Below are 112,382 nucleotides of genomic sequence, written 5' to 3' on the forward strand. Positions count from 1 at the left end.
CTGTACACCACATGAAATTAATATTGGTGGCACCACCGCTAGTTAATTTAGGCAGGGTTGCTACTTCTCCAGTTATACATTTGTAATGACCTGGTGGGTCTAATCAGTTGCTATGGATTCAAATGCAATTTTAACATAAGTGACATACAGTAAGAGAAAGTATTCACGCCCCTTTACTTTTTCCACATTCTGTTGTGTTACATCCTTAATTTAAAATGGATTAAATTGAGATTTTGTGTCACTGATCTACACACAATACCCCATAATGTCAAAGTGGAATTTTGTTTGTAGAAAATGTTTGACAATAATAACAAATAAAAGTTGAAATGTCTTGAGTCAATAAGTATCCAACCTCTTTGCTATGGCAAGCCTAAATACGTTAATGAGTAAAAATGTGGTTATCAAATCTCATAATAAGTTGCATGGACTCATTCCTTGTTAAATAATAGTGGTTAGCATGATTTTTGTATTACTACCCCATCTCTGTACACCACACATACAATTATCTGTCAGGTCCCTCAAACGAGTTGTAACGACTGTCCTCGCTGACAGACGGAGAGGACCAAAACGCAGAGTGGTTAGTGTTCATTATTTAATGAAAGTCAACAAAACACTTCAAAATACAAAACAACCAACAAACGTGACAAAACCGAAACAGTCCTGTGTGGCACAAACACTGACACAGGAACAAACACCCACAAAACACACGTGAAACCCCGGCTGCCTTAGTATGATTCTCAATCAGGGACAACGATTGACAGCTGCCTCTGATTGAGAATCATACCAGGCCGAACACAAAATCCCAACATAGAAAATCACACATAGACAAACCCACCCAACTCACGCCCTGACCAACTAAATAAATACAAGACAAAAGAAAACAGGTCAGGAACGTGACACGAGTACTGAATTTCAAGCACAGATTCAACCACACGGACCAGGGAGGTATTTCAATGCCTCGCAAAGAAGGGCACCTATTGGTAGATGTGTAAAAAATAAAAAAAATAAAAAAAGCAGACACTGAATATCCCTTTCAGCATGGTGAAGTTATAAATTACACTTTGGATGATGTATCAAATGTTTTTATATATATATATTTGTTTACCTTTATGTAACTAGGCAAGTCAGTTAAGAACAAATTCTATTAACACAGACGGCCTACACCGACCAAACCCGGACGATGCTGGGCCAATTGTGCGCCGCCCCGTGGGACTTCCAATCAGTGCCGGTTGTGATACAGCCTGGATACGAACCAGGGTGTCTGTAGTGACGCCTCTTGCACTGAGATGCAGTGCCTTAGAACCGCTGCACCACTCGGGGGCCCCAAAATAAATTTGGAAGACCCATTTGCGACCAAGCTTTAACTTCCTGACTGATGTCTTGAGATGTTGCTTCAATATATCCACATCATTTTTCATCCTCATGATGCCATCTATTTTGTAAAGTGCACCAGTCCCTCCTGCAGCAAAGCACCCCCACAACATGATGCTGCCACCCCGTGCTTCACGAATGGGATGGTGTTCTTCGGCTTGCAAGCATCCCCCTTTTTCCTCCAAACATAACGATGGTCATTACGGCCAAACAGTTCTATTTTTGTTTCATCAGACCAGAGAACATTTCTCCAAAAAGTACGATCTTTGTCCCCATGTGCAGTTGCTAACCGTAGTCTGGCTTTTTTATGCCGGTTTTGGAACAGTGGCTTCTTCCTTGCTGAGTGACCTTTCAGGTTATGTCGATATAGGACTCATTTTACTGTGGATATAGATACTTTTGTACCTGTTTCCTCCAGCATCTTCACAAGGTCCTTTGCTGTTGTTCTGGGATGATTTGCACTTTTCGCACTAAAGTATGTTCATCTCTACCGCTCTTCCTGAGCGGTAGGACGGCTGCGTGGTCCAATGATGTTTATACTTGCATACTATTGTTTGTACAGATGAACGAGGTACCTTCAGGCGTTTGGAAATTGCTCCCAAGGATGAACCAGACTTGTGGAGGTCTACAATTCTTTTTCTGAGGTCTTGGCTGATTTCTTTTGATTTTCCCATGATGTCAAGCAAAGAGGCACTGAGTTTGAAGGTAGGCCTTGAAATACATCCACAGGTACACCGCCAATTGACTCAAATTATGTCAATTAGCCTATCAGAAGCTTCTAAAATCATCACATCATTTTCTGGAATTTTCCAAGCTGTTTAAAGGCACAGTCAACTTAATGTATGTAAACTTGTGACCCACCAGTCTGTCTGTAAACAATTGTTTTAAAAATTCCTTGTGTCATGCACAAAGTAGATGTCCTAACCGACTTGCCAAAACTATAGTTTGTTAACAAGAAATTTGTGGAGTGGTTGAAAAACGAGTTTTAATGACTCCAACCTAAGTGTATGTAAACTTCCGACTTCAACTGTATGTAAATTAGATATTTCTGTATTTCATTTTCAATGAATTTGCACAAAAAAATCACTTTGTAATTATGGGGTATTTTTGTAAATGGGTGGCAAAAAAAATATTTGTAATCCATTTTGAATTCAGGATGTAACACAACAAAATAATACTTTCTGAATGCACTGTAATTGTAAAATACCACTTGTTATGTAAAATAGTAGAAATTAGCAATTATTTGTTTTAGGGTATGGTTATCACGACTCGGGATATGACCCAGATGGCAGACACTGGAGGCGGATTGTACAGTTCTCAATAATTTATTATTCACCACGTGAAGGGAATCTTGGGAGAGGTGAGTGCTGAGGGGGGGAAGCCAGGAGGCTGTAACCCCAGAAATGAGCAAACCCCAGGAAACGTTGCAGCTGCACTCTGGATGTGGCTTGAGGCCAATCCACAACTGCTCTCACCTTGTCTGGATCTATCTGCATAAGTCCTGCAGCGATGACGTATCCTAGGAAGGAGATGGTGGAGCAATGGAATTCACACTTCTCAGCTTTAACGAAAAACTGGTCTCGGACGTGGAGGACGTGTTCTTAAGCTGAACGGGAAAAGACAAGGATGTCGTCGGGGTAGACAAACACGAACCGGTTCAGCATGTCCCGGAGCACATCGTTGACCAGGGCCTGGAACACCGCGGGAGTGTTGGTCAGTCCGAATGGTATAACTAAGTACTCATAGTGCCCGCTAGCCATGTTAATGGCTGTTTTCCACTCATTTCCCTCCCGTATACGAACCAGATGGTAGGCTTTTTTATATCATTAAGGCCCCTGTAGTTGATACACGGGTGTAGGGTTTTGTCCTTCTTCTCCACAAAGAATAACCCTGCACCAGCAAGAGAGGCCAATGGACAAATACTCCCTGCAGCGAGCGAGTTCTCAATGTACTCCTCCATAGTCTTGGTCCCCGGACCCGACAGGGAGTAAAGCAGCCCCCGAGGGCGTGTAGTGCCCGGAAGAAGATCAATGGCGCAGTAGTAGGGTCGATGCGGAGGGAGAGACATAGCGCGGGCCTTGTTGAAGACTTCTCAGAGGTACAGGTACTCTGCGGGAATGGCGAAGAGAGCCGAGGCTTCTCTCAAGCCTACAGGAATATGTCCCGGGGCAGGCTGGGCCGACTTAAGACAATGAGCATGGCAGAACAGGCTCCAACCCATGATAGAACCAGTAGCCCAGTCGATCAGGGGATTGTGCTTCTGGAGCCATGAATATCCCAAAACCACGGGTACATGGGAGATTCTATGAGCAGGAACTGCATACACTCACTGTGATTTCCTGATACTCGTAGGTCGATCGGAATTGTAGTGAGTGTGACTCTGCCAATAGAGCACCCATCCAGTGCTCTGACGTCCATGGGAATGGAGAAGGTTTGAGTGGAGATGCCCAGCTCCGACACCAAGGTAGCATCAATGAGCACCCGGAGTGATTAAGCCTTCTCACCCCACAACAGGGTGGCATGGAGAGGGGTGCGAGTAATGGGAGATTGGAAAATCCCTGTATGGCTCACCAGAGTACTGTAGTCCCACAATGCAGACAGTTTCTGGTGTTCAGTCTGCGTAAACATTCATCCGGAGAAAATCAAGCCCTTCCAAGTAGCTTGTGCTCAAGAGGAGGCGAGTCGACCACCCTCGTGATTCCCGTAAGCACTTGGGTGACATTGGATTCTCTCTGAAATTACTTTGGGGTTTTCCGGGAATCCTCAGAGGTGAGGTGGGAATCGAGGGCGAGCGAGGTCGACAGGGAACAGATTTCCTCTCCATCCTACGTTCTCGTGGCCGCCCATCGATCCAGATGGTCAAGGCTATGATGGAGTCGAGGTCCATGGGCAGCTCCATGGGCAAGCTCATCTTTGATCACCTTCAATAATCCGTGAAGGAACATGTCGAACAACGCTTCCGGGTTCCAGGCACTCTCGGCCACGAACGTGCGGAAATCCACAGCGTAGTCTGCCACACTATGGGAGTCTTGATGTAGCTGGAGCAGTTTACGAGCAGCCTCTCTCCCGGACAACAGCCTCTCTCCCGGACAACGGAACTTCCGTTCTTCCACCACAAACTCCTCCAGACTGAGGCAGACGGCGGACTGTTGCTCCCTCACCGCCGTAGCCAAGGAAGGTGCCCTCCCGGACATCAGCGTTATGAGGTACGCTATCCTCGAGTGGTCCGAGGGGAACGACAAAGGCTGCAGCTCAAAGATGAGGGTGTCACGTCTGCTCCCGCTCTTCCCCCCCTGGCGCTTGAGGGTGCCAGGCTGCCCTGCATCACGCACTCATTCCATCCATTACGCACACCTGCCTTCCCTCGTCCTGCACATCAGCAATACTGGACTCACTTGGACTCACTGATCACCTGTTTATTACCTCCCTTATATTTGTCTGTTCCCCTGCTGTGTTCCCTGCTGATGCATTAATTGTTTTTTGTCTTTGTTACCCTTGTGCTGATGCTTTTCCTGTCTCGCTCCATGTCCGTTCTTTATTAAATGTTTGACTCCCCGTACCTGCTTCGCCTCTCCAGCGTCAATTCATGTGACAGAGGGAGCACTGGGAGAGAAATGGCCCGGCAGGTTCCAGAATCTCCAGCGTAGCGCTTTGGAGGAGGTAAGCGGGGTTCTCGGGACACTGGGGTAGGCTGGGAAGAAGCGCCGCTGGTGGCGCGGTTGCTGAGAGTCTGGAGAATTACTGGTGTGGCTTGCTGCCTTGTAGGAAATCTGCGGAATTGCTCCAGCAATGTATTGAATGCATGGTCATGGCGTTCTTCCAGGGTATGGAGTCCCTCCATAAGGCATTGCAGTAACTCCTCGTGTCTTCCAATGGTGGTTCCTTACTGGGAGATAGCATTGTGGAGCTAGTCTGAGTCTGCTGGGTCAGTCATGGCCAGTTCGTACTATCACTACTCAGGATATGACCCAGATGCAGACATAGGAGGCAGATAGTACAGTTCTCAATAATTTATTATAACACGGGGCAAAGGGCAGGTCGTGGACAGGCAGAGGTTCGTAATCAGGTCAGAGTCAGGCAGATACAGGACGGCAGGCAGGTACAGGATTGCAGGCAGGCTCGGGGTCAGGGCAGGCAGAGGTTCGTTATCAGGTCAGAGTCAGACAAGTACAGGACGGCAGACAGACTCGGGGTCAGGGCAGGCAGAAATGGTCAGAACCGGGAAAACTAGGGAAACAAACACTTGAGAAACAGGAAAACGGGAAAGCACGCTGGTAAGACCTGACAAGACAAGACGAACTGGCAACAGACAAACAGAGAACACAGATATGAATGCTCAGGGGATAATGGGGAAGATGGGCGACACCTGGAGAGGGGTGGAGACAAGCACAAAGACAGGTGAAACCGATCAGGGTATGACAATGGTTTCATTTTGTGGACGGAGTTGGCCATTCTACTTCAAACTTTCAGGCTTAAAGAGAATAAAACTCTCATTATTCAGTAGGTCAGCTTGCTCCCAAAGCCCAAATCCCAAGTTACACACTTGATGTTGTTCACTGGGGCTGAAGCCAAGGTTTCCAAAATACCCCTAGCTGAAAACGGAATCACTCTCATCATCAGCCAGTGGCTTCATAAAACATAACCTTAATTGAACCTCTTGTCAACGGGTGGGGTTTTCTGATAGATCAGAACAGCAAAGCCACAGAGAGGAGGGTAGCAAGAGCCAGAGTTATGATCAAACACCCTTGGTTGTCCACAATCAATCAGTCTGTGTTAGGATTACTGCATGCAATGGTTTTTGCAGGGGAGCACTGGCCGTGGGTGGGCAGGGTGTGTAAAGAACTACTGATCTACAGGGTTGATCTCTTACATTTCTTTACAGCATAATTTGATCCATAACTGCAATAAACAGATCAGAGAGATAGAGGTTCCAGATTTGAAGCCTGATATACATTTGAACCTTGAGGGAGGGTGGTGGGGATGTTGCATTTTTTATGTGTCAAACATAACATCTCCTTTTCTAATATGATCTGCGCATGAACTACAATGCTCTATGTTTACATTCTGTACATGTCAGCATTTGTCACATGTCATGAATTAATAATCTGTCTGTACTTACAGTCTATGGTATAGGAATATGATGCTTGCTGGGACATTCATTTAACTGGATATGTTTTTCTGTTTACTGAGGCAGCTGGAAGGCATGAAATATTAATATATAAAGTATTCCAAATAACCAGGAGCAAGTTTGGCATACCTCCCATCTTTACACCAAATCTCAATCTGAAGTCCTGTAGTTGTGCAGGAAGGTACCGTATCTGTCCAAATCTCAGTCACTGAACACAAGACAACACTCAGTGCACTAAAGCCATCAACTAACTCGCAACACCAACATTTCCGTTTGATATTTCATCAAAACTAAAGGACATCTTTGAAGCCGTCATTAGTTGGCTGGCTTAAGTACACTGAGTAGAACATGTAAAACCCACTGAAAGTAAATGCAGATTCAGCATCAGTCATCACCATTTTATTGATTATTTATAAATGTAGCAAAACATACTTCATACAGACAGACACATAGTGAAAGTGAAAAGAATTTGAACCAATGTTGAAAACTCTGGAACACCCTGTGGATGGCTTTCTGTACAAAAGATAAGCTTCTACTGAAGATTGTCAATACACACTATTGAATTGAATGACATATATCGAGATGTTGTTCTCCGAAGCCCAGTATCTCTGAACTTGGTCCAGTGTGTGGTCTGTCCACAGTGGAAAAACCCCATAGATGAATGTCCCTCAGAGGCTTATTCATCCCCGGGGCTCTAAATAAGCATTCTGTTTGATGGACCGCCTTTAGGATGACAGTATCACATATTCAAAGGGAGGAATATATAATCTGTTGAATTTGCACCCTTCGTCTCATCTGCTTCTATCTTTGAGAGATGTATGGTCAATATAGTACAATGAGAATACAGACAGAATGGTTTCTTCCTTTTCAACATATCATAAAAAGAAAGAGTGCACAGTTGTACATGCCAATCATACAGAGTCCCAAGCATATAACACAACACTTTTGTTCTATTAAAACTGCTAGTTCAGAACTATACAATTCAGGTACATTAACATCATATCTATGCAAAGAATAATGATGCTTATGAGCTGATGTATACAGGAATTAAAAAGTATTTTGTAAAGCAAGATAACAGAGAGGCAGGCATTAAAGGCATAGCTTTTATTCACCAAGTGTTATTACACTGGCACAATGCACACAAGCAGATACATACACACACACACACACAAACATACGAGCACACACACACACAACACACACATACGCACAGACACACGCTCACACGCAAACACACACAATTTTGAAATAGAGAGTTTGCCAACAGCCTAAAATGTGTTATCCACTAACCTAAAATGTTGCAGTGTTAGCTGATGTTATAGACAGACAATATTCTTTAAATATTTAAATTTAGTTAATAATCAACTAAATCCACTTGATATATTTTACAATGCAGATGAAAATAGATTTTCTTCAGGTTTTCACTCCAGTTTACTACCGCTTCCCTGACCATCCCACATAACTTTGCTGCATTAGCAAACAAGATTAATTGCCAATAAAAAATGCAAATCCACTGCAAATCCAAATTGACCGCTAAAGCTGTTGAATAGGGCAAAGCAAGTAGAAAACATGACCTTTTTAAAAGGTACAGTAACATTTCCAACATGGTAGTTTATCTCAGACGTACATTCAATTAGTACTAGGTTTTAAATGCAGCTAACTTTTCATGTCATGGAGTCAAACAGGGGTTATCCTCATGGTGTTTAGTATTATAAAACAAAAGTCCTTTAGAGTAAAACCTAGCTTACTTCTATACCGTTCCTATTCCCCCAGGGTCTCTGCTTGATATGGACATAAATATGAATATTAATGAAATACATTATGTACACGTTCATCCATATTTCTTCAACACAAATAACTAAATATAATTAGGTTAGTCTAGACTTGAGCTAGACAACAGACAATAAGAAGTGATGTTGAATGTAAGTTAAGTGGTTTATCTGTTCATAAACACTGTATTAAACACACGGGATGACTGCACAGTTGAGCAGTGGCAGCGAACTGCCTAGACCTGGGTATACTTCATTATGCTTGCCTGCAGGTGAGCTCTATTGTTTTAGAGGTTTTACTCTAAGTAATCCTCTCAGTAATCTTCAGTGAGTCTCAAACTAAATAAAAAAAAATTGCCTTCAATGCTACAAAACATCCCACAGTACTCTCTGATTGAATAGCAACCTGACAAACTTAGGATGCAGTGTTTGAGACGTTGCTGTTAAGCCTTGCCTGGTAAGGCTTGAAGACTCTGTCTTGGGTTCCAGATGTTTGAGGTTTATGTGCTCATTTACATTCTAACCTCAGCTCTCCCAGACAGCATCCCCTGGAACCATACTATTCAACTGAACAGTTTCATTCCAAAACACTGTATATCCATTTTCAGAAATGTTTGTAAATTAGCTTTTTTCTTTTCAAGAACTTATGAAAGAGTGGTGTGTTTCTTCCTCATCTTATCATGACATGCGGTTGTTAAATTACAGAAATGTGTTTGTTTGAAACCTATCACTAGATGGTTTTATTTCAGAGAGACAAATAATACATTTTGGTTGCAAAACGAGATATACAGTGGGGTCCGAAATAATTGACACCCTTGATAAAGATGAGCAATGAGACATGCTAACCTCCCCTGTTATTACTAATGGTGAGAGGTTAGCATGTCTTGGAGGTATGATCTTTGATTCTCTGTAACTTTCTCAATCATCATTAATCACGATTCATTAAGGATTACCCGTAATCATGGTAAGTGTTTAGAAACATATTCTATTCTTATTTATAATAAAAGTGACTAAATAATCTAAAACACAACCAAAACTAACTGCAAATGCATCCAACAAGTTTGTAGTAACAAGCCTGATGTAGTCATTGCATGCTAGGAACATGGGAACAAATACTAAACTTTTGACTACTTTATTTATAAGAATCTTTAGGGATGTCAATCATTTTGACCCCCACCTTTTTGAGAAAAAATGATTACTTATTAAACAAAATCTCTTTCTCTGAGAAATTGTGTTAGTATAAAATATAATTTTCAAATTTTTGGAGCATACAATATAGTTCATTATTTGAATTATTTATTTTATACATTCATTATTTACTTTATCAAGGCTCTCAATAATTTCAGACCCCATTGTATCCACCTCCCTCTCAGAGAAAAGAGTAGTACTGCAAGGTTTTACACAGTCAAATGTGACATATAATTTAATTTTTTATTAAAGAACTGTAGAAATGATACATTTGGCACATTAATATTTAAAATATATATATTAAAACATTTATCAATACCGTAATATGAGATCTAGGCTCTGGTTAAAATTAGTGCACTATATAAGGAATAGGGTGCCATTTGGGATGAGCCCTAACTCTAACCAAGTACTATAGCATGAGGTTTTTAATTATGTGTTGAATTTATATGTTAAATATACAGGATACGGACATTCCATTCCAGCTAAACAATGGATACAGTGGCTTGCGAAACTATTCACCCCCCTTGGCATTTTTCCTATTTTGTTGCCTTACAACCTGGAATTAAAATAGATTTTTGGGGGGTTTGTATCATTTGATTTACACAATATGCCTACCACTTTGAAGATGCAAAATATTTTTGATTGTGAAACAAACAAGAAATAAGACAAAAAAACAAGAAACTTGAGTGTGCATAACTATTCACCCCCCCAAAGTCAATACTTTGTAGAGCCACCTTTTGCAGAAATTAAAGCTGCAAGTCTCTTGGTGTATGCTTGGCACATCTAGCTCTTGGGGTAAGCTTGGCACATCTAGCCACTGGGATTTTTGCCCATTCTTCAAGGTTAAACTGCTCCAGCTCCTTCAAGTCGGATGGGTTCCGCTGGTGTGCAGCAATCTTTAAGTCATACCACAGATTCTCAATTGGATTGAGGTCTGGGCTTTGACTAGGCCATTCCAAGACATTTAAATGTTTCCCCTTAAATCACTCGAGTGTTGCTTTAGCAGTATGCTTAGGGTCATTGTCCTGCTGGAAGGTGAACCTTCGTCCCAGTCTGAAATCGCTTGAAGACTGAAACAGGTTTCCCTCAAGAATGTCCCTGTATTTAGCACCATCCATCATTCCTTCAATTCTGACCAGTTTCCCAGTCCCTGCCAATGAAAAACATCCCCACAGCATGATGCTGCCACCACCATGCTTCACTGTGGGGTTAGTGTTCTCGGGGTGAAGAGAGGTTGGGTTTGCTAGACATAGCGTTTTCCTTGATGGCCAAAAAGCTCAATTTTAGTCTCATCTAACCAGAGTACCTTCTTCCATATGTTTGGGTAGTCTCCCATATGCCTTTTGGTGAACACCAGACATGTTTGCTTATTTTTTTCTTTAAGCAATGGCTTTTTTCTGGCCACTCTTCCGTAAAGCCCAGCTCTGTGGAGTGTACGGCTTAAAGTGGTCCTATGGACAGATACTCCAATCTCCTCTGTGGAGCTTTGCAACTCCTTCAGTATTATCTTTGGTCTCTTTGTTGCCTCTCTGATTAATGCCCCCCTTGCCTGGTCCATGAGTTTTGGTGGGCGGCCCTCTCCTGGCAGGTTTGTTGTGGTGCCATATTCTTTCCATCTTCTTATAAGGGATTTAATGGTGCTCCGTGGGATGTTCAAAGTTTCAGATATTCTTTTTATAACCCAACCATGATCTGTACTTCTCCACAACTTTGTCCTTGACCTGTTTGGAGATCTCATTGGTCTTCATGGTGCCGCTTGTTTGGTGGTGCACCTTGCTTAGTGGTGTTGCAGACTCTGGGGCCTTTCAGAACAGGTGTATATATACACTGAGATCATGTGACAGATCATGTGACACTTAGATTGCACACAGGTGCACTTTACTTAACTAATTATGTAACTTCTGAAGGTAATTGGTTGCACCAGATCTTATTTAAGAGCTTCATAGCAAAGGGGGTGAATACATATGCACGCACCACTTTTCCATTTGTAATTTGTTTGAAACAAGTTATTTTTTCATTTCACTTCACCAATTTGCACTATTTTGTGTTTGTCCATTTCAAGAAATCCAAATAAAAATCAATTTCAATTACAGGTTGTAATGCAACAAAATGCCAAGGGGGTGAATACTTTTGCAAGGCACTGTATATAGCGTTTTGCAACAAAACCAATTGTAATAGACATCTAAAATCTATGAATAAAAAATCTGAGGACAGTAGTATTGAACAGACACGTAAAGTTATTCATAGAGATGATATGTGTGTACGAAATGAATACACTACAGATGAGGAGCTGTCAATCTGAACGTGCAGCTAGAAATATATGCAACTCCTTTTTAGTAAAGAAAAAAATATGAGTGACTTCATGATACTGTCTGTTTGTACATGTCCTCTATGAGTTCCTCCCTGCCCTTCACCCTGGTCGTGTCTATAGGCTAGGCAACAGCAACAGAAAAGACAGACATGAGGGGAGCAAGAAGAAGGAGGCAGGACCTGGACAGTGGGCGTGTGCTTTAAGAGACTCCTGGTTAATCTCTTCCTGGTTGGACGGGCTCAGGGCATCAGCGTTGGTAGCTGGTTGGTTACGACTGGAGCACATGTAATACAGGTTTCCAGAAAACTGCATCTTCTTGGACTCCTGTCGCAAAGACTCCCAGACAGCAGAAGCCTCATCCGGACACCAGGCCATCGCCACGTTTGCACAGTCATGAAACTCATCCCAGGACCTGTAGGGGGTGGAACAGAGATGGTCACATACAGTGCATTCGGAAATTATCCAGACCCCGTGACTTTTTTTACAGCCTTATTCTAAAATGTATTAAATAAACAATTTTCCTCATAAAAAAAATCAAAACAAACATCCTTACACTTATTTACATAAGTATTCAGACCCTTTGCTATGAGACTCGAAATTGAGCTCAGGTGCATCCTGTTTCCATTGATCATCCTTGAGATGTTTCTACAACTTGATTAGGGAAAGGGAAAGTGGGATACCTAGTCAGTTGTACAACTGAATGCCTTCAACTGAAATGCGTCTTCCGCATTTAACCCAACCCCTCTGAATCAGAGAGGTGCGGGGGACTGCCTTAATCAACATCCAAGTCTTCGGCGCCCGGATTGAGTCCACCTGTGGTAAATTCAATTGATTGGACATGATTTGGAAGGTACACACCTGTCTATATAAGGTCCCACAGTTGACAGTGCATGTCAGAGCAAAAACCATGCCCTGAGATTGATGGAATTGTTCGTATAGCTCTGAGAGTATTCTGTCGAGGCACAGTTCCTCTGTGGAGATGGGAGAACCTTCCAGAAGGACAAACTATCTCTACAGCACTCCACCAATCAGGCCTTTATGGTAGAGTGGCCCGACGGAAGCCACTCCTCAGTAAAAGGCACATGACAGCCCTCTTGGAGTTTGCCAAAAGGCACCCAAAGACTTGCAGACTGTGAGGAACAAGATTATCTGGTCTAGTGAAACCAAGATTGAACTCTTTGGCCTGAATGCCAAATGTCACTTCTAGAGGAAACCTGGAACCATCCCTACGGTGAAGCATGGTGGTGGCAGCATCATGCTGTGGGGATGTTTTTCATCGGCAGGGACTGAGAGACTAGTCAGGATCGAGGGAAAGATGAACGGAGCAAAGTACAGAAAGATCCTTGATGAAAACCTGCTCCAGTGCGCTCAGGACCTCAGACTGGGGCAAAAGTTCACCTTCCAACTGGACAACGACCCTAAGTACACAGCCAAGACAACACAGGAGTGGCTTCGGGACAAGTCTCTCAATGTCCTTGAGTGCCCAGCCAGAGCCTGGACTTGAACCTGATCGAACATCTGTGAAGAGACCTGAAAATAGCTAACCTGACAGAACTTGAGAGGATCTGCAGAGAAGAATGGGAGAAACTCCCCAAATATAGGTGTGCCAAGCTTGTACACCCAAGGGCCTCGAGGCTGTAATCGCTGCCAAAGGTGCTTCAACAAGGTACTGAATAAAGGGTCTGAATACTTATGTAAATGTGATATTTCCGTTTTTTCTCATTTCTAAAAACCTGTTTCTTCTTTGTCATTATGGGGTATTGTGTGTGTAACACCACTCATAAACATCTTAGATTCACATTCCCTGTGTACAAGTGCAGAAAGGCTAAACTTGCACTGTATTTGGATATGGGCCCATGGTCTTAACTCAACCCTTAAACAGCACATCTGTTGGGGGCATAGGGCATCTGTTTATCGTACACACAGGAGACCTTGAGGGGAATGGGTGAAACAAAGAGGAAGCAAAATGCAGCCTTGCAAAGTCCCAGAGTCACATGTGCAGTAGAAAACAGCAGAGTAACAGCAGGTGAAGGGCAGCTTGTTAGCAATATCTGCCTGCAGTCTATTTTCTGATTAAAATAATAAAGGATTGCTGAGGTGTTAGATTAAACACTTGATCTGAAACATACACTGCATGCTAATGCATAAACAAACCAAGCTCACGGCCTGGGAAACAAGGACATTACCTGTTCTATTAACGACAGATTTTCCTTAATTTTTATTCTCTACTCAAGGTAAATTCTCCTAGCATTCCATAGAGAATACTGACAGTGGTGCAGCCTTGGCCTAGATGCAAATCTGAGACTTTTATCCAGTAGGGAAAATACTGCCTTTCTACTAACTGCCTTTCCCTAACAGATTTGACCACATTCCTAGGAAGAGTGGGTGTGTGTGTGTGTGTGTGTGTGTGTGTGTGTGTGTGTGTGTGTGTGTGTGTGTGTGTGTGTGTGTGTGTGTGTGTGTGTGTGTGTGTGTGTGTGTGTGTGTGTGTGTGTGTGTGTGTGTGTGTGTGTGCGTGTGTGCAGACGTATGTATACACACGCACGTAAGACTAAGTTTACTGAATGGCAGGATTAGTACCTTAATTGGTACCTTAAGGAATATGACAAAAATAATAACATAATTGTAATGACCACTATATACCTGAAGATAACAAGTGTGTCTCCAGCTCCCCAATACTGAACAACAACTCCCGACAGGACCTTCCTACATTGATGCAATGTTTTCTGGGAATGGATTGATCTTGATGGGGTGATGCATCTTCCAGGGGGGTCATACTCTAGCTCACAGGTGTCAAACTCATTCCACGGGGGGCCAAGTGTCTGCGGGTTTTCGCTCCTCCCTTGTACTTGATTGATGAATTAACATCACTAATTAGTTAGGAACTCCCCACAACTGGTTGTCTAGGGCTTTATTGAAAGGAAAAACCAAAAACCTGCAGACACTAGGCCCTCCGTGGAATGAGTTTGACACCCCTGCGTCTAGCTCAACAACAACCATTTAAAATGGCTACGACAATTATTCAAATCCAGATTAAAAGGCAAATGCAGTTTTGAACCCTCACGACTTTAGGACCATGCGGACGCCTGGGAGCGGGAGGGAAGGCTGTTTATGGCTGGCTGGCTTTATGGAGAGCTTATCGATGCAACTGAAGGGAGCAGCGCGACTTTTTCTGGAAACAGTGCTGAGGTAAAGATGGCTGTACTTTGGCTAGGTAACTGCTGTTTGACTTGATATGAAACTGAACTAGAGTGTAACCCCGGTGCTGAACTAGTGCGTAGCAGCTAATGTGTTTGTAGAATGTTAAGTCCCTTATTGACTGAGGTGAATGAAGCTACAGCAACAAGTTGATCATGTCCTGAGTCAAATTTTGCTTGTTTTTGATGTTCTCCAAATTGTATTTTAGAGTGTTTTAATGTGTAGACATTGAGTAAATGAGATTCGATTCTATAAAAATTCCTTGACATAATGTTAAGATGGATTACAGACGCATGTATAAATAGAATGGAAGACAGAGATGGATAAAGAGAGACACTCAATATTTAATTAGGCACTCCAATATGCCTCCAGCAAATGGGAAGTGCTGTCAGGATGTTAGAGAGAGCTGGAGCATAACCATGGAGAAGAAAGAGTGAGCTGGGGCATAACCATGGAGAAGAAAGAGAGAGCTGGGGCATAACCATGGAGAAGAAAGCGAGAGCGATGGAGATATTGAAATAGAGGTAAAGATCTGGTGAAGCCCATCGTTCAATGGTAATTCAATTATGGGTCACAGTGTTATGTCAATTTCTAATTTCAGAGTGTGTGTGTGTCTATAAATAACATATAGATGAGGGGATTTGTATCTACTGTAAGTTCATAATCATTGGTCTTGGTTCATCTGTCAGTTACTGTAGTGCTATAATGTGTGTGTGTGGGGGGGGGGGTGCTTACTTGCAGATGGTGTGTATCTCCTGTGTGTCCTCATCTTTCTGGGCACTGTCGGTCAGGCTGTCTCCCAGAGCCATCAGACACTGAGCGAAGCCCTTATAGATGGAGTGACACCTCCTGGTGGAGGCAGCAGAGCTGGGACAGGGGCCGACGACTGGACGGAGACACAGAGACATACAGTATACCATCAGCACTCTCTGTATCCCTGGCTCACATTGGGGAGAAATGAGCATCAGGAGAGTTCAATATTGCCAAGCACAGGACATCTGAGGGGTTTTTGTAAATGTGTTTGGTTACTTTAAACAAGTGGCAACAAAGCTCTGTCTTGTACAAGGCTTGACAAACCTTGGATCCTCTATAGCTGAATCCTCAATATGTATACTACGTGACCAAAAGTTTGTGGACACCTGCTCGTCGAACATCTCATTACAAAATCATGGGCATTAATATGGAGTTGGTCCCCCCTTTGCTGCTATAAGTCTCCACTCTTCTGGGAAGGCTTTCCACTAGATGTTGGAACATTGCGGGGACTTGCTTCCATTCAACCACAAGAGTATTAGTGAGGTCAGGCACTGATTTTGGGTGATTAGGCCTGGCTCGCAGTCGGCGTTCCAATTCATCCCAAAGGTGTTCGATGGGGTTAAGGTCAGGGCTCTGTGCAGGCCAGTCAAATTTTCCACACCGATCTCGACAAACCATTTCTGTATGGACCTCGCTTTGTTCACGTGGCCATCTATCTTCAGAGTTCGTGCTGCTAGGCGACCTAAATTTGAACATGCTCAAAACCCCAGCCACCCTACAATCTAAGCTTGATGCCCTCAATCTCACACAAATTATCAATGAACCTACCAGGTACCACCCCAATTCCGTAAACTCGGGTACCCTCATAGATATCATCCTAACAAACTTGCCCTCCAAATACACCTCTGCTGTTTTCAACCAAGATCTCAGCGATCACTGCCTCATTGCCTGTATCCGTAATGGGTCAGCGGTCAAACGACCTCCACTCATCACTGTCAAACGCTCCCTGAAACACTTCAGCGAGCAGGCCTTTCTAATCGACCTGGCCGGGGTATCCTGGAAGGATATCGATCTCATCCCGTCAGTAGAGGATGCCTGGTCATTTTTTAAAAATGCCTTCCTCACCATCTTGAATAAGCATGCCCCATTCAAGAAATTTAGAACCAGGAACAGATATAGCCCTTGGTTCTCTCCTGACCTGACTGCCCTTAACCAACAGAAAAACATCCTATGGCGTTCTGCATTAGCATCGAACAGCCCCCGTGATATGCAACTTTTCAGGGAAGCCAGAAACCAATATACACAGGCAGTTAGAACAGCCAAGGCTAGCTTTTTCAAGCAGAAATTTGCTTCCTGCAACACAAATTCAAAAAAGTTCTGGGACACCGTAAAGTCCATGGAGAATAAGAACACCTCCTCCCAGCTTCCAACCGCTCTGAAGATAGGAAACACTGTCACCACCGACAAATCCACTATAATTGAGAATTTCAATAAGCATTTTTCCACGGCTGGCCATGCTTTCCATCTGGCTGCCCCTACCCCGGACAACAGCACTGCCCTCCCCTCTGCTACTCGCCCAAGCTTCCCCCATTTCTCTTTCTCCCAAATACAGTCAGCTGATGTCCTAAATGAGCTGCAAAATCTGGACCCTTACAAATCAGCCGGGCTAGATAATCTGGACCCTTTCTTTCTAAAACTATCTGCTGAAATTGTTGCCACCCCTATTACTAGCCTCTTCAACCTCTCTTTCGTGTCGTCCGAGATCCCCAAAGATTGGAAAGCAGCTGCGGTTATCCCCCTCTTCAAAGGGGGGGACACCCTTGACCCTAACTGCTACAGACCTATATCTATCCTACCCTGCCTTTCTAAGGTCTTCGAAAGCCAAGTCAACAAACAGATTACCGACCATTTCGAATCCCACCACACCTTCTCCGCTATGCAATCTGGTTTCAGAGCTGGTCATGGGTGCACCTCAGCCACGCTCAAGGTCATAAACGACATCGTAACCGCCATCGATAGGAAACAATACTGTGCAGCCGTATTCATTGACCTGGCCAAGGCTTTTGACTCTGTCAATCACCACATCCTCATTGGCAGACTCGACAGCCTTGGTTTCTCTAATGATTGCCTCGCCTGGTTCACCAACTACTTCTCTGATCGAGTTCAGTGTGTCAAATCGGAGGGTCTGTTGTCCGGGCCTCTGGCAGTCTCTATGGGGGTGCCACAGGGTTCAATTCTTGGACCGACTCTCTTCTCTGTATACATCAATGATGTCGCTCTTGCTGCTGGTGATTCTCTGATCCACCTCTACGCAGACGACACTATTCTGTATACTTCTGGCCCTTCTTTTGACACTGTGTTAACAACTCTCCAGGCGAGCTTCAATGCCATACAACTCTCCTTCCGTGGCCTCCAACTGCTCTTAAATACAAGTAAAACCAAATGCATGCTCTTCAACCGATCGCTGCCTGCCCCTGCCCGCCTGTCCAACATCACTACTTTGGACGGTTCTGACTTAGAATATGTGGACAACTACAAATACCTAGGTGTCTGGTTAGACTGTAAACTCTCCTTCCAGACTCACATCAAACATCTCCAATCCAAAGTCAAATCTAGAATTGGCTTCCTATTCCGCAACAAAGCATCCTTTACTCATGCTGCCAAACATACCCTTGTAAAACTGACCATCCTACCAATCCTCGACTTCGGTGATGTCATTTACAAAATAGCCTCCAAAACCCTACTCAATAAATTGGATGCAGTCTATCACAGTGCCATCCGTTTTGTCACCAAAGCCCCATATACTACCCACCACTGCGACCTGTACACTCTCGTTGGCTGGCCCTCGCTTCATACTCGTCGCCAAACCCACTGGTTCCAGGTCATCTACAAGACCCTGCTAGGTAAAGTCCCCCCTTATCTCTGCTCGCTGGTCACCATAGCAGCACCTATCTGTAGCACGCGCTCCAGCAGGTATATCTCTCTAGTCACCCCCAAAACCAATTCTTCCTTTGGACGCCTCTCCTTCCAGTTCTCTGCTGCCAATGACTGGAACGAACTACAAAAATCTCTGAAATTGGAAACACCTATCTCCCTCACTAGCTTTAAGCACCAGCTGTCAGAGCAGCTCATAGATTACTGCACCTGTACATAACCCATCTACAATTTAGCCCAAACAACTACCTCTTTACCTACTGTATTTATTTTATTAATTTATTTTGCTCCTTTGCACCCCATTATTTTCTGTCTCTACTTTGCACTTTCTTCCGCTGCAAACCAACCATTCCAGGGTTTTTTTTTAGTTTTATTTTACTTGCTGTGTTGTGTTCAGTTCACCTCCATGGCCTTTTATATTTTTATTTATTTATTTTATTTATTTATACATATATTTGTTTGCCTTCACCTCCCTTATCTCACCTCACTTGCTCACATTGTATATAGACTTATTTTTTTTTCACTGTATTATTGACTATATGTTTGTTTTACTCCATGTGTAACTATGTGTTGTTGTATGTGTCGAACTGCTTTGCTTTATCTTGGCCAGGTCGCAATTGTAAATGAGAACGTGTTCTCAATTTGCCTACCTGGTTAAATAAAGGTTAAATAAAAAAAAAATAAAAAAATATGCTGAAACAGGGAAGGGCCTTCCCAAAAACTGTTGCTACAAAGTTGGAAGCGCAGAATCGTCTAAAATGTAATTTTATGCTGTAGCGTTAAGATTTCCATTCAGTGGAACTAAGGGGCCTACCCCGAACCATGAAAAATAGCCCCAGACCATTATTCCTCCTCCACCAAACTTTACAGTTGGCACTATGCATTGGGGCAGGTAGCGTTCTCCTGACATCTGCCAAACCCAGATTCCTCTGTCGGATTGCCAGATGGTGAAGCGTGATTCATCACTCCAGAGAAGGCGTTTCCACTGCTCCAGAGTCCAGTCTTGCTTTACCCCACTCTAGCTGACGCTTGGCATTGCGCATGGTGATCTTAGGCTTGTGTGTGGCCGCTCGGCCATGGAAACCCCTTTCATTAAGCTCCCGACGAACAGTTATTGTGCTGACTTTGCTTCCAGAGGCAGTTTGGAACTCGGTAGTGTGTTGCGAACGAAGACAGATGATTTTTACACGCTACGCACGTCAGCACTCGGTGGTCCCGTTCTGTGAGCTTGTGGCCTACCACTTCACGGCTGAGCCGTTGTTGCTCCAAGACGTTTCCACTTCACAATTTTAGCACTTACAGTTGACCGGGGCAGCTCTAGCAGGGCAGGAATTTAACTAAACTGACTTGTTGCCACATTGGAAGTCACTGAGCTCTTCAGTGAGGCCATTCTACTGCCAATGTTTGTCTATGGAGATTGCATGGCTGTGTGCTCGATGTATACATCTGTCAGCAACAGGTGTGGCTGAAATAGCCAAATCCACTAATTTGAAGGAGTGTCCACATACTTTTGAATATATAGTGTATCTATAGCTGTACATCTTCAGCTCTCCTGACATTGAGAGACATGGTTGTTCCTTTGTCAGCCTATTTCAGATAGAGTACTTAAGTCCTTGAAATCAGCATGGTTTTACACAATCCAAACTAATTGAATCTGAACAGCATGATGCACTGTGCCAACAACCAACCTTGAAGGTGCACACTCCAGAAAGTCCATGTGTGAAAAATAAGTTTGGGAGGAAAGTGGCCCTGAAGGATGTTTTAGCTAAAGCATGTCAGAGGGGTACAGGCTGTAGTGTGAGTGACCCAGATACAACTTAATTTCAAGATTGCATTTAGGATACATATGAATCATTTTAATGTGAAGCAAATAGTGCCTGTAAGCCGTGTGAATATATATATTTTTTAAAGTGAGTCATGAACCCACTAAATAACCCCAAACTGCTCCTTTACAGACCTCTATCTCTTCATCCCCTCTCTCCTCCCCTGCTACTCCCTCCCACTGTAATCCAACAATTTTAAAGGCGAACCCTCAAAGAAGTTAACGGGACTAAGTGAGGTAAAACTGAGGATGGTAATTGGGTCAGACATCAGATCACCGGGGCCTGTATCCACAAAGCGTCTCAGAGTAGGAGTGCTGATCTAGGATCAAGTCTCAACCTGTCTATATAATATTATTCATTATGATCTAAAAGGTTAAACTGATCTTAGATCAGCACTCCTACTCTGAGAGGCTTTGTGGACACAGGCCCAGAATTATCTTCTGGTCCCCTGGGAAGAACATGATTAATATTTAATAATTATGACTTTTCCCGCCTCCTTTTTTTCCTGTTGATTTCGGGCAATGTTTGGCAGTGGGGGTCTAAAGATTATTGGTTTCACTCATCCTTATCAGAATTTTATGAAGACCTAGAGAGAGCAGAGAGATAGACAAATGATTGCATCCCACTGCTGGCTTGCTTCTGAAGCTAAGCAGGGTTGGTCCTGGTCAGTCCCTGGATGGAAGACCAGATGCTGTTGGAAGTGGTGTTGGAGGGCCAGTAGGAGGCACTCTTTCCTCTGGTCTAAAAAATATCCCAATGCCCCAGGGCAGTGATTGGGGGCACTGCCCTGTGTAGGGTGCTGTCTTTCGTTAAATGGGTGTCCTGACTCTCTGAGGTCTTTAAAGATCCCATGGCACTTATTGTAAGAGTAGGGGTGTTAACCCTGGTGTCCTGGCTAAATTCTCAAGCTGTTGCTCATACCATCATGGTCACCTAATCATCCCCAGCTTACAATTGTCTCATTCATCCCTCTCCTCTCCCCTGTAACTATTCCCCAGGTCGTTGCTGTAAATGAGAATGTGTTCTCAGTCAACTTACCTGGTAAAATAACAGTTAAAATTAAATTGAGATAGGGATAGTATAAGGAACTAGAGGGAAGAGGAAATTAACAAATGCACTGTCTATTGAGGAAGTAAAAAAAAAAGTCTATGTTGGTTGAAAAAGACCACGGTTGTCCAGCCCAGTGGTTCCTCATATAAGCACATTGCTACTTTCCCCAATAGAAATGTGTCTTAATTGAACTCCAGCAATATGCTATATCCCAGCGCCACACACCATTCTGTGTCCCAGCCAGGTCTGGTTCAATATGCATCCTATACAGGGCAGCAGATACTGTAGGCTGCTTTTGAGCCTAAATGTAAATATTTGATAGCATGACAGAGCCTGGGGGAAACCACAGAGCATTCCTATAAAAAAGCAGGCAGTCTCAAGTCATACAGACATGACTGATGAAGAAACCACAGACCTAACTGATGTAGTTGTTTCAGCCTAAAAGAACATTACATTACTTTTCTATCCATTCTGGTGTATTTTCATCACACTGGTTTTGCGTTGATAATTTACCAAACTCCCCCCTCTCCATCAATAAAGATTGACGAAGACGTGCACATCTAGCTACGCGTTCGTTGAAGGTTAGGAATCTAGTGATTTTTCTGTGCAGATCTTTTCTTTCAAGAGTATTGGCGTCATAAGAAAAAAACAGAATTAAAGTGCAGATATCGATATTAAAAGGATAGAGGGAAAAGTTCCTATAAGTTCTATATGTCAGGGATCACAGCCATACTGTCTCTAGCACTACGTACAGTATAGACAACTGGATGCCAAAGGCACTGTATAATTTAGTTTTCCTGTCATTACAGCAATGTTCCAGGGGGCTTGTTACTGGAGTGTCTTTGACTCACAGTGCTACTGCACATCAGAACTACCACAGTGGAGCCTTTGCTTCACTGTATTGACCTCCCTCTTCCACTTGAAGCCTCAGTAATGAACTGGCCTGTAAACCAGGGTAAATAGCTTCTTTTTTTTACCATTATTTAACTAGGCAACTCAGTTAAGAACAAATTGTTATTTCCAATGACGGCCTTCCCCAGTCATTGTAGCTGCGTGCTATGAGAGTGGAGCACAGAGATCAAGGGGAGCAGTTGGAAGGATTCAGTAAAAGACTCACCAGTCAGAGCTGCTTAAAACACTGCTGCTTATTCGTATTACTGCTCCTGATAATCCTCACATAATTGCTGGTCACTACCCAAATGAGAGAGCTTATGGTCCCGCGGGAGTTTGTAAGACTTTCTGGAAACACAATTTCTATAATCTGTCCTGCTATATAATACAGAGTCAAAATGAAACAGAACAGCATAATGAGTTGAACTATACTGTACCAACATAATGTTTTGTATATGTTGTCTAACATGTGCTCCTTTAAAACATCAATGTAGCAGGAGATGTTTTGAAGTTTGGAGGAAATACACACATGAAAAACAGAATAAAGTTGTATTTATAAAGGTCCATTCTGCATCACTCCATATATTATTAACCTCTGGAAGTATAAAAACAGAATAGACAAGAGAAAAATTAACAGTGCCCTGTAATAAGTAGGTCTAGACTAGGTACCCCAGCCGTCGGGGGAAAGCCAAATAAAAATGTGCTAGATTTTTTTTCTCACATTTTCAAACAATCCATTTATATTTTCCAACGCGGCTATACATTTGGGTGAGGTTTCTTTCTCTCCTGAGTAGCCTCGTTTCACTGCCAAAAATAAAGTTAAACCATCTAGTGTTCAGCGAAATAACAACACAATGTCAAATACAGGTAGCCTAGTCAAATAATTAACATCCAATCACATTAGATGGTTTAGTTAAGACGACTTTCGAGTAGTGACATGTATAAAAGCAACAGATACCATTAATAAGAAGGGGCTAATTATATGGTGAGCTACCGAATGGCTAGGACAGGCAAGCCCCATACTATTGTGCAGGACTTCATTCTTCCCGCTACCACGGATATGGCTGGAACAATGCTGGGGGAAAAGGCCAAAAAAACTATACAGACAATGCCTCCATCAAACAACACCGTTTCACTACGCATCAGTGACATGGCAGGAGATGTTTTGAAACAATTACTGCTTCGCATACAAGCCAGAGAATTCTATGCGTTACAGCTGGATGAGTCAACAGACGTGGCAGGCCTGGCACAGCTCCTGGTATATGTCCGTTATGTTTATGAGGGGTCAATTAAGGAAGACATCCTCTTCTGCAAACCACTGGAAACCAGGACAACGGGAGAGGATTTTTTTAAGTACTGGACAGCTTTGTGACATTAAATGGACTTTGTGTTGTTATCTTTACTGATGGCGCAAAAGCCATGACAGGGAGACATAGTGGAGTGTTAACGTTCGTGCAAGCAGTTGCTCCCGACGCTACTTGGGTACACTGCAGCATCCACCGAGAGGCTCTTGCTGCCAAGGGAATGCCTGACAGCTTGAAAGACGTTTTAGACACTACAGTGAAAATGTTAAAGCAAGGCCCCTGAACTCTAGTGTATTTTCTGCATTATGCAATGATATGGGCAGCGACCATGTAACGCTTTTACAACATACAGAAGTGGGCTGGTTATCAAGGGGCTAAGTATTGACATGTTTTTTTAAATTGAGAGACGAGCTTAAAGTTTTCTTTACTGACCATCATTTTCACTTGTCTGACCGCTTGCATGATGACGAGTTTCTCACACGACTGGCCAGTATGGGTGATGTTTTCTCTTTCTCTCTCTGAATGATCTGAATCTAGGATTACAGGGACTCTCCGCAACTATATTCAATGTGCGTGACAAAATTGAGGCTATGATTAAGAAGTTGGAGCTCTTCGCTGTCTGCATTAACAAGGACAACACACAGGTCTTTCCATCATTGTATGATTTTTGTGTGCAAATGAACGCAAGCTTACGGACAATGTCAAATGTGATATAGCGAAGCACCTGAGTGAGTTGGGTGCACAATTACGCAGATACTTTCCCAAAAATACCAGCAACAGTGTGTGAAAACCTTGTGAAGACTTACAGAAAACATTTGACCTCTGTCATTGCCAACAAAGGGTATATAACAAAGTATTGAGATAAACTTTTGTTATTGACCAAATATTTATTTTCCACCATAATTTGCAAATAAATTCATTAAAAATCCTACAATGTGATTTTCAGGATTTTTTTCTCCCTCATTTTGTCTGTCATAGTTGAAGTGTACCTATGATGAAAATTACAGGCCTCTCTCATCTTTTTAAGTGGGAGAACTTGCACAATTGGTGGCTGACTAAATACTTTTTTGCCCCACTGTATATAAATATTGAAGGTGGAACTCCCCAGTAGCAGTATCTGTTCCACCCAGAGTACAGGGAACAGTGCATATTCCCTCTCACAAAGGTTTGTCGAACTTTTGGTCAGCTTACTTTTGTTTATTTTTCTGTGAATACTTTACAACGCTGCTTACTCAAGTAAACGACAGCCCTCGAAACCAATGATTTGTGTTGAAGTAGCCTCTGACAAGTCCCCAACAACTGGATGTTCCGGTATTCAGGGGAAATGGAAAGAGCCTGTGAAGCCACTTCCGCTTTTGGACGTTAACAAGGCGACACTCCATTTTGCTAACTACTCCTCCACATTTACTGGATTGGTTGAACAGTGCAGAAGGGTTGTTTTCTTATCGCCAAGACCAGTATGTAGGGGATATAGTTTCAGGCGTTTCTTTTACACCTGCTACGTTAGGTTAGTGTTGCAGTGACATGCTCTATGCTGTATTCGAGGGAAGCGTTCAAGGCTGTTGCGAGAAGCGGCTTTGACGCCATGTTTGTTGTAGTGTGGGCAAGGGATAGGGTATGGCCTACCAAATTTAAAGGTATGTGTTTTTAACCTTTTTCTAAAATGTTTTATGAGATTGGAGAACATATTAGGAGGGATCTTAGACCATTCCTCCATTCATATTGGGCTATTTTGCTTCCACTGGTCCAGTGGCCTTTGTTAAGGTCAACGGCATCCTGAACTTTATCAAGTACCAGGACATTTTAGCCAAAAACCTGGTTGCCTCTGCAAGGAAACTGACACTTGGCCACAAGTGGATCTTCCAGCAAGACAATAAGCCCAAGCACACATCAAAATCCTCAAAGAAATGGTTAATTGACCACAAAATCAACCCCATTGAAAAGCTGTGGTTTGAATTGCAGAGGGCAGTCCATAAGAGCAGACGAAGGACATCAAGGATCTGGAAACATTCTGAATGGAGGAATAGTGTAAGAACCCTCCCAACGTGTTCTCCAATCTCCATTTTTGGAGCATACAAAATAGCTCAGTATTTGTATTATTTATTTTATACATTATTTTTTACTAATCTTTATTGAGGGTGCCAATAATTACGGACCTGACTATTTAATTCAGAGTGAGATGTACATTACACTGGCCCGGGTGTTTTCTAACGTTGGCTCCACACACATCCACTGGGAAGACAACTCCATCCAATACAAGGTGCTCTAGAGACAGGAACCATTAGCCAAGTTATTAGACTGATATATCCACCACATCATTAGTACCACCCTCACAGGGACTAGAATTTGAACAGAAGTCCTCATTCTTCATCTGTGGGTGGCGCTCAGAGGTCTGTGGCGCACTGTCTAAACAGACTCCATTGTGTCTCTGATTAGTAGTAGCTCAGTGTTTTTTTGTCTGAGCAAATATTCAGCATGTCACTGTCTGAATAGCAAAGCCAAAGAGTTTTGTCAGACCAGGTAACTGCTGTTGCACTCTCTGACAATGAGTAGGTGGAAGGCTGGGTAGGTTTACTATGGCACTATGGTAACTCCATCATTAAGGGCAACAGCCAGGCTAATGAACCTGCTGGTGACAGCATTGCGTGCGAGAGGAATAGAGTGACTGAATTCCAACTGCAACCTCCATGCTGGGCACAATAAGAAAGAGCGCGAGAAAGAAAGATGGAGAGAGAAATAGAGAGAGAGAGAGGTAGAGTAGGCTATGCAAAGGATCGGCATAAAAAACAACCCCTGATAATTAGCTCTACCGGACTAATTCCTGATTCCAAATGAATGATTAACCTCTCAGATTTTTCCATTTGGACCTCAGTTCCCATCACAGGGGAGAGGAGGGAAAATAATAAAAATCCTACATCTACAGAAATACATTTTTCCATAGAGGACAATAGTGACGCAGAAAGGAGCGAGACGGAAATGTGAAGAGAGAGAGATTACATAAATACTGTGCTCCAGAAAGACAAAGGTTTGGTAACATAATTTGTCTATTCTGAAGCATTATGAGAAAGGAGAGGTGGAGCAACTTGGTGTAGTCTTGGTTCAACTGTAATCTGTTCTAATGAGGGTTGAAGCCAAGCAGGTCACACTGAAATGAGTGGATTAGTGCTGCTACTGCCGACAATCATGTTCATTAGCACCACCAGCGCTGCTGTGCAAGTTGTCCTGTAGGTGTATGAAAATAATTGGACAAAATGCAGACCTAGGAAGACTGCATGAGGCAAATTATCTGCCTGTTGGTTAGCACAGATAGAGAGTGAAAGGGAGGGAGAGAGAGGGAGGGAGGAAGAGAGAGTATGAGAAATAGGCTTTACTCAGAGAGCAACCTTTCACATCAATGTAAGGAAAAAGCCTTCTCAGACATTAAATCCAGTCCAGCTCCTTAACCCTTTCTGTCTCTTGAACGCTCTTCCTGCCTTTCCCTCTCTCTCTAAAGATCTGATAAATCTGTAGGAAAAAAGACTTGCCAAGTAACTGTTTCTTTGGCTCAGAAGAGCTAAAAGGATACACAAATTGCTTGAAGGGCACTGACGAAGAGAGATCTTTAATGTGCAAGCTTCTTTTATATTCCTTCTTTAGCACGTTGTTTAATAAACACAGACACACACACACACTTTAAGAAAATGAACACAACACATGGACACTATATCTCCTCCAAGTCCATGCCCCATGGGAGTGTTGTTGCCTGTGGAGGGTGGAGGGTGGAGGGAGCTGTGGCTCGCTGTATCCCCCTCTTCTCCCATCCCTTCCTCTCAGCAGAGTCTGAGCGCTGAGCTGAGCGCTACCTTTGATAACAGGCAGATGAGACATAGCTGCTCTAATAACCCTCACTAAAACAGACAAGAAGAAGACATAGAAGCCAGTGAGATGGGACTGCCTTTTGAATACAATCAGTGTGGTGTCCAACGTGAGACGGTTAAGATATAAGGGCTCAATAATTCAGTCTGACAAAAAGAAAAACTACTCAGCTACACACAAAAAGGTCTTAAAATAGGCTGTGAACGAGGCACGAGAATCCCATCTGTCATACAATGTGTCATAATTGAAGTTGATAGACCACAGAGTTGTATCAAACTAACAGATGTCATACAGTACATGGTCAGATTCAGATTCCTTTCCATGTTACACCTTCTGCTCTACAAACACCAATATCTACTTTTTCTGAAAGTTAGTCAAATAATTGTAATATTAATATAGCATCACACGGCTGAGCCCTGACCCAGCAACCTGAGAACATTCCTATAACATCATTGGGACATTACTAAAAAACCCTTACAACTTTACCTCTGATGGTTGAGTGCCTATCTGTCTACTTTGACCAACTCTATCACTGACTTGTTTGGCCACGCAATGATGTAGTGTTGTTGAGTGCAGAAACAATCAGGCTACCTCAATTCAGCTGTGCCAAGAGCATTATTCCTTCCACAGCCCCATAATTTGCATCAGGCAAATTATGCATCAGAAAGAAATGTTGGTTGGTCCTCTGCATAACGATAAATATGTTGCAATAGAAGAGTTTCATCCCTATGGAGGAATCATGAGTAATTAAAAGCTATCTCTGTTTATCTCTGGATCTTGTGTGTGGTTGAAGGGGTGGGATGTAAGTAGGCTAAATGGGACACATTCTACACTCAGTATGGGACTTTTAAAGTGTGATATGTCCCCTACTATCCTCCTTAAAACCGAGCAATGGAATGAAATTCAGGATGATTCATCAGGCCAACTGCTTAATGCTTTAACATCAGATCTAATGGGCCATTATTTATATTAAATACATTTAATCAATGTTAGATACATTTAAGGAATTTAAGGACATCATGATGAGATATAACCAGGAATCCTACGTGTGACTAACATAAAAAAGCAAGATGGAAAAGTGGTGAAACTGCTTAAATCATTCACGACTTGCAGCTGCATTTTTCCTTGAGATGCAGCATTAAAAAACATGAAGAACCCAATATTTTTCCAAGTATCTCTGAAAGATCATGCTAATTTAGTATTTTTATGTCTGTTCTTTCAAATCTAGAAATAATTGGCTAGATTTTATATTTTTACAACTGCAGAATATGCAAATATCCTCCTCCAAAAATAATCATTTGAATTTATATGAAAACATTATGTAAGATAGTAATCATACAAAATTAAGCAGATACTGTACACAGATGCTTTAACATTGTGTGATTGGACACAAAATATATTACATAATAACTGGCAAGGGATTTCCAAAGTGCTTTCAATGTCAATGCACTTATACTGAATGGTTTCCTAGTCTCTCATTACATTCACCTACCATCCTTACCATGGATCACTTAAACTGCATAATACATGTGTGTGTAATGTATGTTTTCACCTAGGCCATATCTTATGGTTGAGGCACAACGGAATAATCAAGATTACTTATGGGACAGGTGCACTAATTAAAACTGTATGAAGAAGACATAAGTTGCTCTTATACCATTCAAAAGTTTGGGGTCACTTCAAAATGTCCTTGTTTTCCATGAAAACATACATAAAATGAGCTGCAAAATGAATAGGAAATATAGTCAAGACGTTGACAAGGTTATAAATAATGATTTTTTATTTAAATAATAATTTTGTCCTTCAAACTTTGCTTTCATCTAAGAATCCTCCATTTGCAGCAATTACAGCCTTGCAAACCTTTGGCATTCTAGTTGTCAATTCCTGAAGCACCTCCCACAAGTTGGATTGGCTTGATGGCCACTTCTTACGTACCATAATGTCAAGCTGCTCCCACAACAGCTCAATAGGGTTGAGATCCGGTGACTGTGCTGGCCACTCCATTATACACAGAATACCAGCTGATTGCTTCTTCTCTAAATAGTTCTTGCATAGTCTGGAGCTGTGCTTTCGGTCATTGTCCTGTTGTAGGAGTGAATTGGCTCCAATTAAGCGCCGTCCATAGGGTATGGCATGGCGTTGCAAAATGGAGTGATAGCCTTCCTTCTTCAAGATCCCTTTTACCCTGTATAAATCTCCCACTTTACCACCACCAAAGCACCCCCAGACCATCACATTGCCTCCACCATGCTTGACAGATGGCGTCAAGCACTCCTCCAGCATCTTTTCTGCATTTCACGAATGTTCTTCTTTTTGATCCGAACACCTCAAACTTAGATTCATCTGTCCATAACACTTTTTTCCAGTCTTCCTCTGTCTAGTGTCTGTTTTGCTCATCTTTTATTTTTTATTGGCCAGTCTGAGATATGGCTTTTTCTTTCCAACTCTGCCTAGAAGGCCAGCAGCCCGGAGTCGCCTCTTCACAGTTGACGTTGAGACTGGTGTTTTGCGAGTACTATTTAATGAAGCTGCCAGTTGAGAACTTGTGAGGCGTCTGTTTCTCAAACTAGACACTAATGTACTTGTCCTCTTGCTCAGTTGTGCACCGGGGCCTCCCACTCCTCTTTCTATTCTGGTTAGAGCCAGTTTGCGCTGTTCTGTGAAGGGAATAGTACACAGTGTTGTACGAGATCTTCAGTTTCTTAGCAATTTCTCACATGGAATAGCCTTAATTTCTCAGAACAAGAATAGACTGACGAGTTTCAGAAGAAAGGTCTTTGTTTCTGGCCATTTTGAGCCTGTAATCGAACCCACAAATGCTGATGCTCTTGATACTCAACTTGTCTAAAGAAGGCCAGTTTTATTGCTTCTTTAATCAGAACAACAGTTTTCAGCTGTGCTAACATAATTGCAAAAGAGTTTTCTAATGATCAAGTAGCCTTTTAAAATGATAAACTTCGATTAGCTAACACAATATGCATTGGAACACAGGAGTGATGGTTGCTGATAATGGGCCTCTGTACGCATATGTAGATATTCCATAAAACATCTGTAGTTTCATTTACAACATTAACAATGTCTACACTGTATTTCTGATCAATTTGATGTTATTTTAATGGACAAAAAATGTGCTTTTCTTTCAAAAACATGGACATTTCTAAGTGACCCCAAACTTTTGAACGGTAGTGTAGGCATATTAAAAGTACCTATTCTACTTCTGTAATTACAAATCTGCTCTCAAATATATTGTTTTGCAATTGCTAAAGTACTGTAACAACATTTTAATATTAGTGTTGTTGCATGCAGTGTTACTACACAGATAAGAGAGTTCCATGGCGGACTCCCTATTCACCCAAGGGGCCCAAGAGGTTTAAGTAAGTACACAGATAAGAGCAACTTGCTGTAAAAGATTACCTAGGATAAATATTGGAAACAAGAAGATGAGTGGATGGATCCACAAAAAGAAAAAACACATGAAGCTTCAACTAGCTCTCACAGTCTCACGTCAGAATTAGATGTTCATCCATGTTTCTCACAGTGTACCCAATTGTTATACTTGAGTAAACGTAAAGATACCTTAATAGAAAATGACTCAAGCAAAATTGAAAGTCACCCAGTCAAATACTACTTGAGTAAAAGTCTAAAAGTATTTGGTTCAAAATTTACTTAAGTATCAAAAGTAAATGTAATCACTAAAATATACTTAAGTATCAAAAGTACAAGTATAAATCATTTAATATTCATTAAATTAAGCAAACCAGACGGCATGATTTTCTTTTCTTTTTTATTTCCGTATAGCCAGGGGCACATTTCAACACTCAGACATCATTTACAAACTAAGCATTTGTGTTTAGTGAGTCTGCCAAATCAGAGGCATTGGGGATGACCAGGGATGTTCTCTTGATAAGTGTGTGAATTAGACAATTTTCCTGTCCTGCTATGCATTCAAAATGTAACTAGTACTTTTGGGTGTCAGGGAAAATGTAAGGAGAAAAAAGTACATTATTTTCTTTAGGAATGTGGTGAAGTAAAAGTTGCCAACAATATAAGTAGTAAAGTAAAGTACAGATACCCCAAAAACTACTTAAGTAGTACTTTAAAGTATTTTTTACTTAAGTAATTTACACCACTGGTTTCTCAAACATTCATTTTCGAAGTTGTTGCAAACGTCAAATTTTGAAGTGTTTAAGGTTAAGTTTAGGCATTAACTCAGAAACTTTGAGGTTAGGCATTAAGGGTTAAGGTTTGGGATAGGCTTAAAACAAAAATCTAAAAAATAATATTGCTGGATTCAAACTTGCAACCAATGGAATCAGAGGCAAATTCCTCCTCGAAGGTAACAGCGCTCACTGTTGCCCCTAGTGGACGGTTACCACATCGTCTTCCGACATCCTCAGACATGGGTGGATGTCGATTAAAGACTTGTATCACGGGTGACCTGGCTGGAATCAAAGGCTGACCTGGCTGGAATCAAAGGCTGCAGGCACATTGCTTTGATCCACATGGCTAAAGAGATGGTTACAAACAGTTACATATCCTCTGTGAGTACACTGCCAGCATTCCTTGTTTCCTGTATCCCATACTGTTGAAACTGAGACAACTGAGACAAACGAAGAGGCCAGAGAGATTATCTCTGAACAAGAGTGATGAGTTGATTCTACATGGAGTTAGCCAGCCGCCCCTCATCTTTACATTATTTAACTTAAAAGCTTGTTAAGAGAATTCACAACGGAGCTTGAATTAAAGATGAATATCGAAAAACTGTTTACTTAGCGACTGTTATGTAAAGCGATAAAAAAGTGAGTGAGAACACTCAGATCTATGCCTTTAATGAACTTCACCTGAGCAGCTAACATGTCTAGTGCCCCTAAGACTGAAAGTTCTGGCTGCGTTTGCCAAGGCCTCCCGACCACCGTGTACCAGGCTAGCCAGCCCAGCTCAGAGGCACTGTGACAAGTGGAGGCTCCAAAGCACACAGAGGTAATGCCAACAACCTGGCTGATTATGCCAGCCCAGTTCTATGGGGCAGGGAATCCCTGCAACAGTTTTCATCTCCTTTCTCCCTGTGCTGTGTTCATGAAGCACTGTTTAGAGTAGTCTTGAACTGCAGAAGATTGTATGGGGAAATCTAATACATTTCAATAAAAATGCGATTTGCAGATGGAGTTTTCATGCAGATATTTAGAGTAAAAATTAACTGACTTCCTGGAAGTTGTTAAGCACATGTTGACAGAATGGAAGTTTTGACACAAAGCAAAGCACACAGTGAGACAGTGACAGAACACTCTGACACTAGGATAACGGCCTTTCCCCATGCGGTTCATTCTATGACTACTGAGCATCAGCATCCCTCTCTCCCTCTCTGTGTTTCTGTGTTCTTAGTACTGGTCCAGGACCATGGTAGGCCATTCTCCATCTGACTAATAAATGAGCTTCCTGTGCACATTGATCCCTCTCCCCCTCATATGGAGAGTAAGTGAGAGGCTCATTGTAATGGACACAAGCGCACTGACCCACTCTGGGAGTTAATTTGTTTCTATTGACTAGAACACCTGAGTTTCCAGTTGTAACTTATCAGGGTTAGCATAGGCTTCTACAGAGCTGAAGCTCCATGCTCACTCCACTCAACAACAGATGGGAATAGGGGGACGATTACATCACTGTCTAGCCCTAGTGTCCATTGCACACACTCTATCTGACCTTTTGATAGGAGGGTTATGTTCTCCAGGTACATAACCCAATTTAATTATATTACTCAGTCTGCAAACCAGAATTTGTAAGATCCTGGTCGAATGAAACAGACGGAGGCCCAGCTAAAATAGTTAAAAATGTTTATTCGCGGGAACGTTCTAAAGTCAAGAATACAAAACAATACATTTTATACTGACTTCTCACGCCCACACATTCACACAACCATACGCACACACATACACACAAACAGACACACACACATATCCTGCTACGCACACACTGTCTTACTACCCAGCCAACAGAGATTAGTGACCTTGTCCTTGACACGTACTCCCTGTTCTCTCCCAAATCTTTAGTCAGGTCGCCACTAAGCTCAGACAGTCTGTGTTTAAAATACCATAAAGACATATTGTCTTTACCCTAATTCTGACTAGACTACACATTTATTGATTATGATTTTATACATTCTAATCAATTCCATACAATTATATGTTTCAGGGAGGAATATTCTAATCATTCAATTAACAGATAATTTTCACCTAACACCTTTGCTCGGCCTTTACTCCTTCTCTTCTCTATGACATGACCTCTGAAGCTACCCTATAACTGTTCATCTCAGCCAAACGTATAGCATTGTTATGAAAACAGATGGGAAGAGATACCTGACTATCTATGCCCATACCTCAGAGTTACGGTACGCAACCCCCTGCCCATGAGAGCATCTGCTGCCTACACAGAACAAAGCACCAGGGACATAAGTTGCAGCAACCTTGGGCACATTGGGAGCCAATTGAGTTCTCTTCTTCCTCAATATCTCTCCAAGCACACAACACATCAAGTCACTGACACAAAATCACAGCTGAATCACACACGACTCATTAGTGCTAGAGGAAACAAGTTCCTGTAACTCCTCAAAACAGAAGTATAAAAGTCAGTCTACCTATGAATATTAACTCTCAGCCTTGGCTGAAGGTGGAGTGTCACGGGGTGTCATGCACGGCTGCTGTTTCATTTCACAGCGTTTGTTTAGGGACTCCACGCCACTCTTAAGTCTGTGCTGGAGAGAGGAGACAGGGAGAGGGTGAGGGGAGGAGGTAATTATTGGGACAGGGCTGATGTGAAGTTGTGGAAAGCTTAGAGGGGCTGTGTCTGATTAATCATATGCACAATTCAGGTGGAGAAATTAAATTCCTCTCCATGCCTCCCCGTATGCTCCTTAATTACTAAACTCTTCAGCAACCGAATCAGAAGCTTAATTTACAAACAAAGGATTCAGGAGAGGCACTTTATATTGCCTTAATTGTGAGGTGTTGGAGCTATGTTGATGAGATGACTACAAAGTTGCAGATTATCCATTGAAGTACAGCGAGGACGGGGGATGGTAGATGTACCAGACTGGTGATCTGATAGATATTACATGCAAAGGCTGAATAAAAATGAGGAGGACATGGTTGGTGTGAGAATGTGTGATATGGGTGTGAACCATGAATTATCATGGGGAAATGAAGATCAGTAATGAATAGTCACGAAGAGAGAGGAAAGTGAATGCAATTCTACTAGAGAGCATGAACCTGATTTAATGAGGAAGTAATGTCTGCTTCATATGCTTGTGTACTGCAGTAAAATTCCTTTAGAACACTCTCAAACCACAGAGGCATAAATTGAGAGAATCCTGTTATATCATACATTTTTCTCTCAATGGCTGGTCTAACATAGCCTACAGCAGGGTTCCCAAAATCTGTTAGAAAGTATTCCCATGCATAATAGAGAGACATCATTACAAATAATTTGTAGACTGGAAACGTGACCATTAAAAGCCCCAACAGATATATTATTTGACAAAAAAATGATTTCAAACCTTGCTTACGTTTGTATATGATCACATCTGTTTAGGCTTCTTGTGTTCTGGACCCCTGACCATCCACTCAACTAAAATGTGTCCTGCGCCTGAATCTAGTCGATCCCTGGTCTATAGTATGTATGGGCGATGCACATTCGACGCTGTATGACTATAAAAGTCAACCACTCACGGGACAGATAATACTTTCCCTCTAATATTATGCAGAATGAAGGCTGCCAATACTGAGCGCCAGGGAAAAGTAACATAACATGATAACCTCTTGGGATAATCCTTCCAAAGGTTGTGTGGTGTGTGTGCTTTGTTTTTTTACAAATAGGTTTCGCACGAAAATAAGTTAAGGTTGAGGGATGGCTATGATCCGCACTGGCCGAAAGGAGGACTATTCTGCTTGTGAGCCACACAGGTTCAGATGAGATACCTGTGCTACTTTATGGAGTCTATCAGGGGAAGGCAAATGCGATTCATTCATTATTCATTTCCATTGACATCTTTTCGCATTCAATTCCCCAATGGATAGTAGGCTATTACATCAGCCCCTCCTTTGTGAGGAATACGCTGAGGGAATCGAGGTGACGGGTTCAGGTGTCCCGGGAGAGCATACAACTATTTCAGAATGCAGACAATATAATGCGTAGACTATTATAATAACGAGACAGTGCAAATTTGTTCTTCTAGATGTTGTATTCACTGACGCCACACACGCTGACGCTTCGACTGCGCTTGGGAATGTAGTGTAATAGGCTACCCAAGAACAAAGCGCATGTGAATTCAAATCTATTACAATGGTAGACGACTAATATAATAGGACCTACTATACACACACTATACAATACGACCAAATATGGTAAAACGACTAAAAAAAGACAGTCAATTGTTTACTTGCCTCATCTCTTTGCAATCATTTAACTCATTTTAATCTGTAACCTAGCTTTACGTCTGCAAATCTGTTAATTATCCATTCAAACATTTATATAATAAAACATTTTGAACTCACGAATTTTGTACCTAGGCACCGATAAAATGTGAAATATTTTCTGGTTTCCACTTTAGCGCGACTCGTTCCCCTATAATTTAGAGGTGTATTTAATAAATCCCACCCAAGAACCCCCACATAGTACGAACAAATTAAACATTACTGTTATTTCTATATAAAAAATATATTTCTAAGTGAACACTTACTCAGATGGAGAGCAAGAGGCAAGAAAATACACGCGTAATTCACGAGGGATACCATTCTGCTCAGGCCACTCAATTCAGAAAAAAGACGCGTCTGAAACAAGTAAAAATCCGCGTCAAAGTGTTACAATCCGTTTGCTGAGCACAGCTACTTTGCTACATAGGTGAGAGCGTTGCTCAGTATCATGTTCATGAGAAGAGCGCCTACTCTTATGTATGCATCTCTATGGTGTATCTAGTGTGCGTGAGGGAGGGCGCATTTACGCGGAGTAGGGCAGACTCAAAATCTCGTCTCCACCTATCATGACCCATTAGATGGATACCGATATGTAGGGGAGAAAAGTGCTATTTTAACCTCAATGTGGCAATTAACCCATGTTCATCCTCATGGGAAAAAACATACTTATGTCAAAAAGTTACCATCTTTAGTTTTACGCGCGCGTTTATGCACCCGCTTCAAACAACTCCTATGTGGAAGGGGGATTCGGCTATTATCTTTACCACAAAATGTAAAAACGTAAATGTGGTGTCGAATAGGCTACATGTGAAATAAAGGGCCCTATGCAATGCATTAACCATTTTTTAATTTGTTTTATTCCAAAACGTTTAGGGTAAAAGAAACAAGTAAAATATACAACAATCCAAGCACAGGGAACAAAGCACGATGGAAATTACAAACGATCAAAATGAGTAATACACAAAACATGATTTCACTTTCTGAAAATTAGAAAAAAATATTTAGATTGTATAGCGTTTATGTACAAGCTTACTATTATCAACATTCGTGTCTGATTCTTGTTGCTTAACCTTGATCAATATGAAACATAAGTAAAACTAAGAGCTTCGAAACCATCCTGCTTTTACACTTCAGGTCAAACAACTGCTATTCCAGTTACCAGACATGTAACTTAATACAATAAAAGATGGATCATCAACGTCCTCCACCACGGACAGATTAGTCCTCACTCTCAACCTTGGAGAAAAAGACATTACTGCCTGCTTTACACAGCTTTGTGGCTTGGTAATACAGATGGCTTATAACCTTGAATGTAGTAGTTTGCCTTTTTATGCATGGTTCTCCTGAACATACAGGCATACCTAGCGTATTGTCAATCAATCAGCAGCTGAAGATGACCTAGCAACTATATAGTGTTCACTGATGAAACTCAAATAATTGAAGCAAAGAAAAACTGGGAGTTGAGAATCAACTTTCAACAAGTCATGTTAAATAAATTGGAACACCAAAAGGTGCTTATCAAACAAACCACTACTATGGCCAAACATAATTCTGACCTGGTAAAATAAGCATGTCTCAGGACTAGTGTGCAGGACTGGCAAGAAACACCTCCAAGCTTAGCTCACACTGCCCTATGTCCCCCTCATTCTGCTTTAGGTCTAAGAAAGGAATGTTAAACGATGACACCAGAACGTTCATAACAAATAACTGTCCTTGAAATTAGATGACAAGACATCAATAGCAGAGATTGACATTTTGGAATTTGTAAGACAAGATGAGCATAGGTTTAAACATTTCCCATCTCTCCTACAGTAAAGTGTAATTACATAACCAATAATTGATAAGACCTATTCTAGCCAGCCTGTCTATTGTCAAATCATGTTTGTATTCTTAATGCAAAGATGCTCTTCCTGTGCCATTTGAACCCTTGTTTGCAAAATAAGTCATTGATAAGTGTGTGTAAAAACCCAGTAACGCACTCTTTTACAGTCAGGCAAATACGGTTCATTTACACAATTGTTTCAAATGGCATAACAACATCTAAAGGTAGTGGAGAACAAATCCCCATCAGTGAAGTACAATAAGGCACTTACTATAAATGTTTTGTTCCTGCACATGAAAGGTTTGAGAGGGAAAACCAACATCTTATTTGCATGACAATCAACTGACCAGTGGCATAGTAGGCATTGTGCTGTTGACATTCATAATGCAACCCAACATTGCGGAGTTTCACGGGTCTGTACCAAGATAATTAGACAATTTTAACTTGTTTAGAAGACAAATACTTTTTAATACATTAAGCCATGCTCCCAGTTAGTTGAACTTTCCAACTAGACTTTGCAAGTTGCCTAAAAGAAACCATGCTAAAACATATTAATGTGATTGCATTCAAACAAAGGGCTGCCCTCTAAAGAACAGGAGAAGTACATCAGGTTTACGAACATAACTTGGATATCCTGATGCAAAAACGAGGCCAGTATAAGTAACAATTTGTTAGAAGCATTTTCTATGGATTATAAATACTTCAATAAGTCTTGAAGCAAGTTCATAAAATCATACAAGTCTAACAAATGTTAAGGATTGTTGGTATAAAAAAGAAAACGAAGGCAAAAAAAAAAAAACATTTTTCAGGGACATGAGTGAATTTCGTCGAGGTGCCATCAAAAGAGTTGACCTTATAAAGCTATACATGTGGACGGCTCTTTTAGTTTCTAAGACTCCACAAGCATACTCCTGTCCTATGTACATAGTAACACGGAAATATCAGAGAAAGGAAATACTAACAGTGTAGATTGAAAGCCTACTGTAGAAGTCCCTCAAAGCGAAATACACTGGATTTAACAGAATGGTTGAATATACAGAAAACATAATACAACATAAAAGGCTCATCCATCTGTAACGACTGTCTACATTTAGGATAGGTATTTCTCAAACAGCCTCTTGTGGATATGACAAGGAAAAGACAAATAGATGGTAATGGCAAGGTTCGTAGTACTCATGAACAGCGGGTTTCACACTGAAAAAAATCCTTCAATCTACACAAGTCCAAAAAGGGCAAACCCAGTCTGTTCTTGCCATTTCTACACGTAAAAATTAAAGATAAAACAAAATGTTCCATTTCGATGAACAATGCATCAAAATGTGTTGAGGGTACAGAGTGCAGAGCCATTGGAAAGTATTCAGACCCCTTGACTTTTCCCACATTTTATTACGTTACAGTTTGATTCTAAAGTGGATTTAATAAAAGTCCTCAGCAATCTACACACAATAACCAATAATGACAAGGCAAAAACAGGTTTTTAGAAATTTTTCAAATGTATTAAAAATAAAAAACAGAAATACCTTATTTACATAGGTATTCAGACCCTTTGCTATGAGACTCAAAATTGAGCTCAGGCGAATCCTGTTTCCATTTATCATCCTTGAGATGTTTCTACAACTTGGAGTCCACCTGTGGTAAATTCAATTTATTGGACATGATTTGGAAAGGGGCACACCTGTCTATATAAGGTCCCACAGTTGACAGTGCATGTCAGAGCAAAAACCAAGCCATAAGGTTGAAGTAATTGTCCATAGAGCTCAGAGACAGGATTGTATCGAGACAAAGATCTGGGGAAGGGTACCAAAAACATGTCTGCAGCATTGAAGGGTCCCAAGAACACCTTAAATGGAATAAATTTGGTACCCCAATACTCTTCCTAGAGCTGGCCACCCAACCAAACTGAGCAATCAGGGGAGAAGGGCCCTCGTCAGGGAGGTGACCAAGAACCCGATGGTCACTGACAGAGCCCTAGAGTTTCTCTGTGGAGATGGGAGAACCTTCCAGATGGACAACCGTCCAGATGGACAACCAACTCTGCAGCACTCCACCAATCAGGCCTTTATGGTAGACTGGCCAGACGGAAGCCACTCCTCAGTAAAAGGCACACGATAGCCTGCTTGGAGTTTGCCAAAAGGCACCTTAAGGACTCTCAGACCATGAGAAACAAGATTCTCTGGTCTGATGAAACCAAGATTGAACTCTTTGTCCTGAATGCCAAGCATCACGTCTGGAGGAGACTTGGCACCATCCCTACGGCGAGGCATGGTGGTGGCGGCAGCATGCTGTGGGATGTTTTTCAGCGGCAGTGACTAGTATACTAGTCAGGATCGAGGCAAAGATGAAATAGAGCAAAGTACAGAGATCCTTGATGAAAACCTGCTCCAGAGCGATCAGGACCTAAGACTGAGGCGAAGGTTCCCCTTCCAACAGAACAACGACCCTAAGCACACAGCCAAGACAACGCAGGAGTGGCTTCGGGAAAAGTCTCTGAATGTCCTTGAGTGGCCCAGCCAGAGCCCGGACTTGAACCTGATCAAACATCTCTGGAGAGACCTGAAAATAGCTGTGCAGCGACGCTCCCCATCCAACCTGACAGAACTTGAGGATCTGCAGAGAAGAATGGGAGAAACTCCCTAAATATAAGTGTGCCAAGCTTGTAGCATCATACCCAAGAAGAAGGTCTGAATACTTTGTAAATGTAATATTACATTTTTTCATTTTTTATAAATTAGCAAACATTTTTGCTTTGTCATTATGGGGTAATCTGTGTAGATTGAGGAGGGGAAAAAACGATGTAATCAATTTTAGAATAAGGCTGTAACCTAACAAAATGTGGAAAAGGTCAAGGGGTCTGAATACTTTCCGATGGCTCTGTACATCATGCTCACATCTCTTGAACAACAGCTCTGCTCCCCTCAGCACATCAACGAAACTCACTGCACTTTGTTCTAACTGTGTGGGAGCAGAACAGGGAAGTGAAGGGGCTCCATCATTGGGCGCCAAGCACAGAACTAGTGATTGACCAGGCCCTGAAGCATCATCACCAGGCGCCGGGCTCTCTTGCTGAGAGGACTGTGTGGGTCTGACTGCAGGAACTGGAACAGCTTCTGTCGGACCTGGGACAGCACCGCACTCATGTGGTCCCTCGTCACCGGATCACCATGGTCCAGGTTCATCACAGCGTCCTCCAAGTAACTGATACAGACAGAGAGAAGGTTAGCAAACATAAATTAGATATATATATATACACACACCGTGGGCTTTTAAAAGACTCGAATTGTACCATTTTAGCCAATAGTGTTATTGGCTTGCATGTCCCGACAAAGTTGCCCTAATTACCTTGCAGCCGATGGCAAAGATTTGAATGGCTTGATTAAAACAGTAAACGCAGTAGAGTGACTCTGATCGCCCAGCAGCACTGTCCTGTTACCCAATCCAGTGGCTCAACCCAAATGCATCGCATCAGATTGTTCCAATTTTACATCTGCAGACCTAATCCAAAGCATTTAAAACCTCTAAGCACACTTCTCTCAATGGTAATCTTGGGGCTTAAGAGCCATTAACCCTCCCAACGCTCAAAGGGACCAATTTCCCTCTAATTTCAGCAAAGCCCTACATTTATATATATCACATACCTTGGACAACAGCCCAATCAGGTCTCTTCTCTACTGAGACTGATATGCCCTTAAAAGCCCTTGCAAAGTTACACTGACAGTCCTTAAATTTTGAGGTCAAAATAAGTTTATACAACAGATATTTCGTACCATGCATTAAAAAAGGCATGGAATGTTTGAAAAAGGCCCTTCATATGTACAGCCTCAGCTCCAGATTCAGTCCCACAGATGGTGTAGAACTCTCAACAGCTGGCCAGTATCAGGCTGATAGTTTAGGGTGCCATTCAAACTGGATTAAGACTGATCATTTGAGCTCTTAAAGAGCAGTAAAGGGACTTGGCAGTGCATTGTCTGGGCATGTTTTCATATTCATAGGCCTGTCATGTTCCTATTACACACATTTTTTACGTGGTCTAAATGCATAAAAAGCAGTAGAGCTGCAGTTTGATACAGCTCAACATGGAGGAAATGTGACTAAGGTTGGTCAATCAGTATATTCCTTGAGGGAGGCTTGTAAAAGAGAGCACAAACCTGATTAAGAGCAAACGCGTTCTTAAACACATCCACGGTGTGTTTAAGAATTAAAATGGATGTGTTTTGATATTAAGAACACCTGCTCTTTCCATGACAGACTGACCAGGTGAAAGCTATGATCCCGTATTGATGTAATTTGTTAAATCCACTTCAATCAGTGTAGATGAAGGGGAGACAGGTTAAAGGATATTTAAGCCTTGAGACAATTGAGACATGGATTGTGTATGTGTGCCATTCAGAGGGTAAATGGGCAAGACAAAAAATGTAAGTGCCTTTGAACAGGGTATGGTAGTAGGTGCCAGGTGCACCAGTTTGCGTCTAGAACGCTGCTGGGTTTTTCACGATCAACAGTTTCCTATGTTTCCAGCCTACTTATGACATGCTCCTGTGGGTGCGCATGCGTACCTGATCTTGAGCTCAGAGCGTGTGGCCAGGTTAGTGGACAGCTGCTGTATGAGGGACAGCAGCACTGGCTGGATGAGGGGGCAGGGATGCTGGCCAAACACCTGCTGGGAGTCGATGGTCTCGCACACATACAGAACCAGGTTCAGGTCAGAGGCTGACAGGGCCTATAGAGGGGGGTTGGAGGAGAAGAGAGATCAGACGCCACAGGTATCTTTAAATGATGCCCTCTGACATCCACCACGCATTGGACAGGACAGGCTGTGAGCCTGGGATGGGTGGAGGTGTATCAGGGAGGCAGAGGGGAGCAGGACTCACCTGTTGGAAGGCCTGGTTGAGCTGTCCCTGCTGCAGCAGCTGCAGGATGCTGGCTTGCTGGGCCTGGTAGTCCAGGTGTGCGGTGGGGACAGGCGTGCCTGCAGCAGAGCGCATGGCCTGCATGATGCTGGAGTTCACAGCTGCCTGCTGCTCCTTCATGGCCATACTCACCTCACCCTTCACAATGCGCTGCACCTGGGTCAGGATCGAGTCCTGCAAGCTGGACACAGGACCGAACCGGCACCGTTATATACCCAAGGTACACTATCAAAACATTGAAATGGTCGAAAATGTGTAAATTCCTAAACATACATTTTTTTAAACACTTTTAAAAAGTTATTCAGTCCAACCTAAAAATCTATAAACTCAAGTGCCATGAAATTAATTGCATCGCAAACTGTGGTTCAATCTAATTTATGTACTGAAATTAAGCCAGGATTAAGGTGTTTGTTCCTGCTCAACCAATCCATTACACAGCCACTCAATATGGCAACCCAAACTGCTTGCTAAGGCATCTGTTTGTGATGTCTGATCAATCTCTAGTTGCTTTACCAATCACTAATTCAAAAAGAAAAGAAATTGAGCTTTCTGTTGGGCGTTGGTTGGACTTACTTTCCCACCGTCATGTGGAGCTGATGCTGGACCTCAGAGCGGACACTTGCTGTGATGGTGGTGGCCAGCTGATCCGTTGAGTTCTGGAACGTGTCAATCATCTGTTGCAGCTGGCCAATCATAGGATCCCGTGCTTCCTGCTCATGCTGCTTCTTGTTCTTCACATGGGTCTCCAGTTGCTGGATATCTACAGAGGAAAACAAACATACTCAGTACAACACAAAGATCTGTCAGGCATATTCAGATGTGCTGTTAGCATAATATAAAATCAGCTGAATTAAACAAATATTTACAACGCATACAAAGCCCACTGCTCTTCTTGAAATAAACATATGATAAATGCAAAAAGCTAAAAATGAGGCTAAGTTCTTGACCTTGCTCTCGTGGTACTGCATAAAGCTAAGAAACAGCCTGGAGTAGATATGCTGAGGGTTAACAGTTGGTAATAGGATTGTCTTACACTCATGGGTGCCCTGCTTGAAGCTCTCATTGATCTGCTGGAACATAGACTGGCAGCCCCTCTCAAACACAGGCAGCACAATGCCCTGGAAAGCATCCTTGTAGGCAGCCTGGATAGGCCCCTGCATTGCCTCGGCAGCTGCACGGCCAATAGCATCTGTGGTGTTCTGCACAGGAAGGGATAGAGGGATAAAGATGAATGCTTCAGGTCATTTTTATGTGTGCATTTTGACTGAAGACTGAATAAGAGAGTACTGAATAAGTGAGCTATAACAACTTTACATTCCCAGATCCAATGACCAACCTAGGCTCTAGAGCAGAGGTTACCAAACTTTGTCCTACGACCCCATTTTAATATGTGAGAGCCGTGGAAGGAAAGACATGTGTTCCTGAGAGTCTTAGCTTTCAGAAAATTGGGTCATTACAGCTTATAGCATCAACCGTTCAAAAGTTAACCAAATTTATATGGAAAAAAACAGAACCCCTAATAGCAGATATCCAAGGTTACTCACGTGACCGCTGTTCTATGAACTAAGCGGCGTATTATAATTTATTTTCAATCCCAAGCTTGGGAAATGCTGCTCTAGAGACCATGATGATCTGAAAGTTGCCACTAACCTTTGACTTCACAACTTTGCTAACGTTCTCCTTCAGTGCTGCCTCCACAGCAGTCAGCTTAGCAGCAATGGTGTTACTCATCTGGGCAGTGACAGGCTCCAGGCTCTTGGTGATAGCTGTGAAGTAAGTCCAAACAGTTACCTCTCAGTGATTTTACACAGTGAAACACATATTTGATAAAAAAACAGAATATGTTATAGGAAAAATGAAGGAAGTGTACTAACTGGGAGGAACAGTCTTCTTCATCTCCTCTCGGAGAGTCTTGTCCAGACGATTACAAAGGGTGTTACTGAGAGTTTGACCCAGCTGCTGCGAGAGATGCTCCTGGAGCTGCTGGTTACGGCTGTGTCCCTCTGCTAGGATTCTCTCCATTCTCCTCTCTGAGAATCAACGCCGGGTCAAGGATCAGACACAGAGGAACTTGTGTGGTGGGTTGATGCAACAAAATAATGGTAAGCACCTTTTTAGAAGACAAAAGGTTCTTGGTTCATTTGAAATTAAATCCATTTAAACCACAATATTTGCATTCATAACACTGCCCTATATATTGCAGTGATCATGGTTGGACAGTGTCCCGATTTTAATACCTTCCTACCGTTCCTGTGCGAATTCCTATAGCGGACGCTAGATAAATGCTAACAAGCGAGATCAAAAATAAAAACAGATTACAAGAACAGACCCTCCAGCTCAAAGTCGCACAACTATCTCAAAAGGTTTGCTGCAAAGCAAAAAACAAATATTAGACAGCAAGGATCTTGATCCTGGAGGGGATTGAGTGTCTCTGCTGTAACCAAGAAAGCTTGATCTTACAAGCTAGCAAGTTAGCCAACCAAATGCATAGCTGGAGCCTTGAGCTGGAAAGAATGTATTAGATAGTTACACTTATAGTTATAAAATATTTAGCTGGCAGTAATGAATTTCAAGTGTGACTTGATCACCCCTCTTGAGCTGCACAACATTAGATCGTCATGAAAGCTTCCGTTTGCTCCTTGTCGTGTGCTCTTTGTAAACAAAGCAGCTGCTTTGGGGAACGGCTTCTCATTTACAATTTTCTATGTTACCAGAAAAAAGGGAGGTCTAGGAGTTATTGTAATTTGTAACATCCCAGTTGTTAGGATACGTTCGTGCTCCTGCTGGCTGACCATGACGTGCTCTACGTGGGCTATGACAGAGCTCTGCACGGCATCCATGTGGCCCGTCACTCTCTGAAGCAGCTCCAGCTGACTCTGATGGAGCTCCGCTATCTCCCTCTGCTGGTTACGGAGCAAAATCAGGAGCTCTTCCAGCACCTCTGGATTCATCTGCTACAGGTCACATCAGATGACAGAGAGGAAAGTTTATTTATTTCACCTTTATTTAACCAGGTGGGCCAGTTGAGAACAAGTTCTCATTTACAACTGAGACCTGGCCAAGATAAAGCAAAGCAGTGCGACACAAACACAGAGTTACACATGGGATAAACAAACGTACAGTCAATAACACAATAGAAAAATCTATATACAGTGTGTGCAAATGAGGTAAGATTAAGGAGGTAAGGCAATAAATAGGCCATAGAGGCGAAAGAATTACAATTTAGCAATTAAACACTGGAGTGATAGATGTGTAGAAGATGAATGTGCAAGTAGAGATACTGGGGTGCAAAGGAGCAAAAAAATATATAATATGGGGATGAGGTAGTTGGGTGGGCTATTTACAGATGGGCTATGTACAGGTGCAATGATCGGTAAGCTGCTCTGACAGCTGATTCTTAAAGTTTGTGAGGGAAATATAAGTCTCCAGCTTCAGTGATTTTTGCAGTTTGTTCCAGTCATTGGCAGCAGAGAACTTCAAAAGTCCATGACGTCTAAGCAAACCAGGTATACTGTATAATCTACTTATCCCATGTGGATCAGTTGGTAGAGCATAGCGCTTGCAATGCCAGAGTTGTGGGTTCGACTCCCACGGGGAAACAGTGCGAAAAATAATGAAAATGTATGCACTCACTACTGTAAGTCGCTCTGGATAAGCGCGTCTGCTAAATGACAAATGTAAACAAATGGTATTGCTGAAAATACACATAATGGGTGTACATCCTGGTGCCAGCGTCATAATCACAACTCAAACAACTATGATCACTTACCTGATGATGCTGCTCAGGCTGCCTAGACTGAGAGGCATGAGATGCATCCCTGAAAAGAGAGAAGGCAGAGGGGCCATTAGACATTGAAGTAAAATAACAGAAAAAGTTTACCATGACTGCTATCACCCACCCGTCATCTTTTTTACTCTTCCTCTTTAGTTTAGGGGAGCCTCTGGGAGAACTCTTCCACTCCTTCACTGGCAGTCTTTGAGACGACCTGGCTCCACAGTTCCCTGAAGACGACTCTAGACTGGCCACCTCATCGTCATGGTCACTGTTACAGGAAATCAAAACAAGAGGTACAGGATAAGTGCCCACAGTTGGTAATAAGCAAGACTAAGGCATGGGTACAAAAAACCCAACAGGTTTAGGATGAACATTGAAGGTGCTACACATAGGATTTTTTTGTTGTAGAAATTTTGCATTGTAATTGCAAACAAAACCCATAATATATCTGCCACTAATAGTGGAATGATGGTGTTTCACAGTATTACTGACTCGCCAGTGTTGTGATTGGATGTGATATTCGCCTATTGATTTCTCCTGCCGGAGTGGCATCTGTTGTCAAAATGGGAAAGCTGTTCTGACTTTGTGGCTGTGTTATCTAGTGGAAATTGCTAATTTCCTGGTTGCAAAAATTCTACACTATTCGCTCAATTTCAGTTTGTGAGAAAACAAGCAGTTTAGTCAATCATTGTACCATCTAAATCGCTGTGAAATATAGTTTCAATAAGAAAAAAATATTGTTTTTACAACTTCTTGAAGCTGATCAAAACTTCAAACAGTGGTTTTGGTCCACCAGCTTCAAATTAGGGCTGACGCCATTCAGTCGACTGGTCGATTGTTTGGTCGATCGAGATTTAGTTGAGCAGTAGCAAATAAAAAAATCATGGTGTACAAGACACCTGTCTGACTCGTGCCTGTCTGAGTGGAATGATCCATTGTTGAGGCCATGGGCCTGGCACAGTCCATCAGTCTAAGACATTTGCTACAGAAATTGTATATAGTTATATTATGTAAGAACAATGGTGCAGAACAAAAATAATATTATTTTATAACAAATGTGCTTTCTCCCACATTAGATAGTGCTCGTTGTCCACGGTTCTGAAACTCATTAGTGCGCTGTTGAATGGGCACCTTTCCCAAGACCATGTTACTATGGGCATAATAGCAACGTTGACCAGCATATTGGTGTTGAGAACAATGCGGCGGAATTAGGATGAGAAAACAACACTTTCCTTAATTGTCTAAGAAAAGTGAGGAAACCCAACTTAATTAGGTCTATAATCAATAGCCTGTTAAATTTGCCTGGCTATATAAGTCATCCATATAGATAGATCTATCTGTGTTCTTTATTTCTTGTTATATATATTTTTTTTTAGGTATTTACATTATTATTTTTTAAACTGCATTGTTGGTTAGGGCTTGCAAGTAAGCATTTCATTGAACGGTCTTACACCTGTTGTATTCGGTGCATGTGACAAATAAAATTTGATATCTACAGAAATAAGACAGATCCTGCTTCTGTTGAATGTTTGTTTAGTAGCCTACTGATTCCGTGAGCACCAAGCCTCAGGCAAACAATTACACAAATTCGTCTGTTTTTAATCTTCGCTATGCTGTAATACAGGCTTTACACTTTTTTCTCTCGTTAGACCAGCCTTTTTCCCCCCCAGAAATAATACCAGTGTATTAACACGTTTACAAATTGTCCGAAATATTCCATTTATAATAAGAGCAACCCTCCTTTTAATTAATCTCCTTAGTGTTATTATTACTATTATGATGATCATCATAATAATAACAACAAGTAATGTCATTATCATTAGCAGGCTTAGTAAAGCCACCATCGAGCTTTAGGCTTAAGAGCGCATCCTGTTTAATCTTAAAACCGCAACTTAGGCCTATATTTCAATACTTATATTAGGCTACTGTATCAATCAATAATTATTTTTCTTGATCTCCAGTATTTTCAACAACTAGTCAAATTTATTCCACACGTGACTTCTTTACCTCCTGAGCAACAAGTAAACATTCCCATGTTTCGAGTTTGTCACTTCCTCTGCATCCATTTTGCGGTCAGATGAGTTACGGTGTTTAGAGCCTGTTAAAACCAATTTATTGATGTGACTATGATATGCTATAGAGCAGGCCCTATTGGTCTCATGCATGTGTCACGTAAAGACAGCAAGGGTTGAGGGAATAGGGAATGTTATTCCTAAACAAATGAGGGATTTCGGTAACATAACATTTCAGTCAGAAATGGCTGCCATTATGTTGCAGTTTCAGCAACACAGACAGCGCAATACACACTGTTGATGTTCTATGGTGGTCATTGCAGCTGGGAGAAGAGACAACGGGTGCTAGTCACAAAGTCACTCGCTGTTTTTTTAACACAGCAAGTATGAGTCACGCCCAGCACAATCAAATAAATTGCAGTCGGACTCCCTCCAGTCATTTGTGTCTTAATTATTTCCTCAAACAGTTTATTTAAAGCATCAAACAAGTTCAGCATATAGTGGATTTGATTAAAACACTTACAGTGCAGTCAAAGTATTCAGACCCCTTCTCCACATTCTGTGAATTAAATAAAATGTTCCTCAATCAATCTACACACAACACCCCATAATGACAAAGTGAAAGCATGCATATATTTTTTTATATATTTGCACATGTATTAATAAGTAGCTGACTAGCTATTTATTTATGAACTGAAGTTCAATTTCAATAGGCAAACAACAAGTGGCTACCTAGCTAATACTTACAAGGATTCCTAAATCATTGCTATGAATAGTAAAAATGACTGCAGTTTCTACTGGTCATTGTTTTCAGGCTGGTTGTATTGGTGCCATCTAGGTACCAAGCTAAAGCTAGCTAGCTACCCCAGAAGTTGCGGTCAAACAAATAATGCTTTATTACCAACGCGGTATAGTAAACACATCATTCGTGGCCGGTGTTTGCAGACTTTTTTGTACAGCTTTGACAGTGCTACTGATAGTAGTGGTGGTGTAATAAATATCATTTATTATAACACAAGCATATTTGCTAATACATTGTTATAACTAACTTCTTTCCAAACAGGGTTTCTCACAAACTCATAGCAGATACGGAGACCCACACACACCCAGAGACAGATGGCTGACACAGGCCTTTTCATAAAGACTGATAAGAAAAGGGGTGCCTGGTACTGCATATCACGAGAAACTGAGACACACACATACCCAAGGACAGAGGGCTGACGTAAACCTTTCATAAACACAGATAAGACAGGAACATCTACGCACACACAAAAACTCCTCTTCAGTCTGAACATTTTACAGAGACACACAGAAATGTCAAAATAGGAACATCTACACACACACCTAATCTCCTGTTTTAGCTGAACATTTCTGAAGACAAAGAACTCTACTCAGAGCCAATGGGACAGTGATACTGGCCTGAAGGAGACCTCGCCCAACTCATCAGAACCAACCAGAGGACCAGAACTTCCAGACTCAACCTACTTTCTGTACTGTATAAAATGTATATGCACTCTGTTATCTGGGCTTCTTTCAGAGAGTTCCATTTGAGCTTGATGAAAGGGTCCGTGCACGCTATTTCAGATATCTTTACCTCTGAATAAATTGCTTTTAATTAAACCTAATCCACCCTGTCCAGAGTCTCTACTTCGTCTCAGTTCTCCAGTAAACTTGTTTTATCAACAGTGGCGCTTGGCTTGCACGTGCAAATTCAGAACCCACAACATTCTATAATAAAACTGTGTTGGGTGGAGGTGTGACATGTCTTTTTTGACACGCAAAGACCCAAACGGTGTTCCATAGTATATGTCGTGAAGCTAATAGCAGTGACACTATTACTGTAACTCCGATAGGGCAACATGTGTACCGGTGCTCGACCAGTCGGCGAAAGACAACATCACCCACAACAGAGAACGGTTGATTGTCAAGGGGAATGAATTACATTATCTTGGCATTAATGGATTAAGCCTTTGAGTTGTCTCGCTGAAGTTCTTACTCTTTTAAATGACTGCTAGACTTGTTGACTGCTCGGTCCACACAGCAGACATTGTGGGCTAGGTTAGGAAAGCGGTGTTGGATAAAAATGTATGTCATGTACCTACATTATATAGGTATGCACATCAGCTTTGAAATCGGTTTTGCACATCGGCATTAAACTAGACAGACATCGGGCCGATATCGATGTTGGCATTTTTAGCTAACGTCGGCCGATTCCGATATATTGCGCATACCAAATATTTGCTGTGGTTTGAGTGTCTTATTGCCTAAGACAGTGGTCTGCCACTGCAAGGACGATCAGCTGTCCGTCCTGTCTCCCTGTAGCGCTGTCTCAGGCTTCTCACAGTACGGATATGGCAATTTATTGCCCTCGCCACATCTGCAGCCCTCATGCCTCCTTGCAGCATGCCTAATGCACGTTCACGCAGAGGAGCAGGGACCCTGGGCATCTTTCTTTTGGTGTTTTTCAGAGTCAGTAGAAAGGCCTCTTTAGTGTCCTAAGTTTTCATAACTGTGACCTTAATTGCCTACCGTCTGTAAGCTGTTAGTGTCTTAACGACCGTTCCACAGGTGCGTGTTCATTAATTGTTTATGGTTCATTGAACAAGCATGGGAAACAGTGTTTAAACCCTTTACAATGAAGATCTGTGAAGTTATTTGGATTTTTACAAATTATCTTTGAAAGACAGGGTCCTGAAAAAGACGTTTCTTTTTTTGCTGAGTTTATCTAATTATAGCGATTGTGTTCTATACACGTTTATAGACATGTGTTGTGTATTTGATGAAGGGCTCATCTGTAAAAGTATTGATGCAGGGTTCACCCCCTGCTAAAATTAAGGTTAAATAACATATGTAAGCCTGAGTTCCAACTGTACAAAAAAAAAAAAAAATCCTCAATAGTGGTTGAGATGACCTCTGGGAGCCAACTCCAAAGAGACCACATTCAAGTCCCCCATCCCCCACTCATACAAATGTAGGAAATGGTTACCCCTGCTGCTGTCTCTGACTCCACACCCACCCGGCCATCTAGAGGTGTGAAGAGGCCAGCCCAGAAGCAGAGGAGGGCCAATGCACCAGCGGGAACTAACAGAGGGAGAGGACCGTTGGAACACTGTGCTATAGGATGATGTGGAGCCACTCCCACCAACATTTCAACCTAAAAAGGCAGCCAGGATCTCAACTGGATGTGACTGGAAAGTACAGCCCCTTCATCTTTGTGTGTAAACGTACATTTTTAATTACCATAGAATTTCTGTATGCTCTCTATAGTTATGTATCAATTAACCAATTCGGCCACATTTGTGCAAACTCGTGAGGGACACCTGGGAGACTTCATACTAAATATTATGTAGCTCACACACGGTTGCCCTGTTGTGGACAACATCTAAATTACCCCCAGCTTCCTCTCTCAATGTATGGCCTTTCTTTTGCATTTCAAAGACAACACATCAAAAAACATATCCATATATATTTTTAATTTTACCAGATCTGTGGTGTTATATTCTCCTACATTGATTTCACATCTCCACAAACTTCAAAGTATTTCCTTTCAAATAGTATCAAGAATATGCATATCCTTGCTTCAGGTCCTGAGTAACAGGTAGTTATTTGGGTATGTCATTTTAGGCAGAAATTGAGATTAAGGGTCCTATCCAGAAGAGGCTTTAACCCTAAAAACAATAGAAATACCTTAATTACATAAGTATTCAGACCATTTGCTATGAGAATCAAATGTTATTTGTCACATACACATGGTTAGCAGATGTTAATGCGAGTGTAGCGAAATGCTTGTGCTTCTAGTTCCGACCGTGCAGTAATAGCTAACAAGCAAGCTAACAATTTAACAACAACTACCTTAAACACAAGTGTAAAGGAATGAAAAAGAATATGTACATATAAATACATTGATGAGCGATGGCCGTGCGGCATAGGCAAGATGCAGTAGATGGTACAGAGTACAGTATATACATATGAGATGAGTAATGTAGGGTATGTAAACATTATATAAAGCGGCAATGCTTAAAGTGACTAGTGATCCATTTATTACATCCAATTTTACATTGTCTCTCGGGTCCCAGCTTTGATGCACCTGTACTGACCTCGCCTTCTGGATGATAGCGGGGTGAACAGGCATGGCTCGGGTGGTTGTTGTCCTTGATGATCTTTTTTGGCTTTCCTGTGACATCGGGTAGTGTAGGTGTCCTGGAGGGCAGGTAGTTTGCCCCCGGTGATGCGTTGTGCAGACCTCACTACCCTCTGGAGAGCCTTACGGTTGCGGGCGGAGCAGTTGTCGTGCCAGCCCAACAGGATGCTCTCGATTGTGCATCTGTAAAGGTTTGTGGGTGTTTTTGGTGACAAGACAAATTTCTCCAGCCTCCAGAGGTTGAAGAGGCGCTGTTGCACCTTCTTCACCACACGGTCTGTGTGGGACGACCATTTCAGTATGTCCGTGATGTGTACGCCAAGGAACTTACAACTTTCCACCTTCACTACTGACTCGGTGTGGATAGGGGGGTGCTCCCTCTGCTGTTTCCTGAAGTACACCATCTCCTTTGTTTGTTTTTTTACATTGAGTGTGAGGTTATTTTCCTGACCCCAGACTCCAAGGGCCCTCACCTCCTCCCTGTAGGCAGTCTCATCATTGTTGGTAATCATGCCCACTACTGTTGTGTCGTCTGCAAACTTGATGATTGAGTTGGAGGCGTGCATTGCCACGCAGTCATGGGTGAACAGGGAGTACAGTAGAGGGCTGAGAACGCACCCTTGTGTGGCCCCAGTGTTGAGGAGCAGCGGGATGGAGATGTTGTTTCCTACCCTCACCACCTGGGGGCAGCCCGTCAAGAAGTCCAGGACCCAGTTGCACAGAGCGGGGTTGAGACCCAGGGTCTCGAGCTAAATGATGAGTTGAGGGTACTATGGTGTTACATGCTGAGCTGTAGTCGATGAACAGCATTCTTATATAGGTATTCCTCTTGTCCAGATGGGTTAGGGCAGTGTGCAGTGTGGTTGCGTCGTCTGCAGACCTATTGGGGCGGTAAGCAAATTGAAGTGGGTCTAGGGTGTCGGCGATGTGATCCTTGACTAGTCTCTCAAAGCACTTCGTGATGACGGAAGTGAGTGCTACGGGACAATAGTCGTTTAGCTCAGTTACCTTTGCTTTCTTGGGTACAGGAACAATGGTAGACATCTTGAAGCATGTGGGAACAGCAGACTGGGATAGTGATTGATTGAATATGTCCGTAAACACACCAGCCAGCTGGTCTGCGCATGCTCTGAGGACAGGGCTAGGGGTGCCGTCTGGGCCGGCAGCCTTCCGAGGGTTAACACGTTTAAATGTTTTACTTACGTTGGCTGCGGTGAAGGAGAGCCCGCAGGTTTTGGTAGCAGGCCGTGTCAGTGGCACTGTATTGTCCTCAAAGTGAGAAAATAAATTGTTTAGTTTGTCTGGGAGCAAGACGATGTCAGCGACGGGGCGGGTTTTCTATTTGGAATCCGTGATTGACTGTAGACCCTGCCACATACGTCTCGTGTCTGAACCATTGAATTGCGACTTTACTTTGTCTCCATACTGACGCTTAGCTTGTTTGATTGCCTTGCGGATGGAACAACACCGATGCACTTGCTAATAAACTCGCTCACAAAAGTCAGCATAAACATCAATGTTGTTGTCTAAGGCTATCCGGAACATATCCCAGTCCACGTGATAGAAGAAATCTTGAAGCGTGGGGTCAGATTGGTCAGACCAGCTTTGAACAGACCTGAGCACAGGCGTTTCCTGTTTTAGTTTCTGTCTATAGGCTGGGAGCAACAAAATGGGGTCGTGGTCAGATTTGCTGAAAGGAGGGCGAGGGAGGACTTTGTATGCGTCGCAGAAGTTAGAGTAGCAATGATCCAGAATGCTGCCAGCCTGCGTCGCGCATTCGATAAGCGGATAAAATTTAGGGAGCCTTGTTCTCAGATTAGCTTTGTTAAAAACCCCAGCTACAATAAATGCAGCCTCAGGATATGTGGTTTCCAGTTTACATAGAGTCCAATGAAGTTCTTTCAGGGCCGTCGAGGTGTCTGCTGGGGGGGACATACACGGCTGTGATTGTAATTGAAGAGAATTCTCTTGGTAGATAATGCGGTTGGCATTTGATTGTAAGGAATTCTAGGTCAGGTGAACAAAAGGACTTGAGTTCCTGTATGTTGTTATGATCACACCACGACTCGTAAATCATAAGACCTCCGCCCTTCTTCTTACCAGAGAGATGTTTGTTGCTGTCGGCGCGATGCGTGAAGAAACCGGGAGGCTGTACCGACTAACGCATCCCAGGTGAGCCATGTTTCCGTGAAACAGAGAATGTTACAATCTCTGATGTCTCTCTGGAAGGCAAACCTTGCTCGAATTTCGTCTACCTTATTGTCAAAAGACTGGACATTGGCGAGTAGTATACTCGGGAGCAGTGAGCGATGTGACCGTCTGCAGATCCTGACCAGAAGACCGCTCCGTCTGCCCCTTGTGCAGCACCGTTGTTTTGGGTTGCCTGCTGGGATCTGACCCATTGTCCTCGGTGGTGTTCCAAACACAGGATCCGCTTCGGGAAAGTTGTATTCCTGGTCGTAATGTTGGTAAGTTGACGTTGCTCTTATATCCAATAGTTCTTCCCGGCTGTATGCAATAAGACTTAAGATTTCCTGGGGTAACAGTGTAAGAAATAATACATAAAAATCAAAATACTGCATAGTTTCCTAAGAACGCGAAGCGACCATCTCTGTCGGCGCCATGTTGAACCCCGAAATTCATCTCCGGTGCATCCGGTTACCATTGATCATCTTTGAGATGTTTCTACAACTTGGAGTCCACCTGTGGTAAAATCAATTGATTGGACATAATTTGGAAAGGCACACCCGTCTATATAAAGGTCCCACAATTGACAGTGCATGTCAGAGCAGAAACCAAGCCATGAGGTCGAATGAATTGTCCATAGAGCTCTGAGACAGGATTGTATCAAGGCACAGATCTGGGGAAGGGTACCAAACAATTTCTTCAGCATTGAAGGTTCCCAAGAACACAGTGGCCTCCATCATTCTTAAATGGAAGAAGTTTGGAATCATCAATACTCTTCCTAGAGCTGGTCACCCGGCCAAACTGAGCAATCGGGGGAGAAGGGCCTTGGTCAGGGAGGTGACCAAGAACCCGATGGTCACTCTGACAGAGCTCCAGAGTCCCTCTGTGTAGATGGGAGAACCTTCCAGAAGGACAACCATCTCTGCAGCACTCCACCAATCAGGCCTTTATGGTAGAGTGGCCACTCCTCATGATGGAAGCCACTCCTCAGTAAAAAGCACATGACAGCCCGCTTGGAGTTTGCCAAAAGGCACCTTAAGGACTTAGACCTTGAGAAACAAGATTCCGTTGTCTGTTGAAACCAAGGTTGAACTCTTCGCCCTGAATGCCAAGCGTCACATCTGGAGGAAATCTGGCACCATCCCTACGGTACAGCATGCTGTGGGGTTGTTTTTCAGCAGCAGGGACTGGGAGACTAGTCAGGATCGAGGGAAAGATGAACGGAGCAAAGCACAGAAACATCCTCAAAACCATGCTCCAGAGGGCTCCGGACCTCAGACTGGGGCGAGGGTTAACCTCTCTAGGGTATGTGGGATGCTAACGTTCCACCTGGCCAACATCCGGTAAAATTGCAGAGCGCCAAATTCAAAATACAGAAATACAAATAATAAGCATTCATAAAATATACAAGTGTTATACATCGGCTTAAAAATTAACTTCTTGTTAATCCAGCCGCTGTGTCAGATTTCAAAAAGGCTTTACGGCGAAAGCATACCATGCATTATCTGAGGACAGCGCCCCGTGTAAAAAAGCATACAAACATTTACCAACCAAGTAGAGGAGACACTAAAGTCAAAAATAGCGATAAAATTAAATCACTTACCTTTGATGATCTTCATATGGTTGCACTCACAATACTCTCAGTTACACAGTAAATGTTTGTTTTGTTGAATAAAGTCCCTCTATGTCCCAAAAACTCAGTTTTGTTGGCGCGTTTTGTTCAGTAATCCAATGGCTCCAAGGCAGTCACAACAGGCAGACGAATACATACTAAAAGTACCGGTAAAGTTCGTCGAAACATGTCAAAATATGTTTATAAATAATCCTCAGGTTGTTTATTGTCTTTATAATCAATAATATTTCACCGGACAATACCGTTTTCAATAGAAAGGAAAAATAACAAATGCTTAAATCAGGTCTGCATACTTCCTCTGTCCTCTGACCAAAATGGCTTTTTACTCGTCGTTTTTCAAATTAAAAGCCTGAAACCATGTCTAAAGACTGTTGACATTAGTGGAAGCCATAGGAACTGCAATCTGATTCCTAACCCATTGGATTCTCTATAGGCATTGAGTTGAAAAACAGCCACATGAAAATAATTCCACTTCCTGGATGGATTTTTCTCAGGTTTTCACCTGCCATATCAGTTCTGTTATACTCACATTATTTTAACAGTTTTGGAAACTTTAGAGTGTTTTCTATCCAAATCTACCAATTATATGCATATCCTAGCTTCTGGGCCTGAGTAACAGGCAGTTTACTTTGGGCAAGCTTTTCATCTGGGGGTGAAAATACTGCCCCCTACCCAAGAGAGGTTAACCTTCTAACAGGACAATGACCCTAAGCACACAGCCAAGACAATGCAGGAGTGGCTTCGGGAAAAGTCTCTGAATGTCCTTGAGTGGCCCAGCCAGAGCACGGACTTGAACCTGATCAAACACATCTGTAGAGAACTGAAAATAGCTCTGCAGAGACTCCCCATCCAACCAGACAGAACTTGAGAGGATCTGCAGAGAATAATGGGGGGAAAAACTCTCCAAATACAGGTGTGCCAAGCTTGTAGCGTCATACCCAGGAAGACTCAAGGTACCTCTGTTTAGGCTTTGTCATGATGGGGTAGTGTTTGTAGATTGATGAGATTTATAAAAATAAAAATAAATTTAAATACATTTTTGAATTAAGCTGTAACTTAACAAAATGTTGTAAAAGTCAAGGGGTCTGAATACTTTCCAAATGCACTGTTGGATGTGTCTATATGAAACGATTGGTCAAAAGTACAGACGAATCTTTGTTGACCAAGATTTTTTTTAGCCGGGGACAGCCCTACTTCAAATACAGCAGTAAGAACAATATTTTAGGTTTTATTGAAAACATTTTTCACAGGGATTTAGATGGTAAAATGACTCCCTACGCTATTCAGTGCTAGTTCTCTCACATAAACTGAAATTGAGCAAACAGTTTGAATTTTAGCAACCAAGAAACTTGTGATTTCCACTAGATAACACATCCACAGTCAGAACAGCTTTCACAGTTTGACAACAGATGCCGCTCCGGCAGGCAAAATCAATAGTCGAATATCACAGCCAATCACAACACTGGTGGCTAAGTAATACTGCGAAACACCATCATTGCACTATTAGCGCCAAATATTATGGACATTTTCTGAAATTACAATGCAAAAACATCCTATGTGTAGCAGCTTTAAATCAGAATCAAGTTTACCTTTACAAGCAAACTTCAAATCAAGCACTGACCTCCAAAAAACACAGCAAATACCGCAGCCTTCCAGGGTAATTGAGAACTGAAGGGGAGTTCCACAGATGTCTATCTTACCTCTGTTCTGCACTGGCGTCCTGACTGTCATTCTGGGTTAAGTGGTAGGTGCGTCTGTGGTATGGAGAGGACATGTGTCTGTCCTTAATTTCCTCCCTCGAGCTAAGAGAAACAAAGAGACCCGTGTATGCTCTGGGGTTTCTTGCATAGGTAAAGGCATTGTGCTTATGTCAGTGTGTGTGACCTTACCAGTCTCCCAGGCCATTGTCTCGCAGGCTGTTGCGTGTTTCCCGTGTGATGTCAGGCGCTGCAGGCCACGGGTGGCTCACATTGTTGTCTGAGCAGGAGGCAGCGGCGGCTGCAGCAGCATTCTCCTGTGACAGGGCGTTCTCCAGTAGTGAGGGGGTGTTACTGAGCCTCTGTTCAGCCTCCACTACAGCACCCAGCTCCAGGGGCAGGTGGCCATGGTCAGAGCTGTTCCGGTTTCGTGGAGAGAGGAGGTGAAGAGCTGAGGCTGCAGAAGCCATGCTGTCTGTGTGGAGGGCTGGGAGAGTTTCTCGAGATTCAGCTCCAGACACCCCTCCTAGGCCTCGCTGCAGCGTCTCAGAGGCGATCTCAGGAATGTCCTGAGACATGGCCGTGGAGGCAGATGAGATGACGTCGGGAGAGCGGGCCCGGGTAGGAGAGGCCTGCTGAATCAGCATAGGCTCAATGACCTGCGGGTCCAGCGAGAGGGGCGGGTTTGGAGAGGGAAGCCCCTGTAGAGGGCGGAGGGGGTAGGTGAAGGGGAACATGAGCGTATGAGGAGTGGTCTCTTGTGGAAGATGGTACATCTTTATGAGACAGCCGGGAAGACCAAAATGGAACAAGGAGTAAGGATAATGTCACATACGATGGAGAGGGACGAAAGGTCTTGTAAGTTGACATGAACACGTTACTTTAGCCCCTCAGACTTTACAATTGTGTGGCACACATCCTGCTTTCTAACTGTGTGTAATGACGGCATCATGCTGTAAGTGTGTATGTGTTTGCGCGTGCATGTATGGCCTACCGGCATGTTGTCCCCTAAGCCTGAGATGAGGATGGAGTTGCTCTCCACAGACATCTTAGGGCTCTGGGTCAGCTCCTCTCCTCCCCTGCAGACATTACCATCACTGGAGTCAGGGACGTCAAACCACAATCGTTTTGCCTGCTCATTCTAGTCAATTATGAATTCCTCCCCTCTTATGCACTCTTCGAGTAGACCTACCTGGCGCCACTGTCAGAGTTGCTGCTCATGGCTGTCACTATGGTCAGGCTGCTGGCACTGCTGCCTGGGGAGGCTGGGACCTGGGGGAAAAGGGCAGAAACAAAATGAAAAGCAGGATCAAGATGCAAGAGTAATCTTCCATCCTTGGATATTCACTGTAATTTTGATAGAATAGAGAGAATTTGGAACAGGACATACCGAAGCACTGGGGGTCATGAAGGCGTCAGGGGTCATGAGCTTGGGCATAGCAGCAGTGCCGGAGGGGGACAGGAAGTCAGCAAGAGCGGGAATCTTGCAGAGATCATTTTCGGAGCCGCAACCAGACTCCTTATCAGAGCTCAAAACTTCCACACTCATGTCTGTCAAGTGATCTGAAAAACCTATGAAAGTACAAAGATGGATTTTTATCCATGAAAAATTGGGATAACATTTCTAAAATCTCACTTAAAATGCGAAGAGGATCGTTTTGGTTTATGAAGACTAACAGTTTTCCTAACTCACCAAAGCCATTATTTGAGTTCGAGTGAGGCAGGAACAAGGATGAGCCAGAGCCAAGGTTTGGCTGGAACCAGATCTGCACATCTTGAAGGGACCTGTGGGCAGAAGAATACATCAACACCCATATGGGTGTATGAAATGGGATACTACATAATTTAAATGCAGACCTCTTAGTAAATATGGTAATAATGACCCTGAATGAGGACACTCACTTTGTGTGAACACAATATAGCTTGATTTGGATCCCAGCTTTGGATTCCATTGGTCCCTGGTTGCCATCTAGAGATAAAGGGAAGAACAAGTCTTAATAAAACATAAGCAAAAATTTGACCCATGATAATTCAGAGTTAGACCAGCCCATCGTTAGATCAGGTAATCGTGGTAGCTGGTATAACAGGTGAAGCCCACCTGCAGTCATACTCTCGCTCTCCTCGTCTGGTGGGAGGACCTCCGTGTGGCACAGGCGGCTGTGGCTGACATCCTGAACACCGAAGCTAAGCACAGGGTGTGTGAGCAGGAACTCTGACACGGCTGTGAAGCTGGCTCTGCCTTTTTCCTGGTCCTGCAACAACTCCATCACATACAACACCTAGAGGGACAACAAAAACCAGGATCAATTACTCTTTATACTAATATCCAACAGGATTACAGTTGATAGATCACAGTGACACAGCAGAACATAAAAAGTTATTCTGACCTTTCTCTGTACGTCACTGAGGATGAGGCATTCTGCAGACAGGTCCAGACTGGCCTTCAGACAGGGCAGGACTGAGGAGTTGAACGGGTCTGGAGAGAACCTAGAGGACATGTACATAGGCTCTTGTTAAAACGGGTCCAGTAACAGACAACTTGCAAGCATGAAAACACAGCGAAACACACAGGTAAAACAGTCAGACCTGATGGTCTGCAGGCAGGTCCATGACACTGTGCACCACATCTTCAACTCCTGGTTCTGATCAGCTCCAGTAATCAGAAAGCGCCAGAATGGAACACTAGAAAGGCAAAAGGGGAAGAACATATATTAATCTCTCATGGGCGCTTAAGAGAAAATGAATGATTGCAATGGGTAATGCTGAAAAAGATGGCACCTACACATGTGTCTACCTAACCCTGTGGAACTCAAAATGAACATGTATTTTTTTAAATTATTATTATTTTTTAATCAGACTACATTTTAAAATCGGTAATAAATACAACCCCCTCCCCACCCAAAACAAAGTCTCATACCCTAAATCCTCCCAACGCCTGTTAAGATAAAGAGTAAAGCAGCAGTAGGGAACAGTAGTTACTTACTCTGGGTCCTGTTTCTTGTGGTTGTCACAGAACAGCAGGCAGGAAAGGGGGTTCCCGTTGTGGGGCTGCCACTCGTGTAGACATCTGTGGAAGAAGCCGGGGAGAGGACTTCACAAAGGAAAGTCAAAGTAACCATAGAGAAACAGATGGAAAGTAATGGCAAGAAACAGCTGGAATGTTCAAGAATATAATTGAATAGTTTAAAATTTTGTAAGTGAGTAAAAAGGTCTACCTTGGCTGGTCCTGTCCTTCAATGTAGATTTGCCAGAACTTTACATATCCATCATGACTGGCTGTGGCCAAGACTGTGCCATCCGGAGACAGGGCACCTTCACTGATACGCTGGAGAAAAACAGAAACACCCCAAACTCAATTTCTACACTAAAAACCAGCCTGTAAATAAGTGCTTTCCATACTGGAAACAGACCATGTGATTACTAAATTATTTAAATGCCCTACATCTGTATGTCCTTTTATGGTTATAACTCCGTCCTTCAGGTCAGTGGCATCTACTGGCCAGGTGCTATTGTTGCTGCGGAGGATCTCTAGATCCCACACTTCAGCCTGGGGAGAAAAGACAGGACAATCAGCTGAAGGGAGGGAGTAAAGAAAATAGTACAAATGGAGGAGGCGGCGGCATTTGTAAATAGTCCGGTTATGTGTAAGCAGGGCATACAGTGCCTTCAGGAAGTACTTTTTTCAAATTTTGTTGTTACAAAGTTGGATTAAAATGGTTATAGTTTACATTTTTTTGTCAATGACCTACACAAAATACTCTGTCAAATTGGAAGAACATTTTGACCATTTGTAAAACAAAATAAGACACTAATATAGCTTGATTAGATAAGTATTCAACCCCGAGTCAATACATGTTAAAATCACCTTTGGCAGCGATTACAGCTGAACGTCTTTCTGGGTAAGACAAAGAGCTTTGCACACCTAGATTGTGCAACATTTGCCCATCATTTTTTTTCAAAATTCTACCTCAAAATTGGTTGTTGATCATTGCTAGGCAACCATTTTCAGGTCTTGCCATAGATTTTCAAGCAGATTTTGGTCAAAACTGTAACTCGGCCAATCAGGAACATTCACTGTCTTCTAGGTAAGCAACTTCAGTGTACATTTGGCCTTGTGTTTTAGGTTATTGTCCTGCTGAAAGGTGATTCTCTCCCAAAGTCTGGTGGAAAGTAGACTGAACCAGGTTTTCGTTTAGGATTTTGCCAGTGTGTAGCTCTATTCCGTTTTTTTTACCTGAAAAACTCCCCAGACATTAACAATTACAAGCACAACCGTAACATGATGCAGCAACCACTATATGCTTGAAAATACGGAGAGTGGTACTCCGTAATGTGTTGTATTGGATTTGCCCCAAACATAACGCTTTGTATTCAGGACAAAGTTAATTTCTTTTCCACATTTTTTGCAGTACTTTAGTGCCTTGTTGCAAACAGGATGCATGTTTTAGAATATTTGCTATTCTGTACAGGCTTCCTTCTTTTCACTCTGTCAATTAGGTTAGTATTGTAGAGTAACTGCACTGTTGTTTATCCATCCTCATGTTTCTCCTATCACAGCCATTAAACTCTGCAACTGTTTTAAAGTCACCATTGGCCTCATGATGAAATCCCTGAGGGGTTTCCTTCCTCTCCGGGCAGGAGAAGGACGCTTGTATCTTTATAGTGACGGTGTATTTATACACCATTCAAAGTGTAATTAATAACTTCACCATGTTCAAATGGACATTCCATTTTATTACCCATGTAACAATAGGTGCCCTTCTTTGCGAGGCATTGGAAAACCTCCCTGGTCTTTGTGGTTGAATCTGTGTTCGAAATTCACTGCTTGACTGAGGGACCTTACAGATAATTGTATGTGTGGGGTACAGAGATGAGACAGTCATTCAAAAATCATGTTAAACACTATTACTGCATGCAACTTAAGCAAATTTTTACTGCTGAACTTATTTAGGCTTGCCATAACAAAAGTGCTGAATACTTATTGACGAAAGACATTTCAGCTTCTATATATTTTCTTATTGTGTATAAAAAAAAAATTTTTTTTAAAACATAAGTCCAATAACATTATGGGGTATTGTGTGTGGGCCAGTGACATTTCCATTTAATCCTTTTTAAATTCAGGATGTAACAACAAAATGTGGAAAAAGTCAATGGGTGTGAATACTTTCTGAAGGCACTGTACATACTCTGTCTTCATGCAGTAAGGCCAGGGTCTGGCTGGCATCCTCAGGGTTCTCTTCATTGTCCTCTAGGATGAAGGGACACCAGATCAACCTCCTATTGGAGTTCAGAGGTGTGTCCTCAGGCCTCCGGACGTGGACAATGACTTGATCCCTGGGAAGCATGTGGGTTAAGGCGCATAACACACAGCTGTACACACGTCACACTATCATATACAATGTGCTTTTAAATGTTCAAAACCAGGTAAATGTATATTGTTACATGAAACAGTAGGAAAGAACCAAGGGAAGTGCTATTATTGAGTAGAATGAGGAGGATACTGGATCTTGCTGCTATGGCAGGTGAGCTGCCAGATGACCAGGTTACCGGCCTCGTCAACACATCCCAGCAGGGTGGAGTCCAGGTGTGCGAAGGCCAGGTCTGTGACTGCACCAGTGAAGCCCTTCAACAGGGTGCGCTCTGCCGAGCCCAAGCTCAACACACGGATCATGGCCTGGTTGTTTGCTCCTGCACACAAGTACAAAACATGAGTTTGCCAACTTCTGTCACATTCAGAATCAATCCATACCTTTTGGTTTTACATGGATAGCTAAAGCAGAGTTAAATGCCAAGGGTCCAAGGCATAGTGCAGTACTTGGGTAAAACACAATATTGGTTCAGTGTATGTTTTACCACCGATTTCTCAATACCCTCCAGTCGTTTGTAATTCTGTCATCACTATAAAGTTAAGTGATTTGATGACAGGCAGAGGGAGATCAAGATTCCAGCCAAAGAGATAGAACACAGGGGTCTTGGCAGTCACACAGCCAAAAGCAAATACGTTTTTTATCCACTGTTTTAATCAAACAAATAGACCTTCCTTTAACCTTTGCAACACCAAGAGCAGGTTTCTAAAGTGCAATTTTGGGGGCTGACAGAAAACAACAAAAATAAATCTAAAAAAAGGTGTTTGTGGTTTCCAAGGAATACAAATCTGAATGGGTACGTACGGTCAGAGTAAGCAACGTGTATTTCCAGAACATGAAATGCAAAGAAAATCCAACGAAAGGGGTACAAAATGGTCAGATCAATGCTGACATCAAGGAAATTCTAAACAAATTGAGACGTGATCTCTTTAAAAGGACAGTCTCACAAGAATAATCATTATTCCATTCTCACTACGCGCTACTCAAAATGCTTGGAACAAATAAAAAGGGAATCGTTCACAAGCACATTTTCAGATCCGATGACAGTCTTGGTAATGTGTGTTTTCGGCAGGAACGGGCATTTAAAATGATTTTACTATTTGAATAATATAATTAATTGTAAGTGCATTCGTTAAGTATTCAGACCCCTTGACTTTTCCCACTTTGTTACGTTACAGCCTTATTCTAAAATTGATTAAATAAAAGTCATTGATTTACACCTCAACACAATCCTTTATTGGAGCTCTACAGGCAATTCCTTTGACCTCATGGCTTGGTCTTTGCTCTGACATGCACTGTCAACTGTGGGACCTTATATAGATAGGTGTGCCCCTTTCCAAATCATGTCCAATCAATTGAATTTACCACAGGTGGACTCCAATCAAGTTGTAGAAACATCTCAAGGATGATCAATGGAAACAGGACACACCTGAGCTCAATTTCGAGTCTCATAGCAAAGGGTTGGAATACTTATGTAAATAAGGTATTCCTGTTTTAGAATTTTTATACATTTGAAAACATTTCTAAAAACCTGTTTTTGCACTGTCACTATGGACTACTGTGTGTAGATTGATGTTTTTTAAATTAAAAAAATCTATTTTAGAATAAGGCTGTAACGTAACAAAATGTGGAAAAAGTCAAGGGGTCTGAAACCTTTCCGAATGCACTGTATTTGGATTTCTGGACTCATTTTATACATAGAAATTGACATATCATTAACCAATCAGAGCCCTCCTTTAGGACTGCACATTCAGTAAATCACCAGCAGAGGGAGTTCCCTTTGAATCTATTTTCCCATACACTGTTTGTTGGTGGTGCCCATAAAATGTATCATAACTTCAGAATTAGCAGAGAGCCCACTGGAAATCTGATGTACTTGTAGCGTATACTGTTCCAAACAAAGTCAAATTGAACAAAATCATAAATAAGTTGAATAAATGGTATGTGAACAATTTTATTTCAGAATCTAGACATACTCCATGTTAGAGCACACCTAGGAGTATAACGACACCAAGATGTCTGTATCATGTACAGTTCACAGGCGGCATGTATAGGTCAAAAAAGGCCTAAAATCGCCAGTTTCATCATGATCTTCGCAAAAATGGTTTGTGATACAAATGTGAAAAGTATGTTAAACACTCCTATGTAAGAATTGCCAGAACAATCAGAGATGACAAAAATATTTTCTGCTCCCGCTGGAATTTCCCCCATTGTTAAAATGACAGGCCACAGATCTTTAGTTTAAAGACCCTCGCTGCCTTTCGTCTGAATGTTGAGTTTGATCTGAAACCATTCCTGTGATTATGCTATCCATTTTAAATAAAACTGTATAGGCTTATTATGTAGGCAATTTGTGATATTGCCATCTATTGTAAATTAAAAAAGGACATTTACTGAAGTAAATGTGGTTTGCCAGCTAATCTTTATAGTGGTAGTGACGGGAGTAGTAATGGTAGTAAGGAAAGGAAGATACCTAGTTGGCTGTACAACTGAATGCATTCAACTGAAATGTCTTCCGCATTTAACCCAACCCCTCTGAATCAGAGGTGAGGGGAGGCTGCCATAATCAACATCGACGTCTTCAGCGCTCGGGGAACAGTGCCTTGCTCTGGGGCAGAAAGACAGATTTGACCTTGTCAGCACAGGGATTCGATCCAGCAACATTTTGGTTACTGGCCCAATGCTCTAACAACTAGGCTACCTGTGGTAATAGGGTTTTCATAGGCTGTGTTAGTTATAGTGACCTATTTTGGGGTGGTTTGTAGGTGTGGAGTTATTATAGTAGGCTAGAGTGCACTATATCATCATAAGCAAAATGTTTCAGTGGCAGTGATTTCAGTTTACAATGTTGAAGCCTGGTGCCCAACGAATGGCGCAGCGGTCTAAGGCACTGCATGCATATTAATGCATATGTGTGTAATATATATACACTGCTCAAAAAAATAAAGGGAACACATCCTAGATCTGAATGAATGAAATATTCTTATTAAATACTTTTTACTTTACATAGTTGAATGTGCTGACAACAAAATCACACAAAAATTATCAATGGAAATCAAATGTATCAACCCATGGAGGTCTGGATTTGGAGTCACACTCAAAATTAAAGTGGAAAACCACACTACAGGCTGATCCAACTTTGATGTAATGTCCTTAAAACAAGTCAAAATGAGGCTCAGTAGTGTGTGTGGCCTCCACGTGCCTGTATGACCTCCCTACAACGCCTGGGCATGCTCCTGATGAGGTGGCGGATGGTCTCCTGAGGGATCTCCTCCCAGACCTGGACTAAAGCATCCGCCAACTCCTGGACAGTCTGTGGTGCAACGTGGCGTTGGTGGATGGAGCGAGATATGATGTCCCAGATGTGCTCAATTGGATTCAGGTCTGGGGAACGGGCGGGCCAGTCCATAGCATCAATGTCTTCCTCTTGCAGGAACTGCTGACACACTCTAGCCACATGAGGTCTAGCATTGTCTTGCATTAGGAGGAACCCAGGGCCAACCGCACCAGCATATGGTCTCACAAGGGGTCTGAGGATCTCATCTCGGTACCTAATGGCAGTCAGGCTACCTCTGGCGAGCACATGGAGGGCTGTGCGGCCCCCCAAAGAAATGCCACCCCACACCATGACTGACCCACCGCCAAACCGGTCATGCTGGAGGATGTTGCAGGCAGCAGAACATTCTCCACGGCGTCTCCAGACTCTGTCACATCTGTCACATGTGCTCAGTGTGAACCTGCTTTCATCTGTGAAGAGCACAGGGCGCCAGTGGCGAATTTGCCAATCTTGGTGTTCTCTGGCAAATGCCAAACGTCCTGCACGGTGTTGGGCTGTAAGCACAACCCCCACCTGTGGACGTCGGAACCTCATACCACCCTCATGGAGTCTGTTTCTGACCGTTTGAGCAGACACATGCACATTTGTGGCCTGCTGGAGGTCATTTTGCAGGGCTCTGGCAGTGCTCCTCCTGCGCCTCCTTGCACAAAGGCAGAGGTAGCGGTCCTGCTGCTGGGTTGTTGCCCTCCTCCACGTCTCCTGATGTACTGCCCTGTCTCCTGGTAGCGCCTCCATGCTCTGGACACTACGCTGACAGACACAGCAATCCTTCTTGCCACAGCTCGCATTGATGTGCCATCCTGGATGAGCTGCACTACCTGAGCCACTTGTGTGGGTTGTAGACTCCGTCTCATGCTACCACTAGAGTGAAAGCACCGCCAGCATTCAAAAGTGACCAAAACATCAGCCAGGAAGCATAGGAACTGAGAAGTGGTCTGTGGTCACCACCTGCAGAACCACTCCTTTATTGGGGGTGTCTTGCTAATTACCTATAATTTCCACCTGTTGTCTATTCCATTTGCACAACAGCATGTGAACTGTATTGTCAATCAGTGTTGCTTCCTAAGTGGACAGTTTGATTTCACAGAAGTGTGATTGACTTGGAGTTACATTGTGTTGTTTAAGTGCAGCCTTTATTTTTTTGAGCAGTGTGTATATATATATATATATATATATATATATATATACACATACTTTGTGAATGACACAAGTAATTTTTACAACAATTGTTTACAGACAGATTATTTCACTGTATCACAATTCCAGTGGGTCTGAAGTTTACATACACTAAGTTGACTGGGCCTTTAAACAGCTTGGAAAATTCCAGAAAATGTCATGGCTTTAGAAGCTTCTGATAGGCTAATTGACATCATTTGAGTCAATTGGAGGTGTACCTGTGGATGTATTTCAAGGCCTACCTTCAAACGCAGTGCCTCTTCGCTTGACATCATGGGAAAATCAAAAGAAAATCAGCCAAGACCCCAGAAAAAATAAAAAATAAAATGGGAGACCTCCACAAGTCTGGTTCATCCTTGGGAGCAATTTCCAAACGCCTGAAGGTACCACGTTCATCTGTACAAACAATAGTACGCAAGTATAAACACCATGGAACCACGCAGCCGTCATACCGCTCAGGAAGGAGACGCGTTCTGTCTCCTAGAGATGAACGTACTTTGGTGCGAAAAGTGCAAATCAATCCCAGAACAACAGCAAAGGACCTTGTGAAGATGCTGGAGGAAACCGGTACAAAAGTATCTATATCCACAGTAAAATGAGTCCTATATCGACATATCCCGAAAGGCCGCTCAGCAAGGAAGAAGCCACTGCTCCAAAACCACCATAAAAAAGCCAGACTACGGTTAGCAACTGCACATGGGAACAAAGATCTTACTTTTTGGAGAAATGTCCTCTGGTCTGATGAAAAAAATAGAACTGTTTGGCCATATTGAACATCGTTATGTTTGGAGGAAAAAGGGGTAGGTTTGCAAGCCGAAGAACACCATCCCAACCGTGATGCACAGGGGTGGCAGCATCATGTTCTGGGGGTGCTTTGCTGCAGGAGGGACTGGTGCACATCAGAAAGTAGATGGCATCATGAGGATGGAAAATTATGTAGATATATTGAAGCAACATCTCAAGACATCAGTCAGGAAGTTAAAGCTTGGTCGCAAATAGGTCTTCCAAATGGACAATGACCCCAAGCATACTTCCAAAGTTGTGGCAAATTGGCTTAAGGACAACAAAGTCAAGGTAATGGAGTGGCCATCACAAAGCCCTGACGTCAATCCTATAGAAAATTTGTGGGCAGAACTGAAAAAGCGTGTGCGAGCAAGGAGGCCTACAAACCTGACTCAGTTACAGAATCTCTGTCAGGAGGAATGGGCCAAAATTCACCCAACTTATTGTGGCTAAGGTGTATTTAAACTTCCGACTTCAACTGTATATGTGTATATAGCCGTAATGATCGGATCATACCAAGCAACAAGGGATGGTAATGCATGGTTCCAATGCATGGTGAGGGGAGGATGGCTCATAATAATGAATGAAATGGAGTACATGGAAACCAGGTGTTTGAGACCATTCCATATTTTACTATTCCTTTCCTAAACATTTAAAACTTCCACCAGCCACCGTTCCAAACTCACCTCGGATGGCATATGCCAGGTATGCGTTAGAGACTGCAATGAGGTTGCCGTAGTAATACTTGTGCTCCCAGTCGTACTTGGCGACAGGTTGGATTTTTACCTGCATGGAACAGGAAAGAGTCTAAATTAAAGGACCCATATACTTACAACAGAGCAGCACTAAGTCAAGAACATTGTATATTGTGTTAACATGAGGACAGATATTCAAACAATGGTAGTAAGCTCAAAACAGTGCTCGGTAATATATTGCTTAGCTATCTAGAGATATCTACACTTGAGACAACCACCCTTGCCTAAAATAATTGTCTTTACATTGTTTGTCTGAGAACGTTGGTGTAATCACCCCGGTGACCTTTTTCATGTTCTCAAGGACAGTTGAGGGCCCAGTGCAGCGGTTTTGATCTCAATATTAAGTCATTACTCTGTAACATTTAAGAAATGTACTGTAATCGTTACCCATACATTTTCTTTCCCCAAATGGTAAAAAAGCTACAAAAATAGTTTAACAAAAAAAATGTATCAAGCAAGAATTTTTCTAGGACTGTATGGGAGTGGTCTAAGTGCATTAACCCACAGTTAGGAATGTGGTGAGGGGTATGCAACCTGAAAACTAGCTATTATTGGCAGAGCGGTTTGGAACTATTAACAGACGGGATTCTATTAAAGTGTAAAAGTATTTGGTTTTAAATATACGTAAGTATCAAAAGTACAAGTATTAAATATTTAAAATTCCTTAAATTAAAAGGCACCATTTGCTTGTTTTTATTTATTTATGTATAGCCAGGGGCACACTCCAACACTAACAACATAATTAACAAACAAAGCATTCGTGTTTAGTGAGTCTGCCAGATAAGAGGCAGAAGAGACGTTCTCTTGATAAGTGCGTGAATTGGACCATTTTCCTGCCCTGCTAAGCATTCAAAATGTAACGAGTACATTTTGGTGTCAGGGAAAATGTATGGAGTAAAAAGAAGATAATTTTCTTTAGGAAGGTAGTGAAGTAAAAAATATATATAAATAGTCAAGGAAAAGTACAGATTAGCCCCCAAAAACTACTTGAGTAGTACTTTAAAGTATTTTTACACCACTGTCGAACAGTAATCTATGCCGCTCGGTCATGTTGTCAACAAGGCAGCATGATGCATTTTTCAGAAACACACATCTCTTTTCCATAAAATATATGTTTGATAATTCTAACTAGTTTTCATTGAGAAGACAGATAAAGGGCAAGAGCACTAGCCTCGTGTCATACTGTTGCAAGCCGGAGAGGAACCTCTGGCTGGAATGGATCTTGTTAGCTACCCACTCATGCTGCATATAGTCAAGTTTTTTTAAGCAGACTTGAATAATGCCACAAGGCATATAGACATATTGAAAGCATTCACTGATTTACTGTTCGCCAAAGTCCCTATACAGCTACAGTACTTTACAAAAAAAGATACCGGTTGCTTGCGTGCGTATCGGCCATGAAAAGCCAACTGACATTTACTCCTGAGGTGCTGACTTGTTGCACCCTCGACAACCACTGTGATTATTATTATTATTATTATTTGACCCTGCTGGTCATCTATGAACATTTGAACATCTTGGCCGTGTTCTGTTATAATCCCCACCCAGCACAGCCAGAAGAGGACAGGCCACCCCTTATAGCCTGGTTCCTCTAGGTTTCATCCTAGGCTCCGGCCTTTCTAGGTAGTTTTTCCTAGCCACCGTGCTTCTACACCTGCATTGCTTGCTGTTTGGGGTTTTAAGCTGGGTTTCTGTACAGCACTTTGTGACATCAGCTGATGTAAGAAGGGTTTTATAAATAAATTTGATTGACACACTAGCTGCCGCATTTTCCTGATTTATTTATTTTATTTATTTATTAAATCAGTACTTGTCCCTGCTTTCTTTTTTTGCCGTGGTTAGGGCTGTTGAGGTCATGAAATTGCCACACCTCCAGGCTATGTAAGGGATATTTGACCAAGGAGGAGCGTGATGGAATGGCTACATCAGATGACCTGGCCCCCATAATCACCTGACCTCAACCCAATTGAGATAGTTTAGGAGGAGTTGGACCGCAGAGTGAAGGAAAAGTAGCCAACATGTGCTCAGGATATGTGGGAACACCTTCAAGACTGGAAAAGCATTCCAGGTGAAGCTGGTTGAGAGAATGTCAAGAGTGTGCAAAGCAATCAAGGCAAAGGGTGGCTACTTTGAAGAATCTAAAATATATTTTGATTTCTTTAACACTTTTTTGGTTACTACATGAATCCATACGTGTTATTTCATAGTGAATGTCTTCACTATTATTCTTCCATTTAGAAAATAGCACAAATAAAGAAAAACCCTTGAATGAGTTGGAGTCCCCAAACTTTTGACTGGTACTATATGCAGAGGGAATGATAAAAAAATAAAAACACTTCCTCATATGCCATTGAAACCTGCATTTCTCTACTGTTCTATTGGTTTTCAAATCAACTTTCTTTAGTTGTCCAGCAGCCAAAGGCACAATCCTAGTCATATTTGCAACCCATGCTAGTTGTTGAATCTTTAGATATCCCCTCCTAAAATTCAAATGACTATTTCCATCTTTGTCATATGATGCCACTTGCATGTGCAGTGCGCTTTTTACAAGTGTTTTCCCGCTAATCGCATTTGTTACCTTTGGGTGTACAATCATGTGCACATCGCTGCACTAATCAAATGTTTCCTGCGAAAAAAAACCAGTAAAATGGAACATATCTATTGAACAGTTTGGGGTAGAAACACGGTTTTTAGTATAATAATTGTGAAACCATGACATTAACAAAGCTGTATTCAGTGTGTATATATGGCACTCAGGATGCACTAGGCAGGCACACATATTTTAAAAGAGTTATTGACTTCGGAAAAAAAGTGGCCAGCTGGAAATGAGTATAACTGGCTATTTGGCCAACGGCCGGCACTTAGTGAAAACACAGGAAAAAAATCCATAATCGGTCGTTCTCTATCAGGAAATAACACTTTTACACTGTTCCGTTATATCAGCTATTGTACAAATATGATACAAAACACTAGAAAATAAAATTGACTGCACTGGGCCTTTAATCCTCAAAGTCTTACCTTGTTGCTGCCACGTGCCTTACTGTCAATGCTTGAGTCTCGACTGGCCACAATTTCAACATTGTTGGATGTGATGGGAATGCAAGTGGAACCATCATCCCCAGAGAGGCAGCTGGTGAAGAAACCAAATGCAATGTTAACAAACTGGACACTTGATCTCCTAAAGAGATCTAGATTGAACATGGGTTTCAACAACCAATCAACCCAACTGGTTCACACAATACTGAATGTGCATTTCTGTACATGAGAAATCTCTGTTAAGGCAGAGAAAAATACTGTACAACATAATAAAGAAGAGGTAACTTTTACTTACATGATCTGACACTCTTGAGTGTTCATGTTCTCTGAATTAGGGCCTGTGGATTCAGCCATGGTTGACCTGTCGCCTGCTCCTATAAGGTCTGCTCCCAGAAGTCCATTCAATTCACCATTGAAAGATGTTTTGCTTTGGTTCTCACTTGGAGAAGCATCTACGGAAACAAACACCTGTGAGTAACTCAGTCCCCCTAACTTTGGATATCACCAAAAATTATGATAAGTAGCGAACCCTATTGCCAAGCAACATTTTCAGGGGTAAAGCCGAAAGGGGATGATAATGTCCCTCGTGTAATTTTACATGCTACCAGAAAACCCTTACTCATCAAGGACTGATGTTTCATCGCCTCCAAAGAACCCAGGCAACCTCATGCCTTATGATTTGGTTCTGGTGCTTAGACCTTGATGACCCTCAGTTCCATTACATTACACATAAGTCATTGAACGAAGGCGTCTTCTGGACAGGAGAGTTTTGTGAAGAGCCCCGGCGCCCTGTCTGAACATTAACGCACTTCACTTGCGGTATTGTTTTGGAAGCATAAGGGCTTTCATATCACAGAGAAAACATTGTCAAAAAACAAAAACAAAAAGTTAAATTGATACATACCTTTATAGGGTTATGGTTCGCAAACGGCCATATTTTCATGTTACAGTGCTTGTTTAAGTAAAACCAGATGGAAGACAGAGTGGACTACCTGTTCTAATTAGCTGTGAGTCTCCAAAAACCTGTGTGTTAACTTTAGACTGATACCACAAACGTGCTGTCACTGAAAAATAATGTCAGCTGCAACTATGTTAAATCCGGTGAACCCAGTAAATAGGTATTTTGCATTTGTGAAATTATTTTGTGAAATGAAAGTAAAGGGATTTATGTTTCTAGAACAGTGCTGCAATTGAGAATCGATTCACGTTTAGATGGAGTATTTGGCTGTTTTGGCTTCCAAAGCCAATTCGCCTTTAAACAGAACATGTAAAGTCCTTGGACTATAAGGAGTAATGTTAGGCAGGGTGTTAGGGGACAAAGTGAAACTTTGGTCCTCGAGTTATACTTCGTATTACATGTTAGAAGCTTCTCAGGAACACAGAACACTATTTCACGAGGATAGGATTTACCATTATTTTCAAGTTATCGTAAAAGGTTGGGGCAGGTCAATGTTAATCCCTAGTCAATAATGGCACTAAGTGGCCTGTCAGGATTCTTAAATTCAACACATTGTCCAATATGGCATGATAGGAAATAAAAACAAAAAACTATATTTCATAGTATATTATGCAAATTAGGCCGTATGGAATACATAATTACAGTAATTTAGACCGATAAGTTTAGGTAGGGTGGTCATATTAACTATTTATGAAAGCATACCTCTTTTTATACTACTTTATGCAAATTAGATACACACAAAAACATCCCTACACAAGCACCCACACCCTAAACATAGAAACACTTCTCAGCATTCTCAAACACTCACACAGCACCCCCACCAACACTTCTCACCAAGTCTGACCTGTAGCACCGAGTGCTACTAGACGAATAACATAAAAGGTAAGCCTGCACCCAAGTTGGGTTTCATTGTCATGTTATTTTTCATGATGAGTTACTCTGTTGATGGGCGGATAAACTGCAGTTAAACTGAACTAATTCGTTTAAGCACAGAAGAGAATGAGCCGCCTGCTAGCCAGCTGCACAGAAAGATAGATGGTACACATTTTCAATTCACTGATATTTAGCCTGTTTTTAACGATTGTAGGGCTGTAGCCACTGAATTCTGGTCGTTTTTACTTGAAAGAATAAAACCGTCACAAAATTTGCCGCCGACAATACAGCCAATGCAGCGCTGCCTCTCGCCCAGCTCGATGCCTCAGCAAAATGCGTCAGGCACTCCCACACAGCTAGAAATCTAGCCCTCAACATTGAAATGGAGGTGGCGAAAGGTGAATTGGACCAATCCACACATCAAAACGTGGCTACAAGGCTCTACTTTGTAACCTGCTGTTTCTTTTTCTTCGTGTCTCTAGCTAGGTTTCCATCCAATTGGGCAACAGATGTGACTATTGAAAAACTGCATAAAAACAATATGCACATACTCCCACACAATTACCTTGTTACCATTTTGCGGTTAAATCCCCTCCCCAAAAAATACAAGTTAAATGGGTTTCCATCACATTTTCAATTCTAGTTCTCTCACCAAACATTTGCGTTATATAGCGACTGTGACCACTCTGGTATTGCGTATAGCTTACATGGAGATAATTATTATGAACAAAAGCGCGATAACATTTTTGTTTGTCAAACGGCAGCCAAGCATCGATTATCATGTCACCAGAATAAGACCCTCGCGATATTTATTGGAAAGGAGCATCAAGCTCATCACCTTGCACTTTCACCACCCTGTGAAGTTCATCATAACTTTCATCTGTTGCCTAATAAACTGCTTGCTTTCCCGACGAGTCGTAGTGGGAGGACGACACGTCACCTCGTGACTCCCAAGGTTATTCGATATGGTTATGATATCAATATTTGTGCATAAAAGCGTTTACATCGACAAACCTCGTATAATTCATTTTACCGACAAGATCCCACCTTGTCTAGGGTATTTTGTTTACATTTGGAAAGTTGAGCGAACATTTCCCCCCCCCCATCAGGCCCGTCATGACAATATCTGACGTACTTTACACGCATAAAAAGGTTGGACGGATGAATAACAGAAGCGAAGGAAAAATGTTTTACCTTATATTTCATAAGACGCCCGATAACAGTGAAACACCCTCATTATTAGCAACACAACGTCACATCGATCTTACTCTGATAGGTTGAGGAAAACCCATTGCAAAGAGCAAATATGAACAAACCGATTTTACGGGTTTCACAAAAAGGTCTGTCCCACATATTTGAACGTTCTAACATGACTAAACCGTCCCATTTCGTGCGCGAGTTTTGTAAAATACATTTACACACGTTATTAAATAATTTCATCCAAACTGCTCGCCAGCGTCGACATAACCGGGCACCTTGATGCTCTGCAAGTCCCGCGTCTCCCATGGTTTTTACAAGCATATTAACCCACGACAGTGTTTGAAAGATGAAATTGGTCCACACTCCAATCCAGTTGGTGGCGGTAATGCACCTTAAAATAAGTTGCCAACCACCATATAAAATCCACAGAAGGATGAACAAGGAGATTAATCAAAATTAAAAAAAACTATATAGGTTTCCCATTTTATCTGTGGATTAATTGTCGGAATAGAGAGCACATGATTTTGGGTGAATAAAAATGAAAAAAAAAAAAAAAAAAGGACCATATGCATTTCAGGTAAAATAACCCAATTTTTATCTCCCAGGACAAATTAGCTAGCAATGTCCATGAATGTTTTTTGTGTGTTTCAACCTGTGCGCAAATTAATATAGTTGGTTTTGAACACCCCTGGTGGGGATAGACAAAATCAACTAGTGCCGTCACCGACAAAAAATAATCTTGGTCGACCAAGAGTCATCGGTACTTTCGACCAATCGATTGTTGGATATTTTAAAACATATTTTTCTATACGCTTTTCCATGCATTTGAATAAAATCAACTACATGTATCTTGTCTGATACTTTAAGCGCACTGTCTGATTCAATAATTAAGACAGACAAATGACTCAAGGAGCCCAACGGACACGCTGTATTAAAACAAATGACAGTGAGTGGCTGTGTTACTGGCGCATGTCGTCTCTCCTCCCTGCTGCAGCGACCATAGCACAGCAAGTGTTGATCGCACTGTCCATTCTGAAGCTGCAACATAATTACAGCCATTTAGTTGAATTGTTTCTCTGACATCAAAATCCCCGATTTGTTTAAGAAAAACCTTCCCTATTCCCTCAAACCTTGATCTTTTACGTAACACATGTATGCATCACATGCACTTGACCAATAGGGTCGGACCTATAGTCTATCATAATTATAAGAAGAAATTGATTATTAAAAAAACTCTGAACACGTGACAGCAAAATAGGTGCAGAGGACGTGAAAAAGAAACTTGAAACGGGGAATGTTTACTGGTTGCGCAGAAGGGAAATGGATAGTTAGATGTGCGGAAGACATTTGACTTGGTTGTGGTAACTACTGGAGATCAAGAAAAAGGAGGGTATTGGAGCAAGCGCTGCGTGAATATTAGGCCTGTGTGTGACAAACAGGTGCTTAAGATATTTTTTTCTGACCATTTGGAAGTGTAAATTTTAAGTCTACCAGAGAGTCTGTTCTAACGAAATATATATACTGTATATGAAGCCTTTATTACAGCAAAGACTAAAAAGAGTTGCATGCATTCGTGAATTGTGGTTCATTTATTGTTTAATTATTCAAAGCGCCCTTTATTTCATTTAAAACTAAAATGCTTGTTTGCATTTCAAAGCACGAATGACTCATATGCTGTGTCATGACATGACCGAATGATTGATACAGTAGATATCTATATATATATATATATATATAGATATCTACAAGTAACAAGGCCCGAGGGGGTGTGGTATATGGCCAATATACCACGGCTAAGGGCTGTTCTTTAGCACAATGCAACGCGGAGCGCCTGGATACAGCCCTTAGCCGTGGTATATTGGTCATATGCAACAAACCCGAGGTGCCATATTGCTATTATAAAGTGGTTACCAACATAATTAGAACAGTAAAAATAAATGTTTTGTCATACCTGTGGTATAGGGTCTGATATACCACAGCTGTCAGCCAATCAGCATTCAGGGCTCCAACCACTCAGTTTATGAATTGATATGTAGGCCTAAGTAGGTTATGGCATTAAGTCTAAACAGGATGCGCTCTTAGGACTACAGATCAATGGTGCTTAAACAATGCTACTACTATACGAAGCCTACCAATGATAATGACATTACTTAATATAATGATAATATAACAATAAGGTGGTCAAGAAAAAGGAGGGTATACGAGCGAGAGCTGCATGCATACTATGTGACAAACAGGTGCTGTTGATTACAATATTATTTTTCTACCCGTTTAGAACAGTGTAAACACTAAATACATTAGTAATACCAGAGTCTGTTCTAAGAAATAAAAAATTGGAAAGCATTTACTACAGCATAGCAAAGATTAAAAACAGATGAATTTGTGAAATTGATTTATCCAACATTATGCAGTTGCGTGAGGCTTGGTGCTCACGGAATCAGTACGCTATTAAACAAACACTCAAACAGGCAACAGAAGCAGGATCTGTCTTATTTCTGTAGATATACAGTGCCAGTCAAAAGTTTACAACTACTCATTCAAGGGTGATTTTAAAAAAAAATTGCATTGTAGAATAGTGAAAACATCAAAACTATGAAATAAAAAGTATAAGCAAAAGTGTTAAAAAATATATTTATATTTTAGATTCTTCAAATAGCCACCCTTTGACTTGACAGCTTTGCACACTCCTTGCATTCTTTCAACCTGCTTCATGAGGTAGTCACCTGGAATGCATTTCAATTAACAGGTGCCTTGTTAAAAGTTAATTTGTGGAATTTCTTTCCTTCTTAATGCATTTGAGCCAATCAGTTGTGTTGTGACATGGTAGGGGGGTATACAGAAGATAGCCCTATTTGGTAAAAAACCAAGTCCATGTCATGGCAAGACCAGCTCAAATAAGCAAAGCGTAACGACAGTCCATCATTACTTCTAGTCATGGTCAGTCAATCCAGAACATTAAGAACTGTGAAAGTTTCTTCAATTGCAGTTGCAAAAATCAAGCGCTATGATGAAACTGGCTCCCATGAGGACTGCCACAGGAAAGGAAGACCCAGAGTAACCTCTGCTGCTGAGGATCATTTCATTGGAGTTACCAGCCTCAGAAACTGTAGCCCAAATAAATGCTTCACAAAGTTCAAGTAACAGAAATCAAAACATCAACTGTTCAGAGGAGACTGCATGAAATCTGGCCTTCATGGTCGAATTGCTGCAAAAAAAACACTACTAAAGAACACCAATAATAAGAAGAGACTTGCTTGGACCAAGAAAAACAAGCAATGGACATTAGATCGGTGGAAATCTGTTCTTTGGTCTGATGAGTCCAAATTGGAGATTTTTGGTTCTAACCGCCGTATCTTTGTGAGACGCAGAGTAGGTGAACGGATGATCTCCACATGTGTGGTTCCCACCGTGAAGCATGGAGGCGGTGAGATGGTGCTTTGCTGGTGACACTGTCTGTGATTTATTTAGAATTCAAGGCACACTTAACCAGCATGGCTACCACAGCATTCTGCAGCGATATGCTATCCTATCTGGTTTGGGCTGAGTGGGACTATCATTTGTTTTTCAACAGGACAATGACCCAACACACCTCCAGGCTGTGTAAGGGCTATTTGACCAAGAAGGAGAGTGATGGAGTGCTGCATCAGATGACCTGGCCTCCACAATACCCCAAGCGCAACCAAATTGAGATGGTCCGACTCATCTCAAACCGCAGAGTGAAGGAAAAGTAGCCATTTCATGAAATTAGTTGCAAAATGAATAGGAAATATAGTCAAGATGTTGACATGGTTATAAATAATGATTTATAATTTAAATGTGACCTTCAAACTTTACTTTCATCAAATCCTCCTCCATTTGCAGCAATTACAGCCTTGCAGACCTTTGGCATACTACTTGTCAATTTGTTGAGGTAATCTGAAGAGATTTCACCCCATACATCCAGAAGCACCTTCCCACAAGCTGGATTGGCTTGATAGGCACTTCTTACATCCAGAAGCACCTTCCCACAAGCTGGATTGGCTTGATAGGCACTTCTTACGTACCATACGGTCAAGCTGCCCCCACAACAGCTCAAATCGGGTTGAGATCCGGTGACTGTGCTGGCCACTCTTTTATAGACAGAATACCAGCTGATTGCTTCTTCCCTAAATAGTTCTTGCATAGTCTGGAGCTGTGCTTTCGGTCATTGTCCTGTTATAGGAAGAAATTGGCTCCAATTAAGCGACGTCCACAGGGTATGGCATGGCACAATGGAGTGATTGCCTTCCTTCTTCAAGATCCCTTTTACCCTGTACAAATCTCCCACTTTACCACCACCAAAAGCACCTTCAGACCATCACAATGCCTCCACCATGCTTGACAGATGGCGTCAAGCACTCCTCCAGCATCTTTTCTGCATCTCACGAACGTTGTTCTTTGTGATCCGAACACCTTAAAAACTTAGATTCGTCTGTCCATAACACCTTTTTCCAATCTTCCTCTGTCTAGTGTCTGTTTTGCCCATCTTATTTTTTATTGGCCAGTCTGAGATATGGCTTTTTCTTTGCAACTCTGCCTAGAAGGCCAGCATCCCGGAGTAGCCTCTTCACTGTTGAGACTGGTGTTTTGCGGGTACTATTTAATGAAGCTGCCAGTTGAGGACTTGTGAGGCGTATGTTTCTCAAACTAAACACTAATGTACTTGTCCTCTTACTCAGTTGTGCACCGGGGCCTCCCACTCCTTTTTCTATTCTGGTTAGAGACAGTTTGTGCTGTTCTGTGAAGGGAGTAGGACACAGCGTTGCACGAGATCTTCAGTTTCTTAGCAATTTCTCATATGGAATAACCTTAATTTCTCAGAACAAGAATAGACTGATGAGTTTCAGAAGAAAGTTATTTGTTTCTGGCCCTTTTGAGCCTGTAATCGAACCCACAAATGCCGATGCGCCAGATACTCAACATGTCTAAAGAAGGCCAGTTTTATTGCTTCTTTAATCAGAACAACAGTTTTTAGCTGTGCTAACATAATTGCAAAAGGGTTTTCTAATGATCAATTAGCCTTTTAAAATGATAAACTTAGATTAGCTAACACAACGTGCCATTGGAACACCGGAGTGATGGTTGCTGATAATGGGCCGTTTCCAGCTACAATAGTCATTTACAACATTAACAATGTCTACACTGCATCTGATCATTTCAATGTTATTTTAATGGACATTGTTTTTTGCTTGTCTTTCAAAAACAAGGACATTTCTAAGTGACCCTAATCTTTTAAACGGTAGTGTATATGTGGAAACTCCTTCAAGACTGTTGGAAAAGCATTCCAGGTGAAGCTGGTTGAGAGAATGCCAAGAGTGTGCAAAGCTGTCAAGGCAAAGAGTGGCTATTGGAAGAATCTCGAATATATTTAGATTTGTTTAACACTTTTTTGGTTACTACATGGTTCCATATGTATTATTTCCTAGATTTTATGTCTTCACTATTATTCTACAATGTAGAAAATAGTTCAAATAAAGAAAAACTCTTGAATGAGTAGGTGTCCAAACTTTTGACTGGTACTGTATGTGTTGATCACGTGTCAAACTCATTCCACAGAGGGCCGAGTGTGTGTGGGTTTTCGCTCCACCCTTGTACTTGAGTGATGAATGAAGGTCACTAATTAGTAATTAACTCCCCACACCTGGTTGACAATTAATTGAAAGGGGAAAAAAACAGTACCCCTGTTTATAGCCTCGTTATTGTTACTTTTATAACTGTAGTTTATTTAGTAAGTATTTTCTTAACTTTTTCTTGAACTGCATTGTTGGTTAAGGGCTTGTAAGTAAGCATTTCACAGTAAGGTCTACACTTGTTGTATTCAGCGCATGTGTCAAATAAAACGTGATTTGATTAATTAACTAAGGTCACTAATTAGTAAGGAAGTGAGTTTGATACCCCTGGTGTAGATAGTTTGATATATTGAAAACCTAAAATGTACTGTTTCTGTAAATTGGTTATTGAGTTGGACAAAACTGTTGACATTGGGCTATACATCAACATTTATTTTCTACAGGAAGCAATAGCATCATTTAAAACTTACATTTCAGGAATATAAATGCAACTTAACATTATTTTCCAATGGATTTGTACTTAACCAGGGGGGGGGAAATTGCCAAATTATCCCAAAACGTGCTGCGATTTATTTATTTTTATGATATACAAGAAATCACCTAAAAAAGGGTTTCACCTGCCTACCTTCAGTCAGTTTTTGGGCAACCTGCTGCCTAGTTATTTAGCTAGCTAGCTAGATACTCATTTGTATTAAATAAAACCAAAAATGTGTTAGGTAGCCGTTGCGCACTTTAAAATTGTAACGTTAGCCAACTTACCTAACAAGCGCCGTCTATAGCTACCTTTCCACGTAAATGTACTGCTAGTTTGATAACCCTGCAAACTACCAAGAAAGCAAGCAAACATCTAACCTGTAGCTAGTCTAGTAATGTTAGTTAGCCAAGTTAGCTAGCCAACATCAATTAATTAATGTTTTACTAGCTAGCTAACGTTAACATTAATTAGCTGAAGTTAACTTGCATGATAGGGATGGCGCATTCTGCTAAAGTTATGCTTTGATCAGACCGACAGTCATTGCATCAATGCTGCATGGTAAATTCTGCATTGACACTTTATTCATCATGTAATCCAACATTTGTACTGAATATGTGTGCATTCCTTTTTGCTACTATTTGTCAAGTCTACACATACAATGATGCATATGTTGGATTTATCCAACGTATGCAGCACACAGAACGTTGGGTAATGAATGTAATCGTATTCCTCTGAGCAGAGTAACGGCTCAGGTTACATCCATAACCCAATGTTCTCTTTCGTTTTCGTAATGGGTTGCCAAACGACCTAGAGGTTGTTCAGACAAAAGAGTGGGATAACACCATTTAAATTAGTCCAGATGAGTCCCTGGGACATCACTGTATCCACCACAGGATGCAACAGAATATAATTACCCAACAAGGTAACAGAATTTCCACTGTGGTATACAACCACACACACAAGCAAGCTGAAAGCTATATGATTCTTCATTTGGGTGCAACAGCACCAAGAGTGGAAGGCCTCTGTATAAAACAGCCATCTCATGGATGGTTGAAAAGTATGTACGTACTAGGTTGACGGTACGCTCACTTATCTGGGTTGAGAGAGCATGCCATGTCCAGAACCACAGACCCCAGTGATGGTGTGGACATAACATTGAGTCTGCAGTACCTCAAGAAAGTCATGGGTGTTTCCCAACTTGCAGCAGCACAGAGTCTAGGGAGATCTCACTGAACAAGACCCATGAAGTGGCCATACCCGTGAACAACTGTGCTACCACGCTATCTGGAGTTGGTCTACCTGCTACAGCGTATGATTTTGACACGGCATTGGTAATCCAATGTGCCAGTCTCTGTTCCATAACACACAAAAAGCTGTTCTGTTTGACAAACAGTTCTTGTTGCAGCAAGATATTCACTGTGTGCATGCAGGCAAAGTGTATGCAACTCATAACTCTCCTGTGAGTAGTGGGGAGGCAGAGCACATGTCAAACTCATTCCACGGAGGGCCGAGTGTCTGCAGGTTTTCGCTCCTCCCTTGTACTTGATTGATGAATATAGGCCACTAATTAGTAAGAAACTTTCCACACCTGGTTATCTAGGACTAAATTGAAATGGAAAAACAATCCTGCAGACACTACGCCCTACATGGAATGAGTGACACCCCTGCTGCTATTAGCCCATAGAAACATGGGCTACTATCTCAAAGAAATCAAAGACATTTGTTGTGAAGTGTCTGTCCTATATCTGAGAGAAAACTTCTTACATTTGGCACTAAACAACTTCCATTAATTCGTTTTTTTACTTCTACCGGAATACCTTCAAATGAGTCTGAGAGGCTTGTGTTCGTCCTAGAGTAAAACAACCAACATGTACGTACGCGTTCCGGAGAGACTCACCTTTCCATAGATGGGTCATAGTGTGTAGCCCAAACTGTTCTGACTCTACAGAGGGAAGCTGGCAGATCTGCAGTAACGACTTCAGACGAGTCCCGTGACGCTTGTGGGGGTCGTAGAGCAAAACTGAGAACACCATGGTGTTCGTGAGAGTCTCATATTTTGAAGGCCAAACCGTTTGGGTGCTACAGACGTTTGTGAGAGAATGTCTCATGGTCTGACAAACGCCGCTGTAGCCCTGCCACCGCAGATGCGGAAGGGCAACGTCAGCGGATGTGGTGATTGAGATGCAGCCAAAGCAAAAAACATCCAGCTTAAACAGACGGATTTTGATGGGTATTTGTTTATTATGCTAATTAGAATGATGTGAGAACCGATGCGCACTCCAGGCTGATCTTCCTCAAGACCTGAGGGAACAAGTGAATTGCTGGAAAAGCATACAGCAGCTCCCATGGCCATCTGTGCGATAGAGCATTGACCCTGAGTGGTCCTGCTGTACCCGTTACAAAAAAACACATAGGACAACGCAAAGCGAACAGTTCGGCGATGCCCCTTCCAAATTGATACCTGATCATCTCCACTACAGTGGGATGTATCCTCCAGCCTGAAAGAAGAGGGCCTCCTCTGGGGAGGTCTGCTGCCTGATTCTCCACCCCCGGCAGGTGTATCGCTCTGAGGGATGTACAGTGTGTTTGCACAAAGCAATAGCTCCCTCGTGCAGTGACACTGACCTCAGTCCACCCCGGCAGTTGGCGCACAACCACGCTTGTGTCATCTGTCCGTTTCAGTAGTTGTCCTCTCAGTACTGGGAGGAAGTGCCGGAATGCAAGGTGAAAGGCCTTTAGCTCCAGTAGGTTGACATGAGCTGGTTTCCATGGCGCTGACCATACACCACGGAACCCTGACTGGTTCAAGACCGCTCCCACCAATACTCTGCGTGCTGTGGTACAGAGGGGACTCGGCTTGCATATAGTGGTGTGATCAAGGCTTTAGCTAGCCGTGGTTCAACTTACTAGCTAGCGTAATCGTACATTTGGCAAGCGTAACGTCGTTGGGATAATTTAGCTTACTAGCTACGTTTGTTAACTAATTGGCTGGCAACCTTAGTCAGTTAACGTTAGCTTAACTAGCCTAACTAGCAGTCTGCTAACTTAGCTAGCTAATATGTTCGCGAATGTAAAGTAGCTAGCTAACGTTAACTAATGACTTGTGAAAAAGTTTAAGTAAACTAATTAGGTACGAATGTGAACATACGGAGCTAGCTCGCATTTTGCAGCGTCCGTCCATAACTTTTGATAGCAAGGTTACGTTAGCTAACTAGAACTTTGTCCAAAGCTAGGTAGCTAAGTTAGTAGAATTAGCTTGCAATGCGGCCTAAAAGCGCATTTTCATTCCAGTTAAACTTACCAACGCTGTTCCCGGGTCGGTCCAGCTTTAATATATCACGAAGATGCTGGGTTGCACCCTCTATATCTATGTTTGAATTTGAAGCCATATGTAAGGGATGGGGGGGGAACTGGGTCGTCAGAGGGGAGCAAAATTATTTATATTTTCGTTCTTTGCTGTCAGTGTTCAATTCGTTTGACCGAACGCCACTAACCGTCTAAACTTCCGCTGGGTGTTCATGCATTTCTCTCCCCAGCAAAAGCTAGTGCGCTGTATTGTTCCGAGGATACTGTCTGCTCCACATTCCACCCCAAATTGTTGCAGCATAGGTGGCATTGCAGCCTGGCTACCCTTCTGTCTGTTTAGCGAAAACGTTCCACTCCTAGTACTTCGTGATATATGCCAAAGATAGTTTAGCAAATAGCATGACAGGAGTGAAACGATAGCTGAACAGTCCGGAACCAAGACTAGTGGCATGGCATCTACAATATTTATCCAACCATAGCTTGGTTTCCATCCAATTTGCGACAGATTTTCATGCGAATATTTAAAAAATCTGCATAAAACAATATGCGCATTTTCCCGCAGGAGATGTTTCTATCAAACGGACTTTATGCGAATAAAAAGGTTGTTCGTGATGACTTAGTGCACATAAAAATAACTTTTGCCGTTAAATTCCCATATACCAAATGAAAAATACAAGTTAAATGTTTTCCACTGCATTTTCAACTCTACCGTTGGTTTTGTCACAAAAACGGTTGTGTTATATAGCAAATGTGCCCACTCTGATTTTGGCACATGCACTATATCCAACAGCTCGCTGACCTACATTATGAGATTATTATGGATAAGAGCGATATTGTTAGTATTTGTCAAACGGTAGTCAAGCATCAATCATCATGTCACCAGAATAAGACCATCGATATTTATTCGAATGGAGCATCACCTTGCACATTCACCACCCCATTATAACTTTTATTTTCTGTAGCCTAGCTTTCCCGAGTCATAGTTGGAGGTCCACACAACATATTGTCGTGTTTACTTCAAAATAATGGTTATTATATCAATAATTGCGGATAAAGGCGTTTCCAACGCAATTCCTCGCTTAATGCACAGACCATACAAACGCTTCACACCGCGTGGCCGCGCCCACCCTAACCTGGTGGTCCCAGCCCGCACGACCCACGTGGAGTTCCAGGTCTCCGGTAGCCTCTGGAACTGCCGATCCGCGGCCAACAAGGCAGAGCTCATCTCAGCCTATGCGTCCCTCCAGTCCCTCGACTTCTTGGCACTGACGGAAACATGGCTCACCACAGATAACACTGCTACTCCTACTGCTCTCTCTTCGTCTGCCCACGTGTTCTCGCACACCCCGAGAGCTTCTGGTCAGCGGGGTGGTGGCACCGGGATCCTCATCTCTCCCAAGTGGTCATTCTCTCTTTCTCCCCTTACCCATCTGTCTATCGCCTCCTTTGAATTCCATGCTGTCACAGTTACCAGCCCTTTCAAGCTTAACATCCTTATCATTTATCGCCCTCCAGGTTCCCTTGGAGAGTTCATCAATGAGCTTGATGCCTTGATAAGCTCCTTTCCTGAGGACGGCTCACCTCTCACAGTTCTGGGTGACTTTAACCTCCCCATGTCTACCTTTGACTCATTCCTCTCTGCCTCCTTCTTTCCACTCCTCTCCTCTTTTGACCTCACCCTCTCACCTTCCCCCCCTACTCACAAGGCAGGCAATACGCTTGACCTCATCTTTACTAGATGCTGTTCTTCCACTAACCTCATTGCAACTCCCCTCCAAGTCTCCGACCACTACCTTGTATCCTTTTCCCTCTCGCTCTCATCCAACACTTCCCACACTGCCCCTACTCGGATGGTATCGCGCCGTCCCAACCTTCGCTCTCTCTCCCCCGCTACTCTCTCCTCTTCCATCCTATCATCTCTTCCCTCTGCCCAAACCTTCTCCAACCTATCTCCTGATTCTGCCTCCTCAACCCTCCTCTCCTCCCTTTCTGCATCCTTTGACTCTCTATGTCCCCTATCCTCCAGGCCGGCTCGGTCCTCCCCTCCCGCTCCGTGGCTCGACGACTCATTGCGAGCTCACAGAACAGGGCTCCGGGCAGCCGAGCGGAAATGGAGGAAAACTCGCCTCCCTGCGGACCTGGCATCCTTTCACTCCCTCCTCTCTACATTTTCCTCTTCTGTCTCTGCTGCTAAAGCCACTTTCTACCACTCTAAATTCCAAGCATCTGCCTCTAACCCTAGGAAGCTCTTTGCCACCTTCTCCTCCCTCCTGAATCCTCCTCCCCCTCCCCCCCCCTCCTCCCTCTCTGCAGACGACTTCGTCAACCATTTTGAAAAGAAGGTCGACGACATCCGATCCTCGTTTGCTAAGTCAAACGACACCGCTGGTTCTGCTCACACTGCCCTACCCTGTGCTTTGACCTCTTTCTCCCCTCTCTCTCCAGATGAAATCTCGCGTCTTGTGACGGCCGGCCGCCCAACAACCTGCCCGCTTGACCCTATCCCCTCCTCTCTTCTCCAGACCATTTCCGGAGACCTTCTCCCTTACCTCACCTCGCTCATCAACTCATCCTTGACCGCTGGCTACGTCCCTTCCGTCTTCAAGAGAGCGAGAGTTGCACCCCTTCTGAAAAAACCTACACTCGATCCCTCCGATGTCAACAACTACAGACCAGTATCCCTTCTTTCTTTTCTCTCCAAAACTCTTGAACGTGCCGTCCTTGGCCAGCTCTCCTGCTATCTCTCTCAGAATGACCTTCTTGATCCAAATCAGTCAGGTTTCAAGACTAGTCACTCAACTGAGACTGCTCTTCTCTGTATCACGGAGGCGCTCCGCACTGCTAAAGCTAACTCTCTCTCCTCTGCTCTCATCCTTCTAGACCTATCGGCTGCCTTCGATACTGTGAACCATCAGATCCTCCTCTCCACCCTCTCCGAGTTGGGCATCTCCGGCGCGGCCCACGCTTGGATTGCGTCCTACCTGACAGGTCGCTCCTACCAGGTGGCGTGGCGAGAATCTGTCTCCTCACCACGCGCTCTCACCACTGGTGTCCCCCAGGGCTCTGTTCTAGGCCCTCTCCTATTCTCGCTATACACCAAGTCACTTGGCTCTGTCATAACCTCACATGGTCTCTCCTATCACTGCTATGCAGACGACACACAATTAATCTTCTCCTTTCCCCCTTCTGATGACCAGGTGGCGAATCGCATCTCTGCATGTCTGGCAGACATATCAGTGTGGATGACGGATCACCACCTCAAGCTGAACCTCGGCAAGACGGAGCTGCTCTTCCTCCCGGGGAAGGACTGCCCGTTCCATGATCTCGCCATCACGGTTGACAACTCCATTGTGTCCTCCTCCCAGAGCGCTAAGAACCTTGGCGTGATCCTGGACAACACCCTGTCGTTCTCAACTAACATCAAGGCGGTGGCCCGTTCCTGTAGGTTCATGCTCTACAACATCCGCAGAGTACGACCCTGCCTCACACAGGAAGCGGCGCAGGTCCTAATCCAGGCACTTGTCATCTCCCGTCTGGATTACTGCAACTCGCTGTTGGCTGGGCTCCCTGCCTGTGCCATCAAACCCCTACAACTCATCCAGAACGCCGCAGCCCGTCTGGTGTTCAACCTTCCCAAGTTCTCTCACGTCACCCCGCTCCTCCGCTCTCTCCACTGGCTTCCAGTTGAAGCTCGCATCCGCTACAAGACCATGGTGCTTGCCTACGGAGCTGTGAGGGGAACGGCACCTCAGTACCTTCAGGCTCTGATCAGGCCCTACACCCAAACAAGGGCTCTGCGTTCATCCACCTCTGGCCTGCTCGCCTCCCTACCACTGAGGAAGTACAGTTCCCGCTCAGCCCAGTCAAAACTGTTCGCTGCTCTGGCACCCCAATGGTGGAACAAACTCCCTCACGACGCCAGGACAGCGGAGTCAATCACCACCTTCCGGAGACACCTGAAACCCCACCTCTTCAAGGAATACCTAGGATAAAGCAATCCTTCTGCCCCCCCCCCCCCCCCCCCCTTATAAGATTTAGATGCACTATTGTAAAGTGGCTGTTCCACTGGATGTCATTAGGTGAATGTACCAATTTGTAAGTCGCTCTGGATAAGAGCGTCTGCTAAATGACTTAAATGTAATTAATTTTACCTACACAAAAATGTCCCATAATGTCTAACTATGTTCGGCATTTATAAAATTGTACCGGCATTTCATGTTTTCATCAGCCCAAACACTGAATTGACAAGTGTGTAATTAAAGGGAAAGGGAGATACCAAGTCAGTTTAACTGCATGCATTCAACTGAAATGTGTCTAAATGACACTAATAAAATATTGCCATTTCATATGGAATTACATTCCATACACAGAGAACCGAATGAAATACTATTGGTAGTGTACACACAGTATTTTGCAGATGTTATCACGGGTGTAACGATATGCTTATGTTTCTAGCTCCAACAGTGCAGTAGTGCCTAACAATACAAAACAATACATGCAAATTAAAAAAAAAAATAAGAAAGGAATTAAGAAATATAGAAATGAATATAGAAATGACTGCCAAGAGTGTGCAAAGCTGTCATCAAGGCAAAGGGTGGCTACTTTGAAGAATCTCAAATATAAAATCTATTTCGATATGTTTAACACTTTTTTGGTTACTACATGATTCCATATGTGCTATTTAGAACTATGTAGAACTAAGAACAGATATAGCCCTTGGTTCACCCCAGACTTGACTGCCCTTGACCAGCCCAAAAACCTCCTGTGGCGTTCTGCATTAGCATCGAAAAGCCCTCGTGATATGCAACTTTTCAGGGAAGTCAGGAACAAATATACTCAGTCAGTTAGGAAAGCTAAGGCTAGCTTTTTCAAACAGAAATTTGCTTCCTGTAGCACTAATTCCAAAAAGTTTTGGGACACTGTAAGGTCCATGGAGAATAAGAGCACCTCCTCTCAGCTGCCCACTGCACTGAGGATAGGAAACACTGTCACCACCGATAAATCCACGATAATCGATCATTTCAATAAGCATCTTTCTAGGGCTGGCCATGCTTTCCACCTGGCTACCGCTACCCCGGCCAACATCTCAGCCCCCTCTGCAGCAACTTGCCCAAGCCCCACCTGCTTCTCCTTCACCCAAATCCAGACAGCTGATGTTCTGAAAGAGCTGCAAACTCTGGATCCCTACAAATCAGCTGGGCTAGACAATCTGGACCCTCTCTAAAATGATCAGCCGAAATTGTTGCAACCCCTATTACAAGCCTATTCAACCTCTCTTTCGTATCGTCTGAGATCCCCAAAGATTGGAACGCTGCTGTGGTCATCCCCCTCTTCAAAGGGGGAGACACTCTAGACCCAAACTGTTATAGACTTATATCCATCCTGCCCTGCCTTTCTAAAATCTTCGAAAGCCAAAATAACAAACAGGTCACTGACCATTTCGAATCCCACCGTACCTTCTCCACTATGCAATCTGGTTTCCGAGCTGGTCATGGGTGCACCTCAGCCACGCTCAAGGTCCTAAACGATATCATAACCGCCATTGAAAAGACAGTACTGTGCAGCCGTCTTCATCGACCTGGCCAAGGCTTTATACTCTGTCAATCACCGTATTCTTATCGGCAGACTCAATAGCCTTGGCTTCTCAAATGACTGCCTCGCCTGGTTCACCAACTACTTCTCAGATGTCAGTGTGTCAAATCGGAGGTCCTGTTGTCCGGACCTCTGGCAGTCTCTATGGGGGTTCAATTCTCAGGCCGACTCTTTTCTCTTTTCTATATATCAATGATTCTCTGATCCACCTCTACGCAGACGACACCATTCTGTATACATCTAGCCCTTCTTTGGACACTGTGCTAACAAACCTCCAAACGAGCTTCAACGCCATACAACAATCTTTCCATGGCCTCCAACTGCTTTTAAATGCTAGTTAAACTAAGTGCATGCTCTTCAACCGATTTCTGCCCGCACCCTCCCGCCCGACTAGCATCACTACTCTGGCCGGTTCTGACCTAGAATATGTGGACAACTACAAATACCTAGGTGTCTGGTTAGACTGTAAACTCTCCTTCCAGACTCACATTAAGCATCTCCAATCCAAAATTAAATCTAGAATCGGCTTCCTATTTCGCAACAAAGCCTCTTTCACTCATGCTGCCAAACATTCCCTCGTAAAACTGACTATCTTACCGATCCTTGACTTCGGTGATGTCATTTACAAAATAGCCCCCAACACTCTACTCAGCAAACTGGATGCAGTCTATCACAGTGCCATCCGTTTTGTCACCAAAGCCCCATATACTACCCACCACTGCGACCTGTATGCTCTCGTTGGCTGGCCCTCACTACATATTCGTCGCCAAACCCACTGGCTCCAGGTCATCTACAAGTCTCTGCTAGGTAAAGCCCCACCTTATCTCAGCTCACTGGTCACCATAGCAACACCTACCCGTAGCACGCTCTCCAGCAGGTATATTTCACTGGTCATCCCCAAAGCCAACACTTACTTTGGCTGCCTTACCTTCCAATTCTCTGCTGCCAATGACTGGAACGAATTGCAAAAATCACTGAAGCTGGAATCTTATATCGCCCTCTCTAACTTTAAGCATCAGCTGTTAGAGCAGCTTACTGATCACTGTACCTGTACACAGCCCATCTGTAAATAGCACACCCAACTACCTCATCCCCATATTATTACTTACCCTCTTGCTCTTTTGCACCCCAGTATCTCTACTTGCACATCATCATCTGCACATCTATCACTCCAGTGTTATTGCTAAATTGTAATTATTGTAAATACTATGGCCTATTTATTACTTACCTCCCTACTCTTCTACATTTGCACACACCGTACATAGATTTTTCTATTTTTTTTCTATTGTATTATTGATTGTACGTTTGTTTATGTGTAACTCTGTGTTGTTGTTTTTGTCGCACTGCTTTGCTTTATCTTGGCCAGGTCGCAGTTGTAAATGAGAACTTGTTCTCAACTGGCCTACCTGGTTAAATAAAGGTGAAATAAAAAATAAATATATATTTTTTTATAGTTTTGTAGAAAATAGTAAAAAATAAAGAAAAACCCTTGAATGAGTATGTGTGTCCAGACTTTTGACTGGTACTGTATAAAATTTACCACAACTGGACTCCAATGCATTCGGAAAGTATTCAGACCCCTTCCCCTTTTCCACATTTTGTTACGTTACAGCCTTATTCTAAAATAGATTAAATAAACGATTTCTTCATCAATCTACACACAATACCCCATAACAACAAAACCAAAACTGTTTTTTCTAAATGTTTGCTAATTTATAACAAATAAAAATACCTTATTACATAAGTATTCAGACCCTTTGCTATGAGACTCGAAATTGAGATCAGGTGCAACCTGTTTCCATTGATCATCCCTAAGATGTTTCTACTTGATTGGAGTCCACTTGTGGTAAATTCAATTGATTGGACATGATTTGGAAAGGAACAGACCTGTCAAAATACGGTCCCACAGTTGACAGTGCATGTCACAGCAAAAACCAAGCCATGAGGTCAAAGGAATTGTCCGTAGAGCTCCGAGACAGGATTGTGTGAAGGCACAGATCTGGGGAAGGTCCCCAAGAACAAAGTGGCCTTTTTCTCCCCAATTTTGTTATATCCAATTGATAGTTAGTCTTGTCCCATCAATGCAACTCCCCTACCATCTCTGGAGAAGCAAAGGTTGAGAGCCATGCGTCCTACAAAACACGACCCTGCCAAGCTGCACTGCTTCTTAACACACTGCTCGCTTAACCCTGGGAGCCAGCCGCAACAATGTGTCGGAGGAAACACCATCCAACTGGCAACTGAAGTCAGCTTGCAGGCCCCCGACAATGAGTCGCTAGAGTGCGATGGGACAAGAAAATCCTGGCCGGTGCACCGCCTCATGGGTCTCCCGGTCACGGCCAGCTGTTACACAGCCTGTGATTGAACCCTGGGCGGTAGTGAAGCCTCGAGCACTACGATGCAGTGCCTTAGACTGCTACGCCACTAGGGAACCTCGGCCTCCATCATTCTGAAATAGATTAAGTTTGGAACCTCCAAGACTCTTCCTAGAGTTGGCAGCCCGGCCATACTGAGCAATCGGGGGAGAAGGGCCTTGGTCAGGGAGGTGATCAAAAACCTGACGGTCACTCAGAAAGCTCTAGAGTTCAGAAGGATTGCTGTTACTTACACTGGCCCTTCTGGCAACGAGACTGCAGTAAAGCTTTGACTCCCCTCCATATGTATTTGGACAGTGAAGCTAAAATAACAAAATTTGGCTCTATACTCCATCTAGGATTTGAGATCAAATGTTTCATATGAGGAGACAGTACAGAATGTAACATTTTATTAGCTTTATTAGAGGGCATTTTCATTCATATCTGTTTTACCATTTTAAATTAAAGGACTTTATGTATCTAGTCACCCACATGTAAAGTATTTTGACTATTAAAGCAGTCAAAAGTTTAGTATTTGGTCCCATATTTCTTGCACTCAATGACTACATCAAGCTTGTGACTCTACGAACTCTTTGGATGCATTTTGTTTTCATTGTGTTGTTTTGCCCAACTTAATGGTGAATGATAACTGGAGTAATTTTCTTTCTAAGTGGGTAAATAAGATGTTTCTGAAAACTTTAAATTAATCCTGATAATACCATGTTTAAGAAAAAACATGAATGAATCGTGGAACAATGATGAGCGAGATGCCGTTCAGAGGCTACATCAAAACATGCTAAACTCTCACCATTACCAATAACAAGGGAGCTAAGCATTTTTTGGGGGGTATGACTTTTGTGCCTCTGTAACCTTATTACTCATCATTATCATGATTCATTCATGATTATCCATAATCATGGTAGCATCTACATGAATGTAGAAGTGTTCAGAAACATCTTCCATTCTTACTTACTATAAAAGGGACTCCAAAATGGCACAAGACATTATTCACCATTCAAAATGCATCCAACAAGTCTGTAGTCACACTCTTGATTTAGTGATTGCGTGCAAGGAATATGGAACAAAATACTAATCTTTTGACTACTTTAATATAAGTTATTTTGTCCAAATACTTGACTTCTTCAAATGTGGGGACTATATACACATAATGTTTTAATTTTTAAATGGTAAAACAGATACAGCATGTATGAAAATATCTTAAAATAAAAGCTGACATTCTGTACTGTCGCCTAATATGAAACATTCTATTTCAAATCTAAAATGCTGGAGTATAGAGCCAAAATATATATATAAACTCAGCAAAAAAAGAAACGTCCTCTCACTGTCAACTGCATTTATTTTCAGCAAACTTAACATTTGTAAATATTTGTATGAACATAACAACATTCAACAACTGAGACATAAACTGAACATGTTCCACAGACATGTGACTAACAGAAATGGAATAATGTCTCTGTGAACAAAGGGGGGGGGTCAAAATCAAAAGTAACAGTCAGTCTCTGGTGTGGCCACCAGCTGCATTAAGTACTGCAGTGCATCACCTCCTCATGGACAGCACCAGATTTGCCAGTTCTTGCTGTGAGATGTTACCCCACTCTTCCACCAAGGCACCTGCAAGTTCCCAGACATTTCTGGGGGGTATGGCCCTAGCCCTCACCCTCCGATCCAACAGGTCCCAGATGTGCTCAATGGGATTGAGATCCGGGCTCTTCGCTGGCCATGGCAGAACACTGACATTCCTGTCTTGCAGGAAATCACGCACAGAATGAGCAGTATGGCTGGTGGCATTGTCATGCTGTAGGGTCATGTCAGGATGAGCCTGCAGGAAGGGTACCACATGAGGGAGGAGGATGTCTTCCCTGTAACGCACAGTGTTGAGATTGCCTGCAATGACAGCAAGCTCAGTCCGATGATGCTGTGACACACTGCCCCAGACTATGACGGAACCTCCACCTCCAAATCGATCCCGCTCCAGAACACAGGCCTCGGTGTAACGCTCATTCCTTCGACAATAAACGCGAATCCAACGATCACCCCTGGTGAGACAAAACCGCGACTCGTCAGTGAAAAGCACTTTTTGCCAATCCTGTCTGGTCCAGCGACCATGGGTTTGTGCCCATAGGCGACGTTGTTGCCGGTGATGTCTGGTGAGGACCTGCCTTACAACAGGCCTACAAGCCCTCAGTCCAGCCTCTCTCAGCCTATTACAGACAGTCTGAGCACTGATGGAGGGATTGTGCCTTCCTGGTGTAACTCGGGAAGTTGCTGTTGCCATCCTGTACCTGTCCCGCAGGTGTGATGTTCGGATGTACCGATCCTGTGTAGGTGTTGTTACACGTGGTCTGCCACTGCGAGGACGGTCAGCTGTCCGTCCTGTCTCCCTGTAGCGCTGTCTCAGGCGTCTCACAGCACGGACATTGCAATTTATTGCCCTGGCCACATCTGCAGCCCTCATGCCTCCTTGCAGCATGCCTAAGGCACGTTCACGCAGATGAGCAGGGACCCTGGACATCTTTCTTTTGGTGTTTTTCAGAGTCAGTAGAAATGTCTCTTTAGTGTCCTAAGGTTTCATAACTGTTATCTTAATTGCCTACCTGCATGTACATTAATTGTTTATTGTTCATTGAACAAGCATGGGAAACAGTGTTTAAACCCTTTGCAATGAAGATCTGTGAAATTATTTGGATTTTTATGAATTATCTTTGAAAGACATGGTCCTGAAAAAGGAATGTTTCTTTTTTTGCTGAGTTTATATATACACAAACAGGACCAGTCAAATGTTTGGACACACCAACTCATTCAAGGGTTTTTCTTTATTTTTTACTATTTTCTACATTTTAGAATAATAGTGAAGATGTCAAAACTATGAAATAACACATGGAATCATGTAGTAAACAAATCAAAATATATTTTACATTTGAGATTCTTCAAAGTAGCCACACTTCACATTGATGACAGCTTTTCACAATCTTTGCATTCTCTCAACCAGCTTCACCTGGAATGCTTTTTAAACAGTCTTGAAGGTGTTCCCACATATTCTGAGATACAGAGAGACACAGCCTAGGTGAACGGATGATCTTCACATGTGTGATTCCCACCGTGAAGCATGGAGGACGTGTGATGGTGTGGGGCTGCTTTTCCTTCACTTTGCGGTCCAACTCATCCCAAACCGTCTCAATTGGGTTGAGGTTGAGTGATTGGGGAGGCCACGTCATCTGTTGTCTAAAAGCAATGATGGTCTGTGGTTTCTCTTTCCTTATTTCAGCTGTTCTTCCCATAAATTGGACTTGGTCTTTTACCAAATAGGGCTGTCTTCTGTATACCACCCCTACCTTGTCACAACACAATTGATTGGCTCAAACTCATTAAGAAGAAAAGAAATTCCACAAATTAACTTTTAACAAGGCACACCTGTTAATTGAATTGCATTCCAGGTGACTACCTCATGATGCTGGTTGAGAGAATGCCAAGTGTGTGCAAAGTTGTTATCAAGGCAAAGGTTGGCTAATTTGAAGAATCTCAAATATTAAATATTTTGATTTGTTTAACACTTTTTTGGTTACTACATGATTCCATATGTGATATTTCATAGTTTTGATGTCTTCGAAAAACCCTGTAATGAGATGTCCAAACTTTTGATTTGTTATATATATATATATACACACACACACTGTATAAGGTCAGTCAATCAAGAACTTTGCAAGTTTCTTCAAGTGCAGTCGCAAAAACAATCAAGCACTATGATGAAACTGGCTCTCATGAGGACCGCCACAGGAAAGGAAGACCCAGAGTTACCTCTGCTGCAGAGGATAAGTTCATTAGAGTTAACTGCACCTCAGATTGAAGCCCAATAAATGCTTCACAGAGTTCAAGTACCAGACACATCTCAACATCAACTGTTCAGAGGAGACTGCATGAATCCGGCCTTTATGGTTGAATTGTTGCAAAGAAACCACTACCACTACTCCAATAAGAAGAAGAGACTTGCTTGGGCCAACAAACACAAGCAATGGACATTAGACCGGTGGAAATCTGTTCTTTGGTACCACAGCATTCTGCAGCGGTACGCCATCCCATCAGGTTGGCGCTTAGTGGGACTATCATTTGCTTTTCAACAGGACAATGACCCAAAACACACCTCCAGGCTGTGTAAGGGCTATTTGACCAAGGAGAGTGATGGTGCTGCATCAGATGACCTGGCCTCCACAACCACCTGACCTCAACCCAAATGAGATGGTTAGGGATGAGTTGAACAGAGTGAAGGAAAAGCAGCCAACAAGTGCTTAGCACATGTGGGAACTCCTTCAAGACTGTTGGAAAAGCCTTCCTCATGAAGCTGGATGAGAGAATGCCAAGAGTGTGCAAAGCTGTCATCTAGGCAAAGTGTGGCTACTTTGAAGAATCTCAAAAAAACAATTAGATTTGTTTAACACTTTTTTGATTACATGATTCCATGTTATTTCATAGTTCTACAATGTAGAAAATAGTAAAAATAAAGAAAAATCCTTGAATGAGTAGGTGTCCAAACTTTTGACTTGTAATATATATATAGGCTTCACTGTCCAAATACATATGGAGGGCAGAGTATACAACCATAATTGCTGTAAAAAATACAAAAATAAAAGGCATAATTTGATCTATGCCTGTCCCTCTTGCAAAGCTTCTCCAAAAGTACTCTGATGGCACAAAGTGCTCCCAATTGTCAAGAGCATCCTTCAATTCATTATTGGCTATTTATGCGGTATTGTCCAAAAAAAGACAGTTTAGGGGGGAAAAAATGGGAACCTTATGTCCATATACACTGATGATACAAAACATTAGGAACACCTGCTCTTTCCATGACAGACTGACCAGGTAAAAGCTATGATTCCTTATTGATGTCACTTGTTAAATTCTCTTGTGGATGAAGGGTTGGAGACAGGTTAAATATGTTTAGTTTTTTTTGCATTTTGTCTGCATCTTGCTTGAGAAAATCAGTGATAGAGCAGATCATATAAAACACTGTGCTATAGAACTACTGACTAGAACCTAAATTGTTGTCCATAAAATGCCAAGACAATTAAAATAAGAGTGAGGAGGTAGGTGTAAGGAGAGAAAGGCAGAGGAACAATGAGCTGAAATCATTAAGAAAAAGTCAGCTTTTATTGTGTATCGTGGCTTTAGTATTCATTGTCACAGAGAGCAGTGAGCAGGAAATGGAAAACTTGCTGGTCTGAGGGGAGGGTGTCTTATTGACCATATTTTCTATGATTCTTTGGATCGCTGTAGCAACCTGATATGACAATGAATGTTAATATAAAATTAACAAAATAAGCTAAATGTAGTTGTATACACCAAGGCAAGCCACAACACAAAGGGGAGTAAGAGAAAACAACAGGATCTAAGAAACGTTGAGTCCAAACAAAACTAAAATGGAAGAGAAAATGGTGCAGGTAGGTTGGTATTTTTTTCTCCTTTTCTGGCATCTTCAGATATTCAAGCTCCCCAGCATCATGCAGGTCAGCGTAGGGCAATGTTTCCCAACTCTGGTCCTCACATACCCCCAACAGCACACATTTTAGTTGTAGGCCCAGACAAAAACACCTAATTCAACTTATCAAGGGCATGATGATTAGTTGACAAGTAGAATCAGGTGTGCTTGTCCGGGGCAAGAACAAAAATATGTAATGTTGGGGGTACTCAAGTACTGGAGTTAGGAAACACTGGCGTAGGGAACGAGACTGATGGTTCTGCGAGCTCTCAGCAAAGGAACACATCTCAATTCAGTTGGAGGCATGTAGCCTATGTGCCTGTAGGTCTCTGTGATTGACATCTGGAATCCGGTGTAATTTCTCTAACAGGTATGGAAGATACAGAGGGAACGTTGGGCATTTAGGTGTCGTCAGCCTTCCCTCATATCCTTCCTGCACACCTCTGGTGTCCTTAGCCGAAATTGTGCAGCGCGAGCCGGAACATGTCATTGGTGCATACCCAAGCATCATTAATGTTTTTAAGGATGAAACTCTGATGAAATCCCATGACGGGGTCCTCATCGGCCTGTAACACAAAGACAGAGCTTAGTCAAGTCACATTTCTATGGCTTTGTATCCAATCCACAGTTGGGTGCATCTCTGACAAGGGTTGATTTTGGCTGGGTCGAAGCAACACAAACTGCTTGCACACAACAAACACATTCCTGTTACTCTACTATCCATTAACTTATCCGGAGTGGCCGCGTTGCTAAATTCTCTGGATGCCTCTTCCCGATTAGCTAAACAACCGAAGCTTCTGCACATGTGTGGGATTCTCTACTTTACGCACAGTCTGTACTCGTTCGGGCTGCCCGGAGAACAGGCTACTCTGGCGAATGTCAGTTATGATGGAGAATGGTGCTTGTTTAATCATGTTAGATCAAACCTGAATAAATGTTAGCAAGAGCACATAATGATAGTATTCTACATAACAGAACAGAATAGCATTGTATAACGTTACTGTGAGACAAAAAACACCACCTAATTTGTTATGGATTTCTGGATGATTGTGCGAATGGTTGCATTTTTGCGCGGCCAAAACACAACAGCACCCGCCATAGGCAAAATATGTGCTTCGATTTGTAAACACAATCTGCAAAATAAAATTATCATTGTACATCATTTAAAACACTGTACATAATTAAAGAAGATCTATACTGAACAAAAATATAAACGCAACATGTAAAAAGTGTTGGTCCCATGTTTCATGAGCTAAAAGAAAGATCCCAGAAATGTTCCATATGTACAAAAAGCTTCTCTCGCTCAAGGTTTGTGCACAAATTTGTTTTGAAGGAGTGTGCAAATGGCATGCTGACTGCAGCAATGTCCACCAGAGATGTTGCCAGAGAATTGAATGTTAATTTCTCTACCATAAGTCGCCTCCAACACAGTTTACGTCCAACCGGCCTCACAACCGCAGACCATGTGTTATCACGCCAGCCCAGGACCTCCACATCTGGCTTCTTCCCCTACGGGGTCGTCTGAGACCAGCCACCCGGACAGCTGATGAAACTGTGGGTTTGCAAAACCTAAGAATTTTTGCACAAACTGTCAGAAACCCTCTCAGGGAAGCTTATCTGCATGCTCATCATCCTCACCAGGGTCTTGAGCTGACTGCAGTTCAGCGCCGTAACCGACTTCAGTGTGCAAATGCTCACCTTCGATGGCCACTTGCACACATCACCTCATGTTTCAGCATGATAATGCACGGCCCCATGTCGCAAGGATCTGTACAGAATTCCTGCAAGCTGAAAATGTCCCAGTTCTTCCATGGCCTGCATACTCACCAGACATGTCACCCATTGAGCACGTTTGGGATGCTCTGGATTGATATGCATGACAGCGTGTTCCAGTTCCCACCAATATCCAGCAACTTCACACAGCCATTGAAGAGGAGTGGGACAATATTCCACAGGCCACAATCAACAGCCTGATCAACTCTATGCATAGGAGACATGTAGCGCAGCATGAGGCAAATAGTAGTCACACCAGAAACTGACTGGTTTTCTGATCCACAACCTTACTTTTTTTCTTTTTAAGGTATATGTGACCAACAGATGCATATCTTTATCCCCAGTTATGTGAAATCCATAGATTAGGGCCTAATGAATTTATTTCAATTGACTGATTTTCTTATATGAACGGTAACTCAGTAAAATTGTTGAAATTGTTGCATTTATATATTTATTCAGTGTAAATGCATATTACCATGAAATTAATTTGAGGTAAAATGGTTGGCATGGACGTTTCACCAGTAAAATGTTAAGAATTATCATTCACAATCTACAGTGAGAAATGTGAAGGCAGGGTGAGCACAACAATGTGTTTGTAAAGTAGAGGTAAAGAAACACACGCGCAGAATGAGATACACATTTCTTCTCTGGGGGAAGAGGCTTCCAGGGGGAAGGGATGTGGGAGGAACGGGGCGGTTACAGTCAGTCTTGCAGTTAGCCTCAGCCTAATTTATACAATCACACTGCTTGTGACAAACCCCAATTCCTGATCAGGCTATTCCAGTCAAACAGAGCACAAGCAGGTGTGAACAAGCACTAATGGAGATAGAGCCACAGACAAAAAGCAAGTAATCCCTTTAGGTGTCAGTGGAGACAAGGCATACATAACTCTGTAAGGTTTACTACTCAGTGATCATGATGGCATTGGCTCCTTCAAATGACATGTTGGTGTTCTAAAAATCTTCTACCAATCAGCAGCTTGCAAGTTGAAGGTCCACAGTGAAGGTCAGAGCTAGCATATAATGCCATTATCGCGGCTGAGACTAGTTGCGATAATTGGTCAATACTGAATGACTACCAGTCAAACAAGCCAGCCTTCACTATGGTCTAGGTTCAGATTCAATAAACAAACCACATGGTTGTCCCAGTTCATAGGACATTTCCCCCCACTTTAACCAGAGTGTAAAAATATTATTTGGTGAGTAAATAGATTTTTTAACTCCCTGAACACACTGTGGTCTCTCATAATCAAACTCCAGTATGAATAAATCCCTCTATGGCATGAGATTAGTAAAAGCCCAACTGAACCATGGTCAGTCAGAACACAGATCCTTACTGACAGTAAGTAGGGAGAAGATGGGACATTAGACCACAGACAGGTCAAGGGTTGTGCTGGGCAAGCCTGAAGAACTCATTGGTGCAAACCCAGGCATTGCTGTAATTGTTCAGCAAAAAGGTATTCTAAAAGCCCAGGACCTGGTCATCATCTGCCTGAGAGACAGACACATACAATAATATACAATAACCCTGACTTGTAATGTACTTATCTACCTCACACACAAACATACCCTTATTTTTTATAACACAGGAAGGCATGGTCCATGGCCTCTTCTATTTGCTTAGGCAGATTAATAACAGCATAGCTATTTATTAACTTGGTGAACAAATGGCTTGAAACTGTGGTGAAGCTAAAAACAGATGTACCTAGCTGTGCTTTAACAATGAAGTTTGATCAAACAGACAGAACCGATACTCTTCATTTAAAGCAGGTGGGGATGTCTAGCATGCAAACTATTCAGTTGTTGGTTTAAGAAACTGGCAATATTGATTTTTACAGTGATAGAATGAGAAATACTTACTTTTAGTTGTCCTACTACCATACTCATTATGCAGCTGTCAGGGGTGGGCTGGTGGTCTTGTGCTGTTATACTGTGAGCAATTTTTAAGAAGGGGAGAGTCTGAAAATAAGAAATAAGAAACATGACAGATGTATCAGAGACAAGCACATTCCACCAGGATGTCTACTGGATATCCTGTTAAATCAGTATACTCCTGACATACTATTGAGGTATTCCATTCTGTCATGCTCAGGTCAAATATTAAAAAATGTCACTCACAGAAAGTTTCTCAACAATCGCTGCCTTTCCCTGGAATTGCTGTCCTTCCCACGTAAGGCATGATGCATCAATCTGTTAAAAGGAAAAGCAGAGGATTGAGTTCATCAGCAGAAGGCACATTGGTGGTATATTTAGGGTGGAAGGATGTGAGGTGTCCCGACTGCCAAATATTTTAAAAGCATGACTAACTTTTCTACGCATACTCAAGGGTGTGAGGGAATATGTAATAAATTAGGCAAGTGCAATGTGGAAGAATAGAAGAACGGGCTCTGCTGCTCTTATCTTATTCTTTGATGAAAATCAAATTGTTTGAGGCCAAATAATATAGCAACCAGAAACCTTCCAGTAATACATTTTCATTATGATGTAAATGAGTCAGCTGTGCAGTTCTCCTTCCATCTAAAAATGTAAATTGTGGGTGATTCTCATGAAACCAGTTTTAACCATGGCAGCAATAAATTGACTTCGAACACCATAATGCATCTGCAACAGTCAACTATCATTCTGAAGACTAAGATACCTAGTTAATGGCAGATTGTATTATTTTAAATACATATCACATTTGTCTGAATTTAGTTAATTTTCACTCCAAATTCTCATTACCGAAATGCTTCTGGAATAAAATCTCAAGGTACTAAACGATATCATAACCGCCATCGATAAAAGACATTACTGTGCAGCCGTCTTCATCGACCTGGCCAAGGCTTTCGACTCTGTCAATCACCATATTCTTATCGGCAGACTCAGTAGCCTCGGTTTTTCTAATGACTGCCTTGCCTGGTTCACCAACTACTTTGCAGACAGAGTTCAGTGTGTCAAATCGGAGGGCATGTTGTCCGGTCCTCTGGCAGTCTCTATGGGGGTACCACAGGGTTCAATTCTCGGGCCGACTCTTTTCTCTGTATACATCAATGATGTTGCTCTTGCTGCGGGCGATTCCCTGATCCACCTCTACGCAGACGACACCATTCTATATACTTCCGGCCCTTCCTTGGACACTGTGCTATCTAACCTCCAAACGAGCTTCAATGCCATACAACACTCCTTCCGTGGCCTCCAACTGCTCTTAAACGCTAGTAAAACCAAATGCATGCTTTTCAACCGTTCGCTGCCTGCACCCGCACGCCCGACTAGCATCACCACCCTGGACGGTTCCGACCTAGAATATGTGGACATCTATAAGTACCTAGGTGTCTGGCTAGACTGCAAACTCTCCTTCCAGACTCATATCAAACATCTCCAATCCAAAATCAAATCAAGAATCGGCTTTCTATTCCGCAACAAAGCCTCCTTCACTCACGCCGCCAAACTTACCCTAGTAAAACTGACTATCCTACCGATCCTCGACTTCGGCGATGTCATCTACAAAATAGCTTCCAACACTCTACTCAGCAAACTGGATGCAGTTTATCACAGTGCCATTCGTTTTGTTACTAAAGCACCTTATACGACCCACCACTGCGACCTGTATGCCCTAGTTGGCTGGCCCTCGCTACATGTTCGTCGTCAGACCCACTGGCTCCAGGTCATCTACAAGGCTATGCTAGGTAAAGTGCCGCCTTATCTCAGTTCACTGGTCACGATGGCTACACCCACCCGCAGCACGCGCTCCAGCAGGTGTATCTCACTGATCATCCCTAAAGCTAAAACCTCATTTGGACGCCTTTCCTTCCAGTTCTCTGCTGCCTGCGACTGGAACGAATTGCAAAAATCTCTGAAGTTGGAGACTTTTATCTCCCTCAACAACTTTAAAAATCTGCTATCCGAGCAGCTAACCGATCGCTGCAGCTGTACATAGTCCATCTGTAAACTACCCACCCAATTTACCTACCTCACCCCCCATACTGCTTTTATTTATTTACTTTTCTGCTCTTTTGCACACCAGTATCTCTTCTTGCACATGATCATCTGATGATTTATCACTCCAGTGTTAATCTGCTAAATTGTAATTATTCGATTTATTGCCTACCTCATGCCTTTTGCACACATTGTATATAGATTCTCTTTTATTTCTACCATGTTATTGACTTGTTTATTGTTTACTCCATGTGTAACTCTGTGTTGTCTGTTCACACTGCTATGCTTTATCTTGGCCAGGTCGCAGTTGCAAGTGAGAACTTGTTCTCAACTAGCCTACCTGGTTAAATAAAGGTGAAAAAAAAAATATATATATATATATATATTTTTTATAAAATTTGACTTGCAAAAAACCTAACTTATTTGAATAAAACATTGTGCTGTAGTTTGTCCATAAATAATAAAAATGTTATACCATGTGAAGTTTACATTAATCTTTTATATGTATTACGTAAAAACACAGTCTGTGGACATCTTTCTCATTATCATAACAGAGTTTTTGTTAAAAAAATATATATATATTTTTTTAAATGTAATAAAGTTGTATTCACCCCATGATGCATCATCTAGAGTAGTCAGACGAGCACAAGTTCATTTAATTTCTTCACTTATATGCGGGAACGAGGATTTTATTCTCAAACACCCCCTTTACGACACTTGACCTTCACATTACCAAAATGACTAAAAACTTAAAATTGGGAAAAACTTAAGATAACCATTACCTTACCAACATGGAGGCATGAATGGGCTTTGAAGATGTGGTCTATTGTTTGCGGACTCACAATGGCAGTCTCCTATTACTTGCAAATTGAACTAAGGGCCTCTCATTACCAAACATCTCACTACCATATCATTTTTAGGTCCGTTTCGGTAATGAGAACCTTCATTTCGGTAATGACAATAAGCTATTTCTAATGGGTGCGCTGTGCTGGTAACTTTTATTATTTACTAGGACCACAGCTTAAAGCTATTGTATAGATTATTTTGCAAAACATCTATTATTTGACTAAGGTTGTCAAGAAACCTGGGTGTATAAAAAGCATTTAATTTACTTAAAGCCACAATCTGTTGTTTGTGCTTCAGTGAAGACCAACCCCTCCACTTAAAGGAGGATATCCCCGGTTTTGCCATGTGTACATGTTTTAGCATTTGCTCCATATCCCACATATTTCAATATTTTATAGCAGGTATGGTCCTGCTTTAGGTGCACGCACATTTTTTTAATGGGCCTAATCATAGAATTAAATATAGGAATCCCTATCAATTCAATAGGATCTCTGTGGGCCTAGTTGTAAATATTTGTCATTTAACTTATAAAATAAATTACCTTTAATTGTGGCATAAACACAACCAGTCATGATGTTTTCATCTGATTGTCATACAATCACTTCAAAGGGCTCCTTTACTAGGCTACCTGCGCACATTCACCCACTCACATTTAACCATGGAAAGAAGTCTGGGAATATGACTGAATATAAACAGTATAGTTATTCCCTCGCAAGGCAATCAAACAAGCAAAATGCCAGAACAGGGATAAGGTGGAGTCACAATTCAACGGCTCAGACACGAGACGCATGTGGCAGGGTCTACAGAAAATCACAGACTACAAAAAGAAAACCAGCCACGTCACGGACACCGACGTCTTGCTTCCAGACAAACTAAACACCTTCTTTGCCAGCTTTGAGGATAATACAGTGCCACCGTCGCGGCCCGCTAACAAGGACTGCGCCCCCCCCCCCCCCCCCTCTCCGTGGCTGAGGTGAATAAAACATTTAAACGTGTTAACCCTTGCAAGGCTGCTGGCCCAGACGGCATCCCTAGCCGCGTCCGCAGTGCATGTGCAGACCAGTTTATGGACATATTCAATCGCTCCCTATCCCAGTCTGTTGTCCCCACATGCTTCAAGATGGCTACCATTGTTCCTGTACCCAAGAAGGCAAAGGTAACTGAGCTAAATGACTATCGCCCCGTAGCACTCACCTCTGTCATCATGAAGTGCTTTGAGAGACTAGTCAAGGATCATATCACCTCCACCCTACCTGACACCCTAGACCCACTTCAGGTAGCATACGCAATCGCCATCACACTGCACACTGCCCTATCCCACCTGGACAAGAGGAATACCTATGTAAGAATGCTGTTCATTGGCTACAGCTCAGCATTCAACACCATAGAACCATCCAAGCTCATCATTAAGCTGGAGGCCCTGGGTCTCAACCCCGCCCTGTGCAATTGGGTCCTGGACTTTGACAGGCTGCTCCCAGGTGGTGAAGGTAGGAAACAACATCTCCACTTCGCTGACCCTCAACACTGGGGCCCCACAAGGGTGAGTGCTCAGCCCCCTCCTTTACACCCTGTTCAACCATGACTGCGTGGCCACGTACGCCTCCAACTCAATCATCAAGTTTGCAGACGACACAACAGTAGTGGGCATGATTACCAGCAATGATGAGACTGCCTACAGGGAAGAGGTGAGGGGACTCGGAGTGTGGTGTCAGGAAAATAACCATCAACAAAACAAAGGAGATTATTGTGGACTTCAGGAAACAGCAGAGGGAGCACCCCCCTATCCACATCGAAGGGACAGCAGTGGAGAAGGTGGAAAGTTAAGTTCCTCGGCGTACACATCACAAACAAACTGAAAATGGTCCATCCACACAGACAGTGTGGTGAAGAAGGCGCAACCTCAGGAGGCTGAAGAAATTTGGCTTCACCCAAAATTCTGAAACTTTTACAGATGCACAATCGAGAGCATCCTGTCTAGCTGTATCACAGCCTGGTATGGCAACTTCTCTGCCCACAACAGCAGGGCTCTCCAGAGGGTGGTGCTGTCTGCACAACGCATCACCGGGGGCAAACTACCTGCCCTCCATGACACCAACAGTACCCGATGTCACAAGAAGGCCAAAAAGATCATCAACCACCCTAGCTACTGCCTGTTCACACCGCTACAGTCCAGAAGGTGCGGTCAGTACAGGTGCATCAAAGCTGAGACTGAAAACCAGCTTCTATCTCAAGGCCATCAGACTGCTAAACAGCAATCACTAACTCAGAGAGGCTGCTGCCTACATTGAGACCCAATCACTGGCCACTTTAATAAATGGATCACTAGTCACTTTAAATAATGCCACTTCAATAATGTTTACATAACTCATAGCACATGTATATACTGTATTTTATACCATCTATTGCACCTTGCCTTTGCCGCTCGGCCATCGCTCATCCATATACTAACATATTGTCATTCATCCCTTTAGATTTGTGTATATTAGGTAGTTGGGGAATTGTTAGATTACTTGTTAGATATTACTGCACTGTCGGAACTAGAAGCACAAACATTTCGCTACACTTGCATTAACATCTGCTAACCATGTGTATGTGATAAATAAAATTTGATTTGGATTGTATATATTTCCAGCATCCAAACAGTGGTGAATGGATACACAAAACACAAAAAAGTGTCATGACATTAGCGATTGTCATTAGAACAGAATTTACGCGTCAACTGCTGTCCACGTATGTTTGTTTCGGCCACTCATCTCTGCCTTGGCATTATATCCATTCACAAACTTTTCATGCCTGACATGCAGCCTATTTTTCTTGATATTTTGTTTTAAATATTGTAATAGGCTCATGTTTTACCGGTACGGCATACCCTCACTATTTATTTTGCCGGGATGCCGTACCTGACCGTCTTACTTTCTCCCCTGCTTTACAGGCATATTATGTTATTCCATTTGCCCATGGGATGACATTCAATTTAGAAATTGTATTTTTATTTTACCTTTACTTAACTAGGCAAGTCAGTTATTATTTTCAATGACGGCCTAGGTTAACTGCCTTGTTCAGGGGCAGAACGACAGATTTTTACCTTGTCAGCTCGGGGATTCGATCTTGCAACCTTCTGGTTACTAGTCCAACGCTCTAACCACTAGGCTACCTGCCGCCCCAATATTCTAAATACCTTAGAAAATAAAGGGTTATTTTTGTCAATTGCATTAAGATCAGTGATTTTAGTATTATGCAAGTCATTTGGGCTTAACAAATGACACCGTTTGATGATGTATTGTGTTACTGAATATCTAATAGAGCTCAGTACAGTTTTTCAATGGCAAACTATGCAACACTCATTACCGAAACATGCATTCTCATCTCTGAAACCTTATCATTACCGTAATGCACCAATATTTAGGGAAATATATTTTTAAAAACATATTTCAGTAATTTTGCCTTAATCTGATAATGTGCCCTTTGATCTTTATCCAAATATCTGTACATAAAAATAACATGTATACACAAGCAATTATGACAAAAAACAATATTCAGAAAAGGTTGTGTTGCGGTAATGAGAAATCACAAAATAATTGTTTATAATTACATATTTCAATGTTTAACACTGGCCTTTTCATTAGGAGAGCAATGTAAAAAAAAAGATTAGAAATGTATTCGTTTAAGCCTTTTTGGAACTTCGGAAGCTATATTTTGCGTTGGTAATTGTGGAATTTGTGGTAAAATCAGAGGTGAAAGTAAAACAGTACAGTCCAAAATAAGTACTGGGCATATGCAGTACCAGTAAAACATATGCCTATTACAATAATACATTTTTTTTAAATAAATTTTTGGGGGGACTATTACACCACTATTTATCATTATCAGAGGCAGGAAACATTTGTGAAGGAAAACAGGTGGTATAGCCTACGTTCCAAAATGCGATGTGGTTTGACGAGAACACTGAAATTATGCCAAGGCAGAGACGAGTGGCCGACTAAGAGGCGAGCACGGACAGCAGTGGACACATCAATTCTAGCCTAATGACAATCGCCAAATGTCATTAGACTTTTTGGTGCTTTGTGTAACAGAGGTCTCTTTCTATTCACCACTGTTTGGAGGTTGGAAATATGTTGCGAGTGGATGAAGGTGCGCAGGTAGCCTAGTAAAGGAGCCCTTTGAAGTGATTGGTTGACAAATCAGATGAAAACATCATGACTGGTTGTGTTTATGCCACAATAAAAAGGTAATACATTTTAAAAGTTAAATGACAAATCTTTACGACCAGGCTAACAGAGATCCTATTGAATTAATAGGAATTCTATATGTACACTACCGTTAGTTAGTTTGGGGTCACTTAGAAATGTCGTTGTTTTTGAAAGAAAAGTTTTTTAAAAATTGTCCATTAAAATAACATCAAATTGATCTGAAATACAGTATAGACATTGTTAATGTTGTAAATGACTATTGTAGCTGGAAACAGCTCTTCAGTTTCTTGGCAATTTCTCACATGGAATAACCTTAATTTCTCAGAACAAGAATAGACTGACGAGTTTCAGAAGAAAGTTATTTGTTTCTGGCCATTTTGAGCCTGTAATCAAACCCACAAATGCTGATGCTCCAGATACTCAACTAGTCTAAAGAAGGCCAGTTTTATTGCTTCTTTAAATCAGAACAACAGTTTTCAGCTGTGCTAACATAATTGCAAAAGGGTTTTCTAATGATCAATTAGCCTTTTAAAATGATAAACTTGGATTAGCTAACACAACGTGCCATTGGAACACAGGAGTGATGGTTGCTGATAATGGGCCTCTGTACGCCTATGTAGATATTCCATAAAAAATGTGCAGTTTCCAGCTACAATAGTAATTTACAACATTAACAATGTCTACACTGTATTTCTGATCAATTTGATGTTATTTTAATGGACTTTTTATTTTATTTGCTTTCCTTTCAAAAACAAGGACATTTCTAAGTGACCCCAAACTTTTGAACGGTAGTGTATGTTGCTAGTTAGCTAGCTTGGTTAAAATTTTGGTACTGAAGTCCCATACCGGGAAGAAATAAAATATACATACACCCCTGGGTAAAATGCATAATATCTGATCAAATACAAAACAATAATTATGAAATGGATACCTACAGATCCAATTCTTAGTGATCCAAGAAGAATAATAGAGAAAGATGTGTTTATGTGCCAGTCTCATGAGAATCACCCTGATACCAATAGGGGGCACACAAACAATACACTGAATCAAGAATGCTCACTAAGCAGAATGTAAAGAAAAGGGTACAATCAACAACTTGCTTGTTCTCACGATTGATAAATGGACATTACAATTATTTGAGCAGCTTAAAATATGTTACTATATGCTGTATATTACACATCTTATTGAAATATATTATGCTTTAGCTTGTAAGTGTCCAAGAAGTATGCATATTTGCATGTCCTCCACAGTCTAACTTGATGCTTCCGACCCTGTTTCTTTGGCCCAAAAAGTTCCTCAGATGAATGCTTGTCAAAACTTGTTTGATCTAGCATCAGTCTCTGAAAGACATAAACCAAGTAAAGGTTTGAACAGTTACATTGAAATAAGGAAAGACTACGGTACATGTATTGATTGAACAATCTTTACTTTGGTTAGCGTTTTGGATAGAATTATCAGCGAGCATTCGCTCACAGGAATGGAGATATGATACACTACTTTTCTATTTGAATAACAACTGAACCTTACATTAACAAATATTTAATTAATTGTTGAAAATCATTACTGAATGAGTTATTACAGATGCAGAGGAGGTGGATAGACGGTTGAAGGTGGAATAATGGGGCATTCATGTGCTCGTAGGAACTGGGAAGTCGTAAGTCCGAAATGATTGTGTTCTGGAACTGTTAAAGTCGGACCAATTCTTCAACCAATAATATTTTAGCTAGCTTGATAAGATAGCTAATGTTGCTAATAATAAAGTTAGCTAGCTTGGTTAACATTGACAATATGGTCAAACTAGCAACATTATTCACATTGATAATTGTGTAACGGTCAAAAACGTTACACAATCTTGGTTGAAAGGTGAAAAGTTATTGGTGAAAAGTTGCAACTTGGGTAACAACATTTTCTCAGTTTCCCATTTGTAATGCCCACTTGGGAGGGTCATTCAAGTGAAACTTCCCATTTCTAACTCCAAACTTCCGACAGCACGTGAACGGTCCATAAATACAAGGGGCTGACAACAGGACAGAGTAACTATGATAAATATTCATTGGTACAGATTTACATTCTGAGACTCACATATATTGCTCCAAGCTGGGTCCTGTCAGTGTCAAAGAGTTGGTAGTAATGTTGCACAAAGCTGGATCCTATCTGTTCCCAAATTGGCTTTTCCCCCATTCTGAATCACCTGGCAACAAGCACTAGTGGAAGAGATAATCTTATGAGTATAGACAATTCAATGATATAAACCAAACTCAAGAAATCTGGTCAAGATAGACCAGGTAGAGCAGGGGTTGGCAACAGGTGATTTTTAAAGTTATTTATTGGTAAATTTTTTTTTTAATAAAGACACTAAAATCACCAGGAATTCAGCCCAAAATTAGTTTAATTTTGGACGTATATTCCCAAGTATCCCCCCAGGTATGAAATTACTGTTATTTTCAAATACAATCTATTTTTAGGCTTAGTTGTAGTCAAATTGCAGTATACATATTATTATATTAAGAGTGCACGTACAATTATCCATGATCTGCCCTACCCTACAAACATATGCAGGTTATGCAAAGAGTATGTAGGAAATATATTTTGGAATTCAGTGCTTCAACAAAACATATACAGCACAAAAAAATAGCACTGTACATGCGCTCCTAAAAAAATAGCACTGTAGATAGTTTATTATTCTTTGGGTATTTTTCCAGTTACACCCAGATGGTGTTCATAGCTATCCTGACCATACTAGTTAGACGTTAGTTGGTCTTGTTTTGATAAGTGCGACATCAATGACACAGCGCGTGTCATGTGTCTCCCCCACGCACGATAACTTTATACGAGGCTTGCATACCAAAGTTATTCACATGAACCTAGTAAATACTTTTCCATTATAGTCATACTTCTCGGACTATAATTACAAAAATGTTATATCCAATCGTTTGACATTCCAGAGATAAATCTAGTTATCTAGCTCAGTTAACTACAAAGGTTTTTATTTTAGTTAGCTACCAAGTTATACCAACTAGCTAACGTTACTAGTAACTAACTTTCCCTGTGATCGTAAACTGACTTCTAAATGGACAGCAGACTATTTCACACAGTCCGCTCAATACGTTAGTTGAGTTAGAATGTCATCATGAACAATTTTGTCGGGATCTTTT

General features: G+C 42.2%; 2 protein-coding genes across 8 annotated transcripts; both read right to left on the bottom strand.

Moving 5' to 3' along the window:
• Nucleotides 1-6,876: 6,876 nt before the first annotated feature.
• On the bottom strand, nucleotides 6,877-36,526 carry LOC139584745 (neuritin-like). Its single transcript, XM_071416918.1, has 3 exons — nucleotides 36,307-36,526; nucleotides 15,701-15,851; nucleotides 6,877-12,179 (listed from the first exon to the last, which is right to left on the bottom strand). Exons 1-3 carry the CDS (start codon nucleotides 36,359-36,361, stop codon nucleotides 11,882-11,884), a joined length of 504 nt encoding a protein of 167 aa, XP_071273019.1. The 5' UTR covers nucleotides 36,362-36,526; the 3' UTR covers nucleotides 6,877-11,881.
• A 348-nt stretch (nucleotides 36,527-36,874) lies between these two features.
• Nucleotides 36,875-85,264, bottom strand: LOC139584746 (enhancer of mRNA-decapping protein 4-like). Of its 7 annotated transcripts, none has more exons than XM_071416922.1 (29): nucleotides 85,063-85,264; nucleotides 72,963-73,119; nucleotides 72,650-72,761; nucleotides 69,563-69,662; nucleotides 63,716-63,902; nucleotides 63,401-63,548; nucleotides 61,657-61,761; nucleotides 61,430-61,539; nucleotides 61,198-61,281; nucleotides 60,801-60,896; nucleotides 60,602-60,701; nucleotides 60,313-60,493; nucleotides 60,117-60,183; nucleotides 59,908-59,999; nucleotides 59,605-59,786; nucleotides 59,407-59,486; nucleotides 59,209-59,293; nucleotides 58,407-58,990; nucleotides 58,218-58,319; nucleotides 46,669-46,812; nucleotides 46,539-46,587; nucleotides 45,540-45,723; nucleotides 44,644-44,799; nucleotides 44,420-44,535; nucleotides 43,803-43,968; nucleotides 43,343-43,529; nucleotides 42,731-42,950; nucleotides 42,416-42,579; nucleotides 36,875-41,057 (listed from the first exon to the last, which is right to left on the bottom strand). In XM_071416922.1, the coding sequence occupies exons 1-29, from the start codon at nucleotides 85,148-85,150 to the stop codon at nucleotides 40,874-40,876; spliced, it is 4,230 nt and encodes a 1,409-aa protein (XP_071273023.1). In that variant the 5' UTR covers nucleotides 85,151-85,264; the 3' UTR covers nucleotides 36,875-40,873. The 7 variants fall into 7 exon arrangements, with proteins under 7 accessions (XP_071273023.1, XP_071273022.1, XP_071273026.1 ...); XM_071416921.1 differs by having other exon boundaries at nucleotides 59,209-59,311; XM_071416925.1 differs by having other exon boundaries at nucleotides 58,407-58,915; nucleotides 61,198-61,305.
• Nucleotides 85,265-112,382: the final 27,118 nt, after the last annotated feature.

Source organism: Salvelinus alpinus, chromosome 9, assembly GCF_045679555.1.
Source record: "Salvelinus alpinus chromosome 9, SLU_Salpinus.1, whole genome shotgun sequence".
NCBI lineage: Eukaryota > Metazoa > Chordata > Actinopteri > Salmoniformes > Salmonidae > Salvelinus > Salvelinus alpinus.

Bases quoted from the DNA above. Each gene is read 5' to 3' on its own strand.
- LOC139584746 (XM_071416919.1), bottom strand. From the start codon at position 85,150: ATGGCTTCAAATTCAAACATAGATATAGAGGGTGCAACCCAGCATCTT. The intron at 60,702-60,800 runs GTCTGACTGTTT...CATGTCCTCTAG, and splicing joins ACCTGCCTGCAGACCATCAG to GTTCTCTCCAGACCCGTTCA. The intron at 60,494-60,601 runs GTCAGAATAACT...TTGTCCCTCTAG, and splicing joins TCAGTGACGTACAGAGAAAG to GTGTTGTATGTGATGGAGTT.
- LOC139584745 (XM_071416918.1), bottom strand. From the start codon at position 36,361: ATGGTATCCCTCGTGAATTACGCGTGTATTTTCTTGCCTCTTGCTCTC. The intron at 15,852-36,306 runs GTAAGTGTTCAC...GTCTCCGTCCAG, and splicing joins GCCTCTTGCTCTCCATCTGA to TCGTCGGCCCCTGTCCCAGC. The intron at 12,180-15,700 runs GTAAGCACCCCC...CACCCCCTACAG, and splicing joins GAGATACACACCATCTGCAA to GTCCTGGGATGAGTTTCATG.